The sequence below is a fragment of the Gopherus flavomarginatus genome, chromosome 1 (genome assembly GCF_025201925.1).
Source record: "Gopherus flavomarginatus isolate rGopFla2 chromosome 1, rGopFla2.mat.asm, whole genome shotgun sequence".
Taxonomy (NCBI): domain Eukaryota; kingdom Metazoa; phylum Chordata; order Testudines; family Testudinidae; genus Gopherus; species Gopherus flavomarginatus.
Window position 1 is genome coordinate 90,294,779 of NC_066617.1, and position 142,820 is coordinate 90,437,598.

The following is a 142,820-nucleotide window of genomic DNA, read 5'->3' on the forward strand; positions in this document are numbered from 1 at the left end:
TCTTGCCTCTGCATTCCTGTGTTATTTGCCTATATTCATCCTTCGTGATCTGACCTAGTTTCCATTTTTTATATGACGCCTTTTTATTTTGTAGGTCATGCAAGATCTCAAGGGTAAGCCAAGGTGGTCTTTTGCCACATTTTCTATCTTTCCTAACCATCGGAATAACTTGCTTTTGGGCCCTTAATAGTGTCCCTTTGAAAAACTGCCAACTTTCCTCAGTTGTTTTTCCCCTCAGTCTTAATTCCCATGGGACCTTACCTATCAGCTCTCTGAGCTTACCAAAATCAGCCTTCCTGAAATCCATTGTCTCTATTCTGCTGTACTCCCTTCTACCCTTCCTTAGAATTGCAAATTCTATGATTTCATGATCACTTTCACCCAAGCTTCCTTCTACTTTCAAATTCTCAACAAGTTCCTCCCTATTTGTTAAAATCAAGTCTAGAACAGCTTCCCCCCAGTAGCTTTTTCAACTTTCTGAAATAAAAAGTTGTCTGCTATGCAGTCCAGGAACTTATTGGATAGTCTGTGCCCCGCGGTGTTATTTTCCCAACATATATCTGGATAGTTGAAGTCCCCCATCACCACCAAATCTTGGGCTTTGGATAATTTTGTTAGTTGTTTGAAAAAAGCCTCATCCTCCTCTTCCACCTGATTAGATGGCCTGTAGTAGACTCCCAGCACGACATCACCTGTGTTTTTTACCCCTTTTAGCCTAACCCAGAGATTCTCCACACTTACGTCTCCTATGTCCATCTCCACCTCAGTCCAAGTGTGTACATTATGTTTCACCTTTTTGTTTTAGGATAAGTTATAATGTCTGCTATGGTTTCCTATATGCATTATAAATGAGGCACTCTAGTTAAATATACATTTATTTGTTTTAAGGTTTAGTAAGTAAGAGACAGGATCTTGTATTGTGTCTATGTTAAGGAGATTAGAGAAATATTAAAGGCCCGGGCCACAATGTGAACTGTTTTGATTACAAGATTTAGTAAGGTTTAATTTACAATGCCTTTCTTGCTCAACATAAAAACTGCTGTATACCTTTGAAGGTCTCTGTAAAAGACTGTTTGTGTGAATGAGGAAGGCCATTGTTATAGCCAGATGGTCAAGGAAGGAGGAGTGAAGAAACTTAAGCACATCAGAGAAACATCAACACATATCCATAAGTGAGGAAGGACAGATTGACAACCCTGAGGTGGAGGCTGGCACTCCTAAAGACAAGACAATTGATTGAATCGAAACCAGGACAGGATGACCCTCTTGGAGGTGTTTTGGAATGTTAACATCAAAAGATAACACCAATTAAGGAGTAACTGGTCACAAACTGACACAGAAAAATCCATAGACTTCAACAGAGAAAAAAGACTATAAGAACAGGGTGCTTGGCCATGGAACTTTGGGTTCATCTTGCCACAACTCCAGGAGCATCAGATCGCAACCAACAGAGCCCGGCTCCCCTCTGCGACCAATCTGGCTGGCCACTAGATCGATCCAAACTCTGGACTGGTAACTCAATAACATCAACTGGCAGGAGAGTGTGTGTGTGTGTGTGTGCGTGTGTGTGTGGGAGGGGGCCAGCTCCAAGCACCAGCTGAGCAGATTCCAAGAGGTGGCATTCCCGCAGGGTTTTTTTCCCCTTCGCCACTCTGGCTGCCCTGTAGGGGGCAGCATGCGGAAGAGGGGAGCACCCTGCTGGGAGCGATGCCAGGTCTGTAGCAAGCCCGGCAGTTTTTTGTACTTTTTTTCCCTTCGTCGCTCCAGCAGACTGGCAGGTTTGTGTGTCCTCCCCTCCTCAGCGCTCCAGCCAGCCCACAGGTTTGTGCCCCTCGCCCCCGCTTCACCGCTCCGGCTGGCCCGCAGGTTTGTGTTTCCCCCCCAGCCCCCTTCGCCGCTCCGGCTGGCCCACAGGTTTTGTCCCCCTTCGCCGCTCCAGCCGGCCCACAGATTTGTGTTCCCCCACCAGCCCCCTTTGCCACTCCGGCTGGCCCGCAGGTTTGTGTCTCCCCCGCTGGCCCGCGGGGACGGGGGGGTTGTTTGGTTTTTTGTTTTTTGCTTGGGGAGGCAAAAAAGCCAGAGCCGGCTCTGTGTGTGTGTGTGTGTGTGTGTGTGTGTGTGTGTGTGTGTGTGTGTGTGTGTGTGTGTGTGTGTGTGTGTGTGTGTGTGTGTGTGTGTGAAAAGCATAATTCTAACTGCTGTATTCTCAATAAATGCCACGTATTGCCTTTTTTCCCTGAAAAAGATCCTGTGTTTTTCTTATGAGCATAAAACTATTAGGGAATCATTTAGTACCACGGGTGTACATTGCACTGTACAGCAACCACTCAAGGCTAATAATTATATGCTACTCATTACACAGACCGTGCTGTCAGGGCCGGCTCCAGGCACCAGCTTATCAAGCAGGTGCTTGGGGCGGCAACTCCTGAGCAGGGCGGCACTTTCAGGTATTCGGCTGCAATTCGGCGGAGGGTCCTTTATTCCCACTCAGAGTGAAGGACCTCCCGCTGAATTGCCGCAGATCACGATCACGGCTTTTTTTTTTTGGCTGCTTGGGGTGGCAAAACCCCTGGAGCCGGCCCTCAGTGCTGTACATTAATATGCCATTATATAAGTATTAAGACCTTGCCAAAGAGTCCTGTTCCTACAGATTTTGTAGTGTAAGAGCACAGAGTAAAATCCAAACAGCACAAAGAGTATACACAGAGTGGGATTTGATGTGAATCAGTGGCAATCATATTAGAATCAAATCAGGTGTTCAAAGAAATGTTTGTAAAAATGTAAACAAATTCAAATGCAGTCTGCTCTGAAGAATCCTGTGGCACCTTATAGACTAACAGACGTTTTGGAGCATGAGCTTTCGTGGGTGAATACCCACTTCCTCAGATGCATGTAATGGAAATATCCAGGGGCAGGTATATATATGTGTGCTAGCAAGCAAGCTAGAGATAACGAGGTCAGTTCAATCAGGGAGGATGAGGCCCTGTTCTAGCAGTTGAGGTGTGAAAACCAAGAGAGGAGAAACTGGTTCTGTAATTGGCAAGCCATTCACAGTCTTTGTTCAATCCTGAGCTGATGGTGTCAAATTTGCAGATGAACTGAAGCTCAGCAGTTTCTCTTTGAAGTCTGGTCCTGAAGTTTTTTTGCTGCAGGATGGCCACCTTAAGGTCTGCTATAGTGTGGCCAGGGAGGTTGAAGTGCTCTCCTACAGGTTTTTGTATATTGCCATTCCTAATGTCTGATTTGTGTCCATTTATCCTTTTCCGTAGAGACTGTCCAGTTTGGCCGATGTACATAGCAGAGGGGCATTGCTGGCATATGATGGCGTATATTACATTGGTGGATGTGCAGATGAATGAACCAGTGATGGTGTGGCTGATCTGGTTAGGTCCTGTGATGGTGTCGCTGGTGTAGATATGTGGGCAGAGTTGGCATCGAGGTTTGTTGCATGGATTGGTTCCTGAGCTAGAGTTATTATGGTGTGGTGTGCAGTTACTGGTGAGAATATGTTTCAGGTTGGCAGGTTGTCTGTGGGCAAGGATTGGCCTGCCACCCAAGGCCTGTGAAAGTGTGGGATCATTGTCCAGGATGGGTTGTAGATCCTTGATGATGCGTTGGAGGGGTTTTAGCTGGGGGCTGTATGTGATGGCCAGTGGAGTCCTGTTGGTTTCTCTCTTGGGTTTGTCTTGCAGTAGGAGGCTTCTGGGTACACGTCTGGCTCTGTTGATCTGTTTCCTTATTTCCTCGTGCGGGTATTGTAGTTTTGAGAATGCTTGGTGGAGATTTTGTAGGTGTTGGTCTCTGTCTGAGGGGTCAGAGCAGATGCGGTTGTACCTCAGTGCTTGGCTGTAGACAATGGATCGTGTGATGTGCCCGGGATGGAAGCTGGAGGCATGAAGGTAGGCATAGCGGTCGGTGGGTTTTCGATATAGGGTGGTGTTAATGTGACCATCACTTATTTGCACCGTGGTGTCAAGAAAGTGGACCTCCCGTGTAGATTGGTCCAGGCTGAAGTTGATGGTGGGGTGGAAGCTGTTGAAATCATGGTGGAATTTTTCCAGAGTCTCCTTCCCATGGGTCCAGATGATGAAGATGTCATCAATGTAGCATAGATAGAGAAGGGGTGTGAGTGGACGAGAGCTGAGGAAGCGTTGTTCCAGGTCGGCCATGAAGATATTGGCATATCTGTCCCTATAAAATCGGGACATCTGGATACCCTAGTTAAACACCTAAATTACTGGCCTGATTTTCAGAGGTACTTCAACGGGAGCTGCTAATCACTTTTTTATTTAGGTGCCTAAATATGAATTGAGCCACCCTTTAGCCACCATGATTGATAATCTGGCCTAGGCTCCTTTTACCCACAGAGATATTTGTCTCCATTATTGCAATCAGACAGTACCTTTGCTTATACCTATAACCATTTGTATATGATGTTTACTGTACATCTGATCAGACACACAAATTGGTAAGTTAAATATAGTTCCTGATTTAATGTCACTGTGATGCAGACAAGCACACTTATTTTATAACTACTCTACTGCTGACTGAGTCAGTATCATTTCTGTAAGTGTCCTTCAACTTTGCACTCACAGATCCCTAAGTGATTGGTCTCCATTTCTCTTTCCCTTTTTAGAAAGTCAGGCAGCAGGTGTTTGACCTTCTTTCGCCTCAGTGGCTGCTGACTCAAGTTGCTTCTCAAATTCTCATTACAAAATCCTCTTCCAACCTTACCAGAGCACATCTCAAGTTTCAAATGCCCCTGAACTGCTTCTTTTATCTTTATTGAGTTGGTTCCGATCATCTTCTCCCATGGCAATGCCTGAATGAGGAAATCTCTGTGGATCCCCTCAAGAGACCTCCCACCCCCAAACTATTCCATTAGGGAATGGGAGGAAGATAAATTAACCAGATATGCCAAACCTGCACAAAAAAATCCAGAAATTGGGCTTGTTTTTGGCTTAATTGGCTTGTGAGTTGTTTGTTGGCTGGTTTTTGGCTTGTGGCTTGTTGCTTGTTGTAGCTTGTTGCTTCTTTTTTCTTTGATCTGCTCCTGGCAAGCAAGGACAAGGGGTGAGGGGGAAGCAGGGGCAAGGAGAGAAGAGAGTTGGGAATGCACAGTGGGCCCATCACAGTCCCAGACTGCACACCAGGGGGATCTAGTCACATAGAGTGTTGGGGTTCTTAGGGATTGGCTTGTTTTGGCCTTGTTTTGAAATGGGATTAGTTTGATTTTTGCCTTATTGTGAAAGTTGAGGTGCTTATATACCGTGTGAAAGTTGGCAACTGTGAAATTAATCCATGGATAAGACCACGAAACAACACCACCCCAACCCAAACAGAATGATTCCAGAGAAGCCATCGATGAGCATAGGTGCTGGAACAAGAGGTGCGAGGAGGGAGAGGGTACTGCAGCATCCCTGTCCATGACAGGTCTTTAGCCTTCACACTAGCTATGGCCCACTGGGGTTCCCCTCTTTCCGCTCCTGGCAACAGGCTCCATACATACAGCCACATATTCAAGCTGGCCATTGCTGCCTGCACCCATCCCATTAGGGGCCTCCGCTGAAAATAAAACCTAGCTTAATGCTGAGCCTTGCAAAAAAATGCTCATACTCTGGTGCGTGACAAGAGATGCAGAGGAGATTGTGCTTTCTGGTAGCAACAGCTGCAGTTTCCTTCTAACACAACCCAAGTGTGAGCCCTCTGCACCCCACCTCGTGCAGTGCTAAGGGGGCAAAAGTGCATCACCTACCCAAACTCGGGGCTGGAGGAGAGCGAGAGCTGCCTGGTGCATAGTGTGCTACCCATCCTGAGTAAGCCTCTTTTGGGAGCAGCTACTGGTTCAGTTATTACGAGAATTCAAGGGGTAGGGGTGCCCTCCCTGCCCTAGGAAAGCGACGCCATTGTCGGTACATTTCCCTGAAGAAGTTAGTGTTCTTGCCTGAGGCATTAATTGCTAATCTGCTGGTTTGAGTGCTCCTGGAAGCAGGGCCAGTGCAAGGATGTTTCATGCCCTAGGCAAAACTTCCACCTTGCGCCCTCCTCCATCTCCGAGCCCTGTGGTGGCTCCCTGCCCCCCCGCGCAGCCGTGTGGCAGCTGCCCGCCCCAGCTCACCCCTGCTTCACCTCTCCCCCGAGCACGCTGTTGCTGCTTCACTTCTCCCACCTCCCAGGCTTGCGGCACCTAAACTGATTGGTGCCGTAAGCCTGGGAGGTGTGAGCAGTGAAGCTGCCACGGCATGCTCGGAGAGGAGGTGGAGCAGAGGTGAGCTGGGGCAGGGAGTTCCCCTGAGTGCCCCCCATCCCCCTTACTTGCTGCAGGCGGCCCTCCCCGTGCTCTCCTGCCCCAGCTACTTCTGCCTAAATGCTGGCGGCGACTGAGGCGGTCGAAGATCCTGCCGCCGTGGTCACCACCAAAGAAAATGCCACCCCCCAAATCCTAGCACCCTAGGCGACTGCCTAGGTCGCCTAATAGGTTGCACCGACCTGACTGGGAGCAGGACCAGCATGGCCACAAAACCAAGCAGGCTTCCGGGGCTGGAGGCAACACACAGGACAGTGTGGAGAGGGACAGATGCAATGTGCAGAAGCCCTTGGTATTGACACCTCCTCATCAGTTATTGGGAGTGGACCACATCCACCCTGACTGAGGGTATGTCTACACTATGGGATTATTCCGATGTTACAGAAACCAGTTTTTTAAAACAGATTGTATAAAGTCGAGTGCACGCGGCCACACTAAGCACATTAATTCGGCTTCCATGTACCGAGGCTAGCGTCGATTTCTGGAGCTTTGCACTGTGGGTAGCTATCCAGTAGCTATCCCATAGTTCCCACAGTCTCCTTCGCCCATTGGAATTCTGGATTGAGATCCCAGTGCATGATGGGGCAAAAACAGTGTCGCGGGTGATTCTGGGTAAATGTCGTCACTCATTCCTTCCTCTGTGAAAGCATCGGCAGACAGTCATTTCACGCCCTTTTTCCCTGGATTGCCCTGGCAGACACCATAGCATGGCAACCATGGAACCCATTTAGCCTTTTGTCACTGTCATCAGATGTGTACTGGATACTGCTGACAGACGCGGTACTGCAGCGCTACACAGCAGCATTCATTCGCCTTTTCAAGGTAGCAGAGATGGTTACCAGCTCCATATCACCATCTGCAATTGAAAATTGGCGATGACGGTTATCAATCCTTTTGTACCTTCTGCTGCTGTCATGGGTGCTCCTGGCTGACCTCACTGAGGTTGGCCGGGGGCGCATGGACAAAACTGGGAATGACTCCCCAGGTCATTCCCTTCTTTATGTTTTGTCTAAAAATAGAGTCAGTCCTGCCTAGAATATGGGGCAAGTCTGCTAGAGAACCAGAGAGCACAACCACTCCGGGTCAGAGCCCCAGATATCCCACAGGAATGATGAGCTGCATGCCATTCTAGGGGGTGCCCCTGCAACAACCCCACCCATTGCTTCCTTCCTCCCACACCCCTCCTGGGCTACCGTGGCAGTTATCCCCCAGTTTGTGTGATGAAGTAATAAAGAATGCAGGAGTAAGAAACACTGACTTTTTAGTGAGATAAAATGAGGGAGAGGCAGCCTCCAGCTGCTATGATGGTCAGGCAGGACATTAAAGGGTGGCGGGGGAGAGGAGCGCAGCCTCCCGCTGCTGTGATAGTCCAGGGAGTACAGAATCTTCATTAGACATGAAGGTGGGCAGGGGAAGCGCTCAGTCTCCAGTTGCTATGATGAGGATGGTTTTTAATCCTTCTGCACCATCTGCCGGGAATAACAGGGAGCCATTCCCATTTTTGCCCAGGCGCCCCCGGCCAACCTCACCGAGGCCAGCCAGGAGCACTCCCTGGATGATGATGAAGACGGATATCAGTCATATTGTACCGTCTGCCATTAAAAAGGGGATGCTGGTGTTCAGCGCTGCAGCACCCCGTCTACCAGCAGCATGCAGTAGACATAGGGTGACGCTGAAAAAAGGCAAGAAACTATTTTTTTCCCTTTTTTTTCGGGGGGGAAGGGGGTAAATTGACGACATATACCCTGAAATACCCGGGAAGATGTTTTTGACCCTTCAGGCATTGGGAGCTCAGCCAAGAATGCAAATGCTTTTCGGAGACTGTGAGGACTGTGGGATAGCTGGAGTCCTCAGTCCCCCCTCCCTCCCTCCATGAGCATCCATTTGATTCTTTGGCTTTCCGTTAAGCTTGTCACACAGCACTGTGTTGAGTCCTTGCTGTGGCCTCTGTCTATCATAGCCTGGAGATTTTTTCAAATTCTTTGGCATTTTGTCTTCTGTAACGGAGCTCTGATAGAACAGATTTGTCTCTCCATACAGCGATCAGATCCAGTATCTCCCATCCGACGAAGTGGGTATTCACCCACGAAAGCTCATGCTCCAAAACGTGTGTTAGTCTATAAGGTGCCACAGGATTCTTTGCTGCTTTTAGTATCTCCCGTACGGTCCATGCTGGAGCTCTTTTTCGATTTGGGACTGCATTGCCACCCATGCTGATCAGAGCTCCACGCTGGGCAAACAGGAAATGAAATTCAAAAGTTCGCGGGGCTTTTCCTATCTACCTGGTCAGTGCATCTGAGTTCAGATTGCTTTCCAGAGTGGTCACAATGGTGCACTGTGGGATACCACCCGGAGGCCAATACCATCGAATTGTGGCCACACTAACCCTAATCCACCATGGCAATACCAATTTGAGCGCTACTCCCCTTGTCGGGGAGAAGTACAGAAATCGGTTTTAAGAGCCCTTTATAAGGGCTTCGTTGTGTGGATGGGTGCAGGGTTAATTCGGATTAACGCTGTGAAATTCAGTTTAAATGCGTAGTGTAGACCAGGCCTGAATTGGTCTTGTCAACACTGGCTCTCCACTTGTAAGGTAACTCCCTTCATGTGCCAGTATATTTATGCCTGTATCTATAATTTTCACTCCATGCCCCTGAAGAAGTGGGGTTTTTGACCCCCAAAAGCTTATGCCCAAATAAATCTGTTGGTTTTTAAAGTGCCACCAGACTCCTCGTTGTTTTAGTGTTAGGCTGGGGCAGGACAAGATGTCCTAAAAATCCTTGCTGGATTTTACATGGTTTGCGGATCACAGGCCTTTCCCTCTCTGCAATTACCCTCACTGTTCCCCTTGTGTGTGGAACAGCCATTTTTTAATTGTGGTTTTCATAGTTAGGCAACTGGCCGGGAAGGGATAATAAAGTCTGAGGAAAGAAAGGCTGCACCATCTTCTGCAAATTCTTTCACTCAGCGGGATCAGAAAGGTCACTGTGCATGAAAGATCTGATCCAAATTGCAGTGAAGTCACTAGGAGTCTCACGATTGACTTTAACAAGCCTTACAGCAATCTCACTAAGTGATGTGAAATAGACTCCTTGTCAAACACACTACTATCCAAATCCTCGTTAGTATAGTGGTTAGTATCCCCGCCTGTCACGCGGGAGACCGGGGTTCAATTCCCCGACGGGGAGGTAATGCGTATTTTATTACCCGAACTGCTTTATTTTTTTAAGGTAACAAAAACTAAAATGTCGTTGATACCTAAAAACGTTCCTTTCTTTAAAATTTTAAACATGCTTTAATTATTTTATGTTTTTTTTTTTAAAAAGGCTAAAACTGAGCGTTTCAAAATATTCACCGCCTCCCCGTCGGGGAATCGAACCCCGGTCTCCCGCGTGACAGGCGGGGATACTTACCACTATACTAACGAGGAGTCGCGTAAAAGCAGCGCGAAGGTGCTCCACTTCTAGCGCAAGGAAAAGGAACTGTCATTGCCTGTGAACCCGCGCGGATTGCAAGGCGGTGCTAAGGCAAAAGTGAGCGGGAGCCTTCCAAGCGCCGATACGGACGGAGCGGGTGAGGGCGCTGGGCTTGGAGAGGCACGAGATTAACCTAGCGAGGTACCGGGGGCCTTCGTGTGCGTCTCGAGGGTGCGGGCAGCGAGCGGAAGTGGAGCTGCTGGGTCAGGGAGGGAGGCGGGGGCTGAGGGGGGCACGGGGTGGTGGGTGAGTTCCTACCAGGGATAGGTGAGGGCTGGGGGAGGTTGTTCTCTGGGGGCGGGGGCTGCTCGGGGAGGCTGCCGGGCTCTTCCTGCTCGCTCTCAGGCTATCAGTGGCCGCCCTGCCACGTGCGGGTGGGGGAGGGGCGGACATGCCAGGCTGGGGGCAAGAGGCCGTTAGGAGCCTTGGCCGCACGGGTCAGAGCCGGGAGCGGGACGCGCGAGCGGAACCGGTCAGCGTGAGGCAGTTGGCCCGTTCCCTGCCGCGGTCCGGGCGCCCAGGACAGAGCCAGTCACTGTCGGGCCGTGCCCCGAGCCCGTTTCGCCTCCGCGAATTAGGGCTCAGCGGAGTTTACGAAGAAGCAGCTGTTAGGTTGTGGCGGTTGGTGATTTCCAATGCTGGGCGCCACACTGCTCAGCAGGACCTCGTGGCGCAACGGTAGCGCGTCTGACTCCAGATCAGAAGGCTGCGTGTTCGAATCACGTCGGGGTCAAGTGACGTTTTTTTATCAGAGGGGTAGTAGCTGTGTAAACGCTAGGAAGAGTCCTGTGGCACCTTGTAGACTAACATAAGTATTGGCACATGTGCTTTCATGGGTGACTACTGTCTTCGTCAGACACGTTCTTTAACCTCCTGCTCTGCATAACACTAGCTGCCTCCCAGTCCTTAACCCTGATCTGCTCACTGCCATTAGAAGTGCTACGGGTGGGGACACAGCTACAAAATGGGGAGCGTCCAGAGCAGGAGACCAGCTGTCTGCATTTCTGTGACAAGAAACCAGGAGAAGGATTTTTTTGTAGTCAATAAAACAAAACCTCAAAATCCCCATTTCCTTTCCCCTGTTTCACATCAATCACAGTGCACAGCCTATCTTGCATTCACACAGCTCCCTGCTGGGGGATGCAAGGGCACGTTAATGAGTGAACAGTTCAAAGAAGATTTGAGTGTGAGAAAGAGGTTATTCACCTTGTGCAGTAACTGTGGTTCTTTGAGAAGTGTCTCCCTATGGGTGAAAGCAGCAAAGAGTCCTGTGGCACTTTATAGACTAACAGATGTATTGGAGCATGAGCTTTTGTGGGTGAATACCCTCTTCGTCGGATGCAAGCACCTATGGGTGTTGGGTGCTCCACTTTAGGTGTCTGCGTCCACTGATCTGAGGCTCACTGATACACCTACAGTGGAGCACTCATAGAGACACAACTCGAAGAAGAAGAAAAGGTTACTCACCTGGCACAGTAACGATGGTTTTTCGAGATGTGTCCCCCTATGAGTGCACCACTGTAAGTGTAGCCACATCCCTGGCCCTCAGATTGGGGATGCAAAGACACCTAGAGTGCAGCACCCATGGGGACACTAGCTGAAGAAGAATCAATATTTCCTGGTAAAGCTACATTTTCAGGAGAAGGGCTGTTTTGGCAGGCCACGTCTCAGCCACCACTTAAGCATGGTTTGGTTTGGTTTGGTTAGCTGGCTTTGTCCATTAAAATTATGAATGGTATCTGAATACTGTGAACTGCAAAAATAATAACTTTGAGGCACTGACCTTGTAAACTTATAGAGCAGAGACATGCTCCTTGGGCTTCCACACCTGGAGATGTATCCAGCCTCACCTGTATGTTAAAGGTTTTGCTTGACAATAAATAAAAATTGTTCTGACCAAGTTATGATGCCTTGCAGTTATTACACTGCAGAATATACTCATCCATGAGTAAGGCTATGATTTAGTCCCAGGTATTTTTAGTAAAAGTCATGGACAGGTCATGGACAATAAACAAAAATTCATGGCCCGTGACCTATCCATGACTTATACCCCTGATTAAATCTTGGCAGAGGGGATCACTACTGGGGGGAGGTGGGGCAGGTCTGGGGAGGCTGCTGCTGTTGGAGCTTTTGGGGACCTCTGAGCAGTGGCTGCTCCAGCCACCCTGGGACCAATGCTGGGGGCCACTGACAGCAGTTAATGCTGAAGGTCGTCAACAGCAGCTTCTTCAGCCACCCTGGGACTGCTGCTGGGGACCACCAACAGCGGCTGCTCTGACCCCTCCTGGGACCGCTACTCAGGCAATCTCTGGGGCCAGCCTCACTGGTTGCTGCTCGGGCAGTCCCCGGGGCCACCTGAGCAGTGGCTGGTGAGTCTAGCCCCGGGGCCACTCTAGCAGCGGCTGATGTGTCTGGCTGCAGGGATGTCCAAGTGGCAGGCTGCAAAGCTGCTTCGGCAGCAGCCGGAGTGGCTGACCCCAGGGCAACCTGAACAGCTGGCCCAGGAGCCAGCTGCTTGGGCAGCCCTGGGGTCAGCCACACTGGCCGTCACAGAAGTCATGGAGGTTGCGGAAAGTCATGGAATCTGTGACCTCCATGACAAACATTGTCATAAACAGATAGCTAAGGGTTAATGTGTCTTTCACCTGGAAAAAAAGGTAACCTGAAGCACCTGACCAGAGGACCAATCAGGAAACAAGACTTTTTCAAATCTGGGTGGAGGGTTTTTGTGTGTGAGTCTTTTGTTCTTGGTCTTCTGCCTGCACTCTCTCGGCTATCAGGGGGTTTCTATTTCCTGCTTTCTAATCTTCTGTTTCCAAGTTGTGAGTACAGAGATCATAAAAACAATAGGGGTTATTGGTTTTTTCTTTTGTATTTACATGTCTATAGTTGCTGGAGTGCTTTGAATTGTATTCTTTTTGAATAAGGCTGTTTATTCAATATTCTTTTAAGCAAATGACCCTGTATTTGTCACCTTAATACAGAGAGACCATTTTTATGTACTTTTTCTTTCTTTTTATATAAAGCTTTCTTTTTAAGACCTGTTGGAGTTTTTTCTTTAGTGGGGGACTTCAGGGAATTGAGTCTTGTGCTCACCAGGGAATTGGTGGGAGGAAGAAGTCAGGGGGAAATCTGTGTGTGTTAGATTTACTAGCCTGACTTTGCATTCCCTCTGGGTGAAGAGGGAAGTGCTTGTGTTTCCAGGACTGGAAATAGAGAGGGTGGACTCCTTCTGTTTAGATTCACGGAGTTTGCTTCTGTGTATCTCTCCAGGAACACCTGGAGCGGGGAAGGGAAAAGGTTTATTTCCCTTTGTTGTGAGACTCAAGGGATTTGGGTCTTGGGGTCCCCAGGGAAGGTTTTTGGGGGGACCAGAGTGCCCCAAAACACTCTAATTTTTGGGGTGGTGGCAGCTTTACCAGGTCCAAGCTGGTAACTAAGCTTGGAGGTTTTCATGCTAACCCCCATATTTTGGACGCTAAGGTCCAAATCTGGGACTAGGTTTATGACATGGTGATAGCGGTGGGATAGAATCCAGAAGCCAGTAGGAATATTATATTTTTATTTTCTCTGCTAGGGGCTTTTAAGCAGAAACAGTTTGGTTTTAAAAGGAACTAGAGAGAATTTTTTTTCTCTGCTCTCTCTGGCAGTTGTGGCTTGCATATTAAGCAAGCAACCATTAAGTAACTATTACAGGTCTTTTGTCAGACAATAGCACTCCCATTAGGAGGCAAATACCAGCACTATACACATGCAAATAAAGTGGTTTTTCTGGTTTACTTTACATTTAAAATATTAGCTAGAGGAAGAAAGGGAAATAGGCACTGTTGCTAGGCAGACGCCAGGAGGCAACAGAGCCTGCAGTTCAGACAATAAACACCAGAGGGCACCCCAACACAAAAAAACAGGAACCATGCCTACCAAGACAAAAATGGAGGCCGAAGCACAAATCAAAGAAGCTGAACACAGGCGAGAACTGGAAAAAAGACTACAAGAGATGGAGCTGAGCGAAAGAGAAAGAGAGGCAGCCTACAAAAGAGAGCAAGCAGCCAAAGATGCAGACCACCAAAAACAGCTGGAACTCCAGAGGGAAGCCCACCGACAGGCCATGGAATTAGAAAAGGCTAAGCAAAACACAGCCAACCCTAACAACCCTGCGCCAATGATTGTTCCACAGCACAGGAAATTTCCCACCTACAAGGCAGGTGATGACACCGAGGCCTTCTTGGAAAATTTTGAAAGAGCCTGTCTTGGGTACCGCATCCCTGAAGACCAGTACATGGTAGAATTGAGGCCACAGCTCAGTGGACCTTTAGCAGAGGTGGCAGCTGAAATGCCTAAGGAGAACATGAACGACTATAAACTTTTTCAAACCAAGGCCAGATACAGAATGGGGATCACCCCAGATCATGCCCGTCGGCATTTCAGAACCCAAAAGTGGAAACCAGATGTGTCATTTCCCAAACACGCCTACTACGTCGGGAAAAATTATGAGGCCTGGATATCAGAACACAATGTTAAATCCTTGGACGAACTGCACCTCCTCATACTAATGGAGCAGTTCTTGGATGGTGTTCCTGAGGACATAACACGGGACTTACAAGATGGAAAACCCAAAAATCTCACCGAGGCGGGGGAGATTGGAGCCAGATGGATGGAAGTGGCAGAAAGCAAGAAAGCTACTGTCAAGGGGAACGAATACCCCAGAGGGCACACCGACCATAAACCCTACAACCGAGGACAGCCAAAAACCCCACTTACAACCCAAGTAAAGCCACAGACACACTATTCTTCCACCTCACCAGTCTCCAGTAACTCACCTCGACCCAGTGACCCATCAGATGGAAGATGCTTTAAGTGTAATGAACTGGGACATATCAAGACCAACTGTCCAAAGAACACCATCCGAGTGCAGTTCATTACACCACCATCACACCAAAGATCCCCAGGCCCAGATGCCTCTCAAATACCCTTGGAGCAGAGGGAAAATTTGAGAGTGGGCGGAAAGAAGGTTACTGCGTGGAGAGACACGGGGGCACAAGTGTCAGCTATCTACCAATCCTTCGTAGACCCCAAATTCATCAACCCGAAGGCCCAAGTGACAATTTATCCCTTCATGTCACAAGCTGTAGACTTGCCTACAGCTGAACTGCCTGTCCAGTACAAAGGCTGGTCAGGAATGTGGACTTTTGCAGTCTATGACAATTATCCTATCCCCATGCTACTGGGGGAAGACTTGGCCAACCAAGTGAAGCGGGCCAAGCGAGTGGGAATGGTTACACATAGCCAAACCAGGCAAGCTCCCAGACCCATTCCTTTTCCTGAGCCGTCCACAGACGCCCCGTCTGTGTTACCAGAGACCCAGACAGAGGTAGTGGACCCGGATACCATGCCAACCACTAAAACAGCCACAGCACCTCCAGTCCCAGGCCCGGAACTGGAACAGCAACCAGCACCAGCAATTGCAACCACATCTTCTAACTCAATGCCAGAGGGCACCAGCGAGCCAAAACTGGCAGAAGCAACAGACAGCCATACCCAAAAGGCTCAGCCAGAGCCTGAAATACCCTCAGGTGCGCCAGCGGAGAGCGGTTCACCAGCAACGGAAACAACCCCATCACCTACATCGCTTCCAGAGGGACCAAGCCCAAGTCCACAGTCTGAGGAAGAACTGGTAACCCCAACCTCAAGGGAACAGTTCCAGACTGAGCAGGAAGCAGATGACAGCCTGCAGAAAGCTTGGGCGGCGGCACGGAGCAGCCCACCACCTCTCAGCTCTTCTAATCGATCCCGGTTTGTTATAGACCAAGGACTTTTATACAAGGAGATTCTTTCTGGTGGCCACTGGGAAGAATGGCAGCCGCAAAAACAGTTGGTGGTTCCAACTAAGTACCGGGGGAAGCTCTTAAGCTTAGCCCATGATCATCCCAGTGGCCATGCTGGGGTGAACAGAACCAAGGACCGGTTGGGGAAGTCCTTCCACTGGGAGGGGATGGGCAAGGACGTTGCCAAGTATGTCCGGTCTTGTGAGGTATGCCAAAGAGTGGGAAAGCCTCAAGACCAGGTCAAGGCCCCTCTCCAGCCACTCCCCATAATTGAGGTCCCATTTCAGCGAGTAGCTGTAGATATTCTGGGTCCTTTCCCAAAAAAGACACCCAGAGGAAAGCAGTACGTACTGACTTTCGTGGACTTTGCTACCCGATGGCCGGAAGCAGTAGCTCTAGGCAACACCAGGGCTAACACTGTGTGCCTGGCCCTAACAGACATTTTTGCCAGGGTAGGTTGGCCCTCCGACATCCTTACAGATTCAGGGTCTAATTTCCTGGCAGGGACCATGCAAAAACTGTGGGAAACGCATGGGGTGAACCACTTGGTTGCCACCCCGTACCACCATCAAACCAATGGCCTGGTGGAAAGGTTTAATGGAACTTTGGGGGCCATGATATGTAAATTCGTCAACGAATACTCCAATAATTGGGACCTAGTGTTGCAGCAGTTGCTGTTTGCCTACAGGGCTGTACCACATCCCAGTTTAGGGTTTGTACCGTTTGAACTTGTGTATGGTCACGAGGTTAAGGGGCCATTACAGTTGGTGAAGCAGCAATGGGAGGGGTTTATGCCTTCTCCAGGAACTAACATTCTGGACTTTGTAAGCAACCTACAAAGCACCCTCTGACACTCTTTAGCCCGTGCTAGAGAAAACCTAAAGGATGCTCAGGAAGAGCAAAAGGCCTGGTATGACAAACATACCAGAGAACGTTCCTTCAAGGTAGGAGACCAGGTTATGGTCTTGAAGGCGCAACAGGCCCATAAGATGGAAGCATCATGGGAAGGGCCATTCACAGTCCAAGAGCGCCTGGGAACTGTGAACTACCTCATAGCATTTCCCAATTCCTCACTAAAGCCCAGAGTGTACCATGTTAATTCTCTCAAGCCTTTCTATTCCAGAGACTTACAGGTTTGTCAGTTTACAGTCCAGGGAGATGATGCTGAGTGGCCTGACGGTGTCTACTACGACGGGAAGAAAGACGGTGGCGTGGAAGAGGTGAACCTCTCAACCACCCTGGAACGTCTGCAGCGGCGACAAATCAAGGAGCTGTGCACTAGCTTCACTCCATTGTTCTCAGCCACCCCAGGACGGACTGAACGGGCATACCACTCCATTGACACAGGTAATGCTCACCCCATTAGAACCCCACCCCACCGGCTGTCTCCTCATGCCCAAAATGCTATAGAATGGGAGATCCAGAACATGCTACAGATGGGTATAATCCGCTCATCTACCAGTGCATGGGCATCTCCAGTGGTTCTGGTACCCAAACCAGATGGGGAAATACGCTTTTGCGTGGACTACCGTAAGCTAAATGCGGTAACTCGTCCAGACAACTATCCAATGCCACGCACCGATGAGCTATTGGAGAAGTTGGGACGTGCTCAATTCATCTCTACAATAGACTTAACCAAGGGGTACTTGCAAGTACCACTAGATGAACCTGCCAAGGAAAGGTCAGCATTCGTCACCCATGCGGGGGTGTATGAATTCAATGTCCTTCCTTTCGGCCTTCGAAATGCACCCGCCACCTTCCAGAGGCTGGTAGATGGTCTACTAGCAGGACTGGGAGAATTTGCAGTTGCCTACCTCGATGGTGTGGCCATTTTTTCAGACTCCTGGCCCAAACACCTACTACACCTGGAAAAGGTCTTTGAGCGCATCAGGCAGGCCGGACTAACTGTTAAGGCCAAAAAGTGTCAAATAGGCCAAAACAGAGTGACTTACCTGGGGCACCAGGTGGGTTGAGGAACCATAAACCCCCTACAGGCTAAGGTGGATGCTACCCAAAAGTGGCCTGTCCCAAGGTCAAAGAAACAGGTCCAATCCTTCTTAGGCTTGGCCGGGTACTACATGCGATTTGTACCACACTACAGCCAAATCGCTGCCCCACTGACCGACCTGACCAAAAAGACCCAGCCAGATGCAGTTAACTGGACGGATGAGTGTCAAAAGGCCTTTACCCAACTTAAGGCAACGCTCATGTCTGACCCTGTGCTCAGGGCCCCGGATTTTGACAAGCCATTCCTAGTAACCACGGATGTATCTGAGCGTGGTATAGGAGCAGTTCTCATGCAGGAAGCAACAGATCACAACTTCCATCCTGTTGTGTTTCTCAGCAAGAAACTGTCTGAGAGGGAAAGTCACTGGTCAGTCAGTGAAAAGGAATGCTATGCCATTGTGTACGCCCTGGAAAAGCTACGCCCATATATTTGGGGACGGCGGTTCCAGCTACAAACTGACCATGCTGCGCTAAAGTGGCTTCATACTGCAAGGGGAACAACAAGAAACTTCTTCGTTGGAGTTTAGCTCTCCAAGATTTTGATTTTGAAATTCAGCACATCTCAGGAGCTTCTAACAAAGTAGCTGATGCACTCTCCCGTGAGAGTTTCCCAGAATCCAGTAGTTAAAAAGTGTTCTTAAAATGTAGAAGTCTGTTAGTTATATACTTAGTGGTATATGTAAAGGTGCATGTGTTGTATTAATCTGTTTATTTTAAAGTTCTAGGAGGAAATCGCCGCCAGTGAGCTTCCCCACTGTCTGCAATTTGGGGGGCGTGTCATAAACAGATAGCTAAGGGTTAATGTGTCTTTCACCTGGAAAAAAAGTAACCTGAAGCACCTGACCAGAGGACCAATCAGGAAACAAGACTTTTTTAAATCTGGGTGGAGGGTTTTTTGTGTGTGAGTCCTTTGTTCTTGGTCTTCTGCCTGCACTCTCTCGGCTATCAGGGGGTTTCTATTTCCTGCTTTCTAATCTTCTGTTTCCAAGTTGTGAGTACAGAGATCATAAAAACAATAGGGGTTATTGGTTTTTTTCTTTTGTATTTACATGTCTATAGTTGCTGGAGTGCTTTGAATTGTATTCTTTTTGAATAAGGCTGTTTATTCAATATTCTTTTAAGCAAATGACCCTGTATTTGTCACCTTAATACAGAGAGACCATTTTTATGTACTTTTTCTTTCTTTTTATATAAAGCTTTCTTTTTAAGACCTGTTGGAGTTTTTTCTTTAGTGGGGGACTTCAGGGAATTGAGTCTGTGCTCACCAGGGAATTGGTGGGAGGAAGAAGTCAGGGGGAAATCTGTGTGTGTTAGATTTACTAGCCTGACTTTGCATTCCCTCTGGGTGAAGAGGGAAGTGCTTGTGTTTCCAGGACTGGAAATAGAGAGGGTGGACTCCCTCTGTTTAGATTCACGGAGTTTGCTTCTGTGTATCTCTCCAGGAACACCTGGAGCGGGGAAGGGAAAAGGTTTATTTCCCTTTGTTGTGAGACTCAAGGGATTTGGGTCTTGGGGTCCCCAGGGAAGGTTTTTGGGGGGACCAGAGTGCCCCAAAACACTCTAATTTTTTGGGTGGTGGCAGCTTTACCAGGTCCAAGCTGGTAACTAAGCTTGGAGGTTTTCATGCTAACCCCCATATTTTGGACGCTAAGGTCCAAATCTGGGACTAGGTTTATGACAAACACGGAGCCATATCCATGAGCCCCAGAATAAATTGTCTTGGGTGTAGAGTATCAGTGAGTCAACATTCTGATTTTAAAAGCAGCAAAGAGTCCTGTGGCACCATATAGACTAACAGACGTTTTGGAGCATGAGCTTTCGTGGGTGAATACCCACTTCGTTGGATGCCCTTACACTCACCTCTTCTGAGGTTAGGGGTCTGTAAATCTGTTACTCTTCCCCAAATTTCATAACATTAAAACTTGCTTATATAGGAACTGTTGCTTGGGAATACTTGTGGTGGCTATATCCCCCTGCTATAGCTAACAGCTTTGGAACACTAAACTAAGGAAGTTTCTGTCTGCTCTTGTGCTGGGAACACACTTGAATGGTGATCAAGTACAATGTTTGTCAACCTTTTTGATATCAGGGACTGGCTTGCTGCCTTCCTAAACTGTCAAGGAGATCTCAGGGACAGTCACTAGTCTACAGACCAGTTGTTGAGAAACACTGAAATTCTAGTACACATGCACATCTTCACAAAACAATTATAGATAATCTTTTTTTATAAAATTGTATTTGGAATGAATTTGCAAACATTTATGAAAGTGAGAGATGACTAGGACTAGTTGGAGGTTGGCATAGTGTGAGCGAGTCCTCTGAACTAACTGATACTAGTCCATAGATTCTCTGGAAAGGAAACTACGTGTTGTGCCAGACTACAAAGTAGCTATGATGTAGACAAACCTCCTAGGAACTAAGGTGAAACCACAAAGCACATGTCACTTGTGACCAGATCTAAACATGTGTCCTAAGAATGGAGGGGTTAATGTATTATAGCTATCAACCTGAAAAGCTTATTGTATACATTTTTGTTTTGTTATATTAATAAGGAGAAAAATATTTCTCTAGGCTGGAAAAAAAATCTAAGAAATGACCCCTTAAGCTTACAATAGTAGTTTTATAGATGGTGACTAGAATTTCTGAGCTATTGTTTGTATATTATCAAGTTTAAACTCACATCTGGAAATGATTCAGCATGGAAAACTATAAAGTAACCATTTTTACATCATTTCTAACTGTCAGTTCACTCACAGTCGGAACTGATACTTCTATTTTCAGTCCTCATTCACTTAGGGCTGTGTCTGTCAAAATGCCAGTAGCAAAAAGTTTAAAATATTAATACAATTCAGTTGTGATTTTTTTCCATATGAGTAAATGATCATTTGGGAATTTTTATGCTTGAGTAAACAGATTCAGCAAATTCAGCCATGGAATAACTCTGTTTTAATTAATGGAGTTACACCAGAGATGAATTTGTCCCACTATAGTGAGATATGTTTCTTTTGTATGACTTTGCAAACTCAATTTCAAGTGTATTAAAAATGAACCTTCTGATGAGAAAACTAGAATTATGTACAAGTAATTTTTTCATTTTTCCTCTTTCATTCACTCAAGAACACGGAAAAGCAATGTGATTTAACTAAGTATAATTACAGTGTACAGTTATGATTAGGCAACTGTTTCTCTTATTTATAATAGCAATTCCCATCTTCTGTTGCAGACTTGGTAAATACCTTTATTTTCTTTGCCAAACTTTGTCATACACCTGGATTAAATTAAAATTCAATTTATGTTTTTTAAAGTTGTGTTTTAGGTAAAGGGATTTCCATTTTAATGTCTAAATCTTATAAATCATGGTGGGGGTTTTTTAAATCACATTCTTAACATTTAAATTTGAAGCTCCTTGTTAAATGCTTTTCTCAGCAGTAAGACATGGTGGGTGGCGTAATATCTTTTATTGGACCAACTTCTGTTGGTGAGAGAGACAAGCTTTCTATCTTATACAGAGCTCTTCTGCATTTATTGTTATCTTTACTTTGCACTTAGAGTTAAATATGAAAAAATACCTTTAAAATTTCTAACAGATTAAATCATCATCCAAAAATCTCCATTGGAAATGCATTCTGAATCATCTTTTAATACACAAACTTAGAAAGTAAAAATCTTACATTACAATGCAACATGAAATGTACTTTTTGTTTTTATTCACAATGCTATAGAACAAGGGTCATCAATAAAGCAGAGGAAGCTCCCACTAAACTCAAGATTTGAGATTATTTAAAAGCTAGTCGGCCTCAGCCCCGTTGCATCAAAGAAAAGTCTTTGACTGCAAATCTCTTCTCACATTCTGGAAAGCTGAGGAATTCCGGTAATTTGGAAGGGTCCTGTACAGAAAGTATTTTTGGCTTCTGCTTTCAACATATTTCACATTTTTAGGCAGGCTTACAGTAATTTTTCAGCAGTTGAAAATGGACACAATCTCACACTTGTATCCCTCTCTTCTGTTTTCCTCTTCTCATCAGCATATGTCTCGACAAATAAGTAAAATTCAACTACCTGTCTCTCAGGTAGAGACAGTGGAGAGTATGATGATTACTGATTCAGCCCTTGAAAAACAGAACTCACTGATAGATACAAATTTAGCCTTAATTTCAAATAACATAATGCTTCACAAAAGATGTCACCAGCCAATAGCTTTGCATTCAATACTCTATAGGATACGAGTTAGCTAATAAAGCATACTGGCAGTTTTTTCCTATAAAAAAATTGGGAGCAGGGGTCCATTTGGGCTGGCTTGTAGTGACTTGATACGTTTTTCTAGGTACCGTCTGGTACTCCAGAATCTAAGCTCTCATTTAAAAAAATATAAGGGCCAGATCCTCAAGTGGACCTGATCTTTAATCCCAGAAGTAGCCACAGGCCTTCAAGGCCTCCAGTATAAATTATAATAGAAGCAGGAGATTCTGGACATATCACCTACTACTACTGTTTCTCTATCCCTGGCATGCCTCTAAGCACCCATTACACCTAGGTGCTGTAGAGCTGGCTATACCATCTTCATGCCATCCAGGGATTCCCCTGTACAAGGTGCATCTCAGGGGCCAAGGATCTGGCCCTAAGGACTTACATGAGGAAGTTTTACTGGTATGCATTAGAATGTGATTTAAAGTGCTATAGTTATACCTGTATAACACCCCATATGGACACTCTTAATGCAGTGGAAGAGTACCCTTTTCCAACTTAGCTTATATTGCCTTCTAAGTAGTTGAAGCTAAACCAAAAAAGCCACTCTTGTCACAGAATAAAGGGCATGTCTACAGGTACTACAGCAGCACAGGAGTTTTTCCTTTGAGATAGGTAATCCACCTACCCGAGTGGCAGTACCTAGGGCAAGAGAGGAAATTTTCTATCAGTCTAGATGTGTCTACACTGGTGGTTAAATAGACTTAAATATGGCACTCAGGGGTCTGAATTTTTCACACCTCTAAGTGATGTATCTAGGTCTATCTAAATTTTAAGTGTAAACCAGGGATGAGTCCCTACATGGGGAAATTATTCCAGTACAGTCAAACCTCGCAATAACGCGCCCCGCCATAACGCGAAATTGCATATAACGCGATAATAAGTGGGCTCCCCTTTAAGGCCTAATACCAGTGGTCCCCAATGCCATGGCGCCCTCCAGGACATTGATGTGCCCCCACCTAGTGCCCAGCAGGTGAAACAAGTTGCGGCCCCGCGCCTGCCGGGGACAATGAGCACTGGTGCCCGTAGTCCTGGAGTTATCTCTCCCTGACAGGCGTGGGGCCATGGCTCCTCTTGAAGCCGGAGAGAAGCAGCGGCCCCACGCCTGCCGGGGACAGAGAGCACTGGTGCCTGCAGCCCTGGAGTTCTCTGTCCCTGGCAGACGCAAGGCCGCAGCTTCTCTCCAGGACGGAGAGGAGCCGCGGCCCAGCACCTGCTGGGGACAGAGAGCACTGGCGCCCGCAGCCTCAAAGTTCTCTGTCCCTGGCAGATGCGGGCCGCGGCTCCTCTTGAAGCCAGAGAGAAGCTGCGGCCCCGCACCTGCTGGGGACAGAGAGCACTGGTGCCCGCAGCCTCAGAGTTCTCTGTCCCTGGCAGGCGCGGGGCTGCGGCTTCTCTCCCCTGTTGGGCACTAGGCAGCACACATCAATGCATCGCGTTGGGGACCACTGACTTAAACTGACCGGCTTGAAACCCTGCTATACTGCGACCCCGCATTTATCACGATGGCATTTTTTGGACCCCAAACATCACATTATAGCAGGGTTTCACTGTATTTACATTTTAAATTATTAATTTTAAATTGAGGCAGGGATTCTATTTTTCTTAAGCATTTCCAAGACACCAATTATGTGCGATCGAACCTGTATGAACCTTAGGTGAGGTTTAATAGAGCATAGACTATCTGATTTGTTTCATACGAAGATGGAAATGGATGACAGTGGTCAATATACCTTTGTTTTAGAAATACTTGCTTAAAGTGCTGTCAATAAGGAAAGACACGCTCCATCCACAATTCAAATTAATTGTCTTACAAACTGACCTGATAATGTACTTAATACTGTAATCCTACTTGCTCTGTGACACTCTTTCTTCAATAGATGTGAAATAATTAAGAATAAACGCACACAATCATAGTTCATTAATGGTTATTTCCACTGCAAGGTAACTGAAGTTCCCAAGCTAGCTTCAGCATTGACTTCTTCTGTCACAACACTGATCCACCAATGGCAGAAAATCTGTTCGGGGTGGAGCTGTAATGGTGTAAGGGGCAGTCAAAACTCCCTCTGTAAAGGGAGCCCTTAGCTGTCCCCAAAGTAGCTGTTGCTATGTGCAGGGCCAGCTTTAGGCCTATTCCACCAATTCCCCCGAATTGGGCCCCGCACCTAAGAGGGCCCCGCGCCCAGTGAGAATCCCTTTCCTGGCTAGAGGCATCTTTTTAATTTTTACTCACCTGGCAGCGCTTTGGGTCTTCAGCGGCACTTCAGGAGGTGGGTCGTTCACTCTCTCCGAGTCTTCGACAGCACTTCAGCGGCGGGTCCTTCGCTTACTCTGGGTCTTCGGCAACACTTCGGCAGAGGATCCTTCAGTGCTACTGAAGACCTGGAGCGAGTGAAGGACCCACCGCCGAAGTGCCGCCAAAGACTCAGAGCACTGCCCGGTGAATAGAAGCTCCATGTGTATTTTTACGTGTGTTTTTTTTTTTAAGTCATCCCTGCCAGGGCCCTGTCGAAACTGTTTGAATTGGGCCCCGCACTTCCTAAAGCCGGCCCTGGCTATGTGGGGAGGAATCATGGATAGTTTCTGATTCAGAAATCTATACACAGAGGTTTCTAAGGAGCCTCAACTGCAATTTAAAACTGACTGCTCTGGGGAACCCCCGAGGAAGATTGTGAGTGTAAACATTGCCTGTCACCTCTGGAATGAATCCACCAAAGTGCAGCAGCCCTCGCTAGTTCTGGGAAGTGCAGTTTTGGAAATAGCTGTAAAAAAATCTGATTTAATTTTCACCATGGGCAGTGGATATAATACGCCAGGGGAGGCTAAGCCTCCCCTAGCCCAGGCTGTGGCCTCATCCATGCTTCATCACAAGACCCTCACCCTCATTCCCCTGAAGCCAGTAGGGTCTGATATCAGGCTAGCTGCCGGGAGCTCAGGGTTCACTGCCCCAAGGACCTTGCAATCTAAGCTCCCAATCCTGCAACCTATTCCCCATGGGCATGCTCCTATGCAAGTTGTGGTATTGGGATTCAAGTAATGGGCAATGTCCCTTTCAAATTTTGCAGTACACTAGAAGGGATTTTTTTCTTTACTTTTTACTTACTATTCACAGCTTTTAATAGCAAGGGCAATGCCTTGGCTGGATTTTATTTCCTCCGCCCGATCAGTGCCCAGATCAAAGACGTTTCCTGAAGAATCCAGGAAGGCCAGGCCCGCGTGTGAGGAGGCACTTCACAATGCCTCTGAAAGTGACAGTTTTGACAAGCAAAGGACACACATGGGACAAACGGTGCTGTGTGGTGCTGATCGCGCCACTGGTGGTGGCTTCAGACGACCTGCCGCGGAACCACGCGACCAATGGAAGACTTCACGCCGGGCTCTAAGAAGTTCTTAAATGTCCCACTAAAACACAGGCAGCAAAACCCTGTGCTCCCCTCCCAGAGAGCGACTCCAGAAGAGTCGGGCACATCCTCCCCAGACAGAGAGTCTCGCTCCTCCCCTTCTGCAGCTGCAAAGACCTCAACCTCCTTTTCGTATGGGCAGGGACTTACTTAGCAGCGGCGGGAGCTGCTCTCCTGGGGGAGGTGTCTGCACCATGGCACCTCCCCGCCGGGGGAGGGAGACGGCATAACGCCAGCGCCTCTCCCGCCTGAGCCGAATTTAAACTGCGTTACTACTCCTCGCGCAAAGCACTAATGCTGGTCGAACCCTTACGCCGCTCCTCCCTCAAGCCCGCAGCCAATAGCAGCCCAACTTTGTGACTCGCCCGGCCAATCCGGACACGCTTTATTGGAGGTCGGGCGAAGCTCTTGCCGAGCGCGCCGCGAGTTGTTGGGTTCATTGCGCTGGGCAGGGGAGGTGATTGCCCCCCCCCCCTTTGTTGGTGTCTCTCCCGGGAGGGCGGCAGAGGCCGGCGATGCCCGAGTTCCTGGCGGACCCGTCGGTGCTGACCAAGGAGAAGCTGAAGAGCGAGCTCATCGCCAACAATGTGAGCCTGCCGGGCGGCGAGCAGCGCAAGGACGTGTATGTGCAGCTCTACCTGCAGCACCTCACCGCCCGCAACGCGCCCGCCGCGCTCGCCCAGCCCGACTTCTCCAGCGACGAGGAGAGGGAGCCCACCCCGCTCGGCGCCAGAAGCAGAGGAGCCGCCCCCGGCCGGGTAGGAGACCGTCCCCCTGCCGCTCGGGTGACCCCAGCGCTGCAGTACAAAGGGCTGTGACGGCTACTGACCGCCGCCCGCGCTCCCGCTCCTCTGCCTTTCCCTTCCCGCGCATGCAGACCCGCCCCCGGGGAGCTGGCCGTAGGCAGGCGGCGTGCGCCGCCTCCAGCTCTCTCGGAGGCACGGAGCGCGCCCTGGCGGCCCCGGCCTCTCTGCGGAGGTTTAACTCGGTATGGGGGGAGCTCGGTGTTTTCCCCTCACCCAGAGTGCCTGGCGGGCGCCGCGTGGGGCAGCAGCGGCTCTCGGTGGCCGATACGAGCTCCTCGGCGCAGACCTCTCCCCCCGGGGGTCTTCACTCTGCGGGGCGCTCGGGTCTCTGCCCCGTGCTCAGGAAGAGGGGCGCTCCGCCAGAGGGATTTCCTTTCCTGGTAACTTCAAACTAGGGCGTACTCCGTTGTGTCTGGCACAGCCCACTTCGCCTTGCAGCTTGGGGGCTCCCTGAGTGTCGGCTGCCAGCGCGAGGAGCACCTGCGACTAAGATGTTTGGCTAGGCTGGGAGATCGAGGTGTCTTGTTGGTGTCTCTGTAAACTTTAGTGGTGAAGTTGCTGGATGGCAAATCATCTGATGGATGCTATTACCGTATTATTTTATTCTGCATATTATAAATAAGCATCTTCCGGGTTTGTGGCATGCCAGGTTCTTATGCTGTAACTCGAGTTGGCTAAAGAAGTTGCCTTTGTGTGCGTGAAGTATTTAAAAAGAAATAGAATTAAGTAAGTTACTAATCTTTAGACCAATTTGTCCATGACTTGAATGTCCAAAAACTTCATCAAAGGAAGAGAGATTCAGGCTTCTGTCCACAAGACTGCCTTTGTGATCTAAACAAACCTACATCTCTCCTAGGGTGTTTCAGTTGCATTGAAATAACTCAGACAAGTGTGACTGTTTATGTTCACATTGGTGGATTTTTACTAAGTCCATTTTCTTTTCATTCTTTATGAAGGAAACAAATGCTTAAAGCATTCCTTAGATTGAATCACTAAGTGTGACTGTACTTACCTGTATCTAAATGGATATGCTATAGGGAAGTGCCTTGTTCAGTGCACGTGTTTGGCTAACAACCAACAATCTAAGAAAGCTGGTTCACGCCCCAAGTATGCATGCAAGGAGAAAGTGGGGTGATGGACATGCAGGCTTTGCCTATACTGGGTAGAGTTTATTTAAACAGTATTTGAGAGGAAATAATTTTGCTTGTAATCTAAAATACAGCCAAATACCATGGGGATGGGCCTCATATAAAAGACTTGTAATAAATAATCATTGCTATGTTGAGTTCTGTGAGTTGTAGTTCTTTTGATCTTTACAATCCAGGTGATTACAATCCCGTACCTTTTAAAGGTGACTTGTGAAAGGGGAAACGAGAGAGTGTTCTGGTCACTCTTTTAACACTAGAAATTCAGGCATGTAGTATAGTGAGTAACTGGTGAAACTAGTACATCTTGGGTCAAAAAACTGAAAGCCGAGCAATTGAAAGAGGAAGGGATTTTTATTTCAGCATTAGAACAAAAAGTAAATTTAACAGTCTGAAGTCAAATGCCTGAGTAGAAGCTGAGAGGTGGTGTCATAAACATACAACTAAGAGTAGCATAAAATCCCTCTTTACACTGTAAAGGGTTTATTTCTCTTTTACTTGTAAAGAGTTAGGAAGCTCGGGTCACCTAGCTGACACCTGACCAAAAGGACCAATAAGGGGACAAAATACTTTCAAATCTTGGAGGGAGGCTTTGTCTGTCTGTTCCATGTGACTTTTGCTGGAGACAGATCGAGAAAGCAGGCAATCCAACTCCATTATTTTTAGTAAGTCTTAGCGAATGAATGTGTTAGCTTACTTTTATTTTGGCTTGTGATTTCCTTTCTAGGAAGAGGGAGGTTTATCCCTGGGTTTGTAACTTCAAGGTTTTGCCTAGAGGGGAGATCCTCTATGTTCTTGAGTCTTTTTGTTATTCTGTAAAGTACTTACCGTCCCGATTTTTATAGAGGTGATTTTTTTTTTTTTTTTTTACTTGAATTTAATTCTTCTTTTAAGAACCTGATTGATTTTTCATTGTCCTTAGGATCCAAGGGTTTAGGTCTGTGTTCACCTGTACTAACTGGTGAGGATATTATTCTCAAGCCTCCCCAGGAAAGGGGGTATAGGAGTTTGGGGGGATATTTGGGGAAGGCAGGGCTCCAAGTGGCTCTCCCTGCATGTTTGTTTAATTCACTTGGTGGTGGCAGCATACTGTTCAAGGTGGAATTTGTTCCTTGGGAAAGTTTTAACCTAAGCTGGTAAAAATAAGCTTAGGGGGTCTTTCATGTGGGTCCCCACATCTGTACCTCAGAGTGAGGAAGGAATCCTGACAGACTGTCTTTCTTTAAAGCTTAATGTTTCTTCAAGAAAATTTCCCGCAAAACCAAGGAAAGGCAGACTTCATACGTTTCACAATTCTGAGGCACCAAAAAAACCCAGCAGGAAAATATCAAATGTAGACAGATTTTTTTTTGGACCTTTCTTGTACATAATGAGGAAACACAAATGCAGTATAAACCTAATTTAAAAAAAATTCTTTGCAGGTGACCTTTTAAAACCATGTTCTAAACCAAACACACAGATCAGCACTGTTCCTAAAAGACCAAAAAAACCCACGCTGCTACCATGACTACAGTGAAGAATATTATTACATGGATTATGTAACAATTGCAAGAACAATAAACTAGAGGTTTATTGTGTCTGATTAAGTACTACTTAATTTATTGTAATTGTATGTTACTGGGAGCTTGTCCAATTTGAAAATGGTACAGTTGGTTGTGGCTTACATAGTGGTATTGATACTTCAGTGCTTGCTAACTGATATAGCATACTAATCTTTCATTATTTTGAAGTGGGGAGCTATGTAAGTAATGGTCTCCTGCTTTTGAGGATTCATCATGGAGATAACCGAAATATTAACTGTCTAGAGATAAATAATTGTAATTTGGCAGTTCAAAAGAAATTGTTGCTTTTTAATAGCATTGGTTAAAAATTAACATCTTAAGGCCATGCAGCCTTTCTAACGCAGTTGCAGAACATACAGCCCTAATATTAACTCAATAACTTGAGCTCTGTTTAGCCATAAGAGGCAGACTGTGTGTGGAAGCCTTCTGCTGTATTCCCTATTCAGACTTCAATACAAGACTTCAGTGCATGGTTAACATAGTGAGTTTCTGGATCTCTAATGTGCTATGGGTGCTGGAGTTGCTCTCAAGGGTTTTGATTTGTGTATGATCAGTCAGGTGTGCCTATTCACTTTCTCGTAATACAAGAAGGGGGGACACAAAGTGGAAAGGCAACAAACTTAAAATGTAGGAAAAAGAGAACTGCCAACTAATGATGGCTGTTTGAGCAGCACTTGAGAATCCTTGATTTCTTTTCTTTAAAATCTACATTTACAGTATCAAGCTGTGACTACAGCGGACTTATCTGTGGTCTCATTACGCTCCTTCCTCCTCTGCCTCTTTTCCCTCATACTGTTGCATCTTGTTTCAAATTAATCTTGGTGTTTGGGGCAGGGATTTTTTTCATTTCACAGGCAGCTATGTAAGTACTGCTTGTTAAGGTTCAGCATTATCCATAATAAGACCACTTCTTCCATTTGCTTATAATTTTTTGCTGAACTTTAATCAGCTGGGCTGAAATTTTTCATGCTGGATGACTCCCTCATGCTGAGAGCAAGGAAATTGTCTGCTGTGTTCTCAGTGAGCCTTCCCTAACTTCTGGGCTCAAGCTGTTTGGAGGAAGAAACTGTGATTCTAATGCAAAGGGGACAAGAGCGAGGCCTGCCCGAGGGTTGGGAGGAGAGTAGATTGGGACGAGGAGCCTGGAAGATTTGGAAAAAGACTGGGAACTATTGGGGTGGAGGATAGAGTGCTCTACGAAGAGTCAGGGTATAGAGGGAGAACTGAGCCCAATTGAACAAAAACTAGGACAAGGAGCTTGGGGAGTGGGCATACTTAGGGCTAGTCTATACTGGCAGTGTAGGGGATTGAGGGGTTTGGAGTGGGAGTATGTGATCATGTAATTAAAAACTGTATAATGATGAATACACATGAGGGCTGAATTAAGGTTGCATGAGTAACCTTAATTTTGGCATTTCTTAACTTTTTTGAGTGCTTGACTTTACAACTTTAATGTTCTCAATATTCTTGTGTGTGACAGAATATGTAAAATCTTTGTACAGTACAGGAATTTATGCTGATTAGAGCCTTTAGGTAATGTTGGTATACCAACAGGGTGGATTTGGTTTAAATCATTAGTCAGGAAGACTATTTAATCATGGTTTTCTACATAAAAATGCATTCTTGTTGGTTGTTAAACCGTAATACATAATCTTCACAACTCAGAGATGTAGGTTTCATTTTTAGAAGGCACACACTGTACATTTTTAAACAGTGATTTATTTTGAAAACTTTTCAGATTAGTTTTACAGCTATATCAGAAAATGGATGATTGCTTGGATTGACTCTGTGTACACAAATTTGCAGAGGGACAATATAGCTGCTATTTCTCACCTCTGTATATTTCTTTTAAAACATTTTTGCTGTTAACAAGCATGTTACCTCTGGAGAGACACAAATCCAGTTTGCGAACTGCAAAACTAAGCATCTCTGATGGTATCTTCTAGACGGAGCACTGAGTCCCATTGGGTAGATAGAAAGATTAACCTAAATCTATGCAGAAGCATGCGGAACCCCATAAAATTGGGTCCCTAATCCATGAACTACTGGAACTCATTTACAAAACTTCTCTTAATATATTCATGTAATGTTTGTCTCCTACTACAGAAATTATAATCCCTATTCCACGATGAGATCTTTGATATATAATAGTTTTAATTAAGATGCATCTTTAGATAAGTTTTTCTCAAAAAGCATTTTATCAAAACTCCAATTTAAGTAAAACAAACTTTTTAAAAATCATTGATTTTTATCCACTCTGACAAACAATAAGTAATGGCAAGGAAATAATTACACCAAGTGTAAATGCAACCTAGAATAATCATTGCTGCAAGGTATTTGAGATCAAGAGCTTAGACTCCATAAAGGATTAGACACTTAAGGATAAAAACATTCTAGTCACGTTAAACAAAAAATATAGGAGGAATACAAATTTACATGCTTCATAGACCAGCCCTCAGTGGTTGTCATCATATATTAACATTTTTTGTATTAATAATTCCAAGTGTACATAGTTTCACTTTTGGCAGCAGACATTTGGTGTTGACAAGACTTGTATTAAATAGGTATTAAGAGAGCCCCGTTCTGAGTAGTAGTAAAGATGCCTGAGCCTTGTCACTACCAGTAGTGGAGCTGCACCTGTTTGGGATTAAGGCTTTAGAAAATCTTTGTGTAGATGCAGCGTAACTGTCCTCATTTTAGGAAGAAACATGCTCCTTATTAGCAGGTTATTTCATAGTTGTCCAAATGATTTCTGGCCTCTTTAATTAAAGCATGTGATACTAACTACGGTTGAAGACAAGCCACTGGAGTAGTAGAACCACTGATCTGACCTAATACAACGGATCTTAACTCTTGGCAAAATTCTTCTAGTCATTTTATTTTCAATGAGGGTCCTGGTGACTAGCAATTCAGTGCTGAATCTTTTCTCATCAGCAAAAGTGGGGGTGGGACAACATGCAGAACTGAATTTTTCTCTTTTGCATTCTTTCACCCTCCCCACCCCTATCTTAGTGAGACTAGCTGGTAAAGCTTCAAGGTGAACAGCAACAGGTCCTTCAAAAACCTGAAGAGAGGTTGCAAGTCATAAGCTGTAACTTGGTTATAGTGTGGATGTAAGGCTAATACAACAATCTTAGAAAAAATTTGTGGAACCACCACTGATTTTTTTTAATTGCTTATTTGGACATTTAGGGCCCAATTCTCCAGTCTGTCAGGTTCCAGATCCTTTGCACAAATAACTAACAAACATGTAGTGCGGTCTTGCCGCTAAGGATAGAGTCTTCCATTTCTTATGGAACATTGATAAGAAGTGGATTTTCACTGTGTGGACTCTTGCTCCTAAAGCTAAAGATTTGCTTTACTATTATGTTGTTGCAATATTGTATACAATTACTAGGTTATAAAAATTCTACAGTTCATATATAATGTCAAAGGTCTCTTTGAATGTAAAAACGGCATCCTGTAACACAACACATCTTGTACCTGTGCATCTAAGAATCGATGCCATACTTTGTCAAGTTTAATAACGGCTGTGACATAATAGCTTTGTGTTTTGCACAGATAAAGTCAGTCCATGCTACTTTAGGAGAGGTGGTATTTCTCTCTTCCTTCCCTTCCTCTCCCCCCCCCCCCCCCAAAAAAAAATCTTAATACAAGTTGCTGCTTGGGACCTTCAGCACATCTGTCTCCCTCTTTATGAAATAAAAATAATATATTACCTGCAGACAACTGACTCTTAATTTTCTGTCTACCTGTTAAATAGTTCCTTGACAGTCTATTTTTAGTGCTCTATAATATATGTGAGGGGCCCTCCCCTTGCTGGTATTTCTGGTATCGCTCTGGAAAAGGTGATATTGGATTGTGTTTCTTTTAAATATACAGTAATCTGAGGAATAAGTAGCTGCAGTGAGTGATAAAATTCCAGTCGACATTGTAGTGAAAGGCTGACATCGCAGTGAAAGGCTGAGTGTATCTGTGTTTTAATATGTGCTACTAAGGATGTAACCAATTAAGTTACATCCTTAAATTACTAAGGATGTAACCAATTCTGTGGATTGTGATAAACGTTATGCTCCTATATTTTAGTCCATTAATACAAGCTGATAATGTACAGAGAACACTAGTGTTGTACATCTGTCTAGCACTAGAAAGACTGATTGTTTTGACATGTGAAGTGGAAACACACCTCTTTAAGCTTTGGTATTTGTAAGCTATCACTTATTTGTATTGCAGTATAGCCTAGAGACCTCAGTCAAGTGTCAAGCTGCCATCATGATAGATCCTATAGAAGTATACAAGAGAAACGTCCTTTGCTAAGAAGCAATTCTGTGATGTGGATCTGAAATACACCTCTACCTTGATATAACGTGACACGATATAACACAAATTCGGATATAACGCAGTAAAGAAGTGCTCTGGGGGAAGGCTGCGCACTCCAGTGGATGAAAACGTGTTCAATATAACGCGGTTTCACCTATAACACAGTAAGATTTTTTTTTTTGGCTCCCGAGGACATCGTTATGTCAAGGTAGAGGTGTATTACATAGTTGTATACCTGAAGTATGTTGGTCATGAGTCCATGCAGCCAGATAACAACACACACAATGGCTCAAATAACTCTCTCCTTTCTTCCTCATCACCAACTTCCTTCGAATGGAGAAGTTTTGTTTTTTTTCCCCACCCTATAAATCTCTAATATAAGAAACAAGAATTTCTTTTTATCCATTCAAAGGTCCAAGATGAATAGCTTTCAGATATGTCAGAGAGAATCTACTAGATTTACATATCAAAAAAATCCTACTTGGTGTAGACCAGGACTATGTCAACTTACCTGACAAAACACTGCAACCGTTTAACCATAGTTTTAAAGCTATATAAGCAAAGTATAGATGGGACTTGGTTTATAGTTACACAGTAATTTGGTTTATAAATAACACTATATTAAAAACTAACAAAGGATCAGGTGGGAATTCTAGTCTAACCCCATTTAAAGTACTCACTTTCACCTTTCTCCACTTTGAGCCCTGATGCTGTTGACTTAGCCTTACAGAAGAAAATTCAAAGAGTTGGTAGTGGTAAGTTTGAGCAGAACAGTCAGCTGTCTACATTAGTCTGGATAAAACTCTTTTACTAGTGTGTGGTTTTTTTTTGTTTGTTTTTTTTGTATTTACATAATGCAGATGTTTGAATTCTTAAACTTCAAACACATCTACCTCTCAGTGAATAATAGTCACGCCACTAAACTTTGGGAAATGAAGCTTAACTTTTGAAGTTAGGCACAATGGGTAACTTCACTTTCTAGTCTAGGTTTACATGTCCGTCCCCTCTCCTCCTCCTCCCCGCCCCCCCCCCCCCAAAAAAAGGGGGCTGGGGACATGGCCCTTGAAAAGATTTTCTGACAGCTGTTAGCCAGAAGACTCAGCCTACTAGCAAAAGTGGAAACATGCCTGTGCCACAACTCCTCTCCCTTCCATCACCCCCAGCCCATGTCCCAGGCAATGTAAAGGAATTAAAACCAGCTGTTACATGCTGCATTGAACTACTGTGTGGTCAATCAACTATTCTCTTAAATATATTACTACTAGGGCTGGCCAAATGGGGGGAGCAGGGAATTATGAATATATTTGAATTTCACTGGTATTAATCTCATTTGGCTGTTAATATTTGCCCAGCTGTAGGATTGGTCAAATAACCCAATGTAATTGAAGTGTGACAAATACTGAAACTTTATCTAATATATGAATAATGTTCAAACCTAATTAAGGCTGTCAAACAATTAAAAAACACAATTGTGAGACTAAAATTAATTGTGATTATTTTTTTTACTGTTAAACAATAATAGAATACCAATTAAAATTCATCTTGGAAGTATGTCCTCTGGAATGGAAGCATGAAGGGGCATGTGAATAGTTAGCATATCTGGCATGTAAGTATCTTGCAGCACTGGAGACAAGAATGCTTGTTCTCTCTTTCGGGTAATATTGTAAATAAAAAGCGGGCAGCATTTAGGGATGCAAATACACCTCTACCCCGCTATAACATGGGTTTGCATATAGCACAGTAGCAGCGGGGTTCTGGTGATGCGTTAAAGGGTCCAGGACTCTGGCTGCTGTGGGGAGGCCTGGGCTCTTTAAGTCACCGCTGGAGCCCTGCCGCTGCTACCCCGGGGCTGCGGCAGCGGACTCCGCCAGCGATTTGAAGGACCTGGGGCTCTCTGCTCCTGGAGCCCCAGGCTCTTTAAATCACCGCAGCAGTCCTGCCACCGCTACCCCGATATATAATGGCATTTCACCTATAACGCAGTAAGGATTTTTGGCTCCCCATGACCGCGTTATATCAGGGTAGAGGTGTATCAGTTAAAGTTAACCAGTTAAACTATATATTTAACCAGTAAACCATTAACCAAGGTTGCTCTGTGGGCCAGGGAAGCAGTGGCTGGGGTCCCACTGGCAGGGCTGGGGCGCAGTCGGCTTGCCACCATGGTTAGCAGTTAAGGTCTGGTTAACAGTAAGCCTAATGTTTACCAGTTAAGTGTTTACATCCCAAGTAGCATTATCTCCCATAAATGTAAACAAGCTTGTTTATCTTAGCAATTAGCTGAACAAGAAGTAGGACTGAGGGACATGTGGGCTGTAAAGTTTTATATAGTTCTGTTTCTGAGTGCAGTTAAGTAAAAAAACAAAAAAAACCAACCACCCAAAAATGACATAAGTTTCACTTTCACAATAGAGTTGGCACTATGGTATTTGAGGTGAATTGGAAATTACTATTTTGTTTTTTACAGTGCAGATATTTGTTGTTGTTTTTAAAAAAAAAAGTGAGCACCATACACTTTGTAGTCTGTGCTGTAACAGAAATAAAGTATTTGAAAATGTAGAAAAAATCCAAAAATTTTACAATAAATGTAAATTTGGTATTCTATTACAGTAGAACCTCAGAGTTATGGAGACCTCAGCAATGAAGCTTGTCCATAATTCTGAAATGTTCCTAACTGTGAACAAAGTGCAGTTTGGGCTCCAGATCCAGCAACTGATACCCCAGGCGAGGCTTCAGCAGCAGCTGAGCTCCCTATTCAGCTCTGACATGAGTTTGCAAACTTGTCCCACTCTCAGCAGGTGTGTGTGAAAACAGCATGACCCCCTCCCAGGGGTGTGGGGTGAGAACAGCTCATGTCCCTCCTGAGGGGGTGGGGGACGAGTTAAAGCGGTGCAGACTCCAGCACTGCTGCTGCTTTGCTGGCTGGCTTTTGCTGCCTTGGGCTGACAGCCCCAGCACACTTTTGGGGGAGTAAGGGGAGACACTGGGGACAGGCAGCCCTGATGTGCCTACATTTAACATGCAATGCAGGCACAGTATGGTATTTGCGGGTTTTTTTTGTTTTGTTTGTCTGTGCTACTGTTTGGTTACTTGTTGTCCTGTTGACTGGTCATAATACTGCAATTAAAACTGCAATTAATTGCAACTATTTTTTTAATGTAGTTAATCTGTTTTGCATTTATCATTTGAGTTACATTGCAATTAATTGACAGCCCTAAACCTAATTTTTCTTGCTTCATTCTCTTCCTGCCATATTCTACTTTTTTTTTCCTCTCCGTTGCCAATCATAATCATGGCATATCTATTTCCTGAGGTGCTGTCAGTCTTTTCTTTCTCTGTGTTCTACTTCCTATCATTTCCCCACTTCTCTCCCGAAAACTCCTCTGTAGTAGTTTTCTTTAACTTGTCAGTCTCTTTTGCCCACTCCCATCTATGCACCTATGCCTTGGGCTTGGAGATCTTACACTTGGTTTTCATAGAACTGGGCCTACTAGCAGGATGCCATAGAGCAGTGGTTCTCAACCAGGGACCCAGGGCTTCCTGGGAACCCATGAGCAGGTTTTAGGGAGTCTGCCAAGCAGGGTGGCATTAGACTTGCTGGGGCCAGGGTAGAAAGCCAAAGCTCCACTGCATGGGGCTGAAGCCTAAGTGACTCTAGCTTTGCGGGGCCCCTTGTGGCATGGGGCCCTGGGCAATTGCCCTGCTTGCTGCCTTCCCCTAATACCAGGCCTGGCTTTAATATTCAGAAAAACATTCGTGGCACAGCTGTGGAGTTTTTATAGCCTGTTGGTTGGGGTGGGGGGGAGGTTGAGAACTCTTGCTACAGAGTCTATAGCCTTGAAATTCACTTTCTCGCTTCAGAACTATGGCCATGTCTACATCTAAAGTTTTGCAGCGCTGGTTGTTACAGCTGTATTAGTACAGCTGTATAGGGCCAGCGCTGCAGAGTGGCCACACTTACAGCAACCAGCGCTGCAAGTGGTGTTAGATGTGGCCACACTGCAGCGCTGTTGGGCGGCTTCAAGGGGGGTTCCGGGAACGCGAGAGCAAACCGGGAAAGGAGACCAGCTTCGCCGCGGTTTGCTCTCTCGTTCCCGGAGCCACCCAGCAAACCGCAGGGAAGGAGTCCTGCTTGCTCTGGGCTCCGGGAACGAGAGAGCAAAACCGGGAAAGGAGACCCGCTTCGCCGCGGTTTTGCTCTCTCGTTCCCGGAGCCACCCAGCAAACCGCAGGGAAGGAGACCTGCTTGCTCTGGGCTCTGGGAACGAGAGAGCAAACCGGGAAAGGAGACCCGCTTCGCCGCGGTTTGCTCTCTCGTTCCCGGAGCCCCGAGCAAGCAGGTCTCCTTCCCTGCGGTTTGCTGGGTGGCTCCGGGAACGAGAGAGCAAACCGCGGCGAAGCGGGTCTCCTTTCCCGGTTTGCTCTCTCGTTCCCGGAGCCCAGAGCAAGCAGGACTCCTTCCCTGCGGTTTGCTGGGTGGCTCCGGGAACGAGAGAGCAAACCGCGGCGAAGCGGGTCTCCTTTCCCGGTTTGCTCTCGCGTTCCCGGAGCCACCCAGCAAACCGCAGGGAAGGAGACCTGCTTGCTCTGGGCTCCGGGAACGAGAGAGCAAACCGGGAAAGGAGACCCGCTTCGCCGCGGTTTGCTCTCTCGTTCCCGGAGCCCCGAGCAAGCAGGTCTCCTTCCCTGCGGTTTGCTGGGTGGCTCCGGGAACGAGAGAGCAAACCGCGGCGAAGCGGGTCTCCTTTCCCGGTTTGCTCTCTCGTTCCCGGAGCCCAGAGCAAGCAGGTCTCCTTCCCTGCGGTTTGCTGGGTGGCTCCGGGAACGAGAGAGCAAACCGCGGCGAAGCGGGTCTCCTTTCCCGGTTTGCTCTCTCGTTCCCAGAGCCCAGAGCAAGCAGGTCTCCTTCCCTGCGGTTTGCTGGGTGGCTCCGGGAACGAGAGAGCAAACCGCGGCGAAGCGGGTCTCCTTTCCCGGGTTGCTCTCTCGTTCCCGGAGCCCAGAGCAAGCAGGACTCCTTCCCTGCGGTTTGCTGGGTGGCTCCGGGAACGAGAGAGCAAACCGCGGCGAAGCGGGTCTCCTTTCCCGGTTTGCTCTCGCGTTCCCGGAGCCACCCAGCAAACCGCAGGGAAGGAGACCTGCTTGCTCTGGGCTCCGGGAACGAGAGAGCAAACCGGGAAAGGAGACCAGCTTGATTACCAGAGGCTTCCTCCTTCCACGGAGGTCAAGAAAAGCGCTGGTAAGTGTCTACATTGGATTACCAGCGCTGGATCACCAGCGCTGGATCCTCTACACCCGAGACAAAACGGGAGTACGGCCAGCGCTGCAAACAGGGAGTTGCAGCGCTGGTGGTGCCCTGCAGATGTGTACACCTTCAAAGTTGCAGCGCTGTAACTCCCTCACCAGCGCTGCAACTTTCTGATGTAGACAAGCCCTATGACCCGGAATCCCAGCTCCCCTCCCCTTTTAAAAAAAAAAGCTTGATGGTTGCAGAGTAGGGCTGTCAATTGATTGCAATTAACTCAAAGCCTCCCTAATCTTGATTAATCAGTTTTAATTGCACTGTTAAACAATAGAATACCAATTGAAATTTATTAATCAGCATGGACACATGTCCTCTGGAATGGTGATCGAAGCATGAAGGGACATATGAATCTTTTTAGCACCTCTGGCACATAAATATCTTGTGATGCCAGCTACAACAGTGCCATGTGAATGCCTGTTCTCACTTTCAGGTGACATTGTAAACAAGAAGTGGGCAGCATTATCTTCTGCAAATGTAAACAAGCTATTGGCTGAAGAAGTAGGACTTTGAGTGGACTTGTAGGCTTTAAAGTTTACGTTGGTTTTTTTGAATGCAGTTATGTAACACAAAAAAACCCTTGATTTGTAAGTTGCATTTTCATGATAAGAGTTTTTAATTCACCTCATACAAGTAGTGTAGTGCAATCTATGTTCGTAATTCAAAAATAACATAGTGAGCACTGTACACTTTGTATTCTGTGTTGTAACTGAAATCAATATATTTGAAAATGTAGAACAGGGGTCGGCAACCTTTCAGAAGCGGTGTACTGAGTCTTCATTTATTCACTCTAATTTAAGGTTTTGTGTGCCGGTAATACATTTTAATGTTTTTTAGAAGATCTATATAATATATAACTAAACTAGTGTTTTATTGTAAAATAAACAAGGTTTTCAAAATGTTTAAGAAGCGTAATTTAAAATGAAATTTAAAATGTTGATCTTACACCGCTGGCCCGCTCAGCCTGGTGCTGGTCTGGGGTTCTGTTTACCTAGGCCTGAAGCGGGCTGAGCGAGGCCTGCAGCCGGGACCCTGTCTGGCAAGGGTCTGTCAGCCAGAACCCCAGACCAGCGGCAGACTGTGCGGGGCCGGCAGCCAGGACCCAGAGGGCTGGGGGCGGGCTGGAGTCACGGCTGGGAACTGGAGGTGTCAGGGCAGAGGGGGGGGCAAGGAATGGGTGGGGGTGCCAGAGTCAGGGCTACGGTTGTGGGGGGGGCGGGGGAGGGAATGAAAGAGTCAAGCAGAGGGCTGGGGGTGTATATGGGAGGTACAGGGATCAGGGCAGGGGCCTGGGGGGGATGCAGGGCTCAGGGAAGAGGGTGTGGTGTTGGGGGCGGGGGGTAAGTGTCAGGGCTCAGGGGAGAGGGCTAGGTGACGGCTCAGGGGAGAGGGCTAGGTGACTGCTCCTCTAAGAACTCCCAATCCCACTGCTCCTTGTCCCCTGACTACCCCCTCCTGGGACCCCTGTCCTCAACTGACCCCCAGGACCCCACCCCCTGTCTAAGCCTTCCTGTTCCTTGTCCCCGGACTGGACCCTACCTGTTCCCTGACTGCCCCCACCCCTTATCCAACACCCCCAGCCCTGGGCCATTTACCTTGAGGCTCTACGCAGAGCCAGACATGCTGCCCCACGGGAGAGCACAGCCCCGGCCCTCGGAGCACTGCACGCAGCGACGGCAGAGCTCCGGTTGAGCGGGGAGTGTGTCTGCTTCCCCACAGAACCAAATGCTGCCCCGCGGGAGCGCGCAACCCCAACCCGCAGAGCACTGTGCACGACAGCAGGGCTCCAGGGGAAGGGAGAAGGCGGGGGAGGGGCCGGCAGCTTGCTGCGTTCGGCCTAGTGCTCCGTCCCGGGAGCGCGGACCCTGCGGCTTGCCACGCCGGGAGAGTGGGGCCAATTGCCCACCATGTGCGCACGGCTATGCTTCTGCTCTCTGCCCCCACGGGGAGAGTGGAGGGCAGAGGAAAGTGGGCTGGGCTGGGCTGGGCAGGATTTTTAATGGCATGCTGGAGTCCTGACAGGCTCCAGCGTACCATTAAAAATTGGCTCGCGTGCCGTCTTTGGCACGCGTGCCATAGGTTGCCGACCCCTGATGTAGAAGAACATCCAAAAATATTTAATACATTTCAATTGGTATCCTATTGTTTAACAGTGCAATTACTTTTTTTTAATTGCCTGACAGCCCTGTTTCAAAGATAACTCTGAAAATGTGAACCAAGTGCAAAATTATGGGAAAAGGTCTGCAGAGAGCATTAAACAACCCCATGATATGCTCTTCTTATCTGGGTGAGGGGCCAATGGTCTCTTGAGTACAGCCACTGAATTTGGTATGTTTCCAAGATGACACAAACGACAGAATTCTGCTGTCCATGTGGAATTTGCTATTTTGCTGCAGCCAGGCACCCAACTATTTTTGCCTCCCTGACCTACCTGCAGCTGCCTCTTGCTCTCCAGCTTTCTCCATGAGGAGAGTTAACTGGATTATAGTGCATACTGTCTGCACTGTCCTGTGGAGGAGGGCAGCAGGGGCTTAGGGAGCAAAAGCTAGTATCCAGTTTGCAGTTAGGGGAAAGAACCAGAAATGCAGCTGGATTGCATATTCAAGAAGTCAGTAGCCAAGACATGGAGAATCAGATTTCCAGTGTCTCCTCTGCCTGACCCCCCTCCTTTCTTGGATCACAGTAGCTAATAATGCCTATGGAGATAGTTCAACTGAGAACACAGGGGAAAAATGATGATTGTAGGACTAGTTTTATAACAGTGACTGACTTATTTTTGTTCAATAGGCCATAGCTTTGCTTTTGTAAAGGCAGGGGGATGATAGAACAAATGAACACTTCAGAATTTAGGGATGTTTGCATTGTGCTATGGAGGACATGAAATATAGGAAACGATGACTGTTCAGGTGCACTGTTTGTGAGAAACCAATCCTTGTACCCTTTTAGCTGTTGGAAGAAGACTGAGATTTCCTACAGGGACACTGTCCTTGAGCCTTGCTTAAGAAGGGGTGGGCGGGGGCGCTTAATTTCTGCCTCTGGCTATCTGATAAACTTGAAGTCTTTCCACTCCCCGCTCATGTTTCTAGAAATTGGGGAGAAGGAAGAAAATGTTCTTTTATCCCAGAGCCTTCTGGTTGCCATGAAAGTAGGTAGAGAGTTCTCGCATTACTCCTCCCTAAAGCTTCTGGTCTGTCAAAGGGTGGTATTGTTTCCACGATTTAACTCCATCTTTCTGTCCACACCTTCGAGTGCCCCTTCCCATGGAACTGCTGTTGCTCAGAAGCTTCCCAAGCTTCTGCAGGATGAAATTGAATTGATTCTTATCAATTTCAGTGCTGCCCACAGAGATCTGAATAAACAGCAATGAAAACTAGCAAGAGGAGCCAGTTTTCACTCTGCTGCTGCTTGTAGAATCTCCAGGATAGCTGCGGAGACACTAGGGCCATGGCTACACTTGCAGTTTTGCAGCGCTGGTAGTTACAGCTGTGTTCGTACAGCTGTGTAGGGCCAGCGCTGCAGTGTGGCCACATTTGCAGCACTTGCAGCGCTGTTGGGAGTGGTGCATTGTGGTCAGCTATCCCACAGAGCACCTCGTCCCATTTTGGCGCTGTGGCTTGTGGGAAGGGGAAGGAAGTGTGTGGGTCTTTCCGCTTCCTGTTCCAACGCCCCGTGGTGCTTTGCTACACATTCCGAGCACTTTGGCGGCATTGTGAGTCTGCAGCGCGATTTCTGAGATTTCTGTTACAAATGGAGCCTGAGCTGCTGAGGACCTTGCTGATGAATGTTGCCAGCATGTCACGCATGGCAGTGGAGCTATTCCTTCAGCTGCAAAGTGACAGTGAGGAGTCTGACGATGATATTGAAACGCCTGACGCTCAAGACACTCAATTGCTTGTGGCAGTAACAGACGTGCTTAGCACCGTGGAACGGCGCCTTTGGGCTCGGGAAACCAGCACTCAGTGGTGGGATCACATCGTCCTGCAAGCCTGGGATGACGAGCAGTGGCTGCAGAACTTTCAGATGAGAAAAGCCACTTTCATGGGACTGTGTGCTGAGCTCGCCCCTACCCTGCGGCTCAGGGACACGAGATTGAGAGCTGTCCTGCCAGTGGAGAAGCGGGTGGCTATTGCAATCTGGAAGCTGGCAACTCCAGACAGCTACCGATCGGTGGCGAACCAGTTTGGAGTGGGAAAGTCCACCGTTGGAATGGTGCTGATGCAAGTTTGCACAGCCATTAATCGCACCCTGCTAAGAAGAACTGTGACTCTGGGGAACGTACAGGACATTGTGGATGGCTTTGCACAAATGGGTTTCCCTAACTGTGGAGGGGCAATAGATGGGACGCATATTCCTATTCTGGCACCACCCCACCTGGCATCAGAATATGTTAATCGCAAGGGGTATTTCTCCATGGTTCTGCAAGCGCTTGTGGATCACCGTGGGCGTTTCACTGACATTTACTCAGGATGGCCTGGAAAGGTGCATGATGCACGCATCTTTCGGAACAGTTCCCTGTTCAGGAGGCTGAGGGCCGGGACTTTTTTTCCCAGACCGCAAGATCACAGTAGGGGACGTCGAAATGCCCACTGTGATCCTTGGAGACCCCGCTTACCCCTTAATGCCTTGGCTCACGAAATCGTATACAGGGAAGCTTGACAGGAGCAAGGACCAGTTCAACTACAGGCTGAGCCGGTGAAGAATGACTGTGGAGTGTGCTTTTGGCCGTTTGAAAGGCCGCTGGAGGTGTCTTTATGGGAAGCTAGATTTGGGGGAAAGCAGCATCTCCGCTATTATATCCGCATGCTGTACCCTCATAATATTTGTGAAGGGAAGGGTGAAAGATTCAGTGAGGAATGGACCTCCGAGGTTCGACGCCTAGAGGATGAATTTGCACAGCCAGAGAGCAGGGCTACTAGAGAGGCCCAGGAAAGGGCTTCAAGGATTAGGGATGCCTTAAGGGAGCAATTTGATGCTGAGAGCCAACAGTAATGTTTAGTGCCTTTACTGTGCTCCTTTCTACCTTGGGGTACAATATTTACCACTTCCTGCAATAATAAAACGTATTGTAAAAGCCATAAAATCCTCTATTCAAAGTACAGTACATAAAAGGCCAGGGGGGTTAGGGTGGTGGACTGTACATTCAGAGGTTTGAATATGTCCTGTTTGGATTACTGTTCAATGTCTGCTGCACTTCAGGATTACTATGCTGCAGAGTAATGGGGGTGCAGTGCACAGGGTAAGAATTATAGTTATCAGGGCTGGTAGGTGATCGTACAGGTGTTGGGGGCAGCTGGGGGTAATAAGAAACTGGCTGCTGGAGAAAGGTGTTTTGTGCAAATACTGGGGAACAAGAAAGAGAGCTTTGGGAGGGGTGTGGGTTACCATGGTACAGATCTGCCTGCATGGCTACGAGAGACTCGAAAGAGTCAGTTTGGCGAGCCAGGAGGCTTATCATGTGCTTTGAGGTTTTTTTGGTAGCCAATTCCTTTCTCCTGCTTTCTGTTTGCCTCCACTCATACATTTTCTCTCTCCATTCCTGCGTCTTCCTACTTTCTCTGTTGTAGTGATTCATAACTGCTTTGATCAACTCCTCTTTTGATTTTCGTGGATTTTTTTCTCAAGTTCTGCAACCGACGTGAGGCCGGTGATCCGGCTGCATTAGTCAAGGTCACTAAAAAAAAACATGTAATACACAGAGGCTACATTGTTTGTTTGTTTATTATCACACAGTGAAGGAGTTTGTAGACCTTTTTGTAGCATCATTCCCACATACCTAACATAACACAGAGAGGCCAGGGAAGCGAAGGCATGGCGAGCAATGGGGTGAGTGTTTCTGCCCCGACTTCACCTGGAAGGGGGAACTGAGTGATGGCTCACGGGGGTTTATCTGCACTGGGTACAGGAGGTGGCTGGTGGCCTGCACAGGGGACAGTAGGGAACATGAAGTTGGCAAGCTGCTGGTGGGGGGGGGGGGGGCGGTCCGCAGAACTGCCGGCCTGCTGGTGAAGGAGGGGGAACGCACCGCGGGGCTGGCTACCTGCTGGAAAAGGGGGCGGGGGGAGACCGGAACGCACCGCGGGGCTGGCTGCCTGCTGGAAGGGGGTAGGGAGACCGGAACGCACCGTGGGGCTGGGGGGGAGACTGCAGGGCGCCAGGTTCGCACTCAAGTATCCCTAAATTCTCAACAGGGTTTCCTACTGCCAGATATATCACTGCTGCGTGTTACCTGGGAAGACGGGGAGGGACTTCTACAGCAATGTGGATTCCGCCCTGGCCCCTATGCAGCTTGCCTGTGTGCAGCCATGGTACCCCCACCCCTCGCTGCACAGTGGATCGGACGAGTTAGCCTGACTGGGACAAGGACCACGGTGGCTCTCCCTATAAACTTGCGAAAGCACATTGCCCACGCTCTGGCTGCAACTTTTCAAGAGATTACCGAGGCAGACTACAGAGACGTGATAGAGCAAATCAATGGGCTATTCCACGTTTAGGCATGCATGCAGGCAGCCATAACCCAAACCGTCCTCTCCCAAAACATAAAAAAATGCTTACCCCGAGCACGATCCTCTGCTTCTTCCTCACGAGCAACTTCCAGCTGCTGCGACTGGCTGTCCTCCTCCTGGCTTGAGAAGAGCTCCTGGCTGCATGCCTCCTGGGACTCCGGGGTGTCTCCCTCCACCACAGTAGCCTGACTCTCGGCTTCCTCTACCCCCTCCCCCACTTCTCCCTGCTCTGAACTCTCCATCGTGCTCCTAGGATTGGCAGTGGGGTCACACCCAAGTATGGCATCCAGCTCCTTGTAAAAACGGCAGGTTGTGGGGGCAGCTCCTGAGCGGCGATTTCCCTCACGGGCTTTGCAGTAAGCACTGCGCAGCTCCTTAATTTTTACCTTGCACTGCAACGCGTCCCGTTCATGGCCCCTTCTCAGCAAGGACTGTGATATCTGCCCATAGGTATCATAATTTCTCTGGCTGGAGCGCAGCTGTGCTTGCACAGCTTCCTCACCCCAAACACTGATGAGGTCCTGCAGCTTGGAACTGTTCCATGCTGGGGCTCGTCTGGGGCGTGGAGGCATGGTCGCTGATTGATTGCACTCCACACCTGGCTGAGCAAACAGGAAGGGGATTTTTAAAATTCCCGGGGCATTTAAAGGTGGGGTCAGCTGAGCCCAGGGCAGTGGAGTGTGCAGGATTACCAGAGAGGCTTAAAAGGTATGCTGGGATACCTCTTTATACCCCGGAGGTCAATAAAAGCACTGGTGGGTGTCCACACTTGCTGACCAGCGCTGGATTACCAGCGCTGGAATAGCTACACCCGAGCTCGACCGGGTGTACAGCCAGCGCTGCAACCAGGGAGTTGCAGTGCTGGCTGTGCTTTGCAAGTGTGGCCACATCCTAAGTTGCAGCGCTGTAACCCCCTCACCAGCGCTGCAATTCCCTATTGTAGCCATGGCCTAGAACTGGCTGCATAGTTAGGATATCTGTGCACCAGATTAACCTCTGTGGCTGCGAGGTTTTTCTTGCGTACTTAACATCTTAAACTTTTTTTTCAAAATGAAAGCTCTGAATTTGGAGAAGCTAATAGCAGTTTCTTGGGGAAGTTTCCTACTTGCCCTAGATAAATTGATATCTGTCCAGAAAAACAGTAAGTCATGGTAAATCATGTTTTGTTGCTGGTAACATTCTAAAATTTTTCTTTGAATGTTAAATATCTGTAATTGTTTCCCTCACACCTAGCTGTACTCCTCTGGCATGCTGAGGATGTTTTGTTTTGTAATGTCATTCTGGTCAGTGGCCGGTGCCTTAATGCCATTACAATACAGTACTAGCCTAAACAGATGCTTAATAGAGAATCCAGCATGAGTTTTAACATGCTGACTAGAGTTAAGTCTTTAATTATTTCATTGCCTTGACCACTACGGATAAGTAAGAAAAATTGAGCAAATGTGAAACGGGTTAAGATAAATGCAATGTTTAATGTTACAAACTAAGTGTGGCTGACAGACCAATAAGTAAACTTTAAAAAGGCCTCTTTTTAATTAAAAAAAGTAAAATATATATATTTAAGTTCTTATGTTGTAGCTGAAAACTATCAAGCCTGTTTTGGAACTAGTTATTGAGGCAATTAAAATGTTCATATGGAAAACCAAAATGGGGTACATGTGGTTTAGGGATATGACTAATCCCCTAATTGGATTACATATGTACACTAATCTAGTCTCCTTAGATTGCTTGGAGTCCCTTAATTCCTGAAAGTGTAAAGAGTTACCTTTCCATTCTTGCTGTGGGCTGGATCAGGCTCAAACTAGACATTTGAGAAGCTCCATTTTTTGCATGAGTAGAGAGAGCCGCCTGTCATGGGAATTTCTGGGCTAAAAGAGTCCAAGTCTCCGCTCCAGAGCCCAAGAAGATACATATTACTCTGTGGAAAATCCAGAGCAACTGATTACCAGCCAGTTTCAGTTGAGATGCTGGAACTATCAAACTCTGGCGCTAAGGCCTCCTTTAATTTTATTTAAAGTAGTGTGATCCCTAAAATAAGAGCAGATTTGCTAGCAAATTTATAGAAAGCTAAAAGCTGCTCTGAATCAACAGCTGGACAGTTGCTGGGACTCTGGCAGAGAAGGCTAAGTGGGGAAAACTAGACATTGTCTCCTGCATCTCCTCTGCTGATTAAGTGCTTACATGGAATCTGTGCCTGTTCTGTGGAGACCCAAGCCTCTGAAGTTCTAAGGCAGGAGCAGGGTTTCTGCAGCCTTCCTCCCTCAGTGGGGCAGCTCCCAGAAAGCAGTGACAGTACCTCAATAGCAGAATCCCTGAGGCCTGGCACAGATGACTGCATCGGCCTGAGATCAGCACGCGGTGGCTCCCTTTTTCCTCTTCCCTCCCCCACAGCAGGCGGAAGCATGGTATCAAAGAGTCAGCAAAGCTTCACACCCAATCACCAAAGTCCACGTTCTCAGCCACATTGTCTGGCTGTGGAGCAGCTGCACACTGCTACTGCAGTGGCAGAGAGCTACTGACGGGGATCCAAGGACAAGGTGTGCCTAGTACGGGGCCCCTGAGCCCAACCCCTTCCTCCATTCCTACCAGCAGTGTAGTCCATTGCAGCAAATGGACCAAGGACTCCCTTTGAACATTCAGGGTTGGAGCCTGGTACACATCATATCTCCAGACCATGTGCAGGAATCTCACTTGAACAAAGCATGAGACCCTGGGAAGCCCCCTTTTTGACCCAGTCCAGTACAAACCTCTTTTACAGGAAAAGACAGCTGTGCAAAAGGGTAACCACAAGGACCACCCACTCCCCTCCCCAACCCCCAGGAACCAGAAGTCTGAAGTTTCTCTCTCCTGAGGAGGAGGAGGATCTAGAGGAGGCATAAGAAAGCGGTCTCTCAGCTGTTCAGACCCCTCTAGTTGCCCCAACATAAAACACTCCAAAAAAAAAAAAAGTTTTCTTATCTCATCTTCTGAAGAGTCTGATTCATGGGATTCCTCTAGTTGGCACACAGTGAAATCAGTTTCCCTCAAGCTGCATAACTCTGCAGAGTGTAGCAGGCCAAATAATACTGAGCACCTGGTTCCCCTGCTCACGTCCATGGAGTAAAATGGCAGATACAGTTCTCCAGAGAGAAGTTCACCTCCTGATGCCTTTGACTGCGCATTCCTTTTGCCCATTTGCTCCCTAAACATTAAAGTCAAAATAGAATGTTGCAGCTGACTGCTCTGAAGGCAAAATTAGATAATTGAGAATGGGAATTATGCCCACAGGGGTGTCATCTCCTGGTAAAGAAATTTAGCCTCTTAGCAGTAGCTCTGTTTGCCTCCAACTGGAATCACAGAGTTTTAGCATTGATCTCTTTCTGGTTGGTTCACAACCAAGGCAACAGATACTTTGTTGCAAAGATGACCAAAAAGTTCCTTTTATGCCTTTCCTCCACTTTTCCTCTCCTCACCAGAATGCTTCAGGAGAGAAAGTAGCACTGGTAATTCTGGTATCCCCAGTTTGGCCATGAAGGGCTGGTTCTCTGATCTCCTTGACAAGGTATGAATACCTCCCATGTGCTTTCCATTCAGGAAAGAGATGATCTTACAAGGGCTACTAGATAATAAAGTACAAGAGCATTTTATCTTTCTGACCTGACCTGTGTGGTGAATATGCACTTTAAGAGGTCTGGATCAGAATCCAGACAGTCCGAGCCTAGCTGCCTGGTTCTTGAACAGAGCCTCTGAGGCCAAAGAGATTATTTAGTGTGCCAATATCCACAACTTTAGCTTCCAGAAATAAATATACTAATTCAGCATATTTACGGACCCATTTGAGGTTTAAACTACTGATGCTAGGATTGCCCCCCTCATTTGCATCGTTTTCTCAGATTCCTTCAAAATGTATTTAGATTAGGCCTGGCACTTCAGGCTCTCAGAGATCAGGTTGTTGCTTTGTCTAGAATCCTTAATGCAGTAGATAAGTAGTGAATTTCATCTTCACCAGATGTCCAGCTTTTTAGCACTTTTCTTAACAAGAGCAACATCTTCCTGATCTGCATAAAGTTGTCGTACTGAATCTTACCTGGTGATCTCAGTGCCATTGTAGACCCTGCATTTGAACCACTCATTAAGGTGTCTCATTACTATCTAACCATTAAAGTGGCCTTTTTTTTTGATGATGATCTTACCTGAGCACAGGATAGCTGAGTTAGGAACTCTGTCCAGCTCCATTGCACTTCAAAGACCAATTTTGGTATTGGATGGCTGCAGACCTCTCAAGTGCATATTAATCACACAGATCAGGTCAGAAAGACAAATGTTCTTGTACTTTATTATTCAGTGTGAAAGGGGAAGAGGGTTTTTTTTGTTCTTTTAGGGGTTCCCCTCCCCCAGGTGGCTCAGATGCTGCATCTCGTAAGCATACTATAAAAGTCAAAAAGCCTAATTCCATTTTCCAATATCAGAGCTGACTCCACTAGAGCTGTGGCAACTTCATGAGCAGAAATATCATTTGCCTCACACAAGAAAATCTGTTTATCACCTTTGAATTCTACAAACTGGACATCCAGTCACTGGATGCTGGTTTGGTAGATAGGTGCTCCTCACTGTAATGTCACAAACTATCAGGAAAGGGTTATCCCCTTTAACATCTGTACATAGTAGTATATTGTCCTCTTTTCCCCATCTGAGTGGACACAGCTATAAAATCCTTATTTCACTGATCTGCCATGTACTTCATTACAAGCAAGAATAGGAAAATTTATCTGTATCTTACCTGAAAACTTCCTTTCTTGGAGTAAGGAGGTCCGCACATCCTTCCCACCCTGAATGGGCTATTCATTGGAAAAGAATAGCAAATTATTGGCATTCAGTTAGTTATTCACTGAAATCCTCGCTTTGCAGGAGGTTTTTTTTCTCTTTAGTCTTACTACTTAATTTTCCCCTCAGATAGCTTTTCCTAGGCTATGGAAGTGTAGCAACTGGCAGTTTTTCAGAGGTGAAGCCACACCTCTCCTGCCTCTGACAGGGTTAGTCAGCCTCCAAGGCTGCAGAGAGCAGAATTCCCAATGTTATGGCTCTGCAGGCTTCGTTACTCCAAAAAAGGACATTTTCAGGTGAGACATGAATACGTTTCCTATTGAGGAATAGTGCAACTTGGCAGAGAGTTATAAAAGTTGTAGACAGTGACTGTTTGCTGATTGCCCCGGACTTTGTCTGCAGTGACCAACTTAGAATTTTACCAGTGGTAGCAATAGTGGCAGCAATAATGTAGATTTAAAAAAAAAAATGGTGGGGAGTGGCAGGAGCACAGTAGCTCATGAGCCCACTACTACTGAAAGGGGGAAGAGGTGCTCGAATGCTCAAGTCTTCCTATGTGTCCACACGGGTAGTGGAGTCCTGCAAAGTCAAGATGGGTGGGTGTGCAGATATGCCACTGGAAACTAAATACACACAGAGCTTGTGGGGTGTGATGGCAAGGGTATTTTTCAGCTTGGTGGGCTAGTAAGGGTAGTCTTCAAGCAAATAGGCGTTGGGGAAGTTTCCAGACCTGATCTATCCATTGTAGGAAAGATAAGACTTGTGATGACCTGTGCTAGTCTCAGTCAGCATAGGAGATAAGAAAAATGTGTAGGATCTGATCTCCAAGGCTCTTAAAACACACTGTTCTTTCATGTCTAAAACTGGACAACTGGCTTATATTCATTTAAGACTTCCATGCTGTGTGAAATATTTTTATCTGGTATTGATAAAGGTGACACTACTAAACAAGAGTAAATATCAAAACTGCTGTCCTCTATTGCTTCAGTACAGCCCACATGCATTCCCTCTACTCCTTCAATAGGGACAAAGACTTCAGTTTTGTAATGCGTGGAGAAATGATGTACCTTCCCCCCCCCCTCCCTTTTTACAGAAAGCCACGAAGAAAACAGACAAGCCCAGGCTGGAGGAGAAAGATGACCTAGATGTAACAGAGCTCAGTAATGAAGACCTTCAAGAGCAACTTGTAAAATATGGAGTGACCCCTGGTCCAATTTTAGGTAGGTAAAAGATATCAAATACTACTGATTTACTATGTATAATTAAATACAACTGTTGCATCACAAGTAATATATGGTCTGTGCTGCAGAGCTTACAGTGTAAAGAGCTAATATGGTAGTCTAGATTTTCTGTGAGGAGTATTATTTAAGTAAAATAAAATACACTTCTGGTTCTTTTAACAGAAGGTAATTAAAACAACCATTGCTAAACAGAATTTGTACTCCAAACAGGTAATTTAACTTAAAAATATCTATACATGTAAAATTAAACAATTTACATTAATGAGAAGACTAATTGTACAACCTTAGAATTAGTGGATTGATTTTAAATCAACAACTAGCATACCTTGATTTAAATCTATTTTAATCTTGTTTTTGCTTTTGTACTTTAGTTACTTCCCTAAAAAGAGGCTAATTGGTTGTAATCCATTAAAACATGCTCTACATTGCCAAGAGGCCCACTCAAAAAAATTTGACAAATGTTTAGGCTGTTGTTGTGCTGCCTCTCATGCTGACTGATATTGTCTCATTTCCTTTCATTTCCCAGTCAGACTCTGTATCCATCTTTTGGTGACTGATGCTTGCTTTATTTGCCAGATTATTTTCACTTGTGATATGTGTCAAACTCTATTTGGATGAAAACTGGAATGCAATTAAAAATGCACAAAACCACAGTATTTGCTTTTTTTTGTTTAAAAAATAAAGCTACCTTAAATGTGCTGGATACACAAGGTAAAATAAGTTTATCAAAATGTATCTTACATTTAAAACTGACTGTAGTTAGGTCAATTGATTTGTTTCTGGTCATCAGATCCTTCCAAGATTTTTAGAACTGTAGCTCTCATCCTTTCCCACCTAGTTCATGTTTGTAGTTTGGAAGAGGAAGATAAACTTTCCTGCTGTTTGAACTCCATTTCAGTTTATTCAGTTCAGTTACTACTTCAAAGCTGACAAATTCATGAAGAGAACATGTGCAGAAGAGGCTCTTGTTGTCAAAAGATAGTTCAGTACTTCAAAAAACTCTGGTTCCAAGTGCTTAGCCAGCGACTTCCACCAGGTCAGTCGTTTGACTGCCTTGAAAACTTCAGCATCAAACATCTACTGCATAATATTTTATCTAATGTAAATTATGTTAATAGATTATAGTAAATTTAGGCCTAAACATAAGTTGTCATACTTTCAAATTTAATTTTAAATAGACTTATTTTTATAAAAATATTTAGATCAGATTTTTAAAAATCACTTTCATCTGCCTTGTTCAGAACATTTCCTCCCCCTCCCCATAGTCTGGACAAATACAGTTCATGGAGTAGGTTTGAGAAACTTGGTATTAGACCTCCATATATCCAATAATTTAGATATCTTTCTGTGGCTCGTGACTTTCATTGGTCACCTGCACAGCAGACTGACCAGTCAGGAGAGAATGTGCATTACTCAGCAAGCTGACTTGAAGAAAACATGATGCACAGTAATGTTAGGGAGCTGTTGGGAAAGCAGAGGTGGAAACTCAAATTTAAACACTTTCACACTGCAATTCCCTGTTATAAGTTTGTTTTTGTATTTTTTTTTTTTCCTTCCCTCTCCCTGAAAAATCCATTTACTAGTCTTGGGGATGCATATTCAAATCGCAGAATGTAACTGCAGTGAGATGGTGCCAGTAGTCTCTTTAAAACACCAAAGATTGAAATTTTGTACTCTAAACTGCTTGCTATTGGAAGACTCCTTCCCCAGTCGATAGGGAATAGGTTCTAAAACGTCTGAATTGCTAAGTATATACCTACACCAGCCTGTTTCGTATCCTCTGCAGCAGAGCTCTAATGGAACTGTTAGCTACAAAGAGATGTTAGTCCACACAGCCTGTCTCAGATTTTTTTGTGCTGACTTTCTGTCCCAAAGTATGCAAAAACATATGTAAAAACCCTTGAAGTAACGCTGGGGGAAGAGCCACCTGCAAAATCTAAATGCTTAACCTATAATTGAGAAGATTCTTTAATTTGAATTGAAACAGACATGGTGACCTACCAAAAATGGATCACGCTGTCTTGAGAAAGTCACTGCCACTCCATCTTGGCAGAAAACTTGGTAGGCTCATGCTTGAGTAGAAACAAAGCAACATCAGCTACTTTCAGGGCATTGACAGGCTCCATGGGGTTTGCATGAGTAGCTCTGATATGGAAGAGATGCACTAGACCTCATACATCTTCAGGCTATAAAATTTTTGTGGGTAGAAACTCCATTTTGAAAGATCTCTGTAGTTACAATAACATCAGCTGCTTCTTTAGGTATCCTGTGTTTCATAGCTGGAATAATGGACTACAGTGTTGTCTTGATTTATACTATATCTAATGGAAGTGGGCATCCAGGCCAAACAGTTGGCACTACTAAGTATTAAGTGGGAAAGCTCTCTGGACAAGAAGTTAGGAAGGCCCTAATGTCTGAATCAATACAAGAAGAATATAAGCCGTACTCAAAATCTTATAAATCCAATAGTTCTAAAGTTTCTTAGCAAACAAATACAAGAGAACTCATGCAACAGGGGTAAATAGATTCAGGGCAAACTCATAAGATGCTTACTAAATTCCTTGAAGCAGACAGAATGATTTGCTAGTATACTTCTGTTTGCAGAAAGCTGGATGCTTACCACATTAGATGAATGACTTCTGGATATAGCCCAGAAGGAATATGAGAAAAATTGATCAAAACTCTGAAATGCAGATTTAAACTTCATAGTCCATAAAAGAAAGCGAGTAGGAAGGCAGTCATGCTACTTTAGATATTTCTAATAGAAACTATCTTCTTTCTTGCTAATCTTGGTTCATAACTGATTGTGTGGGAAAAGAGAAATAAATTATCTGAATTACTTTTAACAAGTTTCTGAGAGGCAGACACCGATGTATACCCTAGTAGCCATCTCCCAGAGATTTTCTCTCCTGTAGATCTGAAGGAGATATGCCTTACCTACCTATCTATACCGCTTGCAGGAGGTTCCTTCATTAAACAGCAGTTGTCTGTCTAGCCACAGCTCCTTGAGTACTTTTATGAAAGTACTGATATTTCTGATAGTGGCACCTGATAGGAAATGATTTGCCTGTCCCTCTTCTAGGAAGTTGTTTAGTTAGGGCCCCTGCCCCCAGAAACTAGCCAATAGCTGCCAACTGTGTACAGATCAGATCCTGGAGAAGCTGAAAACTGCTATTTAGGAGGTCCGTGGTTCCTTTGATCCATATCTACACCAGCGACACCATCACAGGACCTAACCAGATCAGCCACACCATCACTGGTTCATTCACCTGCACATCCACCAATGTAATATATGCCAGCAATGCCCCTCTGCTATGTACATCGGCCAAACTGGACAGTCTCTACGGAAAAGGATAAATGGACACAAATCAGACATTAGGAATGGCAATATACAAAAACCTGTAGGAGAGCACTTCAACCTCCCTGGCCACACTATAGCAGACTTTAAGGTGGCCATCCTGCAGCAAAAAAACTTCAGGACCAGACTTCAAAGAGAAACTGCTGAGCTTCAGTTCATCTGCAAATTTGACACCATCAGCTCAGGATTGAACAAAGACTGTGAATGGCTTGCCAACTACAGAACCAGTTTCTCCTCTCTTGGTTTTCACACCTCAACTGCTAGAACAGGGCCTCATCCTCCCTGATTGAACTGACCTTGTTATCTATCTCTAACTTGCTTGCTAGCATATATATACCTGCCCCTGGAAATTTCCACTACATGCATCTGAGGAAGTGGGTATTCACCCACGAAAGCTCATGCTCCAAAACGTCTGTTAGTCTATAAGGTGCCACAGGATTCTTTGCTGCTTTTTCAGATCCAGACTAACACGGCTACCCCTCTGATACCTTTGATTATTGTGCTTCTAGGGGTTGATTTTGTGTATGGATAACCTAACAGTAGAACAAATTCTTTTTGATACTTCCACACTTTCTCCTCTTATGCCATGGATGTCAGGCATTTGCCCAAGTGGCATTCTTGATTTCCAGTGACCAATTCTGGGGGCAGAACCAAACCTGTGAGCAAGCTGAAGACTGACAGGCAGATCTGTGTGCCTTACTAGTTGAAGAAAAGAGATTCTTAGCTCAGTATTAATAAATCCTCCTTTTAGCCCACCAACAACTAAACAATGAAACTAACTTGTCACTTGCATGACTGATTGGGGAAGGGACATTTATGGCTCAGGCAAAGATCCAGCATGCTCTCTTCATATTATAGCATGTCTCAAGGAATCTAAGTTTAGATAAAACAGGTGAGTAGAATGCTCTGACATTGTTGGTTGATGTTTTTAAGCAGGCACATCCTGTGTTGAGTGGCCAAACAGGTTTAGAAAGTAAAAAGCTAAACAGACAGAAGCAAGTCATAAGAGAAGTAGCCAGTAAGACTGCCAAGGGTCTGTAAACTAGGAAGGTCCAACATTTAGAGTCAAGTAAAGGTGCACCATCTATCTTAATTCTTTGAATATATTTTCTGCCTTGTTACAGCTACTACAAGAAAGATCTATGAGAAGAAATTGCAGAAACTGAAGGAACAAGGCCCAGAGTTGGGGTCTTTGACACCTCTACCAACAGTTTCTTCATCAGCTGAGAACACCAGACAGAATGGAAATAATGATTCTGACCAGTATAGTGACAATGAAGAAGGTAAAACTAAAGTGGAAACTCAAAATAAATATAAATTGCTTGAGTTAAGTTAAGAATAAGTACCTTATAAGCCAGTTCATTTATAAGTCGACACCCCACGCACACACACCACCCAAGATGGATAAGTAAAAATGGAAAATTTTTATAAGCTGACCCTATAATTCAGGGGTCAGCAAACTTTGGCTCCCGGGCCATCAGGATGGCCCAGGAGCCAAACCTAAGTAAACAACTTAGCACACCAACTGCTTACCCTGACTGGGGGTAGAGCTGGGATTCAAGGGAGTAACCTCTTTGACCACCCTCCCCATGACCCCACCTCTAGTCAAAGACCCCCACACTCTCCGCATCCCATCCCTTCCCACCTTATCTGCGGGAGGGCCAAGAGACAATGTATCTGACCTGGCCACAGTCTGCTCCAGCAGGCCGGCCTGGGTGGCATGGCCGCAGCCTGCTATCTCAGCAGTAGTTTCCCCAGGAATTGAAATTAGAGGGGGTGTTTGAATTTACAGGGGAGGTGTCAGGACTGATGAGATATAAAAGAGATATGAATAAAGTAAATGTTTTATTAGGATAATGCAAATTTAACGTAAGGATGATGCAAGCTACACCAAAACACATAACAGGTCTAGATTTGTAAAAAAAAAATGTATTTAATCTAAATTGACTTTTGAAAAGTAAGCCATCATGGGATAAGCAGGAAGTCCACTCATGGATCAGTAACTGGTTAAAAGATGGGAAACAAAGAGTAGGAATAAACTATCAGTTCTCAGAATGGAGAGAGATAAATAATGGTATCCCTGAGGGGTCGGTACTGGGACCATTACTATTCAACATACTCATAAATGATCTGGAAGAATGGGTAAAGAGATGATACAAAACTATTCAAGATAAGTCCCAGGCAGACTGCGAAGCATTACAAAAGGATCTCACAAAACTGGGTGACTAGGCAACAAAATGGCAGACAAAATTCAATGTTGATAAATGCAAAGTAATGCACATTGGAAAACAATCTCAACTATACATACAAAATGAAGGAGTCTGAATTAGCTGTTGACACTCAAGAATGATCTTGGAGTCATTGTGGATAGTTCTCTGAAAACATCCACTCAATGTGCAGCGGCAGTCAAAAAAGCCAACAGAATGTTGGGAATCATTAAGAAAGGGATAGATAAGACAGAAAAAATCATATTGCCTGTATAAAAAACCATGGTATGTGTATACCTTGAATACTGTGAGCAGATCTGGTCACCCCATCCCAAAAAAGATATATTGGAATTGGAAAGGGTTCAGAGGTGGGCAACTAAAATGATTAGGGATATGAAACAGGAGGAGAAATTAAAATGACTGGGAATTTTCAGCTTAGAAAAGAGACCACTAAGGGGGGATACGATAGAGGTCTATAAAATCTTGACTGGTGTGAAGAAAGTGAATAAGGAAATGTTATTTAATCCTTCACATAAACACAAGAACTAGCAATCACCCAATTAAATTAATAGGCAGCAGGTTTTTAAAAAAAACAAAAGGAAGTACTTCTTCACACAACATAAAGTCAACCCATGGAACTCCTTGCCAGGGGATGCTGTGAATCCCAAAACTATAACAAGATTTTAAAAAAGAACTAGATGAATTCCTGGAGAATTGGTCCATCAGTGGCTATTAGCCAGGATGGGGAGGGATGTAACTCCGTGCTCTGAGTGTCCCTAGCCTATTTGCCGGAAACTGGGAATGGGCAACAGGAGATGGATCACTTGATGATTATCTGTTCTATTCATTCCCTCTGGGGCACCTGGCCTTGACCACTGTCGGAAGACAGGATACTGGGCTATATGGACCATTGGTCTGACCCAGTATGACCATTCTTATGTAAGAATTAATTATAATAATAATAAAAAAATGTTTAGTACAGAAACTCCCCAACATACTGACTGCTCAAGATAGCAACGATGTGAGATAACAGCCTTGGCAAATAATGCATTTTTAAAATCTTGGCCTACTAGGAAACATTTATATAAGTTCCCAGTCACAAATCTAGCATTCTGGAGCAAAGTCACTAAAATATAGTCCAACAAATAGATGTTTAACGTGCCCCTCACTTTCCCTTCACCGCACCCAACTCACTGGTGGTGTCCTTGGTCAGTGGAGACTCAGAGTTCAGAGGTGCTTTCACACGTTTTCACCTCTCAGGTGGAGGGCAAGATGGCACCTTGCTCATTCCTCCAGCTGCTCACTGTTTTCTCTGGCCACGGCTGTCCATTGTACCACCGTTCATTCTACCACTCTGTTGCCAATGGCCCTGAGCAGTCACCTTCTGCTGCCATCTGCCACTGTGACCTCTGCAAGTTGGTCTCTTGAGGTTCCACCCAGCTCTCGGTGATTTCAACTGAGCTCTCAGTGCGGGAACCTTGCTGCTAGTGCAGATGGGCCATCTCTTCCACAGAAACACTGTCCCCACAGCGGGACTAAGCACTTAGACCTGATTCAGTGATTTCAGCTGTAGTGGTCCCTTAACAGAACAAAAAACTATCTATGGAGCCTAATCAGCTCTGTCTTTAAACAGTGGAGAGGAGCAGATCCCCACCCTCTCTTGATGCCCTCAATCAGCACAGGCTAAGTACAGTTCTACTGATCTTTGTTCATACAATAAGAATATCATTTCATTTCCCACCCCCCCCCGCATTCAAGTGATTTGTAACCCAACCCCAGCCAAAATCTGTCACTTGAGCAACACAGCTCAGTTTGCTGGATACCTAGGTAGACTTGGTGTGAATGTAAATACAATCTGGTCCTGAAGCCTTTTTCCCCAGCTCATCACTAGCTGTCAGGGAGAGCCCATTTAGACTTTGCTTAGAAGTAATCATTTGAAATTATTAGGTTGGCCAACATCACCGAAATAAATGCACTGACATTGTCATAAAAAACAGTTGTATAAGGAAGCTAGTCTATGTTCATACTTTTGAAATCTGTTATACTTTTTCAGATATATGTATTTTATCATACACTGTGTATGCTTTTAAAGTGTGTATTAAAGTTTCAGTTTCAGTTCAAATTTCCAAACAGTCACTAAATTGTCATGTTTCAGAGTAGCAGCCGTGTTAGTTTGTATCCACAAAAAGAACAGGCGTACTTGTGGCACCTTAGAGACTAACACATTTATTCGAGCATAAGCTTTCGTGGGCTACAGCCCACTTCATCAGATGCATAGAATGGAACATATAGTGAGGAGAGAGATATACATACAGAGAACGTGAAAAGGTGAAAGTAGCCATACCAGCTCTAAGAGGCTAATTAATTAAGATGAGCTATTTTCAGCAGGAGGAAAAAAAACTTTTGTAGTGATCATCAAGATGACTCATTTAAGATGGTGTGAGGATACTTAACATGGGCAAATAGATTCAATGTGTGTAATGGCTCAGCCATTTCCAGTCTCTATTTAAGCCTTAATTGATTGTATCTAGTTTGCATATTAATTCAAGTTCAGCAGTTTCTTGTTGGAGTCTGTTTTTTGAAGCTTTTCTGTTGCAAAATTGCCACCTTTAAATCTGTTACTGAATGGCCAGAGCAGTTGAAGTGTTCTCCTGCTGGTGTCTGAATGTTATAATTCTTGATGTCTGATTTGTGTCCATTTATTCTTTTGCATAGAGACTGTCTGGTTTGGCCAATGTACATGGCAGAGGGGCATTGCTGGCACATGATGGCATATATCACATTGGTAGATGCGCAGGTGAACGAGCCCCTGATGGCATGGCTGATGTGATTAGGTCCTATTGTGCTGTCACTTGAATAGATATGTGGACAGAGTTGGCATTGGGCTTTGTTGCAAGGATAGGATCCTGGGTTAGTGTTTTTGTTCTTCTTCGAGTGATTGCTCATATCCATTCCAGTTAGGTGTGTACACGCCGCGTGCACGTTCGTCGGAGAAACTTTTACCCTAGCAACCCAGGCGGGTCGGCTGGGCGCCCCCTGGAGTGGCACCGCTATGGCGCCCAATATATATCCCAGCCGACCCGGCCACCCTTCAGTTCCTTCTTACCGCCCGTGTTGGTCGTTGGAACTGTGGAGCGCAGCTTCGCTGACCTCCACACTGCCTAGCAGCTCATTTCGCTATCATTGTATATAGTAGTTATAGTTAATTGGTGTGTGTGTGTGTGTATATGTATATGTATATGTGTATATGTATATATATATATATATATATATATATATATATATATATATATATATATATATATATATATATATATATATATATATATAAAATAAAATTATTTAGTTATTAGTTGTAGTTTGAGGGGATCGGGGACCCCCCCCCTTCCCCGCACCGGGAGCCGGAGCTGATGCCCGGCTCATCGGGTTTCAAGCAGTGCTCGGCTTGTCACAAGCCTGTGCCAGTTGGAGACCCTCATGACTCCTGCTTGAAGTGCCTCGGGGAGTCGCATTTATCGGCTAAGTGCTCAATCTGCAAGTCTTTCAAGCCGAGAACCAAGAAGGAGCGAGACATTAGATTAAGACAGCTCCTTATGGAAGCGGCCCTGACACCTCCACCCTCGGCACCGAGCACAAGTCAGCCGGTAAGCAAGGGCACCGCCACGGCACCGAGCGCTGCCAACAAGGACTCATGGCACCGGCCTCCGCCGGCGCCGAAACCGGCTTCAAGCCGCTCCCTCTCCCCGAGGTCGAAGACGCGAAGGCGCAAATCATCCCACCAGCAGCTGCCTCGTAGTCAGAGCCTGCGCCAAAGACAGACCGCCTGGCACCGATACCTACCGCGGCACCGTCTAAGCCAGTACCGTTGACTCCGACCCCACGAGGGCCGTCGAGTCCGGCACCTGGTGGCTCCCCGGTGCGCACCGCGGTAGAGCCTGCTTCGCCATCTACCCCGGAGACGTTTGCCGCAGCGAGGGATCTGATCGCGATCACCGATGCGCCACCACCCTTACCCCCGGCACCGCTGGTGCGGGTACTACACTCAATGGGCAAACCAACCCTGACCAGACCTGCTTCGGTCAGCGTAGCAGACCGGCACCGCTCCAGATTGCGGTCCCGCGGACGCTCTGCATCGAGGCATCGCTCATACTCTCGACGGCGATCTCGGTCCCGGCACCGCTCACGCTCCCGGCACCGGTCAGGCTCCCGGCACCGGTCGACGTCTCGAGCGTCAACCCGGTACTCGCGGTACCGCTCCAGCTCACAGCACCGCGGTGGGTGCCGCACCTCCAGGAGCAGATCGAGACAGAGGGACTCGAGATCTCGGTCGACCTCCCGGCACCGAGCCGGTCGCAGGTCCCGGTCTCGCTCTCGACATCGTCACCAATACCGACACGGGTCACCACAACCCAGAGGTGTAAGGTCTGTCGGAACCTCGGCTCCAACTTTCGCTGCTCCACCATGGCCGTCTAGAGGCACGTCGGCATCCTCCCAGGCGGGTAGCTACTACGAACGGGACCAGGATCCTGAAGTACCGCTGGGAGTGTTCCAGGACCCCCGCCCACAGGACGTGGGTTCCCAACAGTGGGGTTTTTGGACACCCTGGGCATATCATCAGACCCAGGGTGGCCCCGTGCCCCAGACCCATTCTGCCACCTCAGAACATCGGGTACCAGAGGCCACTGTTTCCCGCCCCCCCCGCGGTTGAGTCGGATAAACAGCCGCCACCAGACTCCCCGGGTCAACTGGAGCAGGAACCAGTCCAGGAGCAGGAGACCGCACAGGATGCCCTCATCCCTAGAGTATCCTCCTCCTCCTCCTCCTCGCCAGATGAGGCCGTGGCTGGGTCTTCAGCGTCAGGGCCCACCAGGACCTCCTCTGTAGAGTGGCCCTTAACATCAACCTACCTGTGGAGGAGATCCCAGAGGTTGAGGACCCGGTAGTGAGCATCCTTTCTGCGGACGCACCTACCCGAGTAGCCCTCCCATTCATCAAGACTATCCAGTCCACCGCCTATAACCTTTGGCAATCGCCAGCCTCCATCCTGCCGACAGCTAAGGGAATGGAAAGGAAGTACATGGTACCCTCTCGGGGGTACGAGTACCTATACGTCCCCCCTCTCCCTCCTCCCTAGTTGTCCAGTCGGTCAACGACAGGGAACGGCATGGCCAACAGGCACCAGCCTCCAAAGCCAAGAAAGCTAGGCGAATGGACATCATGGGTCGCAAGGTGTACTCAGCTGGGGCCTTGCAACTCCGTGTGGCCAACCAACAGGCCCTACTGGGCCGTTACCCACCTCCGCCCATATATTATAGTTGTAAGTTCTCTGAGCTTCTACCCCAGGACTCACGCCCGGAATTTAATGCGTTCCTGGAGGAGGGTAAGAAGGTGGCCAGGACCTTTCTACAGGCCTCCCTCGACGCAGCCGACTCAGCAGCCAGAACCTTGGCCTCGGGAATAACCATGAGGCGCATTTCCTGGCTTCAGGCCTCCACCCTACCCCCGGAACTACAATATACCATCCAAGACTTGCCCTTTGACGGGAAGGGTTTGTTCTCGGACAAAACGGACTCCAAATTGCAAAACCTGAAGGACAATCAAGTCGTCATACGCTCGCTGGGGATGCATACACCTTCCACCCAGCATAGACCCTTCAGGCCCCAAGCACGACGCCCATACTTCCCACCCCACCAGAGGCAGGACTTCAGTAGACGGCGTGGCCGAGGGGGCCGCAGACGCCAATCCGGCTCCCAGGGAGGCCAAAACCAAGGGCCCTCCAAGGCACCACCGGGCTCCAAGTCCGGCTTTTGAAGGTGCGCCCGGGGACGGCGTACCAGCCTCAAGACAGGATCCTTCCCCTACCATCTCCAACCGCCTCTCCCACTTCCTCCCGGCGTGGTCCCGGTTAACTTCAGACCGTTGGGTGCTATGCACTGTGAAGCAAGGATACCACCTACAGTTTGCTTCCTCCCCCCTTCCCAGTCCCTCTTCAGGGACCCCTCTCACGAGCAAACCCTTCTGCAGGAGGTTCGTTCTCTCCTCGCAGCAGGAGCTATAGAGGAGGTACCTCTAGACGAGAGAGGCAAGGGGTTCTACTCCCCATATTTTCTGATTCCCCAAGTCCAAGGGAGGTCTCAGACCCATCCTGGACCTGCGGGGCCTCAATAAATGGATGCTCAAGTTGAAGTTCCGCATGATCTCCCTGGGAACCATTATCCCATCCCTGGATCCTGGAGACTGATATGCCGCCCTCGACATGAAGGACGCGTACTTCCATATTGCCATCTTTCCACCGCACAGGAAATACCTTCGCTTCACGGTCAGACATCAGCACTTACAATTCGCAGTCCTACCCTTCGGCCTCTCCACGGCCCCGAGGGTGTTTACCAAGTGCATGGCCGTTGTGGCCGCCCACCTCCATCGGTGGAAAATCCTCGTGTTTCCGTACCTCGACGACTGGCTCCTAAAGGGGTCCTCCCAGTCGCAGGTGCGGCAACATGTCGAGGTGGTTACGGACCTCTTCTCCCAGCTAGGCCTGCTTCTCAATGCCGAGAAATCCAGCCTGGTCCCCACACAGAGGTTGGACTTCATAGGCGCAACCCTGGACTCTACTCAAGCCAGGGCTTACTTACCTCAGCCCCGCTTCCAGACTATCGTCTTGCTCATACAGAGCTTGCAGGCCTCCACAATCACCTCAGCTCGCACCTGCCTCACACTACTGGGGCATATGGCCGCATGTACTTACGTGACGAAGTATGCCAGGCTCCGAATGAGGCCCTTCCAAACGTGGCTTCATTCCGTATTCCGCCCGGGCAGGGACTCCCTAGATGTATTGGTGACGGTCCCCTCCGACCCTCTCCGCTCTCTCGACTGGTGGCTGACCCTATCCCTAGTGTGCGCGGGGATGCCGTTCCATCCACAGCCACCGTCAATGACTCTAACAACCGATGCATCATCCCTGGAGTGGGGGGGCCCACCTAGGGCACCTACGTACCCAGGGCCTCTGGTCGTCCCAAGAGCTGTCACTCCACATAAATGTTCGGGAGTTGAGGGCAGTCCGCCTCGCCTGCCAGGCGTTTCAACGACGTCTGCATGGCCGTTGTGTTTCCGTACTCACGGACAACACAACTGCCATGTACTACATCAACAAACGGGGGAACCCGTTCATCTCCCCTATGTCAGGAAGCCATTAGACTCTGGGACTTCTGCATAGCCCAGTCAATAGATCTGGTGGCATCCTTCCTCCCAGGAGTCAGGAACACACTGGCGGACAGACTCAGCCGATCCTTCCTATGCCACAAATCGTCGGTCAGACCGGATGTCATCCATTCCATCTTCCAGAGTTGGGGATTTCCCCGCATAGACCTCTTCGTGACCAAGTCCAACAGGAAGTGCCAGGAGTTTTGCTCCTTTCAGGGTCTCTCTCCCGGGTCGATCACGGACGCATTCCTCCTGCCATGGACCCACCACCTATTGTATGCCTTCCCTCCGTTCCCTCTGGTGCACAAAGTCCTGTTGAAACTACGCAGGGTCAAAGCGCATCTAATCCTGATCGCACCTGTGTGGCCCAGACAGCACTGGTTCACTGCCTTGCTGGACCTGTCTGGGGACCCTCCAATCCCCCTCCCTCTCCACCCAGACCTGATCACACAGGATCACGGCAGGCTCCGTCACCCGGACCTACGAGCCCTCCACCTCACGGCGTGGCTCCTGCATGGCTGAACGTGGCGGAGCTCAGCTGCTCCGCACAGGTCCAGCATATCCTCCTTAACAGCAGGAAGCCTTCCACTCGCTCGACGTACAAGGCCAAGTGGAAGCGCTTCTCTTGCTGGTGTGCTACTCGGGGTGAACCCTACGCAGGCCCCGATTCCCATGGTCCTAGACTACCTCTGGTACCTTAAGCAGCAGGGCCTGGCGACATCCTCCTTAAAGGCGCACTTAGCTGCCATATCCGCCTTTCGACCAGGAGAGGGTGGCTGCTCCGTATTCTCCCACCCCCTAGTCGCTAGATTTGTTAAAGGCCTGGAGCGTCTCTACCCCCCCCCCCCCCGCACGCCGCCCTGCTCCCACCTGGGACCTTAACTTGGTCCTAAACAGGCTCACGCTCCCACCATTTGAGCCACTGGCGACTTGCTCGCTCACATACCTGTCATGGAAGACGGCCTTCTTGGTGGCCATTACATCGGCCAGACGGGTCTCCGAGCTGAGAGCTCTCACAGTGGACCCACCCTACGCCGTCTTCCATAAGGACAAAGTACACCTGCGACCCCACCCGGCGTTCCTCCCTAAGGTTGTGTCTGCCTTCCATACCAACCAGGACATCTTCCTCCCGGTCTTCTTCCCGAAGCCCCACTCCTCTCGGAGGGACCAGCAGCTACACTCCTTTGATATACGCAGAGCGCTCGCTTTCTACATTGAGCGAACAAAGCCGTTCCAGAAGTCTCCTCAGCTGTTTGTGGCGGTCGCAGAATGGATGAGGGGTCTACCTATCTCCTCCCAGAGGATTTCCTCCTGGGTGACTGCATGCATTCGCGCATGCTACGATCTAGCTCATGTCCCCTCTGGCCACCTCACGGCACATTCCATGAGAGCTCAGGCGTCGGTGTCGGCCTTCCTGGCGCACGTGCCTATCCAGGAGATATGCCGTGCAGCGACCTGGTCATCGGTCCACACATTCACCGCACACTATGCACTAGTCCGTCAATCAAGAGATGATGCGGCCTTTGGCGTAGCAGTTTTAAATACCGCCACATCTCACTCCGACCCCTCCGCCTAGGTAAGGCTTGGGAATCACCTAACTGGAATGGATATGAGCAATCACTCGAAGAAGAAAAGACGGTTACTCACCTTTGTAACTGTTGTTCTTCGAGATGTGTTGCTCATATCCATTCCAAACCTCACCTTCCTTCCCCACTGTCGGAGTAGCCGGCAAGAAGGAACTGAAGGGTGGCCGAGTCGGCTGGGATATATATTGGGCGCCATAGCGGCGCCACTCCAGGAGGCGCCCAGCCGACCCACCTGGGTTGCTAGGGTAAAAGTTTCTCCGAACGTGCACGCAGCGCGTACACACCTAACTGGAATGGATATGAGCAACACATCTCGAAGAAGAACAACAGTTACAAAAGGTGAGTAACCGTCTTTTCTGTGGTATGTGGCTGCTGGTGAGTATTTGCTTCAGGTTGTGGGGGGTAGGGGGCCTGTCTGTAAGCAAGGACAGGTCTGTCTCCAAGATCTGGGAGTGTGAGGGATCATCTTTCAGGATAGGTTGTAGATCTTTGATGTGCTGGAGGGGTTTTAGTTGGGGGCTGAAGGTAACGCCTAGTGGTGTTCTGTTGTTTTCTGTGTTGGGCCTGTTCTGTAGTAGGTGACTTCTGGGTACTCTTCTAGCTCTGTAAATCTGTTTTGGGGTTTTTTTTTTTTTCCGCTTCAGCAGGTGGGTATTCTTGTTTTTGAGAATGCTTGATAGAGATCTTCTAGGTGTTTGTCTCTGTCGAGGGATTGGAGCAAATGCGGTTGTATCTTAGAGCTTGCCTGAAGACAATGGATCATGTGATGTGTCCTGAATGGAAGCTGGAGGCAGGTAGGTAAGTATAGCGGTCGGTAGGTTTCCGGTGCAGGGTGGTGTTTGTGACCATTGCTTGTTAACACAGTAGTGTCAAGGAAATGGACTGCTTGTGTGGATTAGTCTAGGCTGAGGTTGATGGTGGGGATGGAAATTGTTGAAATCGTGGTGGAATTCCTCAAGGGCTTCTTTTCCATGGGTCCAGATTATGAAGATATCATCAGTGTAGAGTAGGGGCATTAGAGGATGAGAGCTAAGGAAGTGTTGTTCTAAGTCAGCCATAAAAATGTTGGCATACTATTGGCTATGCCGGTACCCATAGCAGTGCCGCTGACTTGAAGGTATATGTTGTCCCTAAATGTGAAATAGTTGTGGGTGAGGACAAAGTTGCAAAGTTCACCAGGTTTGGCATGTAACTAGTTCACAAAACTGAGGGGAGGGGTTTTGGGAATTTCAGGGGGAATGTAGGGAAATCACTGTCTCAGCTTGCTGATCTACTTAAAAAGGCAGTGTACTTAAAGGGGTAGTGTGCTCCACATACAGTGTGTATGTGTCTCGTACACACGCACACATTCCCTCTTCTCCCCCTTTCCCTGGCATTTTGGAAAGTGGAGGGAGTGATGCTCTCCAGTGGGATAGCATGGGTTCATCATCACATTCAATTTCCGCAGGGAATATTTGTAGCCACTGCCATGCATCTATTATGTCTCCTCCCTCATTTTTGCTGCCTTGCAGAGTGTGAGGCTACATTGTTGTTAATATGTTAACCCTTGAGGGCTCAGCCAAGTGCTAGTTCATCATTTAGCAGCAAGGAATTCCCTGGGAAATATCCCACTCTCTTCCACCATCTGACTCCATCACTTCAACCAAGGGCTTGGCTACACTCAAAACTCCAAAGCGCTGCTGTGGGAGCGCTCCCGGGGCAGCACTTTGAAATGCGAGTGTGGTCGTGGCACCAGCTCTGGGGGAGAGCTCTCCCAGTGCTGCAGGTACTCCACCTCCCCGTGGAGATTAGCTTGCAGCACTGGGAGCCATGCTCCCAGCGCTGGGGCACTGTTTACACTGGCGCTTTGCAGTGCTGTTAACTTGCTGCGCTCAGCAGTGTTTTTATTTCCACACCCCGAGCGAGAAAGTTGCAGCGCTGTAAAGCGCCAGTGTAGCCAAGGCCCAAGATTCACAATCATTGCTGTGTACGGTATTAAATTATTTGTTTAAAACTTTGTACTCTGTGTGTGTGTGTGTGCGCGCGCGCGCACACTTTTTTTTTTTTTTTTCCTCCCTGGATCCTAAACTCCCCTCCCGCCCCATTTACTTTCATTCTTATGGGGAAATTGGATTCACTTAACATCGTTTCACTTAAAGTAGCATTTTTCAGGAACATAACTACAACATTAAGAGAAGAGTTACTGTAGACCATCCCTGACAGATGTTTGAAGATCTTTAAGAGCAGGTTAGACGATGGAGATTACACAATCTCCCTAGGCAATTTATTTCAGTGTTTAAGTACCCTGAGAGCTAGGAAGTTTTTCCTAATGTCCAACCTAAACCATCCTTGCTGCAATTTTAAGCCCATTGCTTGTACTATCCTCAGATGTTAAGGAGAACAATTTTTTCTCCATCCTCCTTGTGACAACCTTTAATGTACTTGAAAACTTATGTCCCCCCAACCCCACCCCGCCCACTCAGTCTTCTCTTCTCCAGACTAAACCAACCCAATTTTTTTCTTCCCTCATGTCTTCTAGTCCTTTTATCACTTTTATTACTCTTCTCTGGACTTTCAGGAAAGATGTGGACAAACTGGAGAAATATGCTCCCTGGAACTGGACGCAGTGCTCCAGCTGAGGCCTAATCAGTGGAGTAGAGCAGAAGAATTACTTCTCGTGTCTTGCTTGCAACACTTCTGCTAATACATCTCAGGATGTTTGCTTGTGTGGTTTTGTGTGTGTAACTATTGCACTGTTGACTCTTATTTAGCTTGTGATTCACTATGACCCTCTAATCCCTTTCTGCAATACTCCTTCCTAGGTAGTCTTTTTCCATTTTGTGTGTGCCACTGATTGTTCCTTCCTAAGCAGAGTACTGTGCATTTGTCCTTATTGAATTTCATCCTGTTTACTTCAAACCATTTCTCCAGTTTATCCAGATCATTTTGAATTTTAATCCTGTCCTCTGAAGCACTTGCAAGCCTTCCCTGCTTAGTATGATCCACAAACTTTTTGAGTGTACTTGGTGCCATTATCTAAATTATTGATGAAAATATTCCCTGCGGGACCTCACTTGATATGCTCTTCCAGCTTGACTCTGAACCATTCATAACTACTCTCAGAACGATGTGCCAACCAGTTAGGCACTCACCTTATAGTAGCTCCATCTAAATTGTATTTCCCTCGTTTATGAAAAGGTCATGCAAGACAGTATCAAAAGCCTTAAAGTCAAGATATACCACATCTACCCTCCTCCTCCTCCTCCTCCCAATCCCCAAGGCTCATTTTACCCTGTCAAATAAAGCTATTAGGTTGGTTTGACAAAATTTTGTTCTTGACAAAGCCATGTGACTGCTTATCACCTTATCTTCTAGGCGGTTGCAAATTGATTGCTTATTTATTTGCTCCATTATCTTTCAGAATATTACAGAAATAGAAACTTTTTGTTCACACTAAAATGAGCAGCTATGGACTTACTGTAGATTCACTTATGTCAGCGTTATGCTAAACTTGAATCCGATCAGGGAGCAGTTCTCTTTCACTCTTTTCAAATGAGTATCGCACATGAAACAAGGGGGTGTCAGCAATACAATTAAAATATATTGCTATAGTCTATTTTTTTCCCTCTCAAAGTAGACCATATATACTTTGAGTGTGATTCACCTGTGAAGAGAACCAGCACAAAGTCCCACTTAAACATCCAAGTAGTGAATAGGCTTTGAGCTTACCCTTTGCACGTGGGAACTTTTGTACAGTCTGAGCTTGAAACTACACCTCTACCTTGATATAATGCGACCTGATATAACATGAATTCGGATATAATGCGGTAAAACAGCACTGGGGGGGGGGGGAGTGGGCTGTGCTTTCCGGCAGATCAAAGCAAGTTCGATATAAAGCAGTTTCATCTATAACACAGGTATATATACATACACACACTTTTTGGCTCGTGAGGACAGCGTTATATTGGGGTAGAAGTGTATGTGCTACTTTCTAAATTGCAAGTTGTAACCTACCTTTGTCAATTTCCTTAAACTTCAACAATTATATTTTGATCTTTTCTATGCCATAAAATGGTCTCTATTGGTTCACTTAGAGTACAACTTAAAAAGTTTGGAAGACGCTACTAAAAATGATGATAGTTAAATGACACCTTAATTTAAGATGTTGCTGTGTGTACTGTAGCTATGCTTGTGGTAAATGACTATGCAATAATCTTTCTGAATACTGGAGGTGATTGAATAGTGGGGGGGAGGGCGGGAGGAAACCATCTTGAATATTCATTCATATTTAAAAACTAGCTTGGATTTGACCATCTTCACAACTCTCTTGTGTTTGCTTTCCATAAAGACTCCAATATTTGAACTTTTTGAGCAAAAATACTCATGGAATGGGTAAATGCTTAGTTCAGATAATCCTAGTTGAATTTTAAATTGTATGTTCAGTTGTAAAATTCACAAATTGTATTATACTGGCTAATTGCATAAGTCACATTTACTTTTTCTTGTTGGATGACTTCTGTCCTAATCCCAATTCGTTGTATGTTACAACTAAATATAAGCAATGCTGAATGGGTTAGTTAAATTCATTGATGTAAATTGCTATGTAAACGGATCTATCTCAGTCTCTACACCAAGAATTCTTCCTTGAAGAAATTCACAAATTGACAATAAATAAGTTCAGATGCTGACCAGAGCGGTCAAGATAGGCATTGTGGGCCAATTAGGGCGCCAGAGCCAAGTACAGCGTCTATACTGACACTGCATTGCTCTAACTATGTCACAAAAAGCTCTGTGCTGCTTGCCGAGGAGGTTTTATTATGTCAATGTAGCCGGGGAGTTATATCGGCAGGAGCATTTCATTGTGTACACTTCCACTGTTTTGTTTTTTATTGTTGACGAAAGCTGACTTGTCAACAAAACTGTATAGCATAGAGGACCTTTCCGAGACCTGAAGAGCTCTGTATAGCTTGGAATCTTCTTCCTCCCACCAATGGAAGTTGGTCCAATAAAAGATATTCTCACCCACCTTGTCTCTTTCAACTTGGAAACAAGGCTGCAACTAGTAAATTAATGTCACAAGCTACAGTATGTAGCCTACACTTTTAAATAGGGAAATTAAACTAGAAGAGCAGATAAGTGAGCCTCTCTAACACTGTGTAACTTGCGTATTTTATCAGTAGATCTGGATATGGTATACAGGCCCTCAAGTGACATCTTGTAAACTCTTATCCTCGTACTTTTAAATGTAACTACAAGATTGTATGTCATATCATAATTTGAGGCAAACATCTTTGGTTTTTTTATTAATCTGTCCAACAGAGCAAAGACTTTTAAAGGACATTTTGAAAATGCATCATTTCAGACAGTACTCAGAGTGTAACTACAGGCTTTATAGGATTTGTCTGGACACTTAAAGTATGTTCTTGTTAGCTGGAAGGCATGTGGTGGAATGCACCCCTGTATTCACACCCGACTCACTGTTGAAATAATGTTAGCTCATAAGGCATGTCTTGTACAATCATTTGAAAACCCATAACTTGCTGATTACTAATATGGCAAAAGGCATATGTAGCAACACTTATGTATGAAGTTGCAAATATCAGCTGAAAGCATGACAAGTGTGTTTCTTAGAAGAGTCTGGGAAGTGGCTAAACCACTTTTTCAAAGACAAAGGGCAAACTGACACCTCAGCCAAGTGAAAATAAAGCTGATAGGCCATCACCCATCAAGTGGCCATTCTTTGGTAAGAAAGGAGAGCAGGGACAAAAATATCTGCATCTTAGTAAAGAAACAGCATGAGGTTTCCTTCCTTCACTTGATCCCAGGTCTCTTGGTTCTCAGTTGGAAATACTTTTCAAAGAGGGACTGAGGTCGATTAACTATGCTAAACTGACTAGAGAGAGCTCTCCCATTGGCATTTTCATTAAATGTTTTAAGTGTGGACTTGCTCAGGAGGTGGAGGAGTTGGACTTTGGGGGAGGAGTCCTGACCTGAAGAGTTTGGTCAGTAATGCTGCTTGGAAGTGTATAGTGAAAAACTTTTTGCTTTGAATCTAATAAACTATATAGTTTAAGTTGGGTACTAGAAAGCACTTTATCTTTTAAAATCATTTCTGACCTTTATTCCTTATTTTGAGTACTAGAAATGTTTTTATAGTTAATAAACTTGTTTTATCTAATGTAGCATGTTTAAGTTGAAATGTGTAGGTAACACCATTTAAGGTGGCAAGTTGTGTGTGTATATTATTCCCTTAAAGGAATAATGGACTTTGTATATTTGGACTGCCCTGGAGAGCTGGGTGTACAAGACATACATTTCCTGGAAAATCCAGGGCTGAGAGTATTTTGGAGTCACCCTGCAGTATAACCATGGCTGGTGAGAGCAAGGATGAGACTGGCAGGCTGGGGTTACACGAACCCATCTGTAGTGACCCGCATACTGGCAAGCGGTATGTCACAATGCAAACTTGCCCATATTAGTTATATTAAGAGAATATTACAAGTTATAACTCAACCATTCTGGCAGCTAAAATGGTCTATTTTAATGAAGTGCATTATTTGGGTTATGTTATGGTCTTGACAGTTACTTTTTTTTTTTTTTTTTTTTTTTTTTTTTTTTTTTTTTTAATATTCTATGTAGAACGTTAGTAGGCTCTTCTGTTTGATTTTGGCTCTTTCAGTTGCCAAGGAGTAATGGTGACTGACTTTTTTTATTCTCAGATCCCAAGGTAGAGTTCAGACTTGAGAAGAGAGAACCACTGAAAGCCAAGACAAAGACACCAGTAACACTCAAACAAAGAAGAGTTGTTGAACATAATCAGGTATCTTTATTTTAATGGCATTTTCTTACCAACTTGTAATTGTGAGTATACTTGCAGTAGCTGAATTTTTCATATTGCTCGACTAATATTCGCATATGGTTAATATCTGAAGTGAGCTAAACTGTTTATCACAAGTTTTCCAGGAATCATGCAGTAATTAAACACAACCCAAGTCTTAGCTAATCCTGGAGCTATTTGTTAATATTTTGCCTACTCAGTAACACTGAACTTGAGCAAAATATAGCTGCTAATCTTAGCTTTTGCTTTTTTCTAGGATATTATAGGCAGCACTGCTGTAGTTAAGGTTGCATAAGACTTTGCATTATAAAACCATTTTAAATGACTTATAGATTTGCCAAATTATTGAAATTTCCTTTTTGAATGTCTCAAAGAAACATTTATTTTATTTTTTATTTTTTATTTTATTGAACCTTCAGCAAAACCAGCTCTGTAAAGTTCTCTTAGAACAAAGTTAAGGAAAATAATTGTTTGCTTAATTAAAATATCCTGGTATCTGTTTGAGAGGCTTTAGGGCCTCTGTGCTTTAGAGTGAGGACTTAACCTCCCCACTAATTTTATCCTAAGAGAAGAACATATGTGGGGGAAAAACAGTCTGCAGTTGTATGGTCAAATACTATCAATGCATACACATGGGAACTTCCTAACTTTTGAGTGCCTCACTTTGAAATGCTAGTACACTCTAGCTTGCTTAATGAAGGCTTTTTGTATTTGGGTTTTAGGGTGTATAGATTCATTTCTTAACAAATGAGTTGATCATGTGGACTTCAGGAGTTTGATTTATCAAATACCTGTAGCTAATCAACCCTTGTGAAGTTAGCATATCAATGTGAATATCCTTTTGTCCAGATTAGTGTATTTCATTAGATGATCCAGTTCTGGCTGGTAGTAGTGTAGTGGCCTGACTAACATTTCTTTTTGCAGAAGAAAGGTAGTGGAATCCTTGTGGAGCAACTATTTGAGTAACTGGCTTTTGTAGAACTTTGTGATCGGGTGGGCTGGCAGTATGAGGGGACAAAATAGAAAAATTTATTTTAAAATGGTGGTTCAACCACTGATACTAGTGCATGCTGCTCTGAATCTTTCCCTTCTCTGGAATTTGTCTCCAATGGCTGTTTCAGAAATGGTGAACTCTTACTAATTTTGTCTGATACCTTTTTGAAACAGACATCCAAGTACCACTTAATTTTTGTCTGGGCTGGGGCATACATAGACATATGGTAATGTAACTTATTGTCACAACTGTTCCAGTTCACTTTGAGAATCAAAATCAAGGAGTCCTACTCAAACACTTCTGCTCTTCCTAGTTGAAGCAAAAATTCAAAATTGTTGACCGCACAATATTATTTTAAAGGATATTTAAACAGTTAGCCAAGAATCCTTTTTAAATGAATACTTCGAGTTAGATTCCTAAATAAGGTGCCTGATTTCTCTCCCTCCCCTCCAAAAAAAAAAAAAAGGATCGGTGCTCTTCCAGCAGCTCCCACTAATTTGAATGTGACAGATGTTGGCATGCCCAAATCTCTTGAAAAATCGGGCCTCTGTCCTGGAATGTGCATATTTTTTTATTTTTTTTTCCGAGAGAGAGCACGCTGACATCTCCATCTTGTTGAAATCAGTAGCATCCTGTCATAGAACCATAATGGGAAACGAAGTTAAGACAGAGTGTTGTGAAGTCATTGCCTTAATGTCCATTTTATTAAAATGTGCCCCTTGAATGGACCTACTTGGCAAAATAAACATGCCTGTACTCAGAACAAACCCTGGAAGAGATCAAATAGACCTTGCAGTGTCACCTGAATGTCTTTTTATCTTAGCAGTTTGTCAAACCAACAGGAGAAATATATGAAAACAACCTGCTTTCACAACCTCCTACATTAAACAAATAGGTGTTAATTTGACTTTCTTGCCTGATCTCTTGAGGCATCTAAGACCCCAAACTGAGTAGTTCAAATGCATTTGGTCTGCCACAATAGTACTCCACTGAGTCTGAAATCTGCACCTATATGATCCAGTGCTAATTCAGCTGGTATCTTATCCAATTCACCAGGTTGACTCAAAGAGAATAGTAAAACTCTTCACACACATCCTTTCAAAATGATGAATATTTATTGGTTTAAACCATCATAATCCTCTCTTTAGCTAGGCTGACCTGGACCCATTAATATTCTTTTAAAATCTAGTAAATGAAAATACTGAATGCCCACAGTAGAAGCTAAAAGTACTTTTGAGTGGTTAAAGCTGCAAACAATATAATCTAAAACCTGTAACAGGCAAAGATTTGTGAATGAACTTCAGTAAAGTACAGTAAGCTTCCAAAATTATCTGCTTTTTAGGAAAGGACATAATCCAAAATTTGTGGGGGGCGAGGAAGATGGGGTTAGATTTGGAAGGAAAGAATTGTTTAATTTGAGAAGTTTTTTTTCTTACAACTTACAGAAATATTGCGAACAGTTTAGGCTCAGATTTAGCGTACTCCATGAAATTTAAGATCTAATGGGAAGTGATGTTGTTTTCTCAAAATCCAATTAAAAGTTCACTAATTAGTCTCCTAAACTTTTCAATTACTAACTTGTCTTACCTACATAAAAACTTGTACTCCTACTGAATTTGTAGCAACAATAAACAAGCAATTCCACCGCCACGCGCCCCCTGATGTGTTAGGAAGAGCTATCTTATAAATGATAACAAACTACCAAACTTCCTGAATTTATATTTATTTAATTAATTAAAAGAAGAATGTGCACGTTACATTTGTTTTGCTATTGGCTTCAGATTATTGCTCAGGTTTTGGTTTTTGTTTTTTTGTTTTTTTGTTTTTTTTTTACTAGTGTAAACTTCTTTTCCTCAAGTAGGTGGGGGGGGTTTCTGTTTTTTTTTTTTAACTGTTGGCTATTTTATGGATTTGGGATTTTTAATTGTGTTTCAAGTTGCCACTGTAAAACTGCAGCTTTTTATGCTGCTTCTGTAGATTTGGGGTCTTTCCTCACTCTTTGAGACCTAACCTGAAAATTATGTTCCCAGTTACTTAAACCCACAATACTATTAATGTGGTGAATGACCTCATTCCTCCAATGGATATAAAGCCATTGGGAAAACTCCTAAGTTAAATCTTATTCTAACATTAGTATGACACTTGTCTTTAGTATCTAATGGACTGGTTTAGGTTTGACTAATTGTCTCTCAAGTCTTGGCCATAAGGAATGGGCAAAGCTTAATTTATGGATATAAAATTTGTTACAGTTATGGGGGAGACTTTCAAAGGCACAAATGGTGGTTAGGCAAACAATTTCTGAGGAATTTCAAACTGCTGTATTTGTCTTTGGAAACCTCCCTATCTTGTGTTCAGAGGAGACAAAACTTTATCTGAGTAAATGGTTTTGGTAACACCTCTTCCTACAGATGCACAAGAGGTTTGTTTTTTACCTATGCAGATGAGATATCTGGGTTAAATGTAAAATGGCATATCGCTCATTAGTGGTTATCCAGGTTCAAGCCAGAGATCAGGTTTTAGCCAGTGATGATGTAAACCATTTATACTCTACACTTTCTGGAGATGATAGCCGTCACTTTTTGTTCTGATAATCATAATACGTTGTCTGTTCAGCTCCATATAAATAAGAATCCTCTTAAGTGTAGTGTTGAGTATAATCCCTTGATATCCTATATTAATGCAGGTATTCTAGAAGGCAAGATATTTGGAAAGCAAGTGTGCTACACACCTACATCTGGAATATGCATACTTCTGTGGCTTTTAGTTATGGACACTTCAGTGTTGGGACATGGCTTTTATATGCTTGCTAATGTATTTGATGCTTGTATAGAACTATTCTCAAGATGGAGTAACTGAGGCTATCTGGACAAGTGGATCTTCAAAAAGTGGACCTCTTCAGGCAGTTTCTAGGGAGTCTACAAGAGTATCAAGAAGAACACCAAGGAAAAGGGTGATGAGAGGCTTATTGCAATCTAGACTCGTTTTACTTTTTCCTGAGATTGTCAGGGCCCTAGAGACTATTTTTTACACTCACTGTTTTTGTTTTGTTTTTTAAACAAACAGGTGGAAACTACAGCACAGTTGCCTGTAGATGATGCAGTAATGTCAGAGGGTACTCCCATAGCTGAAACTATAGTGGCTTCAAGCAACGAGACCCTAGTAAATATATCTAATAAATTATACAAGTGATATCCTTCTGTAATGTACCTTTTAACTTACACTAGAAAGCGCTTTCACTTTAAACAAATCTAACTCTACTTGATAGCCCCCAATACTTAATGTATTTTTACTTTGTCAAGATATGCTTCCCTCTTCATTTTATCAGTCTTATATAAGCATATGATCTTGCACCAACCCCTGAAGCCTTCTGCTGCTGGCCTGGTCTGAGACAGTATGATGATTCCTATCTTCTTAAAAGTGGAAGATTGGGGAACTTCAGTACCACAACCTTCATGGAGGGCCATTTTTAGTTAACACATGCAACAAACCTGTCTTGAGGGTTTGTGAGGTTCTGTCACTAAACAGCTTTTAGGGGAAAAAAAAAAAACCTGGAACGGTCACTAATGTATTTAGAATGTTCTTCCAAAGTAGCTCCTCTTAAATCATCATCTTTTTTTTTCTGAGTGATAACTTTTAGTACCCAAATGTTTAACACAGATTTTGTCTTATTTTTGTTTTCTTTTGTATTTTGGCTAATTGAGTCTGAACAATTTGAATCTCAGCAGGTTGTCAATAGGGTGCCTGGAAATGTCAAGCATGCAGCTCCTACACTGTCAATCAGTGAATTCTCAGACTTGCCCAGAAGAACACCAAAGAAACCATTGATGACAGCTGAAGTAAATGAATTAAATTTTAGATTGTTATTGTTTCTGGACAGAGTTCTTGTATTTATTTATTCATTCCTGCAGAAGTGGGAATGAGGGTGTAGTTCTCTAACAGGTAGCACAAGGGTATTTGGATCAAACTAGCATTATATCATGGCTTGACTGATTAATGTAAAGTTTAAAAGTTTGGCCAATAAAACACTGGCTTAGTTTTGAGCCATTCTGCATTTCTGGGGTCATGTTTGCAGTTTTGTGCTGCTTCTGTCATCAATGTAGCATGTTGTGTGGGTTTGACTTGTCCTTGTCAAGTTAGTTGAACAGAGACAGAGTCAAGTACATGGCTCTTGAATTTTGAAAAATTGATCAAGTCTGGCTTAATTTAGAGCATCAAATAGCAGGATTATTTTAAACCAAAAGCCTCCAGTGTAACATTACTGGAGTAGATCTGCCTCTTCTTTTAATAACTAAAATGGCCCTGCTTCTAGAGTGTTTGACTATATTATCTCTGGAAACCTTTTTCTATGCTAAAAATTTTAGACCTGATATTGTATGCTATTCTGTAGCATTACTATTTTCCTAATAGAAATCAATAGGATTTATCACTTTTGCATTGCTCATTTTGAATACAACTCTATCTTAAAAATAGATAAGAAATCTTTGATTAAAAACTAGTGGCTCTGCTTTCAGATGTGTCCACATGTGAAATGGGCTACCTCATTTGCTTACAGAGATCAGACACCATTTCACTATGTTGGTAAATGAGCACTGAGCTGATACCAATTACATTTATTAAAAACGAGTGCTTTGCTTTACTGTCTCAAACCCAATAAGCCTTTGCAGTCAGTGTTTTGCTATATTGCAGCACTTTCGCTTACCACAGCAAGAGGAAACAGGTCGTCCTCATAAACATACTGTTAACGTTGGTCACACACAATCCAGTGATCTACTCAACACAGCCATGATAGAGGTGATGACTAGTCTCTTTTGATCATCTGTATTGTTGTCTGATTGGTGTATAAGTACTGCCTAAGTAACAACAAAGTATTCTTCATGTTGAAGGAAACTGAGGACAACGCTGAATGCATCTGGACACCAAAAATCACTAGACAGCTGCCAGTAACAAAGCTTAAACCAACAATTAAAATCCAGGAAAGACTTCTTAAAATTCACTGGGTGAACCAAATTCTCCCTTTCAAATCACGTAGGGTTATGGTCACTCTAAATATCTATACTAGACGGGGGGAAAAAAAGCTATTGAGTTAGGTAAGATTTATAATTCTTCTTCTATTTGTTCCTGTAGGTGGTGGAGAAAACACCAGCAGAAGAACGAAGAGTAGAAAGAGATATTCTTAAGGAAATGTTCCCATATGAAGTATCAACACCTACAGGAATTAGGTACAATAAAAGCATCTTATGTTTTACTTAGTTATGATAGACTTTTTTTTTTCTGGGTTTAATTAGGTTATATTGCTAGGAAATCTCTAAGAATTAATCAGTATTCTGTGGCTCAACCTCACAGTACACCATAGAGCTAGGTGGCATGCCTTTCTGCATATAACTGTCAAAATTAACTTATCCCATTAGAACTAAAACTGAATTTACCTGGGCTAACAAGCGTTTACTCTAGTATCACAAACATTATTGAGATGTAGTATGATTTAGGCTTCAGATACTAACAGTAAATAAGCCTTTTATAAACAGAATTAGTTCAGATAAGGAATCTTCTTTTTAAAATGACACATTTTCTTCTGAAATGAAGTCCAGTATTCCACCATGAGATTTTAAATAATAAAAATGGTAAAACTTTAAAAACTTATTTGAGGCTAAAAATATCCTGTTAGTTTGTGTTCCAGGCAGAAAGATATGCACAGGTCCAGGACACATTTTTTAAAAGTACTGCTTCAGCAGAGCACTGAATTCTGTAGCCAAAATCAGCTTAATGGTCCATATAGAGACTAGTCACTGGACTGACGTTGGTCAATACCAGCTGCTTCAAAGGAAAGTGCCAAAAAAGAGAGAAATATTCCTTTCTTTTCTAATCTGTCAATTAGTGATTGCCATATGCACTGAAGCATGAAGGTATAGGCATCCTGTCTAATGTAACTAGATGTTCTTATCTGTATAGAACTTCCAGTCCTAAATCCTACTTAAATCTTTTTAGCTTTTGGCCACAATGTCTTGAGACAGAGTTCCCTGAGTCAGTGGGTGTGGTATATGTGGTTTTTTTTATTTAAAAGGGATTTTACTCTAAAAGTATGTTGCCTTTTGAATTCCATTAAATCTCCTTTCCTTCTTGTATAACGTAGGAAGGTAAAAAGAAATGTCTGACTTGACTTCTCCATACCATTCATTATTTTGCATTCTTGTATCAATGCCTCTTATTTATCTTATAAACTAAGTAACCCTAGTCTCTTTTGAGGTTCAACGTACCAAAGACTTTGTATGCTTCCTGATTCCCGTCACTTATTAATATACTCTCTCTCATTCTTGTGCATCCAAATGCTTTGTTTTTGATGTCGGCTTGTTCAACAGTAACACCGAAAGGCCAGAGCCCTATTGTGGTAGTAATCTTACAAACACCTAACAAAGGTGGTCTGTGCCCAGGAGCTCTTATAAATAGACAACACTGGCAACTGCACAGACTGGAAGTGTAAGATAATGAGATCAGAGTAACAGACTTTCATTGAGCTACCTGTATTGGTGCCCATGTCTCTTCCTTAAAGAGTAGTTGTACAGGAAAAGCTTTGTTATGGCATGTTGGGGGAATAGGTGGGGGTTGTGGTGGTCCTGGTTAGTCAAGAATTCTGGTTAACTAAGTTATATTTATGAATGGAGAGAGGGAGCTTAGGTGTGGGAGGGGGCTCAGATGGATGAAGGAGTACGGGTGCAGGAGGGTGCACAGGAGAGGCTTTGGGGTGCCAAATCTGGCAGCACTCATCTCAGGCGTCTCCCCGCAAGCAGTGGCATGTCCTTGCAGCTCCTAAGTGGAGGCGTGGCCAGGCATTCTGCGCACTGCCTCTGCCCACAGACACTGCCCCCACAGTTCCCATTGGCCACAATTCGTGGCCAATGGGAGCTGCAGAGCCCCAGTGTGTGGGGCGGGACAGGGGCAGCACACACAGCCCCCATGGCCATTCCTCCACCTAGGAGCAGCAGGGACATGTTGCAGCTTGTGAGGAACCAGGTAGGGAGCCCGCCGGCCCTGCAACAACTGGACTTTTAATGGAGGTATCAGACATGCCCATTTCTAGAACTTTACAGTTGAAGTGCTAGATAACACAGCTTTTACTGTAGTTCATTGAAATGAAGTGTTGAGTATTCACTGCTGGTGTGCAGAAAGCATTGACATTGTTATTGGAAGTTAAAATGTCCCAACAGAGACAATTGGACTTATGGGGCAGTTACTTTTAAACACTGCATGCCTTAGAAGCACATGTTCTAATAGTTAGGAAATGATATCAGTGAATGTCTGCCCCCATGTCCCTAAAATCAGGGACTTCCTCTTTATCAGTATGGAATCGTCTGCTTGCTGTGGTAGCATTGTAGGGCAAGGAGACTAGTCCTGCCCAAAGCAGCTTTTCTTGTTTGCACTGCTGGTTTGACTAACTCCACCTCTTTACTCTTCTTCCCTGAGGGAGGACAGTGATGAGAGCTAAGATCTCTACCGAAGTTCTTTGTCCCTTAAGTAGAGAGGACACTGATCACTAAAATCTTTTTGCCAACTCCTGGAGCCTCATCCAGTCCACCTTGGCAAGCATTCTGTGTAATTGAAATGAATATATTTGAAAATGTAGAAAACATCAAAAAATATTTAATATTCTGTTTAACCATAACATAAAACAGCAATTAATCACAATTTTTTTTTCATTGTTTGACAGCGCTGCGTGATACTTAAGTCTAGCTATTTGTATATCCTATCAATCTTTCTGCATATGGGTTTGAAAGACACTCCTCCTTCACCAGTGATGGGAAAGAGAGAAAGTAAAATATGAACTATATGCCCGAAAGCTTACTCAGGGGCAGTAGTGAAATCTGTCCTTAACATCGAGTATCTGACATGCATTCTGATCCTTAACAGATCCTTAATCCATTTAAACTAAAACTTTTATATACTTTAGATTGCTCACTTAAACATGTGACTAATTTATTCTTTTTTAATTAACAGCGCTAGCTGCCGCAGACCAATCAAAGGAGCTGCTGGCCGACCTATAGAGCTCAGTGATTTCAGAATGGAGGAAAGCTTTTCATCTAAATATATTTCAAAATATGTTCCCTCAGCAGATGACAAACCAGAGAAACCAATAACAAAAAAACGCTCCATTCCCATGTGGATAAAGATTCTGCTTTTTGTTGTTGTGTCAGTCTTCTTGTTTGTGGTGTATCAATCTATGGAAACCAACCAAGGAAATCCTTTTTCTAAATATCTTGGTGTCTCTGAGGCAGACATCTCAACTGATTGATCATCTCCTATGGGACACCCAACTTGGTCTCAGTTTTTTTTTAATTGTAGGGGAAAAAAAACACTTCTTCCCTACTGTTGTCACAAGGACTGCTTACAACTGTGATTGCAACTTGACAAATTGAATAATGAAGCATAAACAAACAGTATAAATGGACATCGGTAACTTTTTCTGGACTAGTAGGAGAACTTTGTGCCATATGAGTAACATTTTTTAGATCTCTGGGACTTTTTGTAGTCTTTATTTTTTTAATGTGGACATCTTTAAATTCATTTTTGAAAAACTGTATATTTGTTTTTGCAAACTTGGAAGCTGAGAAGGGCAAAAATGTAGTAAAATGTGAAGCTGTGTTTAAATGCTTTGACTACGTACAGAAAAGAGGTTGTACTTTTTTTCTCTACTACACAACGTGAGGGTGAGGAGGGAGGAGATATTATTAACCTGACAAAGGGAAATGCATTCCTGAATGCATTTTATTGTAACTGTTCAGCTGAATTTGATATATTGTAGCTTGTAGGGAAAGTCTGGCAATAAACTCTTCTGTAATACTGTAACTTTTTAGTAAATGTAACTAACCCTGCTGTATTCATTTCTGTAAGGTCTAAGTAACGTTACTAACTCCACTTAAGAATAACATCCATTTTTTAATTGTAGCTCTTAATTTTAGTGCTCAATACTGTTGTAGGAACCTAATAATTACAGATCTAATTGGCAACAGATCTCTTTATAGAGGAACTTATTTATTAGTAATGTGTGAAAATAAAATTTGCATCAAATATAATTTTGCTACCAAAATATTCTGTGAATCAGTTTTTTGTTTATTGAAGGACTCAAAGTCTAAAGCGCTGTGCTACATCTTAAACCTTTCACCAGAATGATTCAGACTGCAGAAAAAATTACTGCAGGGCTAGGTTCTTCAAACAAAATTTGTCAAGTCTTTCCCACAGCTTAAGAATGATACTCTTGCAGATGTTCTCATAAAAATGCGTTGATTCTATACTCATCTTGGATACTCCCTATATCATGAAGTTTCATATTTGATGTGAAAAGGGCATTGTTATTGTTATGCTTTGACTTTTAATTTAGGTTAAAATTACTCATCTTGGATTCAGTTGATTTTCTTTTTTCAGTGGAAATGTGTCTAAACATTCTAAATTCCATAACCTAGTTACAGGCAACTGATTTTTCCACACCCAGTGAAGTCTGAAATACAAATAGAATATAAAGTGAATGTATAAAATTGGTGCACTTAAGTCTGCAACATATTACATATTCTAAACAAAATTACAATTGTAACCTTATAAAAGTGGTACTTTTTAAAAAGCTTAGGATATAAATTAATATAGTTGTATCTTTCTTTTTTTACTGTAACTAGATACAATGTAATATTTAGTTCATAGTTGCTCTTATGGAAACTTTCTTGCTATGTACTTGAGGCAACTTTTACTTATTTTTGGTAGCAAAGCACTAGTTTTGTCTCTAAAATAAATGCTTTAATTCTTTTAATTTCTGTTTTTAATGAAATAGTAAAACTTGTGTTCATCCTTTAGAAAATTGTAACAGAAAACATTAATTTTTTGGTGTCAAACTGTGGAAAAATAAAGATGTAATGTGTACTTCAGTGCTTATTTTCATAAGAACTGAAATCAGTCACTTTTAATGTGCTGTCTTGTGGTATTGCTGGAACATACTCTATATGAAGGGCTTTGCTTTTGCTTCTAATCTAAAATGTGTAGAAATATATAACATTCTGAAGCTCTCTGCCACTGAAGTAAAATTTTTAAACATTCCCAAAATAAAATTTCACTGTGTAATAATCATTAACAGAGATTCCAATTCCCTCTTTGTTTTGGGGAAATGTCTTGTTTACAGTAATTCTTAACTGAGCCTCTTTCTCTACCTATATGTACCAAGATGGGCTTTGCTCCATTTTGCTTTTACTGAACCAAGAGGTTTAATTAACTTAACTTGCTGTGGCACAGAAAACCTATTACGGATTGGTGTAGCTTTACAAAAAGAAATACTGTGTATTGATCTGTCTCCAAACTGTTTAATTTTTTTAAATTAAATGACATTCACTGAATGTACAATTCATTTCATTCAGCTGTGCTTGCTTTAGAGATTTATATACACCTTCTAAAGCTACAGCAGAAACACCATAACTACATTATATTGGATTAATGGCACTCATTTATGGCATTATGAATGAATCCTTTCAAGTATTCAGTATTTATAGAAGGCAAATAATTAAGTATACTCACTTTCATCTATGAGATGAGTCACTCTTTATCAGATAACTTTAGCATGTAACCTTTCTAAAGGTGCTGACCATGTGCACTTTCAAAGGATTGCAGTGGAAGTGAAGGTCCTTGAGCACTTATGGAAAAATAAGCCAGTAAAGATCAGCTATCAAAGGAGTAACACCAATACTGGTCAACTTCATCTCATTTCTCCAACATGCAGGAGTGGGCTATTGGCTAGATCCATAAAGGGACTAAAATGCTGCAATTCTGAGTTGCAATGCCTAACTTGTAGGCGCCTTGTTCCTCAGTAGAATACACAGACCACCTTGCCCAATGCAAGGAGAGATTTAGGCACCTAAGAATGAGATTTCTGAAAGCCAGAACACTGATTGGGAAGTCACCTAAGGTAGCCAGTAGGAAAGGGCTTGGACCTCATCCCTGAGGAAGTTAAGCACTTACTACATCTTGGAATGCCTTAATCATGGAGTTACGGCCACTGAAACATGTAATCTGGCCTATGTAGTACAGGCCACCAACACTGCCCAGTACCTGTACACTTTAAACCAACAAACTTTTTTTTTTTTTTTTTTTTTTTTTAAGAAACTTCTAGCCAGTGGTTCAAGTGATGTGGAAGACTGGGCTTCCAATCCCTGTGCTCTGATTATTTTATACACTGTGAAACAAGAAAGAATGAGGCCTGCTCCATGATGCCCTAATCACTGGGCTATAGCGTACTTTCCTGAAGGGGAAGGGAAGAGACCCAAATTCAAACCCTTTATCCATATCAGACAGTGGGCCAATTGACTATGGTGTCCCATCAGCATGTATGTTCTAACCACTGATCTATAAGGGAAGCACAACCTCTGGCTGTTTTGTATGGGAATGGGCATGCTTGCCTACTACTTAGGCAGGGGAAACACTGAATTAGGATTCTGCTGGGATGTATGTGTGAGATGGGCACCTAAACTGAAGTGGCTGTGTGCATGTTCACTGGCAGAAACAAGTGCCGTAGAACTCTAGCTGCCTACAGAGATATAGCTGAGAGAGTGTTTTGAGGATCTTTGTGTCACCAAAAGTGGCAGGTGCCTAAGTTCTTGTTTTTGGTAGATCTAGTCCTCAAACTTCCTAAATTACAAGCTTTTAGGGAAAGTCTCCATGCCAGTAAAATTTTCAGAAGCAGCTAAATGATTTAGGCTCCTCAGACCTCTTGACTTCCAAGAAGTATTAGGTGCCCAAATGCCATTTTCAAAAGTGGCTTAGGGTAAAATTTTCCAAAGCAGCTAATTGACTAGGCTCCTAAATCTATTGCAAATATATATATGAAAGGAATGGGATATCTTTCTTTGGAGTCTACCACTTTAAGGTATAGCTTTCATTCATTCATGCATGACAGTGTTGTTCACTAATGATTGGTCTAGATTCCCACAGCTCCCAGCCTGAAAAGTTATATTCAGACTTGTATTGAAACTTAACTACTTTGTGGACTGCTACATTTGATATAGAGTGATTAATAACTTTAGGAGTGTGGAGATTGCCTAGTGGTCAGGACTCTACTATTCCAAGAGGTCTCGGATCAAATCCCACTCTGGTCCTGAAGCCTTGAAGGCATTTGTCAATTGTAGGGTGGGAGATTAGTTCCTTAGGCTACTTGTTAGTATGCTGCATTGTCATACAGGCCACCCTAGTTCATTTCCTGCCTTGATCTGTTTGATCTACTGGGTAATGTACCACAACATTTTTTAGGGTACTAAAATGTAAATTTCTGACAATTAGCTTATACTAGATTGCATCTTCTATGAAGAAACCTTCTATGAAGAAACAATAGAGCAGAAAAATTCATTGCATAATAGTACACAAGAATGGCCCTACTGGGTCAGATCAAAAGTCCATCTAGCCTAGTATCCTGTGTCCAACAGTGGCCAGTGCCAGGTGCCCCAGAGGGAATGAACAGAACAGGTAATCAAGTGATCAGTCCCCTGTTGCACATTCCCAGCTTCTGGCAAACAGAGGTACTCAAAGTCAAAACTGGCATGAAAATGTCAAGCATAGAATAAAGTGACTGCCTAAGATAGAGAGTTGCCCACTGGAGGTTCTTTCATTTAGTCTTCAGCATGTAGATGGGGGAATCATAGGACTGGGAGGGACCTCAAGAGTCCAGTCCCCTGCAGTAATGGCAGGACTAAGTATAATCTAGACCATCGCTGACAGGTGTTTGTCTAACCTGCTCTTAAAAATTCCCAGTGATGGAGATTCCACAACCTCCATAGGCAATTTATTCCAGTGCTTAACCACCCTGACAGGAAGCTTTTCAATGTGCAACCTAAACCTCCCTTGCAATTTAAACTCATTGCTTCTTGTCCTATCCTCAAAGATTAAGAACAACAATTTTCCCTCCACCTTGTAACAACCTTTCATGTACTAGAAGACTGTTATCATGTCCCCTCTCAGTCTTCTCTTTTCCGGACTAAACAAATCCATTTTTTTTTCAATCTTCCCTCAGAGGTCATTTCAGGGAGGAAATACCTTGTAAAATTGAGAGCAGATTTTTACAAACACAAACCCTGTAGATAAAAGCCATGTGATTTCTCAAAACATTGCACACTAGGTAGGCCAAAAACCTAGGTATAATCAGCAATTTTCAGGGCAGGTCAAAACTTGTGTTTGGCAATTTGTTTCTGGTTTTAATTCTCCATGGGAGGTTGGATAACCCCTACATTGCTGAAACTTCAATTCCATAATGTGAGTCCACTATTAACATTGGTTACCATCCTGATTTAATGACACGGCTTAAAACAATCACAAACAAGCCCTGTTATGCTATTCCTTAATAAGCAAAATATATTTCTCCTTTCTGCTAGAAGTCTATTTTATCTGTAGGAAGAAAGCTAGGGTTGCCTTTTGCCAATGGAACAGCAAGTCTTCACAGATGCATAAACACGGTCAAAGGTATAACTTAGGACTTGTCTAAGTCTAACTGACTTTGAAATGGCCATAAATGTGGCACACTAGAATACCCATACGCTTCATATAAACATCTAACACACCTTATTTTTCAAATTACTAGGGATGGTCAAAGTCATTTGCTTAACTAAACTCTCTAACATTGTGGGTCCAAAAGCTTGACTTAAGGTATAACCGTCTTGACTCTGTATGCAAGCTAGGCAAGACTCCTTTTTTTTTCGTGGCAGAAAATGCAGTATAAAATTAGGGAGGAAGATGAAGCAAAAAGGATGCAGAGTAGGAAAAACAAATACAGAGAAACTCACAGGGTGGGAAAATTAGGAGTAGGGGAGAGAATGTCTTAAAAAGTATTTATACAACAGGTGAGAGGTGGGCTACTTGGGAAGATAGATTTGAATGCATTGCACAGAGCTCCTGTAACAAAAATCATGTTCCTTTGGAAGAAAAAAAAGTTTTGCAAGGAGGAAGTTTGCAAACTCATGTGTTTGGCAAAGCCCACAACGTAAAATCTACTAAGCTGCAAACTCCGCAAGAATTCCTCTTTCCTACTGACACCTATGATAAAGAATAGTATTAAATTAAACCAATTATATATTGTAAATATGGATGTCCATTTTTTCCTAGTCATAGATCCACCAAATTGCATAGTGCAATACATAATATTAAATGTAAAGACATTCAAAGTAATTTGAATGTCCTTTGCAGTTGAAATATGACCTCTACTAATCAGAAGATAAATTTATGGAAATCTACATGTACAAAATATTAAATTATATTGGCTCTGCTCATTACATATCTGAATGGATACAAATAAAATTTTCATTTAATATAGCTGCTCTCACTGTGAACCTTACTGCTTTTGATATCACAAGTTAATATGTTTTCATCCTCATCACATAAATAACTACCTTTGCTCTGTGTGTAAGAAAGCAAAGAATAGCATGGCTTTTTTATAAAGCTCAAATTACAACTTTCTAGAACACACCATATTTTTATCAAATCAGACACTAAATCTGAGTGATCATGGACAAAATTAACATGTTTAACAGGTAAACTTCCCCAAATAAATTAAGTGGATCTGGTTTGGTTTGTTTGTTTTATCTGTAACTTATAGAATCACAGCCCTAATACTCATTACAGTTAGCAGTTACTAAACTACTCCACTGTTTTGTGAGTGAGAAAATCAGCATTTCCTTGTTGGATAAAACTGTTTCCTAGAGTTCCTGGGATGCACATGACATGCAAGAGAACTCATTACAGGATAGAAGAGTTCATTTCAAAGTTTTCTTTACCGTGTACTGAGAACCAAAACAGCCTGCTGTATTTTAAACCTCACAATTTGAATTGCATGACACGCTATCCCCCTGCCAGAACTGAACTATGCACAGAATTCAGCTCTATTTCAGCTGACCTTGCCTTACTTGGAGCACACTGGAGCCTGCCCAATCTGGTTCACTCAAGATAGCCTTGACAGTACCACATTTTCTGGCTGGGTGTTCACCTACACGTCATCTTGCTCCGGCAATGCAGTCTGAATTTGCCCTGAAGTTAAGGCACTTATGAGTTAATCAGGCTGCACACTGGGAAGTTCCCTGGGACCCAGTGAGATGAAAGGATCTTGCTGCAGATTGGCAACAGAGGTGTGCCATTGCTGTTACTACACCCTCACGAATGCAGCAGCTTGCATGGCTGATGTGTGAACCACTCCATACCAAGAAATGGCTAGAATTTCCACCAGCCATATCCCACTCATCTCTGTGACTGCTAGGGCTCAAGGCAGCCTCTGCAATGCATCAGTGTGAAGCAGATATGGGGTCTTAGCATCATAGTTCTGTCAAGGTCAGGAGAATGGATTAAAAAGAACATTTTTGTCACCTGTCCCTAACTGTACAGGAATTTTGGCCAGTGTGATCAGACCTACTTATAGGAACCATGGGTGCTCAGCATATTTGAATTCAGGCTCCTAACTTTAGGCTCCCTTGCTTGAGAAGTTTGACCTACGTGATTTCACAAAGGCTCCAGTGGGGATTTGTGTTAGAACTGGGATTAGTTCCCTGTTCCCAATCCTGTTTTTATTCCGTTAGACCATGCTGCCTCTCATCCTATAGAAAGGCCCCTGTTTGTGGCTGGAGGTCATATAGCTGCTCAGCAGAGGACATGCCTCGATTGGCAGGGGGTTTGTGGCAGCACTACCACCACCAGCAGTAGTCTGGGTGGCACTGCCTCCTGCAGCTGTGAACTAAGATGAGGTCTTCCCAAAAACCAAGGGACCTATTACTATGTTTTTTCCAGTTCCCAAAGGACAGCCCTGAGTCACTGTGAGGAGACTGTGAATAACCTTCTCAAGGGAAATCAGTGACCCAGGCTTGTACTGTTTAGCATGTTCAAGGTTATCATTGCAAGGGCTAGAAACATTCTCTTGCTCTCTCACCCTCCTCCTCCCCCAACATGATAGGTGATATTTTCCCTTTACATTTCAACTTGGGGTAGGGGTATGAGATACAGGACTGGAGTTTTAAGGTCTACAAAAGCCATCTCTGAAGACAATCAAATTTTAGTACATATGATTTTAGTTATTTTGGTCAACAACCAAGAAATCCTTTGAGAGGGGTGTCGTTTGAAAATCAACTGCTTTAAGGAGGAGGAAGAAGAGTGAAAGGTAACATCAGAATATGAATTTTAACAAAGAATAGCAAATAGAAAGAAGAATCTTATTTTAAATCTTGCATTATAGCTGTTCCTGTGTCCTCCTTTCCTGTATCTACATTTTGACAGAATGCCTTTGTAATAAACAAAGTTAATGCAGATACAGACAGAAATTTTTCAAATTCAGTGACCAGCCTTTCCAAATCCACACTTAAAGCAGTCAAATGGTCAGCTCAAATACCTCAAAACTCAATACCCCCTCCTGACAATGGAAGGAGAAGCTATCTGCTCCTAAAACCTAAGAAATATATAGGGTATGCATAAATAATTAAAACACATGCTCCTACCTTCTGCCCACTCTCCAGGAGAAACCTGCAAGGTTTTAATGGAAGTACAAGGCTCATGTTGGAGCATACCTCCGCAAAATAGTATTTCCAGATAATGTAACAGCTAAAAATTTACACCAATCAAAAGAAATACAGAAAACAACAACACTGTGATTCTAAGGCAATTAACATTAAATTTAATTTAAAATCAAACCAGCTGGAAGTTTTCAGAAGAAAGGTTAGCAATTATCTTTCATCCTCCTGTGACACTTGTCTGTGTACTACAACTGTTACCATTTCTGGCCACTGTGTTTATAACAGTTTGTACTAGGGGTGAGGTGGGGTTGGGATTGGTAGGATAAGCTGTTAAAAAGATGTTGCAGATTCAGGCTATTGCCCAAGTCTTTACAGTATTGCTATGTTGTTTCATAAGTTAAAAGTTTGGTCTGTCCATATCGGCAAAACTAAACTGTGCTATAATACATTGCTTCCAAAAAAATAAAATTTGTAATGCAGAAAAGTCTGAAAAAACTGATTCACCAACCATCGGGCATAGTTTTGTACCTGACAGACAGAGAGCAAGAAAGGTGTCACCAAATATGTCAGGCTGATGCATTTTGAACACAAAAGGCCAGTTTTTTTGTGAGCAGCACAAATTATGTGCATGTTAAAGTAAATCAGTATCAGTAGTTACCATTAACAGTTGCTCTTTGGCTGTCTCTCTTTGCAGTCTCTCATCTTTTTCCTCTTGAATTTCTGTTTTACCCTTCTCTGCCCTTTCTTTCTTATGCATTTCTCCACCTGTTATTTTTCACTCTCTCTTAGAGCTCTATTTTGCAACCATGAAAGTCACTGATATATCTCCTATTGATTTCAGTGGGTCAGGATCAGATACTCAGTGCCTACCATTTTTAATTGTATTTGTGTATCTTTATTCCCCTCCCTTACCCTTTGTTTCTACCCTCCCTGGAGAATTCCCCTAGCAAAATAAACATAACAATAAACACAACTGTACTTGTGCTCCTCCTTGGTATTTACAGTACTTGCTATTGTGCACCAGTTTGAAGGTGAGGGTTAGCTGAGGCTGAACAGGATGATACCTATAACTGTTATAATAGATATTTACTTTTTGTTTTTAATAAAATATATAAAGAATGAGGAGGCCTGCAAATTGGCTACATACACAGAAAGTAAATCCCAAACAGATTTATCAGTAGAGGCAAAAAAATAATAAACATGGGAGGAAATTCTCAGTGTTTGAGTAACTTGCAGTGTATTTAGTTCACAGTAGATATATGAATATTTTCCCTACTTTATGTAACACCACCTTCTGTTAATAGAACCAAACAGTAAATTGTGCTGCAAAGCTGGTGTTCTATAAGCTTTAACTATGAATTTTTCAGTCTGTACAATATGTCAAGGAATCCAGCTCAGTCTCATCCATTTTTTCCTGATACTTGCATATATTTTATTATAGGTTACATAGACTTGGTCCATAAAAAGCTGGAAATGCATCTCATTTAAAGCCCATGAGCTATTTTTCTGTAATCACAATAACTGTGATTTCTGTGCCAAAGCCAATCTAGAATGTTAGCTCTAAAGTGCTTCCTTGTGATAAAAAAACATTTTTGGTGTGACCTTTTCTTAATCACCTCAGTTGGCCTCTAATATTTAACAGTTCTTTCTTATCCATGGGATATGTTCTGGACATTGGAATAAGGTCTTGTATATATGGGGAAATGTTACCAAGTTACAGAGATATAATTATACTGGTATAACCTCTCATGTGAATACTCTTATTCCAACATAAGCGTGGTTTACCAAAAGATCTGATGGGGCAAGGAGATCAGGAGGACAATCTGAAATTGTGCAGCTGCAATGCTTCCAGCTTCCTGTTTACAGTGGGCAGAAATAGCTGCAGAATGCATTGCTTCAGACCTGAAATGAACTAAAGACATTGGAACTGATTCTCCACTACTGGTTCCTGAGGTAGTCATTTACATCTGTGCAAAAGTGAATACAAAGTGGATGTAAAATACTACCACTAGTATATGTGAGTGGAGAATTCTAATTTTACACTGACTTTTCACAGGTGCAAATGACCACACAAGGTGCAAAGCAGTGAAGAATTAGGCTCTTGGTTTTGGCACTGAACCAACTGCTTCCAATTGACTCTTGTAAAATGTCTGAGTTATATGTTGATACAAGGTGCTGTAGACACAAAATGAAGTTGTTTCAGCTTATGGGTTTGGTGTTTTTTTTTTTTTTTTTTTGCATTGCTCTTTTCCCTTAGTGTAAACAGGGCCAGAGAGTGAAGTAATATAAACTGGACAGAAAGAAATATGAGAGGATAATAGAAACAGACAATAAAAGATGACAGGGAAGGGGAATGCATAACAGATATTGTAACTGATCCCATTACAGGTCATTGCTGTGAGTGCACTACAGTACGGCAGCCTGTAGCTATCTGGTACCGTGATAGATTTATCACAACCTTGGCGATGAATACTGTGGTGCTCCAAGTATTAGGCTCTTCAGTCTCTAGTTTTGGGGGTTCCCAAGAACACTCGCACACTTCAAATAACAGAGAAATTTCTTTGCAACTTATTTCTGGCAGCCTTAGTAAACACATTGGGCATGATTACATTGTTACAACACAAAAGCGATGATAAACTCAACATTTCCTAAATCAGGGGCTGTCCAGTCCAGAGGTATACAAGGTAGCAAGGTCCTAGGTTTTCTCCATACTCAAGATGAGTGGACTGGATGGCCTGGCCAGACGGGCTTCTGTGGGGCAGACACTGGAGCTAACAATCAGATACATTTTTACTGGGGTACCTTGCACCGGCCTTACCAGTCTGGCTAATCGGCAGGGGCGGGGCATTTTCTGCCTGGTTCTACATCTGGCCCAACTACACGGAAGTCACAACTGGCCAAGGCCGCAGGAACGGCCCGTTAGAGCCCGCGCCACGATGGCTTTAAAACCACCAGGAAAATGTCGCCCGTGTAGACACAGAAGTGGACCAGGGCCAGGGCACTCTCCTTTCCGCTCCCATTGACGCCAGCAGCCCCGCGCACGCAACACTCTGGGCTCGTGCCAAGGCCTCAATGGTCCGAGGAAAGTCAATCACTCGCTCTGCCCCTCCCGGCCGGGCCGGGAGTGCGCACGCGTGAGAAGACGGGGGTTGTTGTTTTTTTGAGGACGTCAACGTGGTGACGCCTGTCCGCGGAGCTTCTCCGCCAATCACATCGCCGCTTGTTGGCCGGCTGCCCCGCCCCCTGCGCCGGAGAAGGACAAAGTCATTGAGCAGGGTCGATAGTCAGTCTCTGAGCGGAGCTGCCGGTGGAGCAGCGGAATTTGGAGCTGGCGCCGCCGCCATTTTAGAGGGTGAGTGTCAGTGAGCTGGGCCGAGCCGGCGCGTGCTCTTCCCCGGAGCGCGCGGGACTGGGCTTCTGGGTCCTGCTGGCTGCGGGGCTGCGGCCTGTGCCCCTGCGAGCGCGCGGCCCCCGCTAACTCCCGCTCCGTGTCCGCCTCTCCCCCCCAGGCCGCCATGTTCTCGTCCGTCGCGCCGCTCGCCCGCCTCAATCCATTCCACGCGCCCCAGCTGCAGCTGCTCCAGGACGGCGTGAGGAAGCGCCCGGACCCCGCCGAGCCGCCCAGCCCCAGGAGGAGCCTAGCGGCCGCCGCTGTCGCGGAAGGTAAATGGAGCAGCTGGAAGGGAGGCCGCTGCCGCCGTCCCGAGTCCCTCAGTCGTGGGGGTGGGACGAGGTCTGCCCGCCGGAGCTTGGGGCTGGGGACCGCCCTCACTCTGCACGTCGGCCTGGCTGGGGAGGGGCCGCCTCCAGCGGGCCTCCGGTGCTGTTTGGAGGGCAAGGAAGGGCACGGGGCGGGGGAGACGCGCCCAGTCTCGGCTCCTTCCCGGCTTGTGGCGGGTCCCAGGTGCTCCGGGTCCGATTGCCCCGCGCCCGGGTAGCTCACGATCACCCCTAGCGCGTCACGGCCGGGGCGCCCCGGGCCTGGCTCTACCGCTGTAACCTTGGTGCGGCCAGGCCGCAGGCCTGTGTCCCCCCGCTTCTGGGAGAGCCAGAGCTGCCATCTTCTCCAGTGCGTGAGCCCCTGAAAGCTGTGCTGGGGCACAGGGCAGTGTTGCTGCGGCTGGTTCACAGCCACCTGGGAAAGCGCTGGTAAAGACTACAAGGGCTGCCAGTCACCTGTTCCTTCCTCTGGGTATTTTCCTGGCACACATCACCATCTGTACTCACCATCCATGTCTTAGAGCAAGGGCATGTTCCCTGTAAAAAGTAAATCTCGTATGGTCCCCACCAGAGCTTTTAGCAAGATCTTCCTCTTCCCTTTAATAAAGGGAATAGATCTGGCATGTATTGAAAATCCTGAATGGCTTGGAATTTTTTTCTGTATTGTGAACTCCATTTGAAGGAATTACAAAATCTGTAAATGTTTAAAAATAATTGGATGGAAACTGGAAATCTGGACAACTTCATCCATTAGTCAAAGTACCACCCTTCTCTCTGAATATCCTAGCCAAATTTTCAATGTGTCTCATTCATGCTTTTTTCTTTTTTAAGAAATCAATATAAAGGTATCTTCCTATAGATAAAGTGCTGTCAAACTCTGCAGTGTGGCAAATGAAAAATTTCTATCATGTCATGACCATAATCTTGTGTGTGTAACAATAGTAATTAAAAATCACATTCTTATATCAAGGAAAGTTTCTGGTTAATATCAGCACTTTTTTCTTAATTAGATCTCCGTCCTCTTTACAAAGGAGGTTTATATCACTGTCTCCATTTTATAGACTGGGAAACTAAGTCAGAGGTGAGGTGATTTGTCCAAGAACACTTGGCAGGCCAGTAGCTGAGCTGGAAATAGAACCCAGGTCTCCTGATTTGTGGCTTGCTGCTCTAGCCTCTCAACCACTCTGTTTCCCATTTAAAAAACGCTGGGCTTTAGTATATAAAATGAAGACATCTTTTCTTAAAGAGAAGCTGGTCTCCTACTTTATTTACTTTTCTCCCTTCTTGGCTGCAGACATTAATGGCTGCAAAGAGACTAAGAATGCCATAGAGGGATAAATACAGGCTTTTCAACTGAGCACCTCACATACTAATTTATATTCCAGGATGTAGAAAAGTGTAACTACCACTTTATAGATATGTAATTGAGCTGCATAAGTAACAGTGGCTTTCCCAAGGCTGCACACAGACACACTGGGAGCAGAATCCATTAGTCTTGATGTTAGTCAAGTGCACCTAGCATAAGATCATGCTTTCTCTGTCAAGACTATTCTTAAGAGTGAAGTACATGACTTTTGTAGAATATGCCTTATATTAGTACTGGCTTATCAATTCTGTCCTATTATCATTTCACAGAGGCTTATTTGGTTCCTGAGAATGTAACTAGTGTACCTTTGACTTTGTTCTAACTAAGACTCTGGATTATTCCTGAGAAACTGTACTTACCTGTTCTTGAGGAGGTGGTATTGGCAACAGTATTCTTCTGGAAAGTTGTCCTTTAAGTTATTTGCTTTATTCTATTTAGGTTAGGTTAAAAATTCATCTTTCTTTTGTTTGGATGCCACTTGATACTGTCTCTGGTTCTTCACATCCAAGTAAACTGAAGAAATGTAACACTTGTCATTGTCTCTATGCTGAATAATTTTATTATACAGTAACAAAGGTGAAAATACTTAATGAACTTCAAGTATGGCTTCATGTGAAGGAAACATCTCAGAATAAGACTCTGAAAGTGTAACTTTTGGATTTAAGACTACTTTGTGTATTTCTGTCCCTGTGGCCCCTTGGAGGGCGAAGCTAGGGGAGAGGGTGTGCTTGTGGTGCCTCATGCTGTTCCTCCTGGCAGGGACTGCCCCCGCAGCTCCCATTTTCCGGGAATGGGGAACTATGGCCAATGGGAGCTTCAGAGGCAGTCCCTGCAGGGAGGGCCATAGAGGTGAGATGCCTGCTTCGTGGAGTGATGTGAGGCTGGGGCAGGCAGAAAGCCTGTCTCAGCCCTGCTGTGCTGCTGACCAGGAGCTGCCTGAGGTAAGTGCTGCCTGGTGGGATCCCAGCCCAGAGCTCCCTCCTGGAGTCAGCCCTCCATAACTCCTCCTGCAACCTGAACCCCTGCCCCAGCTCAGAGCCCCCTTCTGCACCATAACTCCCTCCCAGAGCTTGCACGCCTCACCTCTTCCTGCACCCCATACCTCTGCCCCAGCCCAGGACCCCCTCCCATACTTCAAACCCCATGGCTCCAACCCAGACCCACACCTCATCCCACAACCCAGCCCTGAGCCCAGTGAGAGTTGAGGAGAGCAAGCGATTGGGTTGGGGGTGGGGGAGGTGGAGTGAGTGGGGCAGAGCCTCTGGGTAGATCCTGGGGTAGGGTAGATCCTGGGTTGCACTTAAATTCAAAAGTGATTTTGTGTGTAAAAAGGTTGGAGACCACTGAACTAGAGGTATTGTGTTAAACCAGTGTGACTTCATGTATATTGGTTCTCGTACATATGTTTAATCATGCTTATGTAAGTGTCCTTACCAAAGCTGCACTGATTCGACTTACCTGGTCTAATGACCAGTACAGCGTTGTGCAGACTAGAGTCCTAACTGTTGCACTTTCTATCTCTTCAAATGGCTTTCTTCGATCTGTGTTAAATTTGTGCTTGCACCTAAATAAAAGTCAAATGTAAAGACTGAGGTGCTCCACTAAATTAAAAACATAAATAGTTGGCTCAATATTTCATTAAAAGGAAAAGCTCACTCAGTGAAAACATTGACAAATGAGAATGTGAATGGACACTTTCAAGTTGGTAGGCCTGGAACTCAACCTAGCTGCTCTTTATTTTGTCCAGAAAATTAGGAGTGAAGCCAGGAGCCAGTGCCATAGTATTTGAGCAACCCATTAACTAGCTAGTATCTGTATCGAGAGATTGAAGTGATTGCCCATGATTTCTATCTAATATGCCTGAGGATTATTGGAAATGGATTTTAAACATGAAATACTAAGTCTTCTTCAGACTTGTACAGCTAAGTGTACAAACTTTAATGCTTTTCTTTCTGATTAAACAGAGGACTATAGCTGTGCATATGGCTCAGGCAGATTCTTTCTCCTTTGTGGCCTTGGTGGGATTATTAGCTGTGGTACAACACATACAGCATTGGTTCCCCTAGACCTGGTTAAATGCAGAATTCAGGTTTGTTTTGCATGTTGAATGTGGTGAAAACTCATAAAGCATGGTTATGAAGTGTGATAAATGTCTGCTAACAGAAGCTGGAGGAGTAAGTTATCTGTCATGCAAGATGTTCTCCAGCTGTGCATGGGGCTTATATAAAAGCATGGTGTCTTTGTTTTGCTACAGAGGAATACAGTTGTGAATATGGCTCGCTCAAGTTTTATGCTCTCTGTGGTTTTGGTGGGGTCCTAAGTTGTGGCCTGACACACACTGCAGTCGTACCTCTGGATTTAGTGAAATGTCGTATCCAGGTTTGTATCTGAATAAAACAAACTCAAAAGCTTCTTTAATTTAATCTATTTTCATATTTAGTCCAGAGGCTGTATGTCACATGAGTTTTACAATGGGTATAGTGTAATACCTTCACACTAGTGCTTGGTGGAAAGAGGAAATAATCAAGCTTTAATGTTCTTTTTGGATTACATGAACATCCATTTGGACTAATAAAAAACTTTGCATCCTTGTGATGCAGATGAATGACAGCATAGGTGAATAGAGAACTTTTAACCACTTTGGCTAAAACAAATCAAGGCTGAAATCTCAATTACAGTTGAGAAACATGCTTTTGAGTAACTCATGGCAAAGTTTGCCACCAATTGTCTTAAGTACCTTGTTTTGCTAGTTTTTGGTCACACTTCTGTGGGGGGCATTGGACTAATACCTGTTTCTTAGCATTCTGGAAGTAGGGGGAAATTACCTTCAGAGTATGAGATGCATGATGTGCATATATAAGAGAAATGAAAATTAATATAGAGAACCTCTGTGCATGGACTCTGGATTGAGTTTTTAATTAGAGCCTTATGAACAAATGGAAAATGCATAGCAATTGGAAGCCAACACTTACGTTAAAATGATACTAAAACTTGCAATTACTTGTGTTACAATATTAAATTAATGCTTGCATGGTTAGCTATCAGTGACTATAGGAAAAGTGTGGTATAGGCCAGCAGTCAAATGGTAAAACATGATTAAGTAGACTTGAGGAGACTGAATGCCTATTCAATTTGAATGTTTAAATTATTTACACAAAAATAAGAATCTGTTGCACATTCATTGATTAATGGCACCACTAAGTGGCTGTTCGGCCAAAGGCTTATGTTCCAAGAACGAGGTAGATTAAAGCGCATCTCTAAATTGCTAGAAATTCACTGGCTTTCAGTTCTATCACCACTAGATGTCTGCTAGCTCTAGAAACATTGCTCACCTCACACAGTAACCTGAGACTGGGAGAAATGGATGTGAACTTTGTACCAGTCCTGATATCCTTTCATTTAGAACTGCATGTCATTCAGAGATCTCTAAACCTCCTTTAAGGCTGGAAGCTGGTGTACTGTTTTGGGAAGTTGTGATCCCATTATGAAAGATACGGTGAACTTAATGCATTTGACTGAATGCTAGTTGTGCTTCAGGTGAAGGCATCATAAGCTCATGTAAATGGTTTGGGTTGAAACCACTGGACTCAAGTAAAGATTCATGTTTTACCAAGTAAAACCTGCAATTCGCTTTAAATGTTTTACTTAAAGTAAACTTCTACTCTAAATAGAGGAATAGTCATTTATAAAGTATGCAGGTAACAACACTTCTGTAACATTGTACTCTGAAATCACTTCCATAAAACAGGCTCTAAAGAGGCATCAGATCCTGAATTTTAAAGTAACTAAATAGATATGCTTGACACTTCTGAGTTATTAACTTGTATACTAAAGGGACAGTCAATATGAGATCTGTGCTCCACTTGCCCTGTAGTCATCCCTATCAGTTACTGTGGCTTTGTATGGCATTTTCCTTCTTTCATATTGCCATGAGTCTCAAATAAGAGAAACTGTCAAGTGTTAAGTGCACAAAAGCAAGAGATAGTGAGACTTCCTCTAAATCTTTATCAATCTGATGTAGCAGTAGTATTAAATTGATTGGCTTCCTTTAGTTATTTACAACATTAAAAAGCTAGACTAGCTCTCAGAACGTTACTGAATTGAATACTGGATTATTACTGAAATATCACTCAAACATATTTTCACAGTACAAAATTTACATCTTCTGCAATTCTGGGTATATAGAAGTAAAAATAGGAACAGGAAATAAGACAGAGGGAAGGTGAGACCTTGATACCTCCATAGTGAGGTGAGCAACAAGTTAGACCTAAGATTTGTAGTTTCAAAAAAAACCTAGTAACTGAAGAATACTACTTCTGTTGCTTAGCAAATGGTGAGGTGAGCTTTAAGGCTCAGTCTACAATTAAATTTTATACCAGCATAGCCATGTCCAATAAAATCATATCCTTAACTGACATTGCTATTCTGGCATAACCCTTCAAGTGTGGACATGGTTATACTGACGTAACTGCTTATTCTAGTTGAGGGAACTGAAATAAGCAGTTACGCCAGTATAAATGTTCACACACATGAATGGTTGTGTGGAAAGCTACCCAGTGAAATTCCTAATGTAGTCAAAGAGCCACATCTGAGACTATACATATGCAGAACAAACAGTAAAAATAACTGGAATAAGCATAATTTCTCATGTCAGTATCTGAAGACTATGAATTTCAGCTGACAGCAGCAAGCCTAATAATTAAGACTAGTTAATGACCATTAAGATTATAAGTAACGGTAACTTACTGTAGAAATCTATATCATGGTGCTATGGGAAGAGGGTAGAAAGCTTACTGCTGATGGGTTTGTGTGAGAGATCCTACTGCCTGTACCATGTAACTAACTTTCCGATTTGTTTAGGTGGACCCACAAAAATACAAAAGCATCTTCAATGGATTCTCAGTTACAGTTAAAGAAGATGGCTTTCGTGGTCTGGCTAAGGGATGGGCTCCAACTTTCTTTGGATATTCTATGCAAGGGCTCTGCAAATTTGGTTTTTATGAAGTGTTCAAAGTCCTATATGGCAACCTACTAGGAGAGGTAAGCTTTGTCTACCGCTTTTTTTGAAATCCAGTTTGTATGTTGCATATTTGTGTGGCTTATTTGCTTTACTGTCGAATGGAAATACTGAATTCAGTTTGAAAGAATACTTCAGTATAAAATCTTTGGCTCCATTTGCATTTCAGGAGAATGCATATTTGTGGCGTACATCACTATACTTGGCTGCCTCTGCCAGTGCGGAGTTTTTTGCTGATATTGCTCTAGCTCCAATGGAAGCTGCAAAGGTTCGCATTCAGACACAGCCTGGGTATGCTAACACCTTGAGACAAGCTGCTCCAAAAATGTTTGCAGAAGAAGGTGTATGGGCGTAAGTATTGGTATCCGTTTCTCTTTGCTGGAATATAAGAAGTTCTTGATCCTTATTAGTGAAGGAAAATAATTCTTCTGTTTAACCTTAATAGTGGCTATAGCATTAAGTAAAATCTTTGATGCTTTCTACCTTGTCATATTGTATACAAGTAGTGAAGGGTACATTGAAGATTCTGTATATCAAAATGGAATATCAGGAAACCATTACATTGCAAACCAGCCTGATTAATGTAATCAACATGCTCCTTAGATCCATCTTTGTGGATATCTTTTGTGCTGAGTTCTGCTTGTAAACTTTAGTTTCTGGTAGTTCCAGTCAACTGATATTCAGCAACTTTTTGTTGTACAGTCAAAGATGCTTGAGTCATTGGCATGTGAGAGTATTATACCTGCACATTTGCCTTTTATGTTCTGATATCAGTGGCTGTAGATCTACATGTCATTTCTCACTATCAGGACTTGGCTGGTATGCAGACATGAGTTAACTTGCACTTACAGGGAAATGATTACAAAATGTCCACCTTAATTTTTCTCCTTCCTGTTATAGCTGCTTATCTTTCTGATAAACACTTGAGCCTGTACAATTGTTTAAATTCTGTCAGTAGATGGCACAAGCCAAAAACACTGCTTCACTTTGCAGGTCTGGCAGTTTGCTTATTTTTACAGTTAGGAAATCTAACAACTTAGATATACAGGCCGCTGAGATAGTAAATTGAAACAGCTTCAGTGCTGTCTAGTTGCTTTTCCAAGTAGAATTGCACTCCAAAGTAGGCTAGTATTTGCTACAATTTTTACTCTCTCCACTTTTAAGGTTCTACAAAGGCGTTGTTCCTTTATGGATGAGACAGATTCCATACACAATGATGAAATTTGCCTGCTTTGAACGTACAGTTGAAGCTCTTTACAAGTATGTCGTTCCCAAGCCCCGGAGTGAATGTTCCAAGCCAGAACAATTGGTTGTCACATTTATAGCTGGCTATATTGGTAAGGAAGCCTTTGAATGCTGATTCTTCCAAGTATGAAGAAACTTATGTCCTGGGTTTTTACTACAGTGATTCCAGAAACTATGTAACCGAATATAGGGACTCAGATACTCTTAATGAGATTAGGTAGGGAAAAATTACAAAGCTTTTGAAATTTTTGAAAAGAATGAGTAGCTGAATGAAAAATTGTCTTGGTTTTATTGACTCTTAACTGAATTATGAAAGACCATGAACATTGCTCCTTATGTAAAGTGCAATCATGTACTTTGTGGCTCCGAAGCTGAAAGAGGTGCAGGTTTTGGCAGAAGGAGCACTAGCTGAGCACAGCGAAGGAAGTGACTACATAATTGACTCCATTAAAGTTGTCAGAATGACACTCCATATCTGCACTACAGAGAAGATTCACAGAAGCAGAGCAGTATTGCACAGGGCTGCCCAGTTAGGGGATCATCTGCACAGAGTCCCACTGTTGGGATAAGGTAGAGGTTATCACAAGAGGTGAGGCTTGCATATGACTGCAGTCCAGTGCTCCTAAGCCATGCAAGAGCAGACTCAGCTCTGGTAGGATTTAAGAGCTATGGCAACCACCTTCTCCCTGCTACATGGCTACTAAGTTGCACATAAATGTGGCACTGTTTTCCTTAACAGCATTTGTGCTAATAGAAGTTCCTTTGGTACTACAGCAAACACTAAATACTGTATTGGTAAATTTCTTTCAGCTGGTGTTTTCTGTGCCATTGTTTCTCATCCTGCTGACTCTGTGGTGTCTGTGCTGAACAAGGAAAAGGGCAGTTCGGCTTCACAGGTTCTAGTGAGGCTTGGATTCAGAGGTAACTTAAAACTCATGTTCACTTTACTATATAGTAATCTCTCCCAGTTGCTAATGCTTGTGCTTTACTCAACAGGGGTATGGAAGGGTCTGTTTGCCCGTATTATTATGATTGGTACTCTGACTGCACTACAGTGGTTCATCTACGATTCTGTTAAGGTTTACTTCAGACTTCCTCGTCCACCACCACCTGAAATGCCAGAATCCCTAAAGAAGAAGCTTGCTCTAACTGAATAGACAAATCATGGACTGACTTTTCTGGTTGACCAGCATTAATGAGAAACTTAGCTCATTAAACTTTTTTATATATTTGACCATGCAGGAGACTAAAATTATGTATCTGATGCAATTATTGGTTGTGTCCTTACCCCAGTGAGGGTTCAAAAACTTCTGTTGTCATCTGTTTAAATAAATGGGAACTAGAGTGATAAGTGTGTTTCATTTTGGTATCATACATGTAAATTTAAAACTTTTTGCAAGAGCAAATATTATACCTTGAATCTTAAGTGAGCCAAAAGCTTAGCTCTCGAAATGCAAGAACTGGCATCTCATAAAGGTCTCTAAGAGTCTCTCTCAGATCTTGAAGGAAGTGGTAAGCACCATGTCACTAGCAATGTCTGAGCACAAATGCTGTTATGATACAAAGGTGGCATAAACTTGAATTTTGCTTTCTCGTGACATGGGGGCTGCTAACTGATTTCAAGAGACTGTCCCATAATTTATAGCGATCTGAAGGAAGACACCATAGCTTTGAGCATCCAGCAGTTCTGACTGAAATGGCAGCCAAGGAAGTGCAGCATAGAGGCCACCTCTTCATTGCCATAGTGTCATCAGCCACTTGTAGCAGCCCAGTTAACTTCTGCTGGCTTGTTGACCAGATTCTGCTTTTGGAATGGTGCACAATTCATGTGTGGACTCTCACAACCACCTATTTCAGTGATTCCCAACTTTAGTAAGGAGCACTCTTCTCTTTCAACCCACCCAGCTGCAAATTCAATGGGGGGGAGTTAAGGAGGGTGTCTTAGTCATAGGCCAGTGTCATCATCCTCTGCTGTTGCTGCCACTGCCTCATCACTCCACTAAAGGTGCATCAACCACCCACAGTAGCACCCTCTGCCCCAGCACTGCAACTCTAATCCCATCTTGGAGTAGAGGGGAGAACCCAGGGGTGGGAGGGTTCTCCCTGCCACTCTTCTTGTGTACTGTCTAGAGGGGAGAGGAGCAATTCTAGCCCCATTTTGTTGCTACCATGGGCATGGCAACCAGATTTGATTATGCATATGCTGGCTTAGAAGTACAGAAAACTGCTTTCATTTTATGTATATCAAAGACTATGCTGTACCTGTCAAATATGCCTGCTTTCCACTAGCACAATGTTGAAGTTACTAGATGTCTGCTTAAAGAATGCTGCTAGTATTTATTTGAAAGTATGTACTGTAAGAATAAGTCTGGTTACAGACAGTATGGATAGTTGTAATTCATTTATCTTTTCAGCTAGAGATGATGCAGTGCACAATGATAAATATAATAAACATCTAGCTTCATTCCTGGTAGTGAATAATACCTCTCAAAAATTTTAATTTTTTTTGTTGTATGATACTCTTCCAAAACGTGAACAGAATAGTGGTGGTGGGAGAACTGGAAGAAACTTGCTCCAGTTGAAGTTACTAGCTGAAGAACAGGGTAGACTTGAGCTACTTTTTTCCTGGTAGCAGCTGGTGAGGGGGAAGAAACCCTGAGACCTGCAAGTTTCAGCACTGTAAAGTGCCAGTGTAGACTGCATCAGTGCTGGTAACTACTCCCCTTGTGGAGGTGGTTTTCTTTAGAGCACTGGGAGAGTGCTCTGTGCTACCACTATGCAAGCCATGTTAATGCATTGCTGTGGCAGCACTTTAACATTGCCAGTGAAGACCTGGCCTAAGTTGAAAATAGCTCCTTGAACACCCAGAACCATTCTCTGGCAGGAACATTAACTATGACAGATACCTATTCCCTAAAGCCTAATATTCACCATTTCATTATTGTCCCTAGAATTATAGACTTTAAGGTCAGACAGAACCATTATGATCATCTAGTCTGACCTGTACAATGCAGGCCATACAATCTTACCCACCCACTCCTGTATCAAACCTGTCTTAAACCATGATTTGAGGACTTCTGTGCCTAAAGACTTCAAGCTGCAGAGAACCTTCCAGCAAGTGACCTGTGCCCCATGCTGCAGAGGAAGGCAAAAAAAAAACCCAGGGCTTCTGCCAATCTGCCCTGGAGGAAAATTCCTTCCTGACCCCAGATATAGTGATCAGCTAAACCCTGAGCATGTGAGCAAGACTCACCAGCTAGACACCCATGAAAGAATTCTCTAGTAACTCAGATCCCAGCCCATCACAAGCCTTTGGGAATGTTTACACTAGTAGTCAGACTAATTAATTGCCAAAAATAGGCTATCCCATTATACTATCCCCTCCAATAGCTTATCAAGCTTAGTCTTGAAGCCAGATATGTCTTTTGCCCCCACTACTCCCCTTGGAAGGCTGTTCCAAAACTTCACTCCTCTGATGGTTAGAAACCTTCATCTAATTTAAAGTCTAAACTTCCTGATAGCCAGTTTATATCCATTTGTTCTTGCGTCTACCTTGGTACTGAGCTTAAATAATTCCTCTCCCTTCCTAGTATTTATTCCTCTGATATATTTATAGAGAGCAATCATATCTCCCCCTTAGCCATCTTTTGGTTAGGCTAAACAAGCCAAGCTCTTTGAGTCTCCTTTCATATGACAGGTTTTCCATTCCTCGGATCATCCTAGTAGACCATCTCTGAACCTGTTCCAGTTTGAATTCATCCTTCTTAAACATGGGAGACCAGAACTGCACACAGTATTCCAGATGAGGTCTCACCAGTGCCTTCTATAACGGTACTAACACCTCCTTATACTGGAAGTACCTCGCCTCATGCATCCCAAGACCGCATTAGCTTTTTTCATAGCCATATCACATTGGCAGCTCATAGTCATCCTGTGATCAACCAATACTCTGAGGTCCTTCTCTGTTACTTCCAACTGATGCCTCCCTGGCTTATAACAATAGTTCTTGTTGTGATTAATCCCTAAATGCATGACCTTGCACTTTTCACTATTAAATTTCATTCTATTACTATTACTCCAATTTACAAGGTCATCCAGATCTTCCTGTATGGTATCCTGGTCCTTCTTTGTATTGGCAATACCTCCCGGCTTTGCGTCATCTGCAAACTTTATTAGCACATTCCCACTTTTTGTTCCAAGGTCAATAATAAAAAGATTAAATAAGACTGGTCCCAAAACTGATCCTTCAGGAACTCCACTAGTAAACTCCCTGCAGCCTAACAATTCACCTTTAGTATGACCCATTGTAGTCTCCCCTTTAACCAGTTCCTTATCCACCTTTAAATTTTCATATTGATCCCCATCTTTTCCAATTTAGCTAATTCCCCATGTGGAACTGTATCAAATGCATTACTAAAATCAAGGTAAATTAGAGCCACTGTATTTCCTTTGTCTAAAAAATGTTACCTTCTCGAAGGAGATTGGGTTGGTTTGGCATGGTCTACCTTTTGTAAAACCATGTTGTATTTTGTCCCAATTACTATTGACCTCAACGTCCTTGACTACTTTTTCCTTCAATTTTTTTTCCAAGACCTTGCATACTACAGATGTCAAACTGACAGACCCATAGTTGCCCGGATCACGTTTTGTCCCTTTCTTAAAGATAGGAACTATGTTATCAATTCTCCAGTCATACAGTACAACCCCTGAGTTTACAGATGCATTAAAAATTCTTGCTAATGGACTTGCAATTTCATGTGCCAGTTGCTTTAATATTCTTGGATGAAGATTATCTGGGCCCCCTGATTTCATCCCATTAAGCTGTTCGCGTTTGGCTTCTACCTTGGATGTGGTAATATCTACCTCCATATCCTATTTGTCATCCTACCATTATCCGTAAGCTCCTCATTAGCCTCATTAAAGACTGAGGCAAAGTATTTGTTTAAATATTGAGCCATGCCTAGATTATCCTTAACCTCCACTCCATCCTCAGTGTTTAGTGGTCCCACTTCTTTGTTTTCTTATTTATATGACTATGCCTGGTTCAACTCATAATAGTCCTACTGTTGGCCCCTTGCAGAGAGCTTTCTCTTCTGCCCAGATAGTTGCCTATGCCGTCCCCCCTGGATCTACCTGAGCCTCTTTATTTTCCACTTACCATCTGCAATGAGCAAATACCAAAATGTTCAGATAAGCGTCTCAGAGGTCAGCTGACTTGTCAATATTCCTTCAACCAGACCCAAATGAACTTCTAATTTTTCATCATGATCATACAATTTCCCATTTTCACACTGAGAACTGTACATATGTTACAAGATAAGGGATTGTGTAAATACATTTGATCTAGAATTGAATAGTATCTCTACACTGTTGATAGATCTCATGTGACCTCTGAAACTCTGGCGTTGAAATCCTCATCACCCACCTGAGCCAGCTTAGAAAAGTCCCCAGTGTATTAATTTTGCACTCACTTTATAGCTTAGGTTGTAAGGTCTTTTGGGTATGGGTTGCACTTTTGGGGTGTGTACAGTGCCTAGCATATTGGAGGTACTACTAGAATACAAATGATGAAATAAGTCTGAGGAAGAGATCATAGCCTTTGGAATATAGACTCATAGACTTTAAGGTCAGAAGGGACCATTATGATCATCTAGTCTGACCTCCTGCACAATGCAGGCCACAGAATCTAGTACTACTGACTGCCATGAGACTATATACATGAAAAAGCTTGATAAAATATAATAAAACATGCATATATGGCAGAGTCTAAGAAGCACTCCTTTGCTTTGAGTAACCACGTGACAAAATTATCAGAGCATCTAATATTTTGATCAACCTTTAGTTAAAGATCACTTCTACTAAGCAACTTGTTTTTCTTTCAGAAAGTCATTTAACACAAGTTTCACTATACACTAGCTGCTGCCCCCTCACTTCCGACGAATTTACTTGATCTTCACAAACATAACTTTCTCCAGCTAATGTGGATAACAGATACTCAATATTAATTTCCTGTTGGGAGAAAGGACCTTTTTCTTTTGGTATGACTCCTCTTGTGTGATTGCCTTTAAACAAAATTTAAAAAAATCTTAAAATTCCTTTAAGACTTTGGTGCCCTCCAGAGGCAAGAGTAGTGGCTTTTAATGGGTGGTGATTTCTACATATATGATTGGTTTTATAGAGAAGAGAACCTAACTGCTGCACAAGAAATCAACAGATGGGAACTCCCCAAAGTCAAACAAACCCAGGTATTTTATATTTTTACCTGTTGTTTCAAGGATGTTTTTTGTGTTTTGATCGTGTGTGTTTGTTCTAGCAATGACATTTTTTTGATTGGAGTGGGTCAAAGAATGAAAACCTTCATTTCAAAATAATTTATTGTATGACTTTAGGAAAAATAACCAACTTATTTAGAGTATTATTTGAAGGAAAGATAAGGGAAGCAGAGTAGTGGGGAGGTACCAGTGAAAGAGGAAAAAGCTAGATGGAGCAACCATACGGGAAGGGACATGGAATAAAAAAGACAGAGACAATGGAAACAGGATGAAAATATAGGGGGAGAATGACTGGAATTTTCAATGGATCCATATATAGTAACTTCAAAAAAAGTCAACTAGCACTTACTAACTGCTAAACAATCAAGTTATGGGGGCCTTAACATTCCCTAAGACTTCTGGCTGTGACTTGGTCTTACAAGGATTTTCTCAAGTGCTGTACCTTACCTCTCAATCTATTTCCTTCATAAACATTGCTGTTCTTATACCATGGCTTTTTATTTCCTCGCCTCTGGTACATCTATTCACATTCTCTTGCCTTTAGTACACCTCTTCCATCTCTTACTCTTACCTGCCCTTCTCAAATCTCAATGGCTCTATAAATGCTTCTCTCTTACCAGAGCAATATCACATCAGATGGGGGCTGTTTTGATGTTTCTGAGCCTAGACAATGTCTCCTGTGCTAAATTTGGTCTTCAATCTAGCACTTTTACAGATCAAGTGATAGTGCATGTAGGGGACGAAGAGCAGAGGCCTCTCAGACAGGGAGCCCAAAGACATTGGAATGAGGGCCCTCTGCTAGGGTTAGTACCTCTTTCACGACACTGTCCCTACACAGAGTTCTGCTCTGCTGTAGAAAGAAATCCTAGAGCTCCACTCTGTTGTGACTACAGTCCTGAATAAAGGATTCCATTTAGTTTGTGCATTTAACATGGAAAATGTCTAACCATCTTCCCTTTTCAGAGATAACACTAATTTATTTCTGGCCATTACTCCTTTCTATATCCATAACACACTGATTGATTTAAAATAAAAATGAAACCCCAGACATTTTGGGAAAATCAAATGAAGCTACAGTTTTGTGAACTTGTGTTTAAGCCTGAATCTGGAATCCACAATTCTATCCCTGACTTCAAAGCAGTAGGGAAGGTTGAAGACCCACTTGTCAATCTGTAGGCCTATCTGAGACAAGAAAGCAAACTTGTAGGTAAGAACAAAAATATCAGTTAAATCGTTTACATTTTTAAAATTATGTAAAAATATTCTACTTTAGTTATGAAAAAAACCCTGCTTTGCTAAGAACCTGATCTGGGTCCCTCTGATGTAAATGAGACTTTTGTCACTTCAAAAGAAGGAGGATTGACCTCTAAATTTGTTTCAGTATGCTTTGAAAAGAAGCCTTTAAATTACACCTCTCTTTCAGTGTCTTAGTACCAAGCTTGATTAGGTTATCGCTCTTCAAATGCTACTGCATTTTAGGCCATCTATAGTTTCAGGAAGTAATTAATTTATATCTAAAATCTTGGTTATTTCATCTTTCATATCCTTGATCTCAGTCTGAACTGTAGTTAAATTGGACAGTTTTTCATTCAAGAAAACAATTTCTTTCTCTCTTTGTAATATATCATCAACCAACCTTCCTATTCTTAATGTTAGCTCATTTATCATTGGTTCCAAACGGGCAAAATCCTTCTTTAAGTTGTACACCTTGGGTTTTAAATCATTTGCAAATGTAACTGTCTTCAGAACTTTTGCTCTGGTACTTTCCAGATTTAAAAGCCTATCTGAATGTTTGTTGAAATCACCTCTCAGGTCAGACAATGTGATTTTAATCTGTTCAATTCTTTTTGCGTTATCAGAGGCAGAACTTCGTAGCTTTGCAGTACGGTCAATGCTACTTGTAAGTAGATCACCTATATTTTGTACTGTCTTCTTTTCAGCTTTATCTACTTTATCTTCTAGTGCTTGCAGAGAATCAGTCAGTGAGGTTACATCTGACACTAGACCTGAAATACGTCTTATGTCAGTTTTTACTGTTGCAATCTTTAGAGATACATCTTTTGCTACAGAAGCTGTACTCTGCTCAACTTTTAAAACTGCATGAAAAAGAGTTGTTAAGTTCTCCTGCATTAGTTCTTTTTTTCGGATTATGCTCTTAGACCATGTTTTCATGCCATGGAGATCCTCTTGTAGATGTTTAACATGAGAAATTATTTGAACAGCTTCCAGTTGTTCCATTAAGTCTTGAGTCTTTTCACACTAGAGGGAGATACAAATAAAAGTATTTCACAAGATAAGCACAAGATTTTAACTAATAAGTTCATGTCAAAACTGCAGTTAAGTTTCACTTAAATATCTTTCTGTTCTGAAATCTTAATCAACGGTGATGGATCCATGGACCTTGGTCTTTAGAGAACAGTATTTCTGCCACAATGCATGTGTCCCAGACTTCCACTGAATAACTCCATTTTTCAACATAAGTATAGGCAACAGGCTCATATGCATTACTAGAATTCTCCTTTTACTGTTATAACATAGATTCATAATTTTTTAAGGCTGGAAGGGTCCAGTATGATTTTCTGCTCTAACCTCCGGCATATTATGGGTCACAGAACTTCACCTAGTAATTTCTGCATTAAGCCCATAACTTCTGTTTGAGCTATAGCATATCTTTTAGAAAGACATCCACTTAAAATAATTAATTGTGATCCATGAATTTTCTGTAAAGGGACTCTATCCTGTTTTTACTAGAGCAAACACAGCATAAAAAATTCTTGTGAGCATTTATTACATTCACATAACAAAAAGAAACAAAACAGAAAATATGAAGACTTCAAATTGAAAAATTAAATGATTATTCTTTTGGGGCAAATTTTTAAACTATATTCAGCAAAATCCTTCAGAGGGAAAACATAGTTTAAACAGTTTCCTGCTCATATTCAAAGTTAGCTTAATGAGAGAAGATTCAATCCACTCTTGGGTTTTGTCTTAGCAGATTTTTTTAAAAGATCTATTCCTATTTTTAAGGCTGGAAGGGTCCAGTATGATTTTCTGCTCTAACCTCTGGCATATTATGGGTCACAGAACTTCACCTAGTAATTTCTGCATTAAGCCCATAACTTCTGTTTGAGCTATAGCATATCTTTTAGAAAGACATCCACTTAAAATAATTAATTGTGATCCATGAATTTTCTGTAAAGGGACTCTATCCTGTTTTTACTAGAGCAAACACAGCATAAAAAATTCTTGTGAGCATTTATTACATTCACATAACTAAAAGAAACAAAACAGAAAATATAAAGACTTCAAATTGAAAAATTAAATGATTATTCTTTTGGGGCAAATTTTTAAACTATATTCAGCAAAATCCTTCAGAGGGAAAACATAGTTTAAACAGTTTCCTGCTCATATTCAAAGTTAGCTTAATGAGAGAAGATTCAATCCACTCTTGGGTTTTGTCTTAGCAGATTTTTTTAAAAGATCTATTCCTGCTCTTCAGACAAACATGCAAAAGATGAGATGAGAGGAAAATCTTCTGCCATATACCACTTTATTTGTGGGTGAGGCAGGATACACTATGCAGACATGTTGATTACAAACAGGTATACTTTAGTCTGTAGACTATGATTTAGTTCTCCAGTCCAAGAGGAAATCCAGTTGGCATTTTCTGGTCTCCTCCCACTGGTTTTTCTTCATGCTGAAAAACAGCTGGTTGCTATCAGAGCATGTCATGCTGCTTATGATGGTGAAATCATAAATTAATTCCAAAAGTGGCAAAGTTTAGAAACAATTAGAAAGAAGGCAAAAGGAAGATGAGAGAGAACAGAATTGATAGCATGTAACACACACGGGAGTGTAGGAGCAGAAATTTCTTAGGAAATGATCAGTCTGGTGTCTATAGTATCTTGACTGGTCTGTTTGCAGCCTGGGTATACCATACATCCCCCACTCCCAAAGTCATAGACAAAGGTGATGTTCATTTGCTGAGATCCCAAAATTTGAAGATGTCAAGGACTCTGAAGATATGAGGTTCTGTTTTGCCAATTTATGATTTCATATGAATATGTGAAGGTCATTTTGTCACTACCTTTCAGCCTAAACAAATTAATTTTACACAAATCCTTATGTTCAGTTCTGTGCTTGTTCTTTGTCATCAATTTTTAAATCAATGTAAAAGTTTATAAGTCAAGACCATCTTTTGTCACCTTTTGCCCACATCAAAATGGGATCTGTCTTTTAAAAAGGTAACAAAATATATTCCCCTAACGTTACAGTGTAACAGTAGAAAATGGCTATTATGCAACTGAAACAGGACGCGCTTAGAGTTAGCAGACATTTTTATTTATAGTGAATCTTTATCAAGGTGATTTACTATATGCCAATTTTTCTATTGGCCATCTCTTTCAAAAATGTAAAAATGGACAAGATACTATGTATGTCAGACTCCTATTTATGGGCTCAATAGAGTATTGGTATTAGTGTCCCCCTTAACACTGATAGTTGTACAAAAGGATGATTGGGGCCCAAGATATTTGTGTGCATATATTTTAAAGTATTTGTGCATTAGTATTTTGTAGCACACATTATGTAGATTGTAGAAGGAACAGAAAGTTGTTGATGGCACAACACTGTCTACACAGCAATGTAAAATTTATTAATTGTGACAAAGAATGAAGGTGTCTGTTCTAAAGAGTTTACAATCTAGAGGAGTAACATTGATTAGAAGACAACAGTAAACATCTATAGCAATTGACCTTAAGAGCATACTTCAGGTAGGGCCCTGACATCCCATTACAGCTACAAATGAGTATTTTGTTTTCAGACTTGCATCACTTGCTATTATACCCTTGTGGAGCTGACACTGAAAATTAAGGCTGTCTTTCCCTTGTCTGTAAACTCTTGTCTATTACTTGTCTGTAAAAGCACACTGTTGGGGTTATATGAATTATAATGATGATTACATTTGAGGCACACAGGAGCTGAATTCTGTTGCAAGCTGGAAATCCTGCAACTTGGATTGCACAGGAAAACATTCAAATAGGTTTTTATTGAATTAAAAGTTAAAATAAATTTGATACTGTAATTTTTATCTAATTATTGTGATTTTTAGTGGATATGGGCCCCATGTATAATTCTGACAGCTGTCTGCCAGCCATTCTTGATTCAGCTGACTTTTTTAGCACTAATGCTGACATTGTTTTTAACTTTATTTCTAATTATATCCACATTTAGTATCTTGTTCAACAGCTGCTTGTGTGATAAAACCCCAAACTGAAATTTACAGACTGAACTACCCTCTTTATTGTTCTTTCTATTAAATTGGTCAAATGTATAGGATGTGGTTAATTTTTAGCGAACCCATGCCAGTGAGTATTACCCCACTTCATCCCTAACAAACTATTTAATGTACTTTTTATCCTGGGACAAAAGTCTAGTTTCTCTGGCTGTAATTACCATCTCATTTTCACAAATTCATACTTAGCAGACTGAAAAGGCCTAGTGTGAAATCCTGGCCTCATGGAAGTCAATGGCAAAACTCCTATTGATTCAGTGCAAGCAGAATTTCATCTCTCGTCAAGATCCTTAGTCATCCCCTGTGAACACAGGATCATTTGGTATAGCCTGTGATTCCCAAACTTTAGATTTTCAGGCAAGTCCATTGGTTTACTAGACTAAGAACTCTGTAACAGCCAGTGCCCACTACTTTCTGTTCAACTGCGTATTCTAGCCTGCAATGGAATTTATGTTGATCCAAACCTACAGTGTAAAGATGCTGAAAATGAGATTTCAGTTCTTACTGTTGTTAATGAAAAATAATTATACGAAAGAGAAAAATCTAAGTTGAAAAAATCAAACGTATGAAAAGTATACAAACTTGTGTTTAATTGCAAAAATTCCTTCCCATAAAATGTTAAAGAGGAGAAGAGCAATCTACATAGCCAAGTAGACTTTGTGCCAGCTGAGGCAGAGAAACTTTGAGAACACACCTTTATTGAGTAGAAAAGTAAATAGATACAAAAGTGACCATCAAAGTATATTACATTTTTTTTCTATTAAGGGGACAAATAGGTTTAATATACCATATATGTGCAGCATTAACTCTTTATTAGATATTATTTTTATAGACTGCTATGTAAAATAAATACATATGTGAAAATTGAGACCAGAACAGTTTCATGCATAGTTAATCCTAAAACTTCTATGGGCATATGCAGCTCACAAGGCCACTTATCATTTTGGATATCCCGAGTCTTAAATCTGAAGTAGTCAAAATGTGGTTTGTAGACCCAGTGTGTGAACACTTTGGGTATGTCTACGCTACAATTAAAAACCTGCAGTGGGCCTGTGCCAGTTGGAACAGGCTTGTGGGGCTCAGGCTAAGGCAGTGTTTAAGTACAGTTTGGGCTAAGGCTGGTGCCTGAGGTGTGGGACCTACCCCATAGTGGGGTCCTAGAACCTGAGCTCTAGCCCAAGCCCAAACATCTACACCACAATTAAACACCCTCTTAGCCTGAACGCTGTGAGCCTGAGTCAGCTAGCATGGGCCAGCTGCGGGTGTTTAATTGCACTGTAGACATACCTTTGAGTTTTAAAATTCAGCCTATCGCTGCCCTCAACTTCAATATAAGAAGAGAGGCCTTTGCATACAACAAATCCCAGGGTGTAGTGCTCCAGTTTGATCTAAATAGATCTGTGAAGGTTACATTTCTGCATTTAAAATAAAATGGCGGCTACAATGTTCATGTAACTTAGGCACGTCTCTCTGGCTCCAGTAAGCTGCCAGTGCAGCTCTTGATTGCGAGAAGTTTGAACAGTCTTGCCTCCTGATAGCTGAGATTATATATTAGTTGTGTTTTGACTTTGGAATACAACAGTTTATATTGGAAGTCACATAATTTCTTTAGGCCTACCAGTGTGCCATTCAAAAGGAATGATTTATTTTTAAATGGAAGTTAGATCCTGTGTGTGATTAGCACCAAGTACAAGTGCCTTACACGAGGACTAAAACCTGGCAATACTGCCATGAAAAGGGGTTAATAGATGGCACAAGCTAATTTCTTTTTAAATTAATTAAGGAAATATAAATGTCTTGGAATTAACTTTTTAATTTTTGTTTTTCATGAAAAGTTGGATCCCTATAGTTCAGCAATAAATTTAAGTAATAAAAGGTAGGAAAAATGAGTGACAAAAATAGTCTGTTTCAGAAAGTTGGGCAGGTATAAATGGGAAAAGGAGATTCTGGGGGAAGATGTGTTAAACCTGACAAGGAAATGATGCCAGTAAACTCACAAAAACTGAAATGATGGAAGGCTACTAACAATAATGTTGTACTCAGGTTGAGAAGCATCTTAACTCTGCAACTAGTCCTACAGACTTCAGTGACAGTGTTCATGCAGAATGGTGCCATTCAGTATGAATAAGGGTATCTCAATTTGTCATAATGATATTAAGAATGTCAACAGTAAAGTGTGGAGTGAGGAGGCCACTTGCTTGTTGCCAAGGAAAGGAGAGAGAGAAATTTAAAGACCAACTTTGGTATAATTCATTAACAAATATAAAATCTCAATGGAGAGGAGGGGATATTTTAGTAAAAGTGGTATGGTATTCTGCATTGCAATCTGGCATTTTCAAAGCTCACCTGTCACCACAAGAGGGGACCACATTTTCTCATTTATACTGGTGGAATACTAGTGAGTTTAAGGGGGCTTGTAATTATGTAGTTCAGAGGGGAATCTCGTTCAGCATATAGAAATTGTGTTAAATGTACATAATTTATTACCAGTAATCCAGAAGTTCTCCTATTCTGCTGTCAGTTTAAACTCAAAGAGCTGTCCTTGCAAGGACCCTTGGATTTTGGGTCAGCACCTAACTGTATTAGGGTTTTCTATATTGTGAATAATTATACTATCTATGCTTCAATGGAAGTAAAGTGTGTGTCTCTCTCTCTCTCTCTCACAAACACACCCTTCCACTGAGGCATGAATATTAGGGCTGCCAAGTGATTAAAAAATTGAGATTAACCACACAATTAAAAAATGTATTGTGATTAATGGCACAATTAATCACACTGTTAATAGAATATCCTTTATTTAAATAGTTTTGGATATTTTCTACATTTTTAAAGATATTGATTTCAATTACAATACAGAATATAAAGTGTACAGTGCTCAATTTATATTTATGATAAATATTTGCACTGTAAAAAATTTTTCAATTCATCTAATACAAGTACTGTAGTGCAATCTCTTTATCATGAAAGTTGATCTTACGAAGGTAGAATGATGCACAAAAAATTACTGCATTCAAAAATAAAACAATGTAAAACCTTAGAGCCTACAAGTCCACTCAGTCCTACTTCTTGTTCATCCAATCGCTAAGACAAACAAGTTTGTTTACATTTGCAGGAGATAATGCTGCCCACTTCTTGTTTACAATATCCCCTGAAAGTGAGAACAGGCATTCGCATGGCACCATTGTAGCCAGCCCTGCAAGGTATTTATGTGCAGGATGCACTAAAGATTCATATATCCCTTCACCACCATTCCAGAGGACATGCGTCCATGCTGATAACAGGTTCTGCTCGATAACCATCTAAAGCAGTGTGGTCCGATGCATGTTCATTTTCACCATCTGAGTCAGATCCCACCAGCAGAAAGATTGATTTTCTTTTTGGGTGGTTTGTGTTCTGTAGTTTCCGCATGGAGTGTTACTCTTTTAAGACTTCTGAAAGCAAACGCCACACCATGTTCATCTCAGATTTTGGAAGGCACTTCAGATTCTTAAACCTTGGGCCAAGTGATGTAGCGATCTTTAGAAATCTCACATTGGTACCTTCTTTGCGTTTTGTCAAATCTGCAGTGAAAGTGTTCTTAAAATGAACAGCATGTGTTGGGTCATCATCCGAGACTGCTATAACATGAAATATGTGGCAGAATGTGGGTAAAACAGAGTAGGAGACACACAATTTTCCCCCAAGGAGTTCAGTCAGAAACTTAATTAAAACTTTTTTTGTTCAAATGAGCATCATCAGCATGGAAGCATGTCTTCTGGCTGAAGCATGAAGGGGGCATACGAACGTTTAGCATAACTGCCTTGTAAATACCTTGCAATGCCGGCTATAAAAGTGCCATGTGAATGCCGGTTCTCACTTTCAGGTGACATTGTGAACAAGAAGCGGGCAGCATTATCTCTCGTAAATGTAAACAAACTTGTTTGTCTTAGTGATTGGCTGAACAAGAAATAGGATTGAGTGGACTTGTAGATGCTAAGATTTTACATTGTTTTATTTTTGAGTGCAGTTATATAACCAAAAAAAATCTGCATTTGTAAGTTGCAAGATAAAGAGATTGTACTATGGTACTTGCATGAAGTGAATTGAAAAATACTATTTCTTTTGTTTGCCATTTTTCAGTGCAAATATTTCTAATAAAAATAATATAAATTAAGCACTGTCAACTTTGTTTATTGTGTTGTAATTGAAATCAATATGTTTAAAAATGTAGGAAAACATCCAAAATATTTAATACATTTCAACTGGTATTTTATTGTTTAACAGTGCGATTAAAACTGAGATTAATCACAATTAATTTTTTAAATTGTGATTAATTTTTTTGAGTTAATTGTATGTGTTAACTGCGATTAAATTGACAGCCCCAATAATTATTAAAATTGTTGGCAGTAGAGAAAACAATAATATCTTTAGATGTAGACCCAAAATCTAAGGGTCCTAATAAAGATAGCGCTTTCTGAATTTAAACTGATACTGGAATAATCCAAAAGTTTTCTTCTAAGTAAAATTAGATCACAGTTACAGCTCTTTTTGGGGCACCTGTGTGTAGACTACTAGGATCTCCTGTATGGAATAGCATTGATGGACTTCTGGTCAAATTCTCTGCTCTCAATACATCAATGTAAATCTGGAATAATTCCATTACATTTACCAAGAACACAAAAGAGGTGTAATTGTGATCTAATTTTACTGAATGGAACCAAATTTATGAAACTGTTGGTTTTCATGGTCAATATGGTATGTCAGAATCAGACTACAATTCACAGAACCTGCTCAGAAACAGGTTTTTAATTTTTCATATCTTATAGTGTAGCTAATACATAAGCATGAAATATAACTTTGCAAAAAGCTATAATTAGAAAAAATGAATGAATATAAAATTTAAATACAGAATACTGTGCTTAAAATTCTGATTTAATATCCAAATGTTCTTTCATCTAAATACTTTGGTTCAAATTTCATTTTAATAAAAAAACTTAATGGGCATTCAAGATAATCATAAAATACATGAAAAATAGTCTGTCTGTTCCCCCTACCCCATTACATTTGCTTTTTCTTCTCTCTAGGATAGTTTAGGCATGTAAGGTCTGATCCAATGTCAATAAAAATCAATGACAAGACACATGCTATTTAACGTTTGTTGGACTAGTTGTTTTTGGTTATTGTTTGTTTATAAACCCATTAACATAACTGAGCTATATTGCCCATACTGTCAAGTAATATACATGTATTAAAATGAGTCTGAATTCATTGATCATCACCCTGACTTTGTTCATTTTCTAGATTGTATTCTAAAGGTAGTATTTCTCTTGTATTTGAAGATAATGTAATGTCAAAAACTTTTTCTTTTAAAACAATTATTTCATTTTGCAGTTTTAATATGCTGTTGTCATACTGCATGCTTTCAAGAACCGTTTGCATTTCCATTATATTTGACACTGTTTTCAGCATCTCATCTTCGATAGTAAACACCTGTATTGTCAAATCTTCCATTTTTTTCTCTATACCTATCAGCTCACTTGATACTCTAAGAATAGACTGAACGGCATTTTCAATTGTTGGCAAGTGGGTCTTGCATTCCTCAACTTTCGGTTCATAGTCTGTAAGCTTCTGACTCAAATCTAGGTCTCTGGCTAACAAAATATTCTGCTCTTCTTCTAATTTTTCAACTGTCTTTGTATCCAACTCCAGCAGCTGTTCAACTCTAGAAAGTTCATCTTCTTCCTGTCTTTTTAATGTTTTAATATTTCTTATTGTACTGTCTTCTAAATCTTTTAACCTTTCTGAAAGAGACTTCATATTTTGATCAGCAGTATTTATATGGGCCGTAACTTCAGTATGTATGAACTTTGCTTCGGATTTTAAGCTACTAGTGTTTGCATTCATTTCATCCAGGCTTCTTTTCCAGGAGTCCATAACATTTTGGAATGTGTCATTAATGCTTTGCATCTTTTCAGAGAATGTCTGCTCACTGTTCTGAATGTCCTGTATGATGTTATGGAGAGTGGACACTTCCTGCTCAAACTGGGTCATCATAGAGATGGATGAGGTAGCTTCCTGCAGGATACTTTCGGAAGACTCAAGCTGCATTTGTAACACAAAACAATGTCCATGTCTACTTAATATTAGACTGGAAGAGCACTTATACAACTGGGAGTATAATATATACATAAGGCTCAGTCAGTCTCTTGGAGAAATCCCACCTGACTTGATACACATTTTCAATCTTCCTATTTTCTCTCATAATTTATGTTTAAAATATTATTGTTCCAATTTATTCTGGCATGTGAAAGCTATAAAGAGAATTTCTATGGCAGTTTTCACACATGTATTGTTACTTAGGAATTAGTAACTCTAGTCAATTTGTTATGCAGCACCAGAGTTATTACATTCAAGTCATCTGGACCTCAGTTTCTATTTATAAAAAATGAACTGCCATAACTTATTGCTGTAAAAATATGGAGCAACAAACTTAGAACAAATACCTTCAAAATACAAATCAAATATTGTGACCTAGAATTAAATCACACAATTAAGAGTATTACTAAAAGACCAAGCGATAAAGCATCAGCAGTCTAGTGTCTCCACAATGCACTACCATAAAGGGAATCGGACACTGGGTTACATATTAGTGGTTCTTCACTGTGTGAGCTAGCAGGAGATAAGAGCACTAAGAAAATAATACACTAAACTGAGGCAGAAGACACGGTGAAATCCTAGACCCACGGAAGTCAATGGGAGTTTTGCCACTGACTTCAATGGGTTCCACAATTTCACTCAGGGAGCACAGGAGAGTTTTGTAATACTCTGATTAACTGAGGAGCACAAATGAAGCTCTAAAGGTAGCATACGAATATTTCAGTTTAGAAACAACCGAAATAATCTTTACAACACAGTTTCAGGGAAGGGGAAAATTTATTCATGTTTTTCTGTATAATACGTGCAATTATCCTTGGATAGCTAACCTTTGTTTCAATTTCCTCAATAGGACTTTCTTTTGTAAAAATATTATACTACCCAAATTCTGCACTAGCAAGGTGGACACATTTAAATCAGCTATTTAAATCACCAAGTGGAAGGCCTCAATTTAAATAATTTATTCTAATCAACTTTTCCATTTGTACTTCCTTTATTTTCTAAAGAAAGAAGCATTCTGATTGGTTGATATAACCTTTAATATCTATTTACAACTAAATAGAGCCTATTACACTAGATTTGGTACATCTTTTTGCTACCAAGGAGGTACACTATAAGCATATATATTTAAGCAATTATGTAGCTAAGTATTTTCAGATTCTTATTAATTCTAAATTTTTAGTGTCTTAGAAAATGGTGAATGATGTTGCTTATTTACCTAGATAAAGAAATTTTTGCACAAGATTTCTTTCAAGCTGCCTTAGGATGGTAACTGGAATTTAACTGAACACAACAGCATATACATTTTATTTTTATTACACAAAACAAGCCCTTACCTGTTATATTTATAAAACGTGACCTCAAAAGTTAGATGTTTTTCCCCTGACTTTTTCTTTACACAGAAAAGCAGTTTTTAACTCCCAAGTTTTTGATAGAGGCTCATGGATTTAGCATATTCATTTTTTATTTAAATGTTATAAAATATTACAATAAGGTTAGGCCTTAATGTATTTCATATTAAATTCAGATTTAATTTTAAACAGGTTACTTTTTTAAAAAGAAAAACTTCCTATAATTTAATAGAAAAATCCAATTTAAATAAAAAAAACCCATTTTTAAAAAATCATTGATTTTTATCCAACCTGCATACACGAGGAAATTCCAAGTTTGCAGTTAGCTCTCTAGACTGAAGTGTACATAGATTCAAACTGCATCCTACGTGATTGACAATATTTTAAGATCAATGCTAAAATGGCACTATAGGCACTTGGTTTGCTATGCTTTCATCATCATCTCTACCATACAGGGAATGATCTTGGCGTAAAACTAACTCTTCCAACAGATGACACAACATTATGAAAGGAAAAGAACACAATGCTGCATATCAGCAGTGTGATAAAAGAGAGTGGGGATAGCTCCCTTTTGTGGACACCCAGCCAGCCAGTTGGCTATGGAATCCCTCTTGGTGGTTGTTCTCTACTTGCTTTACCCGTAAAGGGTTAACTAGCCCACAGATATAAGGAAAGGAGTGGGCACCTGACTAAAAGCGCCAATGGGAGGGCTAAAACTTTAAAAAAATGGGAAAAAACTTCCCTCTGTCTGTGTGTTGTGCTTCTCCAGGAAAGGGGAACAGTGAGCAGCTATGCTGTGAGAAGCTGAAAGCCAGGTATGAAAAACCATCAGAGCATACCTAGAGATTGCTTATCTGAAACCCCAGATATGTATGTAAATTAGGGAATGTCTTGGAAGATGCAATTAGATTTATTTCTATCTCGTACTGGCTTGTGGATTCCTCTGTACTAACCCCAAATGTTTTTGTTTTGCTTGCAACCTTTAAGCTGGACCTCAAGAAGGTTATTCTTGATGATTAATTTTTGTAGGTGGGTTCTTTAAATCTAGCAAAAGCCAAAGTTTCAGATTTATTTTCAATAAAATTTACCTTTTTTTAAGAATAGGATTGGAGTTTTGGTGTCCTAAGAGGTTTGTGCATATGCTGTTTAAATTAGTTGGGGCAACAACTAATTTTCTTTGTTTTCTTCCTCAGCTCTTTCCCGGGGGTGGGAAGTGGTGGGGGGAGGGGCGGAAGGGTGTTTGTGAAACAGCTTTGAGGATACCTCAGAGGAAGGAATTCCCAAGTGCACGTTTCTGGTTTCAAAGGGGTTTTTTGCACTTGGATGATGGCAGCATCTACCCATCCAAGGTCAGAGAGAAGCTGTAACCTTGGGAGTTTAATACAAGCCTGGAGTGGCCAGTATTAAATTTAAAATCCTTGCGGACCCCCACCTTCTGCATTCGAAGTGCTAGAGTGGGGAATCAGCCTTGACAAGCAGTTTTAAGATTTTAAATTAGTAGTATAGAAGACAGACTGAAGTGGGAACAAGACCAATTTACCATACAAGAATTTCTGCCAAATTTCTTTAAAACAATACACCTCTACCCCGATATAGCATGACCTGATATAACACAAATTTGGATATAAAGTGGTAAAGCAGCGCTCCAGCAGATCAAAGCAAGTTCAATATAATGCGGTTTCACCTATAACACGGTAAGATTTTTTGGCTCCCGAGGACAGCATTCTATCGGGGTACAGGTGTATGTAGCTGAACTATATTGAGAACTAAACTTCTAAATTGAGCCATATGAATTTCAGGGAGGACTTAAAAGTTTCTAGAAAAGAAACATTAGGGTACAGTTATTTAATATGCATGGTTAATGGATGGACAAATTTAAGCCCCAAATTTGACATACTTTAAGATTATAATCATCTGGTGAATGATGTCATACATATTCTAGATAAAAAAAATAAAAAAATTGAGCACTTTCTAGCTATGAAATTATAAATGAAAACAGTATTGAAGGTCCTGAAGAGATCAACAATGAAAAACAAAAATATAAGTAAAGTGAAACATTTTCAAGTAGCTATTTCGCACAGGATGAAATACTGGCCTTACTGAAATTGATAGGAGTTACACAGTTGACTTCAATGAGGTCTGAATTTCCTTAGCAATCTTAGTATCTCAGTATAAGCATCCACTTGTCTGCATGCTTTTACTTATATAAGGGATATTAAGCAACATAGTCTTAAGAGTTGAGAACAGAACAGAACAGAAGCCAGATCTGATGGCCAATCAGATGTCCCATTGACTCCCATGTCAATGACTAAATAAACATTCAAAAATGGTCTAATTTCAGAGATATAAAATTGTAATTCTGGTCATCTAAAAATGTCCGTAATCTCAAAACACATTTGTTAACTTTGACTAAATAAATATGAACTAATACATTTTAGATAATATTCAATATAAGTTCTCAAATTAAAATTCCAATTATTACCTTTTCAGAAATTAAGTTAACTTTATTTTCCATATCCTGGCATTTTCCAGCTTCCAGCTGTAATAAATGATACTTTTTTTCCATGTGAGCAAGTTGGCCTGACTGCTGAAATAGGAACCTGTAAATCATGAAAAAATTAGTGAATATAATTGGTATGCATTAAATGTTTTAGGCCTCAATCCTGTAAGGAGCACCACATGAGTGTAGGCGTTCTATCTTCACACAGCTCCCTGCATGATCAGAGCATTAGAAAAGAACAGGGCTTTTTTAACAAGTTTGGTCCGTCTTCATATTGGAGTTATAGATTACCAAAATAAGGAAATGGACAAAAAATAATAATTTGCATTTAAAGTGTGTGTGAGAGAGTGTGTGTGTTCTACTCAATTAGCTATCACAAACCTACATAACGGCTTCATTGTGACCTAATGTACATATGTGGGACAAAAAAGTACCTTTATGGGAAAGGAAACCCTTAGAGAAAATTACTTTTTTAAATGGTTTAGCTGATGTAGGGTGACCAGATAGCAAGTGTGAAAAATCAGGACAGGTGGTGGGGGTGGGGGTAATAGGAGCCCATATATAAAAAAAGCCCCAAATATCAGGACTGTCCCTATAAAATCGGGACATCTGGTCACCCTAAGCTGATTAGATAGTCAAGTTAAACAAAATGAGATAATTGGGCCTTTCTTCTTAGACTTCTCAAAACCATATGTGGGAGCTCTGAATTAGGAAGGGCCAAGCTAGTCCTGATTTTGTGTTATTTTTAGCCATTGCTATTGGGTTGTGAGAAAGTTTGTATTGCTGCTGCCTGTGATGTACCAGTTCTGTGGAGAAACAGACTTTATTCTCCAGGCTCTCAGTCCAGCACCTCTTTCAAGCATTAAATTTATCTTAAACAACAAAAAAAATAGTTAAAATTATCTTTTTTGGTAGGTTTCAGGGTTGCCAGTTCTGTCAAGTCAACAACTTAAACATATAGTAATAAAATGGGTTTGAGAGAATGTACCCACGTCCACACACTATTGTAATAATCTTAGTAAAAAGGAGGTTTTGTGAGGTACTATCCATAAACTCATAATTTTCTGGTCAATATAGCCCTGGATAAATGTGCAACAGCATTGTTTATACTATTTTCCTGTATAATGTTATTGACACGTTCCAAACCACAGCAGAAGCTGGCGAACAGATCAGTCTCAAACAAAAGAATATGTGCTCTGCCTAAACAGAATCTGCAGTAAACAGAGTCATCAGGCAGGAAGGGAGACAAAGGGAGTTCAAACAGGTGGAAAAATCAGCAGGGAATATCCTTACATATGCTGCATGATGCAGCTGTGCTGATATAGGCCTTAGAGCAGACGCTACCTATGCCAAAGGGAGAGCTTCTCCTGTCGGCATCGAAACTCCATCTTCCTGAGAGGTGTTAGCTATGTTGACAGGAGAAGCCCTCACATCTGCATAGTGCTGTCTACACCGGGGGTTAGGTTGGTAAAACTATGTTGCAATCCTAAGCGAAGTAGTTATACTGACAAGTCTGTAGTGAAGGCCAAGCCTCTGTCTCCTGAATCTCAGCTGGAAATGTTTTCCAGAAGGAGGACTGACACTATAAAAAGGAGAAATAAATGTCACAAAAGGACCCCCTCCTCTCTCTCTCTTTCTATTGATTCACAACACAAGAAGGGACAAAGGAAGCGGCCATTAAAGAGAAGAAGGTATCCTGGCTAAAAAGTTTGGCCACTAAGACTGTTGAGGGCATATAGTGAGAAAAACTTTGCTTTGAATTTAACCTAGTTTATTAAGCTGGGCATGAGTTGTGTTTTTTCTTGTAACCATTTCTGACTTTTATGCCTCATTACTTGGATTCACTTAAAATCTCTCTCTTTGTAGTTAATGAACTTGTTTTACTGTTTTATCTAATCCAATGTGTTTAAACTGAAATATCTGACAATTTGAAATTTTAAAAAATCGTATTTTTACCTTAAAGAAATAATAGACTTAACATACTTGTATTGCCCAGGAGAGGGCTGCACAGTACAGGGCATATATTTCTGGGGGGAAATCTAAGACTGGGAGTGTATTGGGGTCACCCTGTACTATACCCTAGGCTGGTGAGAGCCAAGGTGTGGCTGGCTGGAACTCCCACACAGGCATAGCTGTTAGTGATTTACATGCTGGAGGCTGTTTGTGAGCAGTCCAGACTGGAGGTTACAGCAGCAAAGCAGCGTAAAGAGCACCCCAGGTTACAGGGCAGGGGTAACACAGCTATTTATTTGTCAGGATTGTACTTTGGGTATGTAACACTGTGTTAATACTTTACAGTCTTAATACAATGAAATTGCAGATGGGGACATGTAGGCAAGCAGCACCACTATAGTTGAACCAGGATGAAATAGGAAACAACAGAGAGCGTGCTAACATGGCAGCAAAAGAAGCTTAATTTGCTGGAAGCTTATCAATCCCAAATCAAGATGGGGATAGTGCAGGCTGTCCAGGTATCCTCTTTTTGGAATCAATTTATGTAGAAGAATATTTTCTCTCACATAGATTTTATAATGCACTATTTGTTACAATAATGTACAGCAATTAAAGTGAGAACTCCAGAACATCTGTAATAATGGACTGTTGAGATTGAGGTCTGGAGCAAAAACTAAGAAATTATAAGCTATACCTATCCCAGATGTGTGACAGTTTCAGCAGAACCAAAATTATGCAATTTTTATTTTTATCTTTTTTAAACTGTGATCACCAGAACTGGACACTATTCTACTAATGTCGTATATAGTGGATTCCATTGTATATGACATGGACGAAACCAGAAAGAGTAAAATTGAAAGTGTGAAATGAACTGTATCCAGTTACCTTTAGAGGATCACTTACCAGGTCAGCAGTAGACAAGCAACAAGGGAAAGTAGATTTAAGGCTGTTTGTGAGTCTATCCAAAAGGAATTCTGACTACTGCTGCCGCTCCTGGGACTTGAGATTGTTCCATCACCGCTCTGCTTTTGTGGATCTTCATTGTGCTTCTGTGAAGGAACAGCTTTCTTTCTTTGCTTCATGTCAGACATTTTAAGAAAGTCTTTAGGAAACAGAAACCAAGCAGAGATCTAGCTGAAGAAAGCAAAATGAGTTATGTTTAGCCCCTTCCAAATTAACAGAGAGACTTCCCAAAATACGCAGTTAGGCAATTGCACTAAAAATTAACTGCTTCCTGCCGATATCTACCACATTGATGTTTATTCAGTTACATTAATAATTTTCAAGAAAATGTCACCATAACTATTCATTTTTCCATTACATAGCTATCCCCTTCCATACTTTCGGATTAGCAGAAATTGTCTAGTTCTCCATAGCACTAAGACTATAGATTTAATGTCTTTTAAAAAAATGAAAGCTTAGATTCTACATAAGCTGATGGCAATTGTCCAGGAAAACTTTCAACTCCCTCAGGGTGCAGAGGCATCTGGAATTTTCAAGATGTTCTTAAGATTACTGTTAAGTAAAAGAGATTAGAAGACTTTTTTTTTTTTAAGACAGCACTATGTTTAGTCAGTTTCACTATTTCTCATGTTTGATCGACTAATTTGTTTTACTGTTCTTTGAGTCTTTCACATGCAAAAGAGGAGAATAAACATTTAAGACACAGAAAATATGGGACTGTGAATCATCCTTGGGGTCTAATTTAGGAATATTTCTATAATAACTTTTTATATACACCTCTACCCCGCTATAACGCGGTCGTGGGGAGCCTACCGCATTATAGCTGAAACCCTGTTATATCGGGGTATGGGAGGCAGGGCTCTGGCCACTGCGGGGAGCCCCAGGCCCTTTAAATCACTGGTGGAGCCCTGCTGCCACAGCCCTGGGGTAGGGGTGGCAGGGCTCCAGCGGTGATTTAAAGTCCCTGGGCCTCCCCACAGCAGCCAGATCCCCAGGCCCTTTAAATCGCTGGCAAGTCCCACTGCTGCAACCCCAGTGTAGCGGCGGCAGGGCTCCAGCAGTGATTTAAATGGCCCTGGGCTCTCCGCAGCAGCCGGAGCCCCAGGCCCTTTAAATCGCCAGCAAGCCCCACTGCTGCAGCCCCAGGGTAGCAGCAGCAGCAGGGCTCCAGCAGGGTTTAAAGGGCCCGGGGCTCCCCGCAGCAGCTGGAGCCCTGGATTCTTTAAATCACCGGCAAGCCCCACTGTTGCAGCCCTGCAGTAGCGGCAGCAGGGATCCAGTGGGATTTAAAGGGCCCAGGGCTCCCCACAGCAGCCGGAGCCCTGGATCCTTTAAAGCACCACCCAAGCCCTGCTGCCGCAGCCCTGGGGTAGTCGCGGCAGGGCTCCAGTGGTGATTTAAAGGGCCTGGGGCTCCCCACAGCAGCCGGAGCTCCGGGGCCTTAAGAGCGCTGCTGGAGCCCTGCTGCTACCGCGCTATATGAGAACCCGTGTTATATTGGGTCACGTTATAGTTGGGTAGAGGTGTATGTTCACCCATAAAGCAGGTTCATTATTTACTGTATACTCCTGGGAGCATTCTGTGCCAAAAAAAATTAAAATTCTGCATGCGATATTTTAAAATTCTGCAGATTTTATTTGTCAAAATAACACTACATAATCACCAGTTTCAATTATTTTGGTAATTTATTTCAAAATACCTGTCAGCAAGTATGTCTATAAAATACAGACACACAAAAATTCTCCCAGGAGTAGAGAGTTAAAGAACCTCCTTTGACAACCCAGTTCCTGTTTCTCTGCCCCCTTTCCCCACCTCCCCTGAGCCCAGCCGGGGGCGAGGGGGCAGATACTAACAACCCCTCCCCCCCATGCCCAATGTAACACTGCACCCCATATTCCTCACAGTTATATTATTATGACATAATAATATATTTTATGCAAGATAGGTCATGTGAGATCATTGGAAAGGATACGATTTATTGAATATGATTATCCTATTTGTATGCATATATCATTTTTGTATCTGAAGTTAGGAATATTGACTATTTGTATTACAAATGTGTTTACACCTGGGGAATGCCAACTAGGCAAAAGATGCTCTGTCTAGATGGCTGACTGGGAAAAGCCAAATCAGGTTGATGAGCCATTAGGAGAAAACAACAGGTCCTAGAAGAAGCTTATCTCCCACAGGTGAGAATTTGCTACTCATATCCAATCCTTTTAGTATATTAAGCTTAGTTTGCATGTTTTGTTTGTTTGCTACGTAATTTGCTTTGATCTGTTTGCTACCCCTTGTAATCAACTTAAAATCTATCTATCTTTTGTAGTTAATAAACTTATTTTTGCTTTGTCTAAAACCAGTATGCGGGAGTCATAACTTGGGGCAGAAAGTTTTGCATGTCCTTCTCCACATTGAGGGAGAGGCAAATTTCATGAGCTTATGCTGTACAGATCTCTGTGCAGCGCAAGATGGTATAATTTTGGGTTTACACTCCAGAGGGGAGTCTGCGCTTTGGTAGCTAGGCAGTTCCTCAGCTGTAGCATCCCTATGCAGAGCTGATCACAGTATCTGTATGTACTGCAGCTGGGTGTGTCCCTACCTGTATGTGTGCTGGGAGAGGGCTAGGCAGGCTGGTCACAGCAGTACAGTGTAAAGGGAGCCCAGGTTGGTGGGGCTTAGTGGTACCCCAGTTCCAGGTGGCACCCCAGGGGGAGAACCTGTCACACCTAGCTGTGGGGGCCCCCCAGCCAATACACCTAAACCCCATCCCCCCCAGAGCCTAGCTGCAGGGTGCTTCTAGCCCAGAAAGCCGCACTCCCTCCCCCCAGATACCCGCATCTCCTTCCCCCTCAGACCCACCACTTGTGCCCCCCAAGCACAGGGATCCAGAGGGAGAAAGAGCCTGATGCTCGGTCCCAGGCTTGCATGGAGTTTCCTGCATGCTGCCCTCTCCTTCCTTCAGGGCATGCTGGCAACTGCAGCTGCCAGGAACTCTCTAGCTCCCTCCCCCTCCCACTAGCAGTGTCTTCTATGTGTGAACTGGGGTCTGCTGGGTCCAGTGCCCCCTAGCTGTACTGCAGCCCATTTCTGTGGGGGTAGGGGAAAAGGAAATTCTGTGCATACATAGTTATGTCTCTACTTAACAGGGTGTGACACTTTACCATATTACAAAATGAGCAGCATCACAGCTATGGCTTATTGTTTCTAATGATCTTATTAAACTGAGTGAATTACACATTTAACAGACCAGTCAAAAAAAGTGGACAGGGATGCACATTTTTTTCTGCAGGTGGATGTATTTTGAGTATCAAATAAATGGTAATCAAATATCTGCTTGTTCTCCATTTTGCTGGGTACATAACTGGTGCATTAATATTTCCATAATAAACTCCTGTATTTTTGAGGCACTCCTCTAGAACTGGACTATTTTTCTTTTTCGAATGGGAAGTTATTAGTAGTGTAGAAGCTACTAGCAGATGAGAGTTTAATTCTTCATTTCCTTTTGTGTGACTGTTTATTTTAAAAGCTGGTTTAGAAATAAGTCACCTTTTTAAAGTCCAATATCTCAGATCTTTTTGGAGGCTAAAGGCAAGTCTTGTTGGGTTTAGGCAGTAAGCTGACAATCTCTACTTTCCAATGCAACAAAACGCATGTCTAGACTTTCAGGATCATGATGTATTAAAAACCTCAGACTTAGAACTGACTCATATCAATCATAGAATTTGGGTTGGGATTATTTTTTAGGGGAAAATTTCATTTCCCCTCCCCCCCGAGTCCAGCCCCAGGCCTTCACTAGCAGGACCAAGTACTGATTTTTGCCCCAGATCCCTGAGTGCCCCCCTTAAGGTTTGAACTCACAACCCTGGGTTTAGCAGGCCAATACACAAACCACTAAACTATCCTTGCCCCCAGAGTAATATCAAATAGCATCCTTAAAAGATGTCTTCTTTAGTTCTTGGGGGCTACCACATGAGGATAGGCTCCTTTTTGATTTGACCAGGAATTTAAACCCTGAACTCTCAGATTAAACGTTTGATGCACTACCAACTGAGCTAGCCAAGCTCACACATAAATCCACATCCATAAATCCGGTCCATAACCATGAATAACCCTAACCATTCTACAGCTATTTATTTACTTCATTTGGTACTTCTTAAGGGCTAAGTCCGTCAGAAATATGAAGCTTAAAATAAATGTTTGTGAGTTACAAAAATGCAAAGAAGTGTCCCTGTGAAGCATGAAGAAAACAAAAAAAATCCCCTCTCACAGCACAACAATGTCAGAACTGATTTTCTTTGAACGTGTAAAAAGTTGCTTTGGGCAGAGAACAAGAAATTTCAAATCAAACCGAATTTCGGAAGGAAAGTGAAAAGTGACAAAATCTTTCAAGACAAAAACAAGCCCTCAGCTTCAAGGATAGCAAGGGCCTCGCGGGACCGCCGCGGGCAAACGAGCAGTCACACAAAGCCATTCAGTGGCCGGAGCCTCTTCTGCTGAAAGGTGCCCCGCAGTCACCAACGGCCCCGCCGCCACCCAGCAGCCTCCCGTCACCCCCGGGATCGCCCATCGCTCCTTCCCCAGCCCCACTGCGGGCACCTCACAGAGCCACACCGCTCCCCACCCCATCACTCTCCCGATCTCCTCATCCCTTCGAGCGCCCTCACCGCCCAGTGCCCCCGGACCCGTCCCGCGCTCCCACAGCTCCCTTCCGCCGCACCCCGATCCCCGTTACCTCTAGCTCGGGACACTCCGCCTCAAACAAACTTCGGCTCCGGGCACGCGCCCCTGGCGGCGGTTGCTGCTCCCCGCAGCCTCGGGCGCGCCACGTCAGGCGCGTGCCCGCCGCTCGCGCTCTGGGCTACGGCACGGGGCGCGTCTAGCCAGCGCGAGCCCCCGGCGGCTAGGGATGGGCGTGGAGTCTGCTGCTTTGTGCCGCGGCCGCCCATTGCTGGGGATTGGGAGGCGCCTGCCGGGCTGCTCTTCAGTCCCGGCCTCCCAGCCCCTCAGAAGGAGGAAGTGGCCGCTGGTTCCCGGGCGCCTCTCCCCGCGCTGGCGGCGCCGTGCCTGCCCCTGCCCCTGCCCCTGCCCCGTCCGGACCTGTTGTTTTGAGCCGGCGCTGGCCTCCCTGAGACCCTACTCCGCGCGCCGCAGGGGCTGCCGGCCAGGTAAGCGCGCGCCCGCCCGCAGCTGCCCCGTGAGGGGCAGGGCGGGGTGGGCTGCGGGGGTGCAGCGGGCTTTGCCGCCCAGCGGCCTCTCCCACTTGCTGCCGCTCTGGCTGTGAGTGTTTATGGGGCGGGATGAAGGGAGCCGACGAGCTTCATTTTTCCTTTGGCGCCGTAGCCTGGCGGTCAGGGACCCCGTTGACACTCGCCGGGCGCGCAGGGACCTGTGCGGCGCGGGGCCCGGCGGCGGGGAGCGACCCCCGGGGAAAGTTGTGCGGCCGCGTTAAGTTTCGTATTTCCACGACTTGCCTGTAGGAGGCGTCGGACCCTCTCCGTTGCCGAACCCAGCAGGACGAAGCTTCTGCAGCGGCCAAACGCCCCTGGAGATCGATGAGGTAGCGGCACCTGGCACGTGCTGGGCTGGGGGGGGTTGCCGAACTGAGCCTGGGAAGTCGCCTTTGTTCTTTCGGGGCTGGAGGGTGCTATTGATAGGCACCTCTGAAGCTGAAGTGGTCCCGCTGATCTGTTGTATGGAGATCACATAGCGGTTGTTGTCGTCTTTCTAAATTATCTCACATGAATCGTTAGTGCGTGTCTGGAGATGCATTTGAATTCTCTTTATATTTTGGAGACAGTTTTTCTTGCCTGGATATTTTTTTTTCAGTCTGAGTTTTATTTTAGTTGGAGTTCTGCTTCATGGTATATGTAATTAACCCTTGTGGTGGTAATCACTTGCAAGAAAATGCTGGTTGGGTTTTTGTATTACTTCAGTGTACTTATTATACATGAGAATAAATAGGAACTATTTTGTCTTTATTGGACAGTTGTGTATTCTGTTTAGTACATGCCTGATTCCTTCCTGAAAAGCTGGCATAATAGGGAAATCTAAGTATTTGAAAGATCTATCTATCTCTTTGGGGAGACTTAGAACATATGTTAGTATTTACTTAATTAAATTAAATTATTATTTACTTATTTTTAAATTTAAAATAAGTAGTTTAGGCCCAAACTTTGATTTAAGAGATTTCATGATTTGTTTTAAACATACTTACGTAGTATTGAAAACCAAGGGGTGGTACGTTGTGTTAATGTAGGGGGAGCCTGTAGCAACAGAATTTGCCAGCCCTAAGTAGACCGCTGATTAATTTACTTCAGTACTGCTGCCTCTGACAGTATCCAGAACCAAATGTTTCAGAGGAAGGTTTAAGAAACTCCATATAATACTAGGGGAATTCTGTGGCACTGCGCATGGGCAGATTTCTTTGTTTCCCTGCAGAATAATAGATTCTGACTGGGAAGCAAAGGGCAGCCATGAGAGGAATCACATGTCCCTTCCCAGCAGCCGTCTCAAGCACAGGGCCATCCTTAGGCATATGCAGCATACGTTGCTGTGTAGGCCACTACTAAATTTGGGGTACCACAGATGGGACAGGACACCAGCATGACAGTGCATTCTGAGTGTGGGTACTGATTTCTGAGGTCTCTGGGAAGGGGTGGGGGAACTCACCTGTGTGTTATTTTCTCCCCAGCGTGGTGAGGTGAGGTGAGGTGGGCTAGGTGGCTCTGGCGGTATCCTTTTGCTGCCCATCATATTGTGTGTTTTTCTCCCCAACTCCCACCCCCACCCCATGCAGGGCTGGGTGTGGTGCAGGAGCTGCTCGGGCAGGCTGCATGCCAAGAAAGTGAAAGTGACTCACTTTCTCAGCAGCCAGCCTGAGCGCATCTGCTCCAAGTGTCCGCACGGGCTGGATTTGAATGCACACAACTGGCTGGGCTGTGGAGCACGTCTCTGGCCCAGTGGGAGTGGTGGCCTGGCAGCGATCCATCCAATCCAGAGAGAGATGCCTGGGACAGGAAGAGCTGCCGTGGGTCCTACAGCCCTGAGATGCCACACTTCACCATCGTTTGTGGTGCCGATGGCGGTGCCCAGTTGCGTGACCTGACCTGAGGGGTTGCTGTTGCCACTCTGGGGGCACCTCTTGGGGTGCAGAGAAGCAGGGAGCACTTTCTCCTCTCCCTGGGAAGAGATTGGGGACAGACACCATTAATATGCATTCTCTCAACTGATTAGTTTCATCTTTGCCTTCGTCCTCATCTCTCCCACTTCAGGGTAACTTATACCTTGACCCTGCAGTGAGGATCCGTTTGGGCGCATGGGTTTCTTTAACTCTCTGTTCCTGGGAGAATCTTTTGTTTTGGGCACTTTAACTTCGCCAAACATTTGGGCTGAAATTTTCCATACTGGGTGTCTGCCTAAGGCTGACTTTTTGGTTCCTGAGAATGCGATTAGGGGAAGTATGTTGTTTGCTGATGTTAAAAGTAAATAAACTTCAGTGATTTTGTTAAGAAGCTCAAACAGCTCCATGCTTTGGAGAAGGGACTTGAATTTTGACCGGGGCAGTGGAGGGACTTGCCCTGCCCTGCTGTCAGGGTTGTGCCTTTTGCCTTTCCTGTGAAAATTTGTCCAAATCGTAAGTCTTTGAAAAGTCTCAGTTTGTCTCTGGGTATGTCTACACTACGGGATTATTCCGATTTTACATAAACCGGTTTTGTAAAACAGATTGTATAAAGTCGAGTGCACGCGGCCACACTAAGCACATTAATTCGGTGGTGTGCGTCCATGGTCCGACGCTAGCTTCGATTTCTGGAGCGTTGCACTGTGGGTAGCTATCCCGTAGCTCTCCCATAGTTCCCGCAGTCTCCCCCACCCACTAGAATTCTGGGTTGAGACCCCAGTGCATGATGGTGCAAAAACAATGTCGCGGGTGATTCTGGGTAAATGTCACTCATTCCTTCCTCCGTGAAAGCAGCGGCAGACAATCATTTTGCGCCCTTTTTCCCTGGGAGATACCATAGCATGGCAACAATGGAGCCTGTTCAGCTTTTTTTTTTACTGTCACCATATGTCTGCTGGATGTTGCTAACAGACGCGGTACTGCAGCGCCACACAGCAGCATTCATTTGCCTTTGCATGATAGCGGAGACGGTTATCAGTTGTTCTGTACCGTCTTCCATGCCATTGTAAATTGGCGATGAGATGACGGTTATCAGTCCTTCTGTACCGTCTGCTGCTGTCATGGGTGCCCCTGGCTGAGGTCAGCCGGGGGCGCAAAGACAAAAATGGGAATGACTCGCCGAGTCAATCCCTCCTTTATGGTATCTAAAAATAGAGTCAATCCTGCCTAGAATATGGGGCAAGTGTACTAGAGAACCAGTGTACCAGAGAACCAGAGAGCACAGCCGCTCCGTGTCAGATCCCGCAGAAACGATGAGCTGCATTCCATTCGCGGGGGGGGTGCCCCTGCAACAACCCACCCATTGCTTCCCTGCTCCCCCAACCCTCCTGGGCTACCGTTGCAGTGTCCCCCCATTTGTGTGATGAAGTAATAAAGAATGCAGGAATAAGAAACACTGACTTGTTAGTGAGATAAAATGAGGGGGAGGCAGCCTCCAGTTGCTATGATAGTCCAGGCAGGATATTAAACAATGCAGGGGAGAGGAGGAGCCCAGCATCCCGCTGCTATGATAGTCCAGGCAGTACAGAATCTTTTCTTTACACATGAAAGGGAGGGGGCTCATGGAGCTCAGCCCCAAGTTGCTACGATGAAGACAGTTACCAGCCGTTCTGTACCATCTACTGGGAATGACTGGGAGTCATTCCTATTTTGACCCAGGCGCCCCCAGCCGACCTCACCTGAGGCCAGCCAGGAGCACTCGTGGACTGATGATGACAACGGATAGCAGTCATTTTGTACCATCTGCCACCGGGAAGGGGAGGGGAGAGGATACTGCTGCTCACTGCTGCAGCATTGCATGTACCAGCAGCATTCAGTACACATAGGGTGACATTGAAAAAAAGTCAAGAAATGATTTTTTTTCCCTTTTCTTTCATGGGGGGAGGGAAGGGGGGTAAATTAACGAGCTATACCCTGAACCACCCCGGACAATGTGTTTGACCCTACAGGCATTGGGAGCTCACCCAAGAATGCAAATACTTTTCGGAGACTGCTGTGGACTGTGGGATAGCTAGAGTCCTCAGTACCCCCTCCCTCCCTCCATGAGCGTTCGTTTCATTCTTTAGCTTTCCGTTACGCTTGTCACACAGCACTGTTCTGTGAACTCTGTATCATAGCCTGGAGATTTTTTTCAAATGCTTTGGCATTTCGTCTTCTGTAACGGAGCTCTGATAGAACAGATTTGTCTCCCCATACAGTGATCAGATCCATTATCTCCCGTACAGTCCATGCTGAAGCTCTTTTTGGATTTGGCACTGCATTGCCACCCGTGCTGATCAGAGCTCCACGCTGGACAGACAGGAAATGAAATTCAAAAGTTTGCGGGGCTTTTCCTGTCTACCTGGCCCCTGCATCCGAGTTCAGATTGCTGTCCAGAGCGGTTACAATGGTGCATTGTGGGATACCGCCCGGAGGCCAATACCGTCAATTTGGGGCCACACTAACTCTAATCCAATATGGTAATACTGATTTCAGCACTACTCCTCTTGTTGGGGAGGAGTACAGAAACCGGTTTAAAGAGCCCTTTATATCGATATAAAGGGTCTCGTGTGGACGGGTGCAGCGTTAAATCGGTTTAACGCTGCTAAAATCGGTTTAAACACGTAGTGTAGACCAGGCCTCAGTTTGTACGTGCTTAGGAGAGGCTTGGTAGAATTTGGCAGCTAAATTCTCAGAAGATTCCATCTGCACTGAGCATACTCCATCCCCATACAACTTGTGTCTGCAACTCGACTGCTCGTGCACCATCCCTATAGAGCACCTATTGAGCATGCTCTATTCTGGGTTTGCAAGAACTGAATAAGACTTTGTTAGCAATTTCTCCTTCTGCTGTGGTACCAGGCACAGGAACTGAGAGCATGGGAGAGAAGATGCCTTTTGCTGGCACGCTGCCAGCATGTAGTGGAAGAGGAAGCAGCCTGACTGAGATGCAGTGGTGGGTGGAGGAGTTGGAGCAGAAGCCAGAAGGGTCGGATAGGAGGTTGGGGGGCATCAGTAGGAGCAGGGTGTGTGTAAAAGGTAGGCATTGGAAGAGAATGGGGAGGATAGGAGCAGGAGACAGGATTAATGGGGCAATGGAGTGTGGGGGTAAGTTAGAAGTTAGGTAGGAGTTGGGTGGTTGGGAATGGACAGAAGCAGAAGGTGGGATTTTTCCCTGTGTTTCCTTAATCTGGTACAGTCATCAGCCCATCTGAGCATCTTGGAGAGAGGATAATATGAAAATCTTTATATAGTGTTCTCAAGAAACACCAGTAGTAGGCTGAAATGTTGGTTGCTTGTGTACTTTCTAGTAAGAAATAATTCATAGCATGAAACTAACTGAAGATCAGCTATATTTCAACTGGAGTTAATGTTGGGAATACTGTTGCCACTTTTCTTAAGTTACATTCTATAAAAGGAAATATATTTTGAAATTGATTAGTTTCTTAATGTCTTGACTAGCTCATGTTCCTATGCAAACTTTTTCTCCACTGAAGAAAAATGGATGTGAAATCTCGAAATCATTTGCTTCTGAATCATGAAGCATTGGTAAGAGACATCAAGACTTCTTACATTATGGATCATATGATTGCTGATGAAGTACTAACATTACAGGAGGAGGAGAAAGTAAAAGCCCAGGTAAAAATGCAAATCTTCTTAATCGCTTTCCTATTCCCAGATTGCTCAACATGTTTTAGAATACTCATTTGAATAGTTCTGACATCTTAGGCCAGGGATGGGCAAACTTTTTGGCCTGAGGGCCGCATCAGGTTTCATAACTTGTATGGAGAGCCGGTTAGGGGAGGGGGTCATGGCCTGGCCCCTACCTCCTCTCCTCCTCCCCTGCTGCCCCATCCAACCCCCCCATTCCCTGACTCCCCCGCACCCACCCCCGCCCAGGACCCTGCCCCATCCACACACCCCTGTCCCCTGACCGCACCCGGACCCTTGCCGCCCCATCCAACCTCTCCTCTCGTACCTGACGAGCCCCTACTGGAACTCCTGCCCCATCCAACCACCCCTTCTGCCTGACTGCCTCCTGCTGCCCCATCCAACCCCCACCTCCTTCCTGAATGCCCCCTCCAGGACCCCTGCCCTCATTCAACCCCTGTTCCTCCCCCAACCTCCCTGACCCCTATCTACTCCACCACCCCGAAATCCCCTGCCCTCTATCAACCCCCCCTGCTCCCTGCCCCCTTACTGCATTGCCTGGAGCACCAGTGGCTGGTGCCGCTACAGGCACACCGCCTGGCTGGAGCCAGGCCACACTGCTGCCATCACCACACAGCACAGAGACCGGGTCAAGCCGGGCTCTGCAGCTGTGCTGCCACAGGAGCTCACAACTCCGCCGTCCAGATCATTGCACCGGTGATGGAGTGAGCTGAGGCTGCAGGAGAGAAGGAAAAGTTGGAGAGGGGCCAGGGCTAGCCTCCCGGGCCAGGAGCTTGGCGGCCAGGCAGGCTGGTCCTGCAGGCCGGATGTGGCCCGCGGGCAGTAGTTTGCCCACCTCTGTCTTAGGCCATGATTCAGCAAGGTACCTAAACTTGATGTGGGACTATTTACATACCTTAAAGTTAGGTGTGTGTTTGAATACCTTGCTGAATTAAAGTCTTAATGCAGGTCCATTATCTGACCTGTAATAGCAGCTAGTGTTCCTGGCAATAAGAAGCTGTCCTTAACTAGCCAAGTGTTGGAACTAGATGACCTAATAGATCTCCCAATTTTTGTGATTGTATATAAAAAAATATATTTTTTTTTCTTCTGTTAGACTACGCAGAAAGAACGAGCTGCTATGCTAATAAAAATTATTCTTGCAAAAGATAATTACTCATACATATCCTTCTATAACGCACTGCTTCATGAAGGGTACAAAGACCTGGCCGCTCTTCTTCAGGATGGGATCCCTATTATCTCCTCTTGTAATGGAAATAAGTCTATGGATGGAGTTACTTCGTATGGTCAGTATAATGCTTGCATTCTCTATTCTTGAAGATAAAGAAGAGTAATTATTAATGGTTCCCAATCCTGCTGGAAAGATATAACAAGTGGGGTTCCGCAGGGGTCTGTTTTGGGACTGGCTCAGTTCAATATCTTCATCAACGACTTAGTGATTGGCATAGAAAGTACGCTTATTAAGTTTGCAGATGATACCAAACTGGGAGGGATTGCAACTGCTTTGGAGGAGAGGATCATAATTCAAAATGATATGGACAAATTGAAGAAATGGTCTGAGGTAAACAGGATGAAGTTTAACAAAGACAAATGCAAAGTGCTCCACTTAGGAAGGAAAAATCAGTTTCGCACATACAAAATGGGAGGAGACTCTAGGAAGGAGTACGGCAGAAAGGGATCTAGGGGTTATAGTGGACCACAAGCTAAATATGAGTCAACAGTGTGATGTTGTTGCAAAAAAAGCAAGCGTGATTCTGGGATGCATTAACAGGTGTGTTGTGAGCAAGACATGAGAAGTCATTCTTCCGTTCTACTCTGCGCCTTCGGCCTCAACTGGAATATTGTGTCCAGTTCTGGACACCGCATTTCAAGAAAGATATGGAGAAATTGGAGAGGGTCCAGAGAAGAGCAACAAAAATGATTAAAGGTCTTGAACATAACCTATGAAGGAAGGCTGAAAGAATTGGGTTTATTTAGGTTGGAAAAGAGAAGACTGAGAGGGGACATAACAGTTTTCAGGTATCTAAAAGGGTGTCAGGAGGAGGAGGGAGAGAACTTGTTCACCTTAGCCTCTAGGGATAGAACAAGAAGCAATGGGCTTAAACTGCAGCAAGGAAGGTTTAGGTTGGATATTAGGAAAAAGTTCCCTAACTATCAGGGTGGTTAAACACTGGAATAAATTGCCTAGAGAGGTTGTGGAATCTCCACCTCTGGAGATATTTAAGAATAGGTTAGATAAATGTCTATCAGGGATGGTCTAGACAGTATTTGGTCCTGCCACGAGGGCAGGGAACTGGACTTGATGACCTTTCGAGGTCCCTTCCAGTCCTAGAATCTATGAATCTATGAAAAATCCTAGTTTAATTACTATAAAATGAGTAAGTATATTGCTTCAAGTACTGCTTCCTGAGACAGTTTGATCTGGTATGGTACTAGCCAATGTTTCGATATTTCATCTGGCATATGGGGTGTGGAGAGAGTGGTTTTGTCTGAAATTGGTACTGTATCATGTCCAGTAACTTTATTTTAAGAAATGTTCCGTTGATTATTATTTAAATGAAGGCCTGCATGTCCCACATTTCCATTTAAATCCAAATACTTGACTGTGAAGTGGTAGTCAGGAGGAAGACCTTCCCTGTCAGCATATTTTAGAGAAGCTGAATCTGAGTGTGGAAGTAAAACTCGGAAAATCTCATTCTTCTTGGAAGCTTATTTCCCACCCACAAAACTTTTTTATGTTTATTTAATACTTGGGCCATATAAAAAAATTGGTTCAAATTTCTTATCTACCATAAGTGGGTTTCTTTTAATTATAGACTTCAAATTGTCCTAAATGCATTCCTAAATTGACATAAACATCTTGTCTGCAGTACTTGTGTTCTGTGACCAATGTGAAATGAGGTGGTGGTTTCTGAGCAGTTATTAGTGGCACAAGCATTCTTATTGCATTTGATCAAATGTGTCATCAGCCTTACTGCAGCTTTATTAATTGTCTAAGTCTAAAAATGTGTCACGGAGGGTGAATCACTCTTTACCTCAAGGGACCAGTCCTCTAGCTCACAGTAGAAATGTAGTCATTGGCAGAGTAGTGTGAGAGAAGAAGCTGATGCCTGTTTTGTAACCTTTCCACTTGTTCTGGGACAAGCAGTGGATTTCAGCAACTGGTGATCCAGTACTTTTTATGATGGAGGAAGTTTTGGGTTGGTTTATTATTTATTTATTGTGTATGATGGTGGGTTTTTTTTAAAAACAGCTGGGGAAAAATCACTTAGAAATTATTTCTGTTTCTCTGTATGGTTTTTTTTTTTTTTTTTTTTTTTTTTTTTTTTTTTTTTTTTTTTTTTTTTTACATTTCAGTGAGGACAGTCCTCTGTGAAGGTGGAGTACCACAAAGACCAGTTGTATTTGTTACTCGTCCAAAGCTGGTAAAAGCAATTCAACAGAAACTGTACAACTTAAGAAATGAACCAGGTTGGGTTACTGTTTATGGAATGGCAGGTTGTGGGAAGTCTGTTTTAACAGCAGAAGCACTACGGGATCACCATCTCTTGGAAGGTACAGATACCTGTTCTTTATGCGCATACCAAATTTTCATAAATTGTTATAGAGCCTAAGTCCCATTGCAGGTAAATAGGATTCAGGCTTCTAAATGATTTGGGCATTTCTAAAAAATCTCATCCACTATTTGTACCTCTGATCATCATCTGATTACTCTGGGATCATTGGATATTGCTGTAATTCATGGAAAAAGGTCCCCAGAGTAACTTTCCATCCTGGATAGTATTTTAAATAAGGACATAAACAATTCACTCTTACTTTGATGATGTACACATGTATTTGGATTTAGAATTATGGAAGTATTTTATTCACATTTCAAAATATGTTTATCTAGTTTGACAGCTGCTTATCAGAGTCTAAAATTTATTTCCATCTTAGCTATATATAAAGCAATTTATTGACATAATTTTGCTTCCATTTGTCACTCACAGAAAATACATCTCAACTAAAAATATGAATTTTAACTTTGCACCATCTTACTTAGATTGCTTCCCAGGAGGAGTACATTGGATTTCTGTTGGAAAACAAGACAAGGCGGGGCTCCTAATGAAACTCCAAAATCTTTGTAGTAGACTAGACCAGGACTTCTCTCTTTCACAAAGGCCGCCACTTAATATTGAGGAGGCTAAAGACCGCCTTCGTCTGCTGATACTGCGCAAATACCCCAGGTACTTTTAGTGGGATAAAAGATGTGTTGGTGGAATTAGGCTATATGTTAAAAAAAAGCCATGATCTTGGTCAAGTTGCTTTTTGTGACTTGGCTTCAAAACTTGTAAAATGAGGTAACACCATTGTCACCCTTTAAATTCTTTCCAGCCTAGCCTTTGAATAGCCTTGGAGGTAATGCTGTAGATTGTGAGGAAATGTTACGTAAGGCAAAACTGGAAAGATTGTCAAGAAGTTGGGTTACTCTTAAACATATTATGATTCTCAAATGAAAGTCCCTATATCAGGATTTCCCAGACTGTGTGTGGTGGGTTCATGAAGGCATGCAAAAACTGAAATTACATACACAAAAATATAAAAGGATTTATAACATACACTATGTAGTAGTTTATTCTTTTTAGATCAACTTACTGTTGTAAAGTGAGAACCCTTGCCAATGATTCAGTGTAGACTTGTCCTGGATGTGAATATGTGTATAAATATGAAAATTCTGCTGCTAAAATCATGTTAAACATGTAACTCTGTGTTGGACTTTATGCAGAACAGTATACTTCCCATTAAACGTGTACACCATGAAGTACCTGCGCACACAGACTATAACAAAATATGTCATTAGGAACACCAGACACAGTGTTTGTGATTGTTCATGACACCCCAGAGCAGTTCTAAGCCTTACCCAACCATGTTGCTTTCGTTGTTCAGTCTATGTTGGAGATTAGTTCTGGCTGTGGGATGACGTGGGAAGAGGAGTCCTTTTGTGAAGATGAATCTTTTGTGAAAAAGACAGTGATAGGTTATTCCAATGATGGTTCAGAAGGCAAAAAGAAAACATAGAAATACTACATATGGTTTCTCACTAGTTGACTTGAAACCATAGCTTGTGGTCAGATCTGAAGTATTGGCTGCCAAGAATGTGTAGTCTTTGAAGTGATGGTGATATTCAGAAACCAAATATCTGTCGCTGAAAGATAAACCTGAGGAGAAATCAATAAGATTTAATTGCTCCATTAGGAAATGTCAGACAAATGCCCTTCAGATATCTTGCATGTGTCACCCAACCATGTAAGGCATATATCATTGCAGAAAATCTTATTCTTCTCTAAGCAATAGACTTGGTTTCAAAAGTTGTTGGTTCTTAAAAGGTTCTTAAAGTGAAAGTAGTACTTTATTCAAATAATAATTTAATGTCATAGTAATGATATGGCTGAGTATATACAACAGCGCAACTATTTTCAAACTTTAGGAAAAGTGACAAATCAGCAATTGACTTGAAATGTCAACTAATACCTCTGGTGCTGCAGAGTTTCTGACATGTTTGAGATATGTTTCTGATTGTACTGAAGACTTGCAGTTCTGTAAAGCAGTGCCAGAACAAGCAGGAGAGGTATCTAAAACTGAACTTTGAGGAAGCAGTCAGACACTTATATATTGAGTTGGAGTAGTAATATTGCAAGCTCTATAGATGGTGTCAGGCAGAAAAATAGAGGGCTGTTCACACACACATTCTTTGCTTTACTGTATCGTATGTTGCCAGATTTTTGTTTCCAAGAAAATGCCTGAACACTGATGTGTAGTCCTCCATGAAGCTTTTATAGTAATGAGCTTTGGTGTAAGGGTCATTCCGTGAATTCTTGACTTTTTTTTTCTTTTCTTTTTTTTTTTACTTTGTGATGACAGCAACTCCTCTTCCCCGTTGAAGTGAGAGAGGTTTAAAATGTGAAGTGCTATCTTGATTCTTTCAAATAAGAGAAGTGCAGATTTTTATGAAAGATCAGCAATCTCCCCTTGTTGACATATTCCATAATCAACTTTAGTGGCACACTTAACCTGCCTTTCTGAAATCTTTGGTCACTTAAACTCATTTTGTCTCACTAGCAGCAGAATTTGAATATTCAGTTCATGCATGACAGGATAGATATATTCCCCAGAAAACTTGGATATTGGTTTTCCTGAGCTCAAAGAGGGAGTTTGGAGTTGTTTCCTCATAGTCCCTCAGTGAGTCTGAAACAAGGATGCAGTTGGTATCCACCAGGAATTTATAAATCAGCATCTCAGGGAACTTCAGACCCACCTGTGGAACTATTTCCTGATTGTCCATGGAAGAGAGAGAGTCATCACCAACCCCTTTATTCAAGGGGCTGTTGATCTGAGAGCACTAACAAAGCCATTTAAAGACAAATTGACAGACCTCACCTAGGACTTGATGCTACAACTGACTTTCTGTAGCGAGGAATTCAGAGTTCAACTATCTCTGAAAGAGGATCCAGCATTAGTTGTGAAGATTTTCAAATCTAACTCCATTTTTATCTCAGTTTTCCCTTTGGTGATGAAAATAAAGCATTTCAATTGCCTTCAAT

The 142,820-nt window shown here is 43.3% G+C and overlaps 5 protein-coding genes and 4 non-coding genes across 29 annotated transcripts in view; 6 read left to right on the plus strand and 3 right to left on the minus strand.

The window, feature by feature from the left end:
- The first annotated feature begins 9,423 nt into the window (after positions 1-9,423).
- Positions 9,424-9,495, plus strand: TRNAD-GUC (transfer RNA aspartic acid (anticodon GUC)). The gene has a single exon. It is a non-coding gene; the product is annotated as a tRNA-Asp (tRNA).
- Positions 9,496-9,665: 170 nt separating this feature from the next.
- Positions 9,666-9,737, minus strand: TRNAD-GUC (transfer RNA aspartic acid (anticodon GUC)). Its single transcript has one exon. It is a non-coding gene; the product is annotated as a tRNA-Asp (tRNA).
- Positions 9,738-10,444: 707 nt separating this feature from the next.
- Positions 10,445-10,516, plus strand: TRNAW-CCA (transfer RNA tryptophan (anticodon CCA)). Its single transcript has one exon. It is a non-coding gene; the product is annotated as a tRNA-Trp (tRNA).
- Positions 10,517-25,617: 15,101 nt separating this feature from the next.
- Positions 25,618-83,210, plus strand: TMPO (thymopoietin). 9 transcript variants are annotated; one of them, XM_050935590.1, is made up of 10 exons: positions 25,623-26,019; positions 50,793-50,919; positions 55,423-55,581; positions 71,990-72,090; positions 75,933-76,052; positions 76,166-76,261; positions 76,828-76,938; positions 77,789-77,893; positions 78,227-78,321; positions 81,092-83,210. In XM_050935590.1, the coding sequence occupies exons 1-10, from the start codon at positions 25,777-25,779 to the stop codon at positions 81,384-81,386; spliced, it is 1,452 nt and encodes a 483-aa protein (XP_050791547.1). In that variant the 5' UTR covers positions 25,623-25,776; the 3' UTR covers positions 81,387-83,210. The 9 variants fall into 9 exon arrangements, with proteins under 9 accessions (XP_050791551.1, XP_050791547.1, XP_050791546.1 ...); XM_050935589.1 differs by having other exon boundaries at positions 25,624-26,019; positions 76,825-76,938; XM_050935594.1 differs by lacking the exons at positions 78,227-78,321; positions 81,092-83,210 and adding an exon at positions 77,986-78,218 and having other exon boundaries at positions 25,618-26,019; positions 76,825-76,938.
- On the minus strand, positions 43,501-45,609 carry LOC127042579 (zinc finger and SCAN domain-containing protein 29-like). Its single transcript, XM_050935923.1, has 2 exons — positions 44,946-45,609; positions 43,501-44,064 (listed from the first exon to the last, which is right to left on the minus strand). Exons 1-2 carry the CDS (start codon positions 45,466-45,468, stop codon positions 43,940-43,942), a joined length of 648 nt encoding a protein of 215 aa, XP_050791880.1. The 5' UTR covers positions 45,469-45,609; the 3' UTR covers positions 43,501-43,939.
- Positions 83,211-92,830: 9,620 nt separating the features above from the next.
- On the plus strand, positions 92,831-102,297 carry SLC25A3 (solute carrier family 25 member 3). 2 transcript variants are annotated; one of them, XM_050935746.1, is made up of 8 exons: positions 92,831-92,950; positions 93,108-93,261; positions 96,649-96,773; positions 99,545-99,724; positions 99,871-100,052; positions 100,866-101,038; positions 101,757-101,867; positions 101,943-102,297. In XM_050935746.1, exons 2-8 carry the CDS (start codon positions 93,114-93,116, stop codon positions 102,101-102,103), a joined length of 1,080 nt encoding a protein of 359 aa, XP_050791703.1. In that variant the 5' UTR covers positions 92,831-92,950; positions 93,108-93,113; the 3' UTR covers positions 102,104-102,297. The 2 variants fall into 2 exon arrangements, with proteins under 2 accessions (XP_050791703.1, XP_050791697.1); XM_050935740.1 differs by lacking the exon at positions 96,649-96,773 and adding an exon at positions 96,939-97,063 and having other exon boundaries at positions 92,834-92,950.
- Positions 100,291-100,533, plus strand: LOC127043378 (small nucleolar RNA SNORA53). Its single transcript, XR_007772238.1, has one exon. It is a non-coding gene; the product is annotated as a small nucleolar RNA SNORA53 (small nucleolar RNA).
- A 5,005-nt stretch (positions 102,298-107,302) lies between the features above and the next one.
- Positions 107,303-130,233, minus strand: IKBIP (IKBKB interacting protein). Of its 4 annotated transcripts, none has more exons than XM_050935703.1 (4): positions 130,144-130,210; positions 125,352-125,578; positions 122,478-122,595; positions 107,303-109,477 (listed from the first exon to the last, which is right to left on the minus strand). In XM_050935703.1, the coding sequence occupies exons 2-4, from the start codon at positions 125,537-125,539 to the stop codon at positions 108,722-108,724; spliced, it is 1,062 nt and encodes a 353-aa protein (XP_050791660.1). In that variant the 5' UTR covers positions 125,540-125,578; positions 130,144-130,210; the 3' UTR covers positions 107,303-108,721. The 4 variants fall into 4 exon arrangements, with proteins under 4 accessions (XP_050791660.1, XP_050791654.1, XP_050791655.1 ...); XM_050935697.1 differs by lacking the exon at positions 107,303-109,477 and adding an exon at positions 117,281-118,592 and having other exon boundaries at positions 125,352-125,582; positions 130,144-130,233; XM_050935698.1 differs by lacking the exon at positions 107,303-109,477 and adding an exon at positions 117,281-118,592 and having other exon boundaries at positions 125,352-125,550; positions 130,144-130,219.
- A 62-nt stretch (positions 130,234-130,295) lies between these two features.
- APAF1 (apoptotic peptidase activating factor 1) overlaps positions 130,296-142,820 on the plus strand; it is a 91,135-nt gene continuing 78,610 nt past the window's right edge. For 2 of the 9 annotated variants that reach the window (XR_007771437.1, XM_050934524.1), the window contains exons 1-6: positions 130,300-130,576; positions 130,889-130,968; positions 136,030-136,206; positions 137,336-137,525; positions 139,597-139,794; positions 140,282-140,465. Coding sequence is in view for 8 of the 9 variants with exons in the window: in XM_050934524.1 (XP_050790481.1) it covers positions 136,069-136,206; positions 137,336-137,525; positions 139,597-139,794; positions 140,282-140,465 (710 nt within the window). In the remaining variant the exon portion in view is untranslated. Of the gene's footprint in view, positions 130,577-130,888; positions 130,969-136,029; positions 136,207-137,335; positions 137,526-139,596; positions 139,795-140,281; positions 140,466-142,820 lie in introns of those variants that run through there. The other 7 variants (XM_050934547.1, XM_050934538.1, XM_050934523.1 and 4 more) reach the window with 7 other exon arrangements.

Excerpts from the sequence above, each read along its gene's own strand:
- IKBIP (XM_050935697.1), bottom strand. The coding sequence starts at position 125,539 with ATGTCTGACATGAAGCAAAGAAAGAAAGCTGTTCCTTCACAGAAGCAC. Across the intron at positions 122,596-125,351 it reads GCTTGTCTACTGCTGACCTG|GTTCCTATTTCAGCAGTCAG; the intron begins GTAAGTGATCCT and ends CATGATTTACAG. Across the intron at positions 118,593-122,477 it reads TTAACTTAATTTCTGAAAAG|CTTGAGTCTTCCGAAAGTAT; the intron begins GTAATAATTGGA and ends TTACAAATGCAG.
- TMPO (XM_050935589.1), top strand. The coding sequence starts at position 25,777 with ATGCCCGAGTTCCTGGCGGACCCGTCGGTGCTGACCAAGGAGAAGCTG. Across the intron at positions 72,091-75,932 it reads GAGTTGTTGAACATAATCAG|AACTATTCTCAAGATGGAGT; the intron begins GTATCTTTATTT and ends ATGCTTGTATAG. Across the intron at positions 76,939-77,788 it reads AACCATTGATGACAGCTGAA|CACTTTCGCTTACCACAGCA; the intron begins GTAAATGAATTA and ends GCTATATTGCAG.
- SLC25A3 (XM_050935746.1), top strand. The coding sequence starts at position 93,114 with ATGTTCTCGTCCGTCGCGCCGCTCGCCCGCCTCAATCCATTCCACGCG. Across the intron at positions 100,053-100,865 it reads GCAGAAGAAGGTGTATGGGC|GTTCTACAAAGGCGTTGTTC; the intron begins GTAAGTATTGGT and ends TCCACTTTTAAG. Across the intron at positions 101,868-101,942 it reads AGTGAGGCTTGGATTCAGAG|GGGTATGGAAGGGTCTGTTT; the intron begins GTAACTTAAAAC and ends TTTACTCAACAG.
- LOC127042579 (XM_050935923.1), bottom strand. The coding sequence starts at position 45,468 with ATGCCTCCACGCCCCAGACGAGCCCCAGCATGGAACAGTTCCAAGCTG. Across the intron at positions 44,065-44,945 it reads AGCAGAGGATCGTGCTCGGG|TGACCTTGACTAATGCAGCC; the intron begins GTAAGCATTTTT and ends GTTTTTTTTTAG.